The sequence below is a fragment of the Nomascus leucogenys genome, chromosome 22a (assembly GCF_006542625.1).
Source record: "Nomascus leucogenys isolate Asia chromosome 22a, Asia_NLE_v1, whole genome shotgun sequence".
NCBI classification, from domain to species: domain Eukaryota; kingdom Metazoa; phylum Chordata; class Mammalia; order Primates; family Hylobatidae; genus Nomascus; species Nomascus leucogenys.
In genome coordinates, this window is record NC_044402.1 from 30,759,705 (window position 1) to 30,871,702 (window position 111,998).

At 40.4% G+C, this 111,998-nt stretch overlaps 1 protein-coding gene across 2 annotated transcripts; it reads right to left on the bottom strand.

The window, feature by feature from the left end:
* Window positions 1–12,149: 12,149 nt before the first annotated feature.
* Window positions 12,150–86,801, bottom strand: YLPM1 (YLP motif containing 1). 2 transcript variants are annotated; one of them, XM_030802317.1, is made up of 21 exons: window positions 85,757–86,801; window positions 72,621–72,854; window positions 70,433–70,612; window positions 68,692–69,683; window positions 48,761–50,878; window positions 45,766–45,886; window positions 38,597–39,014; window positions 38,392–38,484; window positions 37,973–38,168; window positions 36,644–36,762; window positions 35,604–35,758; window positions 32,108–32,170; window positions 31,683–31,802; window positions 31,266–31,442; window positions 31,096–31,179; window positions 30,060–30,143; window positions 27,231–27,311; window positions 24,052–24,103; window positions 18,993–19,123; window positions 12,893–13,075; window positions 12,150–12,566 (listed from the first exon to the last, which is right to left on the bottom strand). In XM_030802317.1, exons 1-20 carry the CDS (start codon window positions 86,627–86,629, stop codon window positions 12,929–12,931), a joined length of 6,438 nt encoding a protein of 2,145 aa, XP_030658177.1. In that variant the 5' UTR covers window positions 86,630–86,801; the 3' UTR covers window positions 12,150–12,566; window positions 12,893–12,928. The 2 variants fall into 2 exon arrangements, with proteins under 2 accessions (XP_030658177.1, XP_030658178.1); XM_030802318.1 differs by lacking the exons at window positions 12,150–12,566; window positions 12,893–13,075; window positions 18,993–19,123 and adding an exon at window positions 20,367–20,980.
* Window positions 86,802–111,998: the final 25,197 nt, after the last annotated feature.

Sequence of the window (111,998 nt, forward strand, 5' to 3'; positions counted from 1 at the left end):
GGTGATTATCAGAATATTTAAGGCTCTAAATGTCTTCTGGCTAGTCTGTTTCTACATTGTCTTTTTCAAATCAAGCTTTATGAGACAATGGGATTGTCAACATGAAGTTTTCCTGACTTCTTACTGTATTAAATTTCTAACAAAAAAACACAATTACATCAGGCAGAATGCATTTTTGATATATACCCCAAAGCTGCTTTTGCTCAAGATTCCTATCTTGGAGTTTAGACACTTCTTTTCACACATCCCATTACTTCATCAGAGCTGAGCTTGCTGACTCTGAACCAATCAGAACAAACTCCAGAAACTCTTATTTCCTATAGAATTCTTGCCAAAAAATGGTGCCCCAAAAAACAATTTCTAAGGTAGACAGGGGGATGTGGGTACAATAACAGAATACAAACTGTGTTGTTGATTGTAATTTATCAGCAAGTCCTGGGAACAGAAAGTTTAATAACACTGGACTTTCTTAACACCTTAATTTTGACATACTAGTTGCAAAGATAATTTTTAAATTATCCTATCCATGAGGATTTATCCTCATGCCATGTGAACGGTAGACATGATTATGTATCCTTATGCTCTGGAGACAGTAATTACCTAAAAAATGTGAGAGAGGCAGGGTTTGACAGGTTGACTTAATGCTTAGAATATGCCATTTAAAGTGACTTTCTATTTCTTTATTATAAAGCCATGCCTATTCAATTCAAACACATCAGGGCATTTCTCTGGGAGGCCAATAGTCTTCTTACTGTTTTAGAACTAAAAATATACAATGACTGTTTACTGAGCAGGTCTCAAATGTTCTGAAATTTGGCAGAAAAAGAACTTCCTAGCATTCAATTTGTCCAAAAATTAACATCAGTAACAGATTCTTATGCTCTGGGGCATATACTTCTCATTTTACTCCCTTCAAATAAAGCAAGTGACCATGCTTGAACTATTCAAAAGCATAGTTACTGAGAAAAGCACCAACATTGATGATCTCATGAAAAAAAAAAACTAAAAAAACACTTTATGTTGCAAAAGCTATGCTACTTACCCTCTCAAAGCAGTAGTCCCCAACTATATAAAGTCCTGAATTTAAGTCATGATGGGACTACAAGCAAAGTGACTCATTCTATACTCATTCTCTTAACAGTTCTTCACATTCCCACATGGAGTTCTGAATCTTGATTATGGTGGCAGTGATTACATGAAGCTACATGGGATAAAATTGCACAGAACCAAACACACACAAATACATGAAGCTACATTAGATAAAACTGCACAGAACCAAACACACACATACACATGAGTGCTTGTAAAACTGGTAAAATCTGAATAAGCTCTGTGGAGTGTATCAACATCAACTTCTTGGCTTTTAAAAGTTTTGACACACACTTCTCATTGTATAAGATGTTACCCTTGGGGATGGCTGGTTGAAGAATACACCAGGACTTCTCTGTACATTTTTTTCTGCAACTTCCTATGAATCTGTAACTATTTCAAAATAAAAATTTAAAAAACAATAAGAAATCAGAATCTTTGGGGAAAAGTTTTACTGAAGGAGTCATGTACTCTAAAGAAGACGCAAAAAAGTCCATACCACCATAGAGTGCATTTATAAGGACTCTTATGCCACAAATAGAGATTAATTATCTTAGGTATCAAAGCAGATTAAAGAGATCATTCTAGCTTATTGAAAATAGCAATTCTCATTTTCTTGAGGTTTGTTCCATTTTGTATGTGATAACTGGAACTATGAACTAGTTCTCCTCTCCTTAAAATAAGAAAGGACAAGCCACAGAAAAATAATTTGTTCTGCCTGCCCACTGCACTTCTCTTCTCCCATCTACAACCTCCTCTACAAACCAAATTTCTCCTCTAAGCTTTCAAGTTTCAATAACACTGGACCACAACTCATGTCTGTCTATTGTGAGGAAACTTCATAACTGCAAAGGCCTAGGCTTGTTTCCAGGCCCACGGGCAAACACATGTTTTAGATTAAAAGGCATTTTAAATCTTGGCTCTATTTGCTCCCAAGAAGCCAGACTGTCCCTGTGCCTAAGCTGTTCCTTGGCTATCAAGCACCTTTGGAAACCGCATTAACTCTTTCAGGCTAGGTGGATTTTCTTCTGCACATTTAAAGAGTTTTATTAACAAGTATCCTTCCAACAACTGTATCTTCCACACCTGCAAAGTTAACCAACAGACCAGGGCCTTCGAAAGTTTTGTTTAATGAACCTATCATCAGCTAGAGATGAAATAAAATTTAAAATCCCCTTTACCCCACCGGTTCTCAAAGTTGGCTGCATATTAGAATGACCTGGTGGCCTTTTAAAAAATTACCAAGGCCTGGGTCCCACTCCTAGATTCTGATTTAATTGCTATGAGATGTAGCCTGAGCTTTGGGAGTTTTAAAAGCTTCCCAGGTCAAAACCACCACTTGAGTGCACAACTCTTCAAACTTTTCATATCTTATCATTCTTCCAAAAATGCCTACGTAGACAAAGGAGTAATCATCTACTCGAGTGTTTATGGAATCTAAGCAATCATTCCACCAGAACCTTACCAATCCAGGAGTTAAGGCCTCCAATGTCAGTCAATAGCCTTCCCTCTGGCCCTGAAAATAAACACTGGGAATGCTGCCTTTCAGGTCTAGTAGAGGCCCTGCCAATGCACTCAGTTTCATATCTAGTGAATACAGAAGGCTCAGGTGAGAAACAGAAAATCCTCAAAGTATGTTCTTTTAATAAAAGCTTTACTACCTAAACAAATAAACTAGATCCTATTAAGAAAAGTGTGTGTTCCAGACTTCATTTTTTTTTGAAAATATAAAAACTGTATTTTCCAGGATCATTCAAACTTGTATGAAAAGAAGAGGTATGATGTAAGAAAATATTTTCACAGCATCTCTGGATCCAAGTTGTCATAATTCCAAAGGGAGCAGAGAATGACTTGGAAAAAAGAACTTCATGATTAAAGATTATTTTCTCAACTGACCTTTTACCTTCCCCAAGATTGAAACAGCACCTATTCCAAAAGCAAATTGGTTATGAACTATCGCTACCACTTAGAACCTATTTTGCTTATCCATATCAATTCCAAATCTAGATTCAAAAGGCAGAATTCAAATGAGGGCAGAATATAAAACTGGAATTTTAAAATAACGAGAAAAAAATTTTTTTGAAACCCCCAATGTTAAATTAAGACTGTTTCTAAAACACACATGTAGATAATTATTAGGAGAACATAAAAAGAGAAATGGTTTCCCTGTAGCCCAGTAATTCAATTCTTCTGTATCTTCCCCGGGGAATTTTTGAAAATAAGCCTGCAAAAGGCATTTACAAGGATGGTCAATGCAACACTGGTATGACAGTGAAAAACTCACAAAAAAAGGAAAAAGTAATCCATTATACACATATCATGGAATATACACAAACATGTATGCATGGACATATTTACCTATATATATATTTACCTATATATACATATATACATGCATGTGTGTGTATCCAAGACATAGTAGGTCTGCAGAACAGTATGTAAATAATATCAGTCATGTAAAAAACAGTAAAACTATATTTTTATAGGCAAGTACATATGTATACAAATACACACAAAAAGGTTTGGAAAAGCCACACTCCAAAATGATAACAGTAATTACCTCTAAGATTCAAGGTGTTTGTGCTTAAGGGGGAGAGGAGAGTGTTGAGCTTTATCTGTAATATTTTATTTTTTAATAATGAAAACGAATTCACATCTTCTGGTTAGGATAAATGAATTTGAAAAAGACGATGCCCAGAAACACTTTAAGAAATTAAACATAATTATATACCCACCTTGACTGTGACAGGTGCCAACAAAGCTTTAATGACACACATCCTCCTTCCTCAGTGGAAATAGTAGAAAGCAGTGGAGGGTTTAGAGCAGAAAATTCGGATCAAATTTGCATCCAGGTATAGTGGCCATTCAGCTGTTCCACTGAACCAAAGGGAATTCTCACTGTCTTCTTTTCCTGGGATAGATGTGTGCCCACTATTTAACTGTATACACACAGGGTGCTTACCTGCAACTTGAGAAATGGAGGCACTGGAAGGATGTCACTCAAAAGGGGTAGCGGGGAGACAATAGTCATGCTTCCATGTGAAAGCCAGCAACGGACAAAAATCAACCCACCGCAAATTCAGCATCAGTATATTACATATGTATTGCCACTTGGCTCAATGAAGACAGAAATGCTTTTCCAAAATACCAGTAAAAAGGTGCTGCTCAAAATATTTATATGTAATAAAACCTGACGTTTCCTTTCTTACAAATATCTTCTTTGCCATAACTGTCTTTCAGACTTGTCATCATCCTTTAGAGCATATGTCAGGCAAGTCCGAAAACGACAGCCTGTTGTGGCTTCCAGATGTGATTTGTTTCTACTGTGACTATTTCACATAAAAATCCAGACTTCCACTTCATCTTCATCTAGTAACATTGGGTCTATCTTTCTTCATTCCAACCACTGGTTGGAAAACTGTCCCCAAGACAGGACAAGCACTCTGCACCATCCCAGCCTCCACCATACCCTACTGCTTCCTGAACTCTGAGGCTGAGAGGGCCAAGTACCCTGTTTTATTCTGCTTCTGCTGTTGTTTTTCTCACAGTAAAGAAAAAATAATACTGTACTTACGTCTCTACCAAAGGTGGGAAAACTAAGAGAGTGCCAAAAGTTTTGAGAATGAGACACAGGGTATTTTTCCATAAGAGTGAAGAATATTCCTACATGTCTAATCCGCAAACAAAGTAAGTTTCTGTTGAAATAATACAACTAAATATATTATGAAATTACTGGCCAATTCTCTTTTACAGTTATCTTCCTGTTCTTTGAAGGCATTTGAATTTGCTATGCCTTAAGTATTGATATGCCACCAGCTGGAAGATACAGAGGTAGGGAAAAAGCAAACACAAGAATTGGTTTTATAAACTATACATATATGAACCTACATGAATTAATTGTATACTTAAAGATCACCAGGTCATCAATTCTAAATATACTTCTTGAGTAGTAACTATATGTAACAGATACTGCATATTATGTGTTACAAGGATGGAAGATGAGTAAAACATAGTTCTCACCTTCTAGGAGCTTGCATGTAAGTGGGTAGGGATGGGGGGGAAAGATATGTAAGTTACTCTACTAGAAAGGCAAATTAAGAGAAGGTGGTAGGACAAGCACAAACAAAGCCTGTGAAAGCTGGGAGGGAACAAGATGAGGAACAGATTCAGGGACGCAGTACCATGTGAGCTGGGCCTTTGGACAGTTTCCCCCACCACCAATCTTTTTTTTTGAGATGGAGTCTTGCTCTGTCACCCAGGTTGGAGTGCAGTGGCGCAATCTTGGGTCACTGCCTCCTGGGTTCAAGTGATTCTCCTGGCTCAGCCTCCCGAGTAGCTGAAAATTTTTATATTTTTAGTCAAGACGGGGTTTCACCATGTTGTCCAGGCTGGTCTCAAACTCCTGACCTCACGTGATCCACCTGCCTTGGCCTCTCAAAGTGCTGGGATTACAGGCATGAGCTACCGTGCCCGGCTTTTTTTTTTTTTTTTTTTTGAGATGAGGTCTCACCCTGTTGCCGAGGCGGGACAGCAGTATCAGCTCACTGCAGCCGAGATTTTTGTTGCCCAGGCTGGTCTCTAATTCCTGGGCTCAAGCGATCTGCCTGCCTCAGCTTCCCAAAGTGCTAGGATTACAAGTGTGAACCACTGTGCCCAGCCTATAATGATAATATCTAAAGGATGAGAAAAGCAAGGCAGAAACAACAGAAACCCCAGAGAATAAGTCACACAGTGTGGCTGCAGTGTAGTGCACATGTGGTAAGAGGAATCTGGAGAAGTAGCTGGGATCATATTACTGATAGACTAACGCCAAGTTGATGAATTTGTCCTTAAAAAGATTAGGAATGGAGCTGGGATCATATTACTGATAGACTAACGCCAAGTTGATGAATTTGTCCTTAAAAAGATTAGGAATGGAGCACTACCAAGTGAAGCAGGTAAGATGCTCATCACTGGAGTGAAAGCAAATGGACTAGTTACATAAGGAATTACAAATTAAAGAAAATTATTAATACTTCTGTAAGCAATTTGCATAACAATACACAAATGATTTTATCTACTTTGTGGAGAAAATTCCACTGCTCTTGTACAATCACTGAATCCAATACTGTTAATTTTCAAGCTTCTGTTATTCATGAGAATTACCCAACTAAGTAGTAAGCATTTAAGAGGGATCCTAGGTGTATAGCTACTTTATACTTGTGAGAGTTTCAGAAGTAATCACATTGTTCCTGATAGTCATACCAGAATGTATTTCCAGGTCCACAGAGTTTAGTAAATACACACATGTCCACTTGCACACGACACACAAAATAAAGGAGAATTCGCCATTCTAGAATTTATGAAGGTCTTCATAAAGGAGGTATTGTAGTTAAGAAAAAAAAAAGTGCCAGGTTATGGACCAGGAAACCCAAATTCTGGTCTTGTTTTGCCACTAACGGTGAGACTTTGAGCAAGTCACTTCCCTTCTTTCAGTCTCAGAAATCTCATCTGTAAAACAAGAAGGATCTCACCAGAATCAACTCTAAGGTCTAACCACTTCTCTCAATATCAAAGGTTTCAAGCTGGCAGCCCACAAGTCAGATGTGGCAGGCAGGCTGCGAGGGCCAAAGCACTCACAAACAAAAAGAACCTGATGCTGAAATATTGGAAGATCTCACATAAAAATCCAGATTTTTCACTTTTTCTTGAAAACCCAGGAAATCTGGCAATATGAGACCTACATCCCCACATGGCCACAATCTGCTATGGCTGAGCAGATGCTGCACCCGATTGACCTGATCTATCTAGTTGTCTAGTTTACCAGTCTCCACCCTCTGCCTTGCTCATCTGTTACCTGCCTGAGTCTGTGACCCTTGCCATACACATAGGAAACATTCCCTGTATTTACTCACTCTACAGATATATGAGCCATGCACTGAGACAGATGCTGTAAAAGAAATAAGCATCAGACATATCTACTTGAGAAATACAAACTCACTGTCAGAAATAACAGATCCGAGAGTGGAATTTCAAGTTATGGCAGAAGATATTATTTCAATTTTTCAAATATGGTAAGAGATGGATCTGTAGCCTAGATCAGTATTTTCAGGAAAAGGAGTACGAATATTTGGTAAAAAGTTCAAGCTTCTTAAGTAGAAGACACAAAGTCAAGCCTTTCCCTATACAGTAAACCATTAAGTCCACAGGCTGTTTGTAGGATCACAAATGCAAGGCACTGCTGGCAGGCAGAGGGCTGTACATGAATGCAGAAGCTCAGCCCCAGTCATAAAGATGCTCCTTGACTATTTCAAGTGTGAAAGCAATGGACCTGAAAACTGAGAACGGATCAGTCACTGAGGTGCACATGCATATAAATATCCAGGTTCTGAGAACAGTGACCTAAGGTATTAACTCTCAGTCATGTGTGGACCAGGAGATCATCAGAGTCTCCGGCCATTCTGGTTCTCTAAGACACATCATGGTTCTTTGCTTTGTCAGACGCCTATCATGCAGAATTTTCCAGGAAACAAGATGTGCCTTCGTCATCTCATTATTGTCATACTGTCTTGATAGTTCACCGCTGTGCTGTGCTGGTCCTTAAATGCTTGTCATCCTTTGAGTATGTCTATGAAATGATGCCATCAGTATTTTCCTTCATTGCTAGAAATCAGGCAAGTACAGAAAGCCACAGAATGACTAAGTATATATGAAATTCATAATTTATAACAGCAAACGAGAGCATGAATACCCATTAATAGAGACTCTAAGTTAAAATGATAGTAAAGACATAAAATATTCTGCAGCTGCAAAAGAGAATGAGTTGGAAAGCTACTCAGCAATAAAAAGGAGTAGGCTATTGACACACATAACAACTTGAATGAATCTCAAGAAAATTACACTGAGTGAAAAAAGCCAAAATGCCAATCCCAAAAGGTTACATATTATATGACTTCATATTTATAACATTCTTTAAATGACAAGATTATAAAAATGGAGAACAGATTAGTGGCTGCCAAGGGTTAGAAATGGTGGGGTTGGGGGACTAGGAGAAAGGTGGAGGGTGGTTATACCAACCTACATATATGAAAGAATTGTATACAAATATACCCATACCATATATTCCATGCCATGAAAAGAATAGAGATGCAGTTGAAACAATTTCTGAAACTTTTCAGTAAACCTCTTTATATTATGAAGGTACCTTTGGAAAACTAAAGAGGGAGGTGGGGGGAGAGAAAATGTGAATATTTTATATATGATCTGAATGACCTCTAAAACATACTGGTAAAGGAAAAATAAGGTAGTGTGTGTACAAAAACCAGGTAAAAACATTAATACTTAATGCTTATCTACACAATTTTTCTCAATTAACACTGGTTGCCTCTACAGATGGAGTCGTGGGAGGCTGAGGGTTAAGATGGACGGGACACTTGAACCTCCTGAGTTTTATACCTTTATGAACGTATAATTTATTCGCAAAGTTACTTTCTTCTTGAATATATGAAAATCAAGGCAAATCAGTGATTCTGTGCCCTCACCTATGTTTATACCTGTGGTCTGGCAACTACTTTCTGTTACTACTCAATCCCCTCTAAATACTAAATTACCTTTTGCACCTGAGCCTCCCAAGCTTCCATGCTAGTTCTGAAAATCAATTCACTGGTTACCTGAAAATGCTTCTGAATAATTACTCCTTCAACACACTGTACTATTACATATGACATAGCTCAGTCTATGATAGTTGACTATAAAACGTGACAACTATCTTCAAGCCAGATGGATATTTTGAATTTCAAAAAGAACATGTGAGAACAAGTCAGAAAGTAATGATGATGATGACTACTGGTTTTTGAGCTTTTACTATGTGCTCAGTACTGTGCCAAGTAGCTTACATGCACTATCTCAATGTTTAATAGGTGTGTTTTGTTATTTTCATTTTATAGGCAGGAAACTGAAGCTCAGATGGGTTAAAATATTTCAGCCGGGCACCGTAGCTCACGCCTATAATCCCAGCACTTTGGGAGGCTGAGATGGGCAATCACTTGCGCCCAGGAGTTCAAGACCAGCCTGGGAAACATGGCAAAAACCAATCTCTTAAAAAAAAAAAAAAAGTCTGGGTGTGGTGGTGCACACTTGTAGTCCAAGCTACCTGGGAGGCCGAGATGGGAGAATCACCTGAGCCCAGGAAGTTGAGGCTGCAGTGAGCTATATTGCGTCACTGCACTCCAGCCTGAGTAACCGAGTGAGACCTTGTCTCTGAAAAAAAAAAAAAAAAAGTTGCTTAAGGTCATATAGCTTCTAAGAGAAGAACCTGAACTTGTATTAGGGTCTGTCAATACTAAAAATGAGAAATCATTCTCCTTCTATGGCTTAGTAAAACTTATCTCAGCTGAGAATCTGTTGCTTTTACAATCCTAGTAATTAAGCCAGGCTCTAGACACCTTTACCAAAATATCTGCAATTTGCACAGTTAGCAGGATAAAATACTTAACACAAAAACTGAGGGGCCTACAAAATAAGAAAATCTAAGTTGAGATTCTTAGTCAATCCAATAAAAAATTTAATAGTTGATCTGTAGATGAGATGGCACCTACTTTGGATTTGCTCGATGATCAAAACTCTTTCACGAGGAAAATAAATCCAACCAGAAAATTTAAGATTTTGTCAATAAACTTCTGCATTGAACACGGATATCTGAATCAAACTCAAACTTCTAGAAAATCATATGAATCAACTGTCAATAGACTACTTGTGTATTATTATTAATGGCTTCTGATTTCTGTAATCAGTCCCTGAATATTTCAAATACAGCACTTTGAATATTCTCAAACAGAAAAATTTCTGGGTCTCATCTACTGAATTCCTCACACAGGAAGTTTATAAGTAAAGTTGGATCGCTTAAGTGAGAGATTTCACTTTTAGTTTAAAATGTCTGAAATCATCCTTTACAGAGCTGACAAAAAAAAAAAAAAAAGCTGAAATACCCACCAAGGTATCAGAAACCTTTCCCAATATAAGATTATTTTAAGTAACATGACACCACCAAAGATTTAAAATAAAACTCATATGATTAAAACCAGCAACTTTCTAAGAGAAGAAAAACAATGTTAATAAAATTAAAATAAAATGCTAGCAAATAATAGAATCCAAGGTTGGTCCTCTGCATTTCCAGGGCACCTCTTAACAAACTTAAAATATTTGTATTATCAAGGCATTTTCTACCCACACCAAATTTCTTCTTCAAGATACCTTGGACTTCCTATACTATACTGCTTCTAGTAGTAATGTTTAAGTGCAAGAATTTTGTTAAGTCCCACATTGGACTAGCAAAATCAATTATCAACTGGCTGTCTCTATTACTCTTTTTGGTGCCAAATCTTTTTCCATTAAACTCCTTGCATGAAGGTTGTTATACCCATTTTCTAAAGTAGGAGCACTCTATGTTCATTCTCTAAGGTCACGTAATCTACATCTTCTGAAAACTGGCAGAGGCCGTTTCTGACTATGTTAACTCTTCCCCAGCTCCCCACCCTGCCCTGGCATAAGAGCACAGACATAAAGCCATGGCTGTAAGGTGAAAACACACATACGCAAAATTACCCATGATTCAAAGTGATTCACGGGTAATCACCACTCATTTCATTGGCATTCTGAATACTGTCAGTTAGAACATCACAAGGTTAAGGACAACTGAAATAAAGCATCCTGCAGAAGAATATATCGGCCTCCATTTCGTCTGAACTAGAGAACACGTTATGGAAGTTTTGTTTTTGATAATAGGCCTTGGGTGGCTTTAGAAAGTAGTAAATGAGTCTTTGTACAAACAATAATTCTATTTGGCTATTTTTGCGACATATCTTCACTCAATATAATAAAGGCGGCTGAGAAAGGTCAGTACACAGAAATGTATTGTAGGCCAATAAGCAATCAAAATAGCTTATTAAATACTACAAACAGCAGAAGTTATTTAATGTAGCAATTTATACATTCAATATTGACTTGTTGATGAACTTAAAGTCTCTTTTGCTTAAAAATTCAGATTTTCAGGGAAGATAAAAGTACAGAAAGTTGTCAGAATTTCCATTAAATTAGGGGTATTCAGTAGTATAATATCAATTTGTTGAACCCAAAGTGATACTATTCAAATGCTAGTAACTATTAGCTCTATTCATACAGTCTTTAACGTAAGTCATAAAAGTAAAGGATTTTCATCTGTGGCCTGAAAGAGAATATTTCAAAATATTGAAGTCTTCAGTGAACACATTTACAAATTGCTGAGTTGGATTACAAAATGGAAATGATGCTTGGGGAAGAAGGCTCTCTCATCTTCTTTCATGCTAAAAGATGACTTTTTTCTTTGCAGGATGAAAAAGGGAAGAGTCCCTTTTCTGTGTTTAAATAAAAATAATATTTGGGTTTTATCTCTGTATGTTTCTGGGTTCCACCTGGTATTAACCACAAGAGAGGAAATTCTGTGCAGAAGGCCATGCTTTCCAGTAATGAACAATCTGGCAAGAACTTGAAAACCTGACAGGCTTAATAAAGGTTACATGCCAGAGTGCTCTGCATCTTTATACTCTTTCCCTGCAATCTTCATTTAAAAATCCACAATTCAAGTTCAAATGAAGGCAACAAGCTTGAGTTCCATGGAATACATCAGTTCTGCCTACCAGGATTCAAAGCCAGATCAGGAAAAAATAAAAACCTAACATAGCATAAAGGCAGAAAGTGAAAAGAGGAAGGAAGGAAAGAAGAGAGGGAAGAACAGAGAGAATCAAACAATTTTTTTAAATAAAGCATCATGTTACAGAATGGATATGCTCCAGGGAACTGATGAATATTTGAACTTGGTTTATCAGTCTTCAAGACACAAAGATAGAGAAATGAGCTATAAAACAAAGATGAGTGTTTTGAACAACATTTGAACCCTGTGTTTTACAACATGTGCTACGGAATCACTGAGCCATAATATTTAATGAAAAAGAGGTTTTGGGATGTTCAGCTAGCATTTAATTAGGACATACCATATTTAAAAAGCAATTAAAAATAAAATTAAGAAAACAAGAGAAAAGGGCCCATGCTGTATAGCCCATGAATCTCATCGGCTTTATCATGAAAGTTTATTGTTTTTAATCCTAGTACAATCAGCTACCAGTTACATACAGTAAAAAACAGAAGCAGCCACAAAGCAATGATAATAGAGATAGTCTGTGACATTGTACAGTGGAGGAAATATTCTCTGTTGGAATCCTCCAGCGGACCCCCGCCTGGCTTCAGCAGTTAAGCTATCACTCCCTCCCTCCCCAAAATAGTTAAAAGAAAAATTAACATCTTGCTTGGGGTACAGCAAGATTCTAATACCTCTTGGGGACACTGGAGAACTTTAAAAAAAACTAAAGCAGTAGAAACAAAACAAGAACTGAAACGTGGAAGCAAGGTGACACACAAAGAAGCTCCGTGAGGCCTTGGCTTCAGACCACCTCAAAGCGAACCACCTGGAAAGAAAAGAAAAGGCTGTCACACCTGGAAAAAACAGGCAAAAAGTTCAGTAGCCCTTAGTATAACATCATTTCACTCCTTCCCAAATCTATAGAATTCAGTTTTTCTCAAGGTTTTTATTTTTATAAGTGAGCCAGGTTGCAGAAAATGGCTTCCTTTTCTAATAGTATTGTAAATGTTAACAACTAGTACATACTTACTCTTTCAGAACTATAAAGTAACACGAGAAGAGAGCATTTTTAGCAAAATATGCTGTCTTCTTTATCTCAAACCCTTTGAAGCAACCACACAGTAGGCTATTTATGTGACTGTGTACTCTTACCTTAGAGGAATAATGACTCCATTCAAAAACTAAGTCTCATATATATTTGGTTCGATTGAGGGCTTTTTCAGCCAGGTGACCACTTTCATCTGTGATCTTCTCCCAATCAGTCTGTCCAACCACAAAACCTATGGCCCTTTTCCTATCTGCATCCTTCTTCTCTTCCAGGTCTGCCCATCTGACCTAAAAAGAACACAGCATTAGGCTGAGCTTTAGGAAAAATAAATATGCAAAGAGCCCCCTCCCTCTATGGACAGTCTAAGGGGTAGAATGACTCATTTGAAACCGCAAGTTTAAAAAATTAAAAACTAACCCAGGAAAACTGGGAAAAGCCATATATTTTAAGTCACAGAGAGAAAACTCTCTGGCCAATCCAAGTCCTAACCGTTCCAGCTCCTGAACAGTTCAGCTCAATCCTGTCCTCTCTTTCTCCTCTGCCATTCCTTTTTATTTAATAATTCACTGGCCTCATTTTTTTTTTTCTCCTGAAAGCAAAGCACTAATCTCTACCTAGTCTTCCTGTCTGTACTCACCCCCTCCAGATTCATGCTGCCAGAGTGATCTTCCTAAAACACACAGTTGTGACTCATTTGCTTTAACTCCTTCCCTTACCTACCAGGTAAAGTCCAAGAACTCAGGTCCCTCTTGATCTGGCCCCAACTACACTTTCCTGCAACATCTCTGGCCAGTGCCTATGGCATTTTATACAAACAATACAGACTTCCTTCTAGCACTCAAAGCGCATCGCACCATTTCATGTCCTGTAACTCTGCATATATGTACTAGTCATTCTTCCTGAAATGTCTTTTCCCTAACCTTATCCACTTGGCATGAGTCTAGTCATCCTTCCCTGACTTACCCCTTTTTCTTTTGCCAATCAAATAATCACTGCTTCCCACAGTTAACTTCTGGATTTTGATATGTCTGCTTTTGGACTTCCACACTGTACTGTAATTATCCACTTATAGATCTGTCTTCCCTAACAGACTATCAACACCCTAGATCAATAACTGAATTTTATTTATCTCTACACAAAAATATTTTTTGAAATTTAATCTTAGAGAAAACAGTAAGCTGGTATTATTACTTTCATTCATGAGATAAAGAGACCAAGAAACAGACTCAACTGATATAATTCATGGCAAGATTACAACTACAAATATATGGATCAGGGATATTTCCTATTGGTATTCTGATTTTTAAAATATAGATATTCTTACATATTATGCATTTTTAAAATTTTTGTAATTTTTTTTTTTTTTTTTTAGCATCAGAGTCTCACTATGTTGCCCAGGCTGGTCTCAAGCTGCTGGGCTCAAGCAATCCTCCTGCCTTGGCCTCCCAAAGTGCTAGGATTACAAGCATGAGCCACCATACCCAGCCACATATTATGTTAATATGTTTTTAAAAGTATATGGAGATATACATATTCTGTAAAAGTTCAGATTCTTAAAAAGAAACTATGAATCTGTTGCGTGCACTATACAGTATCAAAGACTGCAGAGAATGTATTTTAAACATGGCTTGTGATTTATTATCTGTGACAAGGAGAGAGAACCAGAGCATGGAAACACCATGCTCTTTACACTGGACCCGGGAATGCATTATTGCTCTAATGTACACTAATTACCATTTGCATGACTGGCAATGAAATAACTAGGCTCCTAACAGTATCACCTGGTCAAAGGGAGGAGCCAAAGTAATAGCAGTGGGAAGAAACTGACAACATCCGACTTTCCAGAAAGTAGGTTTTTAGTGTATAGAAAACCTATGGCTCAATGTCTTTCATGGGCTTTAGTAAGAAGCCTAAAAATAATGTGGGCTTCAATATAGAAAAATCTTTGGGCATTCTGCTCATCAATGCTGAAGTACCTATTTTGATTAATTCACATATACACCCAGGCACAGTGGCTTACACCTGTAATTCCAGCACTTCGGGAGGCCGAGGCTGGCAGATCACTTCAGCCTAGGTGTTCGAGACCAGCCTGGGCAACATGGCGAAACCGTGTCTCTACTAAAAATACAAAAATTAGCTGGGCATGGTGTGTGGTGGGTGCCTGAAGTTCTAGCTACTAGGGAGGATGAGGTGGGAGAATTGCTTGAGCCTGGGAGGCAGAAGTAGCAGTAAGCCAAGATCACACCACCGTAGTCCAGCCTGGGTGACACAGAGACCCTACCTCAATAATTAATAAATAAATAAATAAATAAATAAATAAATAAATAAATAAAATTAAATTCATATATATATTCTCTCAGCTCCACCTGGATCAAGGATACACATTTTAGCGAAAGATCATTATGAACTAAGTCTTGGGCATTTATGTGAAAACACACTACTGTGCTCAGGATGCCATGGGAATGGATTTAAATTTGCTGTGGGCTGGTTACTTTTTCTTTGTTCAGTGGCCACAGTTTGCCCCTTATATGATAAGGCTCATTGAACAAAGAAAAAGTAAACAGCCCACAGCAAATTTAAATCCATTCCCATGGCATCCTCAGCACATAGTTAAATATACTGATCAATCTCACCTTGCTACTTTTAAATCTACAGTTTAAATTCTGAGTTTTAAAACTCAGATAAAATAAAGAATATAGGATTAGAAGAAAAAGCATGTAGTTGTTTTTGAAATGAGTAGTATGTTTGCAAATAAATGCCCAAGATTTTAACATTGGAATTAGGCCAGGCACAGTAGCTCACGCCTGTAATCCCAGCACTTTGCGGGGCTGCGGCAGACAGATTATCTGAGGTCAGGAGTTTGAGACCAGCCTGGCCAACATAGTGAAACCCCGTTTCTACTAAAAATACAAACAAAATTAGCCGGACGTGGTGGTGGGTGCCTGTAATCCCAGCTACTCAGGAGGCTGAGGCATGAGAATGGCTTGAACCTGGGAGGCAGAGGTTGCAGTGAGCCAAAATCATGCCACTGCACTCCAGCCTGGGCAACAGAGTGAGAGTTTGTCTCAAAAATAAAAAACAAAAAACAAATGAAGTTGGAATTAAAATATTTTGGAAACTACTGTATTTTGTTAATATCTCTAATTTATACTGATGCTATAGTAAAATTATTTATTTACATGTTGAATTCCTCCACTGGATGTCAGCTCCTTAAGAGGACTCATTCATAGACTTCATACAAAGACATTCAACATATGGAATAAATAAATGATTACCGAACCACTAAAAATATAAGGAGCAGAATAATGACTTTCAGCTTGAAATGGCTTCTTGAATGTCAGTGTCCCTTTTAATTTTCCTAGAGGTACTTTTGAGACTTACAATATTTTTGCTGTTGTTTTTTCCTGTAAAAATAAAATTGTTATAATACAGAAAAATCTTGACTAGCACTCAAAGGTTTGAGGTACTTATATTTCATCCACTGTCACTATAAATATTTCTAAAATACACAAATTCAGCAAACAAACAAGGGAAATGTTCACCTTCCATAGTCATCAAAGAAATACAAATTAAAGTCCAAGTAAGCTACCATTTTATACCCAAGCAAGCAAACATTTTAAAAGTAAATTATATTTTAAAGCCTAGCCATTTAGGCAAAATTCTAATATAACCAACTCTACAGAACCACCTTTTTGTTATAGAGGAAGTTAATCCCAAGAACCCACCTGATATCTGTAACAAGCTGAATCACAGAAACAAAGAAACCCCAGAAAAGGAATGAGTAATGCACAGCATTCTGTATTCTTTGCTACCTGTAGGATCTCCTTGTGCTCTAATGTTGGTTTTGGTGAGTGGTTCAAGAGTTAAAAACTATCTGAAGTCAAGGTATAAGGCAGGGGAGGAGAGTTAAAGAGGAGCAACTTTAAAGAACTAGAATGTGCACCACTCAGTTCTCTTTGGTCACTCAACCTAACAAAATAAACTGCATGGGATTACATACCCCTCAGTGAAGACAGTGATAGTTACCTGAGTAAAAACAGAGAAAATATTTCTCATTTTAGATTACTAATTGTTACCAGAACTACACTTTATTATTTGCAAGGAAGGGCCACTTCTGCCTCTGTTGGCTCCAGCCTTAAAACTGGAGTAAGAGGTGTCACTATAAGCAGTCCTTTGGTGAAGCTGGGTGCAAATGGCAGTGGGCTCTCCCTTACCCATCCTTTGAAGCTACACAGACAAGGGCAGGCTTTGGAGTATCTGCAGTATTTTAAAAAGCTTTGAAACCTGGATTCTTTGTAATGGTGCCCATTACAAAGTACACTAAGCACACTAAGGCACTGTGAAAATTCATTAAGAAAGAAATACAAAGAAATGATGCATAAAGATAAATGATGCACAACCTCATTCTTAAGTAAATAAATGAAAAATGAGATACTATTCTTTTTACCTATCAGATTGTCAAAAGTTAAAGAGTTTGATAACAGCACTGCTGGTCGAAGTGTAGAAAAACAGGCAATTACTTGCATGTAGGTATGTAAAGAGAGACATACACACCACAACCTTCACATCTGTATTGGCAATAAATGGAAACACTGTATGCATCCATCAGTAAAGACATTATGGTTTGGATGTTTGCCCCTTCAAATCTCATGTTGAATTGTAATCCCCGATACTGAAGGTGTTTGGGTCATGGAGGATCCCTCATGAATGTCTTGGTCCCCTCCTGATGGTAATGAGTGAGTTCACACTCTGAGTTCATGTGAGATCTGGTTGTTAAAAAGAGTTGGGACCCCCCTCCCCTTGGTTCCTCTCTCTCCACATCACATGCTGGCTCCCCCCTTGTCTTCCACCATAACTGAAGACTTCCTGAGGCGTCACCAGGAGCTGTTGCTAGCACCATGCTTCTTGTACAGCCTGCAGAACAGTGAGCCAAAATAAACCTTTTTTCTTTATGAATTACCCAATCTCACGTATTCCTTTATAGCAACGCAAACGGACCAACACAAAGGGCCTAGTTAAATAACTGATTGTACAACCAAACAATGGGACACCAAGTAGCCCTTTAAAAAGAATGGTAGGTCTGTATATGCTTATATAGAAAGATCAAGATGGATTCGCTGAAAAAGACTTGTACAGAACAGTATATGTAATACGATCCCTTTGCTTTGTTTTAAAGGATATACACATCTATCACTTTTATTGAATTCAACATTTATGTAAATAATGTCCTAATGTCCTAGCTTCATTTCTCTATTCCCTTTTAGAGCAAAACTTCAAAAAGTTGCCTATATATGCTGTACTGTACTTCATCATTTCTTATTCATTCTTTAATCTGCTCCAAACTGGTTTCTGCCCCCTCATCACTGTAGACTGATGACAAACTACAATCATCAGTGACCTCCATGTTGCCAATATCTAGCAGCCATTTATCTGTTCCGAACTTACTTGTCTTTTCTGCATCATTTAAAAACTGACTACACTCTTTTCTTCCTGAAACACCTCTATCTGAACTGAATTTTGGAGTCTGGCGTCCTATTACCTTTTCCATTTATACTTTTTCCTTGGGCAAGATCATTCAGTCCCATGGTTTTAAATACCATTTCCTGAAATTTGTTAGTTCAGTCTGATCTCTCTGGTGAGTTTTATACTAATAAATCCAACAGTCATTTTGACATTTTCACTTACACTTCTAACTTAATTAGAAGAAAAATTAGAATTTCTCTCACAGAACTTAAATTATTTCTCTCCGTTCCAAAAATTATGACCTATGACTCCCCTAGTTTTCTTTCTCACTAAATGGTACCACACATATGCAGTGCTCAAGGTCAGAGTACCAAGGGGTCACCCTTGATCCACCTTTGGACCCTCCACACCCCATCCATTAAGAAGTTCCACAGGTTCTCTTCAATACCCTACTCTGTACCTGGCTTTTTTTGCCCTACGACAAAATGGCACAAGTGACTGGCCACTCCCAATGCCTTTAAGGTTGACAACGTGCTAGCCATGTGAGGTTCTGTTCTCCAATTTTTTAAGTTACTTGTACATTTTGATGAGATAATTTATAAGGTATGACTCCTTTTTGGGATACATGACATAGCATAAACTAAATCATTCTAAAAATAGCATCCATGTGATTATCTGCCTGTAAACCAGATGCCTAAATGGGCCCTTCATTTGTTGGCAGCTATTGACAAAGTCTCTTACCCTCTTCTTCCCAGGCTCAGAAGCACGAGTATCATAATCATCCGGGAGCTGAAGATAATCCTCCATTCTGCTGGCAATGGCCTCCCAGTCACGTTTCCTTTTAGTACCAGTCCTCAAGCCATCCAACTTGTCTGAGGGACAAACACAGAGCCGTAGCATTAAGGAAGAGTGTGAGTTTGCACACGACACACACACAGGGGAAAAGAAGGCTGGAACGCTTTCAGAGGGCATATCCACATTTTTGAGTGCAGCATCACTTGCAGATCCAAACTATCTTCTTGGCTGAGATAATATCAAGTTCTGTGCAATTTCCATTGTTTGGTATTCACACTGGTAGCCATTATGTTTATGATGTTGGTTTAAGAGCAAATATGGGCAAGGCAAGAAAAGGCACTTGGCTCCTGGTCTCCTTGTCCTCCCACCCACCACAGCTCTCATGTTCTGATGGCAAATGCAAAGTTGGGCTTTTCTAGACAGTGTCTTCCATTCTTTTTTTCTTTAACACAATATTAACACCACCCATTTCATCTGCAATCATGTTTGATACTGTGTCATATGAAAAGCAGGTAGTACCAAGAACTTAATGAGCCAAGCTAACGTTTAAGGTTTTAGATGAACAGTTTTTTTTTTTGGATTTTGGTTGCTGTGAGTGCATTCACCATGAAATAATGTTTATGAATAAGCTGACTATATGAGATCACCACTTTCTTTGCTTATACTATGAAGTTGACCATTCTGAGGCTAAGGGCTAGTCAGACAATTTTACCAGACCTGGTAATTCTTTCTGAACCCTGAATCTGAGAGGGCTGGGCTTTCCAACAACTCAAAAACTATGATCAATTAATGAATAGGGATTGCAGATTCAGAAATTATGAGATATGAGTTTAGGTGTCTTAAAGAAGAACACGCAATGAAAATGTGTTGAGTCTTTTATTGGTTATTAATAATTGATTTTGAATACTACATGTAGGATATTATGAGTTATATACATTTATTGCTACAATGAAGCACTAAATTTTTGAATCATCTGAAGTTATAGAAACACACTAGTATTAGGCAGGCCAATGAAGAAAAGCCTAAAAACTTCAGAAACACAGCATAACCACACTTCATTGAATTCCATAAAGAGTGTATATAATAAAAATCTTTTAGACACCACGTTGGAGAGAACTTGGTATGAAAAGTGCAATGAAAGCAGTGGCAGAAAGGGTGAGTTTACGTTTCAAATATAAAAGTTTTACACACAACTAACTGTTACAAGCTTTAAAAACCAGTAAGATTTTGCATTCTTGGCAAAGTTTTTTGTTCCTAAGCCCCTTTCCCATAAAAGTGATTATCATCGAAAAATCAGTAAGGCAAACTGCAACAGTTTATAAAACTCACAAAAATTTTAATCATCTCATTTTGGCAATATTTTAACATGTATTGATTCCACAGATCCAGTCTTCTAATCTCTGGAATCACATGCTGTACCAAATGGCTCTATCTACGTGTATATGACGGGCCGTATTATACATGATCTTAAAGAAGTGACCCCCTGACTGCACAGGGACACAGGTTATGGTATTAGAAAACCAACGAAGTCCCACAAACAATAAAACTGTTCTTGGTTCAACAGGGTACAGTATTACCAGAAGAGAAAGAAGCTCCAACACACTTATTAGATAAACCTCAAAGGATTTCCAAACTTAATACGATCAACTTTGACATTAACATACTTCAAAATAAAAATTTCATATTTCAATTCCAACAACAGAGCACAGCCAGGCAGCAGTACAGAAGGGCAGTGTGAAAACTGCAAGAACTTTTCCTCATACACTGGGTATATATGACAGGAGTTACAGTTGCAACATGGAATTTCAGAAGAGCATGTATTTCTAGTCTGAGCACCCTTGTTGAAATGTTTAATTTGAAATTTTATTGTGCAAATATGTTTAAAGTTTCCTTCTTGGGCTGAAGAAAGGCTCACACCTCTTCCACATGGCATACTGGAAACCAAACACACAGATGGATGGCATAAGGTGAGGGGAAAGAAATCTGGGGTGTTAATTACAGAATAAAGACTGGTGTTCAATACATGCACACTAATGATTTTCAGAGATTTCAAAAGATGAAGTTTTAAGATGAAGATGAAGTTTTAAATCCAATATGGCAGGTCACAGAATTTTACCACATATTTGAAACAGTATGTATTATAGCACAACAGAAAAATTCCTTAGATACAGCTATGTATTTTCTAAATGTAAATGGTATTTCTGAAAATCTGTTCAAAGTAAACATACAAGATTATGCACCTATACAAATAATAATAATAATATTCCAACTCTGAAGAGATGAATCTGTCTGACATGTAGAAAACCAATATACAACTCAAGAGTAGAGACAAATGACACTGAGATGAGAAAAGCAAAAATACTTTATATGAAGAAACCTAAATTAGGATGGTAACAGTCTCAAATATTCTAGCTTCACAGTATGAGAAACTAAAATCATGTCACTGGAGTTTAAGTAGCTTCAATGCTGAATCCCAGCACCTGATGTGGCAAGTAACAACCCACCCTTGCATTAGGATGCCTGTGACCCAGCAGGGAAGAACCAGTCTGCTGGGACTGAAGGTGGGCCACAGGCAGCCTTCAACAACCCCATGCCAGAAGTAGCTCAGGCCTGTTCTGAACTGTTCTAAAATCACATCACTTCCAATTTAACATTCAGGCACAGGCTGAACTGTGTACTATACTTAATGAGCATAGACCAAGAATCTGCAATAAGATCTAACCAGCTGCTTGAAAGACTATAGGTAAGTATGTTTTCACTGGCAGACTCATTTGTGAATCAAAATTCCTCTGTTTCAGATTCAACTGTTTTCGCTCAACATGTGACACTGCTAAAACTTAATACATTTCCACCCAGTATAATCATTTTCCAAGAGTAATTGGAGAATGTTGGTAAAGTACTCAGAAAAATAAACTGTACTTGGTAATCAAATTATATTAAATTTGTTATAATAAGGAAGGCAACATAAATAGGCTACAAGATATGACACAAGATCCTCATGTTTTAGAGAAGAATCTTTTCAGTTGGCTCAATGGACCAACCTCAAAGTACTAAGCACTTTCAAGAATGCACAGTAAATTTGCCTTCCTCTGTGGTGGGATTAGCTCTCAATACAGTGGTGCAAGATACAAGTCCTTATATACAACATCACTGTCACTCTTGTTAAAAAATAAAAACCCAACTGCAAATATGTTAAAATTTATTTCCTAGATTTATTACCAGATCTTCAGTGACTTTCATTGAAATGGTTTATTTTAAAAATCCATTTCTGGAATTCATTGTCTACTATTCTGTCTTTAAAGCTGAAAATTTGTATAAAATGTTTTTTTCTGAGAAGCAAATGGTAGACGGGCCAGAATTTTTTCCAGAAATTCCAAGAAATACCAATATTAATAATATATTCTTGAATAATCATCACAACTAAATTCCCTTTTCCTTTTAAAAACAGAAAGAAAAGTAAAAGATGGACTGGCTTGAGTTTAAAACAGCATTACCCCAGATCATGTATTACACGAGGCCTCTAAAGATTACATGTTAAGCTAATATTTATCACTTTTACATTCCCCTTAACTATCTTTATTTATGATCTCTCTTTGCCCTAAAGGATAATCAATATTTAAGAGAACCAGAAGAGAGAAATGATCTTGGCATATTATGGGTCATTCTAATGTACAGAATTTCACAGAGAGTTAATCTAACGTTGAAATAAGCAGAACTAAAGCATTATTATTATTTTAAAAGTATTTTGTAATTTTCATTTTCCTACATATTTAATTGCATTTAAACACATAAGTGCTTTAAGGGTCTCTGGAAGATGACAATTGGTTATTATTAAGATTTCCCACAGAGGGAAGACTACTAGAAGAATATGTCAAAAACCACATATAATTTTCACACGACATAAACTAAAAAAACCTTTCAGACTTGACAACAAAGCACCTATACCAGTAATGTAATAATACAGTTCGTGGAACTGTCTTTTAACACAGAACCTAGTCAATACCAACTACTAACACAAGTAGTTGGGGCAAATTGAAGGCATAGCTTATGTAATTGCATGTAAAATGCACTCCTCTGATGTCAGAAACACATGTCCCAAGCAATGAAGCAGCTAAATGACTCAAACTTCCTCTATCAATTTAAGATACTTAGATGGTTTCTTTAGTTTTGGAGTATAACACCAGGAAAAGAAACATAAACTGACAGTCATACTTCATACATCAGTAAGGCTGATCTCAAAAAGTCCTTAGCACATTGTATTAGATTTTTATTAATACATCTTAATCAACATGTTAAATGGTTCTCTTTAAGCGAAGTAAAACTGAAAAAATAATTTGCAGTTTTCACCAACAAATAATAGAGGGAATCCATTGGATATGTATGACTTTTTTGTTTGACAGATAACTTCACATTAAGCAACTCCAAATTCTGATTTAGACAATCATTTAAACTGGTTTACCTTGGAATTTGGCATTAACAATTTGAAGAAAAATTTAAACTGAATCTTATAAAGTAGGCTCCTCAATAACCTGAATTATATATCTACTCCTCTCTACTCAGAAACTCTCATTTATTATACAAGGAGAATAAATGCCTTTTAATTAATTTTAAACTTTATATTATTTTTATTATCTAAAGTATTCACAATCAGGTTTAACTTTGGACTGCACTTAATATTCTTTAAAAAAAGAAATCTCATCAGCACCAACATTTCTAATTAATATAAAAGAACAGATTTTATAAGTGACAATATTTTCTTGCTAAATTATCAAATATTTCTGTTGACTCTAAAAACTTTAAACAGTATTGAAAGCAGTTCTTTTAAAATACTTATCACTTTGTTACAAGATATAAAAGCTAGCAAAATAGATTGGAGGATATAAGGTAGGCCACAAATCTCTGTTCAAGTAGAAGTTTTAGGAAATTTGTTCCTCTTATAGCAGAAAGATCTATGACCATTACCATCAGGTATCACATATAAAAACAGGAAAAAGGAAATACCCACCTAGCTTTGCCTCAGATGTGTCCATCTCCCATTTGCTTTTCGGAATGTAACCCTAAATCGTACACAGAGAGAAGCTCGAAGGGTTAGAAAGAGACACATACATGCATATCACGTTTGAACTGGAAAAGCATTAAAACTGGGAATGGATTCAGTTTCCACTGACTAGCTGTAAATACATCCTTAGGGGAAACACAATCTCATTATCTTTGAAGAAACTAAATGACCAAATTCACCAAACTTCACTGTCCATATTTCAGAGTAGTCACTTCAGAATAGTATCATGAAGGCGCTTTGAGGCAGCTACAGTTCAGGACTCACAACTGTAGTCTGAACAACAGCTGTATAGCAAATATGATAAGAATGTACAGGTAGTTACTGTGCTAATATTAATATTACTCAGAGTATCAGAGAATTTGTAATACTAGCTAGGTTATCTTCTAAATACAACTGCTATTCTCAAGTGATAGTAGCCATAAGGTGCAAAAAGTGTTCTTCAAGACAGTTACTTTATATTTCAGTAATTTTAAGTACTCAAAAGAAAGGAAAAGAATTGGTGGCACTTAACCCAATTACCCGATTAGGAAGTTCGACTTCATTTTAAAACGACTCAATTCATTTACCAGTTAGAGCATACAAAGGCTAATTTTACTGAATCAAATTCAGAACATTTTTATCAGTTGAAAACTAGATTATTATTTCTGATGTTTTTTAAAATTATGTTTTCCTCTTACATGAAAAACCAGAAATCTCCACTGGCAACTTACATCTTATATTTCATAAAATAACTGGGTGGCTTATTTCAAACTCACTCCCAAAAGATTTTCAAATTTCCCAATGTGCCTATTGAACTACACAGTAATCATTTCTGTTTATTCACCTAGCAAGTATATGCTTTTACCATGTGATTTATCATTATTCCCCTTTACCTTCATTTAGACTGTTTTCCATTAGACCTAACATACAGAAATGTTAATATTGGAACCTAGTAAATAGGACAGATTCATCAAAGGTGTCAGTATCTTCTTTTATGAATCAATCTATCTCTCTACTGTTGGGAATGTTCAAGTTCATGAAACAAACTGACACACAGGTAAAGTAAGTCACAAAGCATTTTGAAGATTTCATGATGATAGCTTCTGTGTAAGAGTTTACTAGAGCATAATCCTATGGGTTTCATACATTTCTAGTCTACCAGCCAGAACTAGTAATTCAATTTCAACTTACTAGGTAGTATTTTGGATTACAGATTATATATTTTCCAAATACATTTTTTAGAACAAACCAAGACAAAGCTATGCTGAAGTGATAGTGCTAAAAGTACTGAAGACAAGTTACATCTTAAAAATCATCTGAAAACTTTAAGCATCACTGGAATAATATATTTATAAATTTTATCTACTAGGTTCGCTGAAGCACTAAAGAAGGCAAACTATCATACCAATGATCCCCTACAAACGATTATCTTTACCAGCAAAACTTTGGATTTCATCCAGCTATATTAATTAGTGCAGAGTGGAAAATGCAAGGTTTACTGAGAATTCCATTTAAATGATCTGAGTGGTTGGTATGAAACTTGCTCTTAACCCTTGGTTAATATATTCTCTAAGAATCTTTTACTCTTGGAATGGACTCCAATAGTAAAAGATTTCAATTCTGCATCTTTGAATGGGTTAAGAGAAGTTTTATAATCAAGTTAGGCAAACAAGTGTATTCATTTCCCCCTGCTGGAATCATCCTGTGCTTCCTTTAAACTATATTATTCTCCCATTGCTTGAAATTGTAGGCCACTTGGAAATAAAACAGATAATCCAGCAGGGTAGAATTCTAAGGCTTCCTTGCCATGACTCTGATGTAAAAATATAGTATTACAGTGTGTTTCACTTTAAAAAGTAATAGTACATTCGATTAAAAGTTCCCAAGTTTTGACCTATACCTAAGCAAGTCAGATGTTATGAACCATATCTTGAACTGAAATCTCCACAAAAGAAAGACGGAGCTTCAGAAAGCTAAAACATTATAGACTTCTCACATAATCAGTTTCTAGTACACACGCTGCAAATGGCTAAAGAAGTCATTAGCCATATTCCAGAAGAGCGTGGACCTTGTAGTGAATATCCTGCCTACATTTTAAATTATATATGCCAAAATACAACTTAAAAAAAATAGATTTTAAAAAAACACATACTGAGACTCAAATGCCATTAACTTTAAAACTTATTTTTTAATCCACATTTGAAATCTTGGAATGTAGAGGTTGACACCATCTTTATATGAACAGTTTTTATCAAGAGTCCTCTATATCACACACGGGTTTGATGGGACCACTCCCTGGAGATTCTGTATACTCTAGGGGGTAGGAATCAGAGTTCTCATTTTGTACATTTTCAGAAGAATATGAGGAGCAACTTTAGCAAGGGCTCAAGTATTAAATAAACCGAGTAATATTCTGGATTTAAAAAGCAACACTATTCCAAGGCATTGCTAATCTCTGTACTTTAGCAAACACTGAAAAGTCAACGTAACTCTATAGGTCGCATATTCTTGAATGACAGGGAAAGGCAAACATCTCCACAGAGGTGTGATCGAAAGCATTTTACATTAGCTACACAGAAACTTTAAACTCACACTATGTAAGCCTCTAACCAGCCTAAGCAAAATCCATTGCCTACACAGTCATTTAATTTTTCCCCGTCACTTAGGATAAAATGCAGAAGAACAAATCTAGCAGCCAGTGGCAACCCTCTGCCTCCCCATTCAATAAGTTCTTCTGCCTCTGTTGACAGAAACTCAAATTTGGAGATCTTGTAGCAAAGAAGAGACAATTATGCATATGTTGGGTAGGCTGTGCCACATATCTGCTGGAATGTAAGAATGCCCTTTCATATGTAATTGATTTTCTTAAAAGGTATATACTCCCCTAAAACCACCCACAAATAGATGAGTACAAGAGTAAGTTTCTTAGCACTCTGTTAAAACTTTCTTTTAACACCACAGTAGAGGGTTCTTTTGGTCTGGGGAAAAATAAAGAGTATCCAAAAGTCTCCTTGAAGATGATTATGGAAACTTTTACCACTAAAGTGTATATCAACAGCAGTTGTCTGACCACAGATCTGAATTTAAACCTTCTTTAAGAATTTTAATAAAGAGACACTGTTCAAAGTGGTTGGTCTGTCTCCTACCAGTTCGCTTTCCTCTTCCTCTGCATCTTTCTTTTCTTCTTTCTGTTCTTCGATATTTGCATCAAAATCTTCCATCTCTACCTATACCAACCATTAAAAAAAAAAAAAAAAAAAAGACTGAGTTAACATTTAGCAAAATGTTGACTCCCTCATTGAGATCTGGAATGAATACAGTTGCCCAGAGCAAGACAGGCTCACTGTTACATACCAAGTAATTTTTAATACCCTAAATTTTGAAACAGAACTGATAAAGACAAGATACTATTGCCTTTAATTTTCCTTGAATATCCATCTGTATAATTCCCTGTAAAGTTAAGTATAAGTGCTAAGTAGATGGTTACCTATTCTGAATGCCTATGGATTACTAGACTTTTAAAAATCTTTAACGAGTATTTTTCCAATCAGGTAAAAACATGTCAATGATTCAAATTTCAAAATATAAGAAAAAGTATAGTGAAAAGTGGGATGATATTGGCTTGGCCGAGAGTGGTAGCAATGCAAATAGGCAGATGAGTTACAGAGGTCATTAAAAGGTAAAACTGACTAAACTTTCTTGACTACATGACAGGTTATAAGGGCAGAGTAAAGAGTCAGGCCTGGGCACAGTGGCTCACGCCTATAATCCCAGCACTTTGGGAGGTTGGGGCAGGAGGATCACTTGAGTCTAGGAGTTCAAGACCAGCCTGGGCAACATAGTGAGGCCCCATCTCTAAAAAAAAAAAATAAAAAATTAGCTGGGCATGGTGGCATGCGCCTGTAGTCTCAGCTACTCAGGAGGCTGAGGTGAGAGGATCATTTGAACCCAGGAGTTGAGGCAGCAATGAGCTATGATCATGCCACCGCACTCCAGCCGGGGCAACAGAGTCAGACTCTGTCTCAACAATGACAAAAGAGTCAGGGATAACTCCCAGAGCACTGGTTTCAGCAATCAAGTGGTTAGGGTTCTAATTACTAAAACAGAGACTACTAAATGAAAAACAGGTTTGGATAAACTATATTTTGGATAGGTTGAGTTTGAGGTATACTAAGATAATGTTTTTTTTTGTAGAGAATTTGGAAAATAATAGTAAAAAAGAAGATTATAAAAATCACCCATACTCCCTCCATTCAGAAACATTACTGTTAAGATAGTAATATAATTCAGTCTAGACTTTATAACATTAATGGCACGTAAGTGACACTCTAAGCTACTAGAAAGATTCAGATGATCTATACAGAGGGTACAAAAGAAAAACAGAGCCTAGGATGGAGCCCTAAGGGGGCCCTTTTAAAGACTGAGTAGCAGAAGAAGCCAGTGAAGAAGACTGAAAAGAGATAGCCAAAAAAGTAAAAGGAAAACCAGAAGAATGTGAATTCACAAAAGCCAAGAGAAAAATATGTTTTTTAAGAAGGTGGGCATGGTCAACTATATTACATGTGGCTGCAAAATTAATCAACAGAGGAAATAAGAACTGTCCACTGCCACGGAAATCATTAGTGAAAGAGTTGCCAGACAATGGTAGTGGCAGAAGCCAGAAAGAAATGGGTTGAGAAATAGCATGGGAATTAAAAACACATAAAAGAACAATGACGGCTGGGCATGGTGGCTCACGTCTGTAATCCCAGCACTTTGGGAGGCTGAGGTGGGCAGATTACTTGAGGCCAGGAGTTCAAGACCAGCCTGGCCAACATGGTGAAACTCCATCTCTACTAAAAATACAAAAATTAGCCAGGCATGGTGGCACATGTCTGTAGTTCCAGCTACTCAGGAGGCTGAGGCAGGAGAATCGCCTGAACCCCGGAGGCGGAGGTTGCAGTGAGCCGAGGTTACACCACTGCACTACGGTCTAGGCAAAAGAGTGAGACTCCACTTCAAAAAAAAAGCACAATGACAATATTGAGTATGGAAGAGGTCAAACAAAACAGAAACCTACAACTGGTAAAAATAGAAAATTTCTCCTTCCATCAAATAAATAATTAATTCAGGCAAGAATTACCAATGAATGAAAATGTGTTGGGGAAAAGATATTAAGAGTATCTCCCTACAGACTACTTATCACAAAGAGAAAAAGGTAGAAAAATTTGATGGATACCACCTTAACCAAGTAATCAGTGCTTAAATCACCAATAATGAGATAAATTAACACCATATGGCTCCTGATGTGACACACTTGAGAGGGCACAGTATCACTTATGTAGCATTCCTGCTAATGTTTAACCTGAACCTAAGCATGTGGAAACAAACAGACAAATTCAAATCGAGGGGCATTCTACAAAACAGGCCTATACTCTTCATAAATTTTTTATCTTTCATGACAATGACAAGGCTGAGAAACTATATTTTATATTAAAGGATTGAATCTTGGATTTTTGAAAATTTCTATAAACCACGTTATAGGGACAACTGGTAAAATGTGAATATAAACTATATGTGAGATAATTCAAGAAATTTAATTCAGGAAATTTATATTACTTAATATAGTATTTTATCAATACTAAATTTCCTGCATTTGATAACTGTTATCAAATCAAAAATCAAAAGAGAATGTCCTTGTTCTTACAAGATACCTACTGATGTATTTAAGGGTGAAGGTTTATGAGATCTGCAACTTAACTCTCAAATGGTTGCACAAAAATAGTGACATCATTAACAAGAATGTTAATAAGAATACATGCATTCAGAGAAAAATGTGGCAAAATACTAACCGTGATCTCAATGAAAGGCATACCAGTAGGTGTTCTTGTATGAATACTATTCATGTAACTTTTCTGTAGGTTTTAAGTTTTTCAAAGTAAAAAGGTGAAAAAGTAATGTCACTCTGCATTGCATTTGAACCAAAGGATACTCACCTCTTCAATAGCAGCATCTTGCAGCAAAGAACGAATATCTAGACGCATCATGTGACGAGGTGCAGTTTCCCAGTGATCAGCCATCTATTGAAAAATTCAGATGATCGAGTTATCTCTAGAAACTACTCAAAGACCAAGTAAGCATCCAAGATAAACATTTAACAATGTTTTAAAATATTGTTAAATATTAATTAAATATTTGTTAAATATTAATTTAATATATAAAGTCTAACTGGCTAATTTCTTTTTTTTTTTTTGAGACAGAATCTCAGTCTGTCACCCAGGCTGGAGTGTAGTGGCGCCAACATGGCTCACTGCAGCCTTGACATGGTGGGCTCAAGTGATCTTCCCACTTCAGCCTCCCCAGTAGCTGGGACCACAGGCACATGACACCACGCCCAGCTAATTTTTGTATTTTTTTTGTAGAGACAGGGTTTCGCCATATTGCCCAGGTTGGTCTCAAACTCCCAGGCTCAAGCAATCCGCCCACCTCAGCCTCCCAAAGTGCTGGGATTACAGGCCTGAGCCACTGTGCCAGGCCATAACAGGCTAATTTCAAGAAGAGCTAGGAAAAGAAACAAAGGAAGAGAAACATTTACTAAAGCAGATAGGAGAGTTATTATGAAAAAAAGGAGATAAACAAGAGCTTCCAGACAAGAGTGCTGATACAGATAATATGAGGTTTACAGTACAGTCACACATCACTTAGCAATGGGCATACATTATGAGGAATGGGTCATTAGGCAATTTTGTCATTGTGTGAACATCATAGAGTATACTTACACAAACCTAGATGATAAAGCCTACTGCACATCTAGGTTACAAACTTGTACAGCATGTTAATGTATGAATACTGTAGGCAACTGCAATACAATGAAGTATTTGTGTATTTAAACATATCTAAACACAGAAAAGGTACAATAAAAATACATTATTATAATCTTATGGGACCACCATATATGCAGTCCTTCCTTAACCAAAACATCATTATGTAGCGCATGATAGTACTCTATTATTCTATGTTTCTTAAAATCACCTTATTTATTTCTTTAAGCTTTCTTCCATGAATATTTCTCTTGCCACAAGTCTGGTTATCTGCACTCATTTCAGCCAAATATACCTAAGCAAGAATGAATAATAATTAGGCAAAGATATATAACGTTTACATGACAACACAAAGTACTTTAAAGTTCTTTAAGTTTCTACCTCAAATCCCTTGGTTTTTGCTGCACTCCAAAACTGGTCAAAATGCCTAACTCTGTCATTGATGGCATCCAGGATGATGAAGGGAAAAAAGCCATCATCCAGAGTCTTTTTGAAAGTTTTGAACATGCTGGTGCGGTAAGTCTCCTCCATCTCAGCTTCATATTCATATTCCATTACCTAAGGTCCCCCAAAAGAGATATGCAATTAGCAAAAGCAAAGAACCATCCTAAACCTTTTCCTTGGTTAGTATTTGGATAGAGATGACTTCGTAGTCTTTCCTTCATACCCAAGTACTAAAGTACTGTGTTCAGAAAAGAGAGAGGTCCTTGCCCTCAAAAAAGCCACATTTCTCTCCAAACACGTTTTCCTTTAAATACTATTAATGAATCAGAATGAGATCTGAGATGAATACCATACCTTCTTTTTCACTTTCTTTCCAGAATCTGGATCTTTTTCTTCTTTTTCCACTTCAGTGATGAAGTAATCATCCAGGCTTAGAACTCTGGGTGCAGGTCCTCCAAATTCTACCTCCTTATCCTAAGAATCATACAGTCAAGAAGGTTAAAACGAATTTATGGAATAAATTAATGTTCACACCAAAGTTCCCTCTTGTGGCTAAATAATATACAATCTTCTGGTGGTTTCAAATCAAGCAGAGGCAAAAATGTTTCTCTGAGTAGATAAAAATATACATGGGACAACATCTACCACATGGGCCAACTCTAATGGATCAAATGGAAGACAATTCTATTGGCATTATGTTGCTTGCTATTAATAAGAAGGCAAGTGACTACTAACACAAGCAGCACAAGTAGCTGATTTTTCAGCTTCCCCATACTCACTCGAATAAGTTTTGCAACATGTGTCTTTCCACTGCCAGGTAATCCTCTCATTATAACAACAATCTGAAACAGAATAGATCAAAAAAAAAAAAAATCACTGAGAGAAAATTTTCTGCAATGAGATAACAGTTAACAATGACCTATTATTTTCCAGGATAGACTATACAACAGGCCATGAAACAAACCTTCATAAATTTGAAAGGATAGAAATAATACAAAGTATGTTACTGGACCACAGTGGAATGAAATTAGAAATTAATAGTAAGAAAAAATTAGAGAAACTCACAAATATGTCAAAACTAAACAACACACTCCTAAATAACCAATGAATCAAAGAAGAAATGAAGAGGAACCAGAAATCAAGAGGAGCCAGAAACCAGGAGCCAGAAACCAGGAGGAACCAGAAAATACTCTGAGATGAATGAAAACAACACAATATACCAAAGCTTACAGGATACAGCTAAAGCAGTGCTTAAAAGGAAACTGATAGCTATAAATGCCTATAGTAGGAAAGAAATAGGTCTCAAATCAATAACTTCACCATCCACTTTAAGACACTTGAAAAAGAAGAGCAAATTAAAGAAACAGAGGAAAGAAACAATAAAAATTAAAGCAGAAGTTAATAAAATAGAAAACAGAAAAACAAAAGAGAAAAAGTCAATAAAACCAAACAGTGGCAGTGGTTCTTTAAAAAGACCAACTTATTTTTTTTTTTTTTTTTTGAGATGGAGTCTTGCTCTGTTGCCCAGGCTGGAGTGCAGTGGTGCAATGTTGGCTCATCGCAAACCTCTGCCTCCCAGGTTTGAGCGATTCTCATGCCTCAGCCTCTCAAGCAGCTGGGATTACAGGTGCCTGCCACCATGCCTGGCTAATTTTTGTGTTTTTAGTAGAGATGGGGTTTCAACATGTTGGCCAGGCTGGTCTTGAACTCCTAGCCTCAAATGATCCGCCCACCTCAGCCTCCCAAAGTGCTGGGATGACAGGCATGAGCCACCACACCTGACTAAGATCAACAAAATTGATGAACTCTTACCTAGACTGAATAAAAAAAAAAGAAGATTCAAATTACCAGAATCAGAAATGAAAGCTGGGCTCAGTGGCATGTGCCTATAATCCCAGTTCCTCAGGAGGCTGAGGGAGGAGCATCACTTCAGCCCAGGAGTGCAACCCCAGCCTGGGCAACAGTGAGACTCTGCCTCGAGTAAAAAAGAAATGAAGGAGGGGACATTACTACCAACCTTATAAAAAAGATTACAAAGGAATACTATGAACAATTGTATGCCAACAAATTAGAAAATTTAGGTGAAACAGACAAATTCCTGGAAAGATGTAGACTACTAAAATTTACTCAAGAACAAATAAACAATCTGAATAGACCTATAACAAGTGAAGAATCTAAGACAGTAATTTTAAAAAACTACACACAAAGAAAAGCCCAAGCCTGGATGACTTCATTACTGAATTCACCAAACATTTAAATACCAACTCTTCCCAAAGTCTTCAAAAACATAGAATAGGAAGGAATAATTTCTAACTTACTTTAAGAGGCCAGCATTACACCAAACCACATACAGACAAGAAAACTACAATATCTCCTATGAATATGGATGCAAAAATCCTCAACAAAATATTAGCAAGCTGAATCCAGCAACATATAAAAATTATTACACACCATGACCAAGTGGGATTTATCCCAGGAATGCAAGTTAACATATGAAATCAATTAATGTAACACATCATATCAACAGACTAAAAACCAAAATCACACTATCATCTCAACTGACACAGAAAAAGCATTCAACAAATCCAACATCCTCTCATGGTAAAAACATTCAACAAACTAGGAACAGAAGGGAACTTTCTTAACCTAATAAAGTGCATCTACAAAAAAATTCCACAGTTAATATCATTCTTTTTTTTTTTTTTTTAAAGACGGAATCTCGCTCTGTCACCCAGGCTGGAGTGCAGTGGCGCGATCTTGGCTCACTGCAAGCTCCGCCTCCTGGGTTCATGTCATTCTCCTGCCTTACCCTCCTGAGTAGCTGGGACTACAGGCGCCTGCCACCACACCCGGCTAATTTTTTGTATTTTTAGTAGAGACGGGGTTTCACCGTGTTAGCCAGGATGGTCTCGATCTCCTGACCTCATGATCCGCCCGTCTCAGCCTCCCAAAGTGCTGGGATTACAGGCGTGAGCCAACGCACCCAGCAACATCATTCTTAATGGTAAAAGATTGTATTTTTTTCTCTCTAAATCAGATACAAGACAAGAATGTCCACTCTTGCCATGTCTATTCAACACCGCAATGGAGGTTCTAGCCAGGGCAATTAGGCAAGAAATAAAAGGCATTCAATTCAGAAAGAAAGAAGTAAAAGTCTATTTGCAGATGACATGATCTTATACATAGAAAACCTTAAGAATCCACTAAAAATCTACTAAAAGTAATAAATGAATTCAGTGGCATTGCAGCATACAAGATGAATAAACAAAAATAAACCATATTTCCGTATATTTGTAATGAACAATCCAAAAATGAAATTAAGCCATCAATAATAACTTTACTACAGGGTACTAAGTTCACTTTTTGGGTGACAGGCTCTTTAGAAGCCCAAACTCCAGCATTACACAAAACACTGTGTAATGAACCTGCACATGTATCCTGAATCCATAATTTAAAGAAAAAAAGTGAATGTATTAATCCAATAAAAAGGCAGAGATTGTCAGACTGCATTAAAAAACACGATCCGCTGTATCCTACAGAGTCAGAAATAGGAATCTGAATTTCTAGAGTGATTAGGCGTTACCCTTGCAAGGATGGTGAAGAAATGTCAGAAATAAAGGGAACCTGAATGGAAAAAAAAAAGATCCAACCATAGGCATACTACAGGAGACACACTTTACATTAAAAGATACAAACAGAATGAAAGTAAGGAAATGGTAAAAGATTTATCATGCAAACAGCAACCACAGGAAAGGTCAAGTAGCTATATATTAATAGTAGGCAAAAAGACTTTAAAACAGGAATCTATTAATTCTGTATCTATGGAATGAAAATATCTGGCTGAAATCTCCAGTGCCAGTTAATTCAAATGGAGTCAGTCTAATTATTCTGTAATATAAGACAAATTTAATAGAATGCACACATTTGGAGGTCACTAGGAAATTAAGCCTAAGCTAATCAAGTCTCCTAATTCTCCCTTTCTATTCCTCATACCATAAAACCAAATCCACTTTTCCTCTCTTCAACGTGCAATTAATTGAGGTCTCATGAATTGTTTTAAAATTCAACATCTTTTTTGTACTTTAGTGCTAAATTCTTAAAGATTCTACAGTGTAGGCCATTTATGAGATTATATGGTGATTTAGAGATAGTAAAATGCCTTGAATCTGATATTATTGCTACGTTGCAGAAAAATAAAGAAATTCTTTTCAGGATATTAACAAGATCTCTTATCTTCTGGTTTGCATGAAAACGAATCAACTTCATAGGACTCACTCTCTCAGGTCTGCTCTCCCGGCCCGGTGGTTTCAAAATATCATCCACATTCTTTGATTCAGGCTTCTTCTCGACTCGTGGAGCTGGAGGTGGCTGGTGGCTCAGTGAAGGAGCTGGCAGAGGCATTCGCTCCTCAGGATAAGTCCTTCGTTCTCCTAAGATTCCAGCAGTTGAACAAAATTACTATTTGTATAGTAATTATTTTGAAATTCAACTCTCCCCACACATCCTAAGGTAATATAATTCAAACCAAGTAAAATGATTTTGGGGCCACTTTTAACTTTAATTAGAGAAAATTTAAGGTAACATAAAATCTACTGAAGTCAAGAAAATGGGAAGATATAAGTATGATCTCAGGCAAATAGAATGTTCTGCAAAACACTGAATTCATCCTTGTTTGTATTAAATGCAGGAAAGTTAAGCAACAGGACATGGAAGAATAATAAATGCTTTGCTGGATAGTCCTAAGTTCTGTAACTTCTGCTTTATGGTTTTAAGAATAAGAGTTATACCATCTTAGGAGAGCCTGTTCCTATAAATAGGTATGAGTTTCTAGTTTAAGTGTAAATCATAGCAGTGAAAAACTAAAAGCAACCTAAATAACTAACAGTAAGGGTCTTGGTCTTATATTTTATCCACTCAATGGAATGTCACAGAGCCATTAATAAAATAGGTTTACATATGAAAAATGTGTATGGTGCAGTATCAATCAGAACTATCACGATAAAGAAATTGTATTATTATAATTTGATTACAACTTCATAAATATGTCTGTAAAGAGAGAATGAGAGGAAAGCTACAAAATTATAATAGCTGTAGTATGGTAGGTAGTGAGACTATTAGTAATTTTGTTTCTACTTTGTTTCAAAAATAAACATGTTTTATTTCATTAATTACACTGCTATTTTTTAGGACAATGCCGCCAGAAGAAATCTGTGAATACATTTTACTCTAAAAGTTTAAATCCATAGCTACAATGGAAAGCATCTCCCATGCATTACATTCTCAACATCCTTGTAGTTAATAAGGCATCACTCTACCTCCAAACATGGATGGTCCTTCATAGACTGGTCGGTCAGACTTCCGGTCATAGGATGGCCTATCAAAACCCCCTCTTCTGGATGAGGAATGGTCTTTTTTGTCTCGATATGACTGAACTCTAGAAGGTGTAATAGGAAGTGCTTCAGCAAATAAAAAATATTTGGAGTTCTCTGCTTTATAATGCAACAGCATTAACTGCCCAATTTTCTCTATAGGCAGGTACTCCACACAGTCAATGTTTACTTATTTTTTTGAGATGAGGGTCTTACTTTGTCAACCAGGCTAGAATGCAGTGGCGTGATCTCAGCTCACTGCAGCCTTGATCTCCAGTGTTCAAGCAATCCTCCCATCTCAGCCTCCTGAGTAGCTGGGACTACAGGTGCACACAACCACACCCGGCCAACTTTTGTTATTTTTTGTAGAGATGGGGTTTCGCCATGTTGACCAGGCTGGTCTTGAACTCCTGAGCTCAAGAGATCCACCTGCCTTGGCCTCCCAAAGTGCTAGGATTACAGGCGTGAGCCATTACGCCTGGCCAATATTTACATTTTGACTTTGCTTTTTCATTCAGATTTACTTTATATACATATATCTAAAAAGTTCATGGGAAAGCTGGGCATGATGGCTCACGCCTATAATCCCAGCACTTTGGAAGGCCGAGGCAGGTGGATCACTTGAGCTCAGGAGTTTGAGATCAGCCTGGGTAAAATGGTGAAACCACATCTTCATCAAAAAAAAAAAAAAAAAAAAAATTAGCCAGGCATGGTGGCACATGCCTGTGGCCCCAGCTACTCAGGAGACTGAGGTGGGAGGATCACTTGAGCCCAGGAGGTGGAGGCTGCAGTGAGCTGAGACTGCACCACTGCATTCCAGCCTGGGTGACAGACTGAGAGAGATCCCGTCTCCATACAAAATAGTAATGAATAAATAAATAAATAGTTCATGGGCTTGCCCCCCTTTCCCTTTTCCTTGGTTGGCTGCCAGAATGCCCTTAGGTATAATAATAATAATAATAATAATAATAATAATAATAATAATAAATAAAAAGCTCATGAATTGCAAAAATAAATTGCTTGCCTACTGAGTATGACTGCACCTTTATTGACAATACCATTTCCATTCCTTTCTGGCTATCTCCATCTCCCATTTAATTCTCTGGAATTCAAGCTACCAAGTCAAGGACCTACTTTCCTGAAAACTGGCCCAGAATTGTTCTTCCCCCTCCAAATTACATATACACATGCATGAGAAGAATATGTGACTTATTAAATTTCTCTTAAACTTTTACTGTTAAGTATACACCTAGCAAAGGCTGTTTCATAGCATACCTATCATCTCGGGGTCGGCGTTCTCTGTCAAATCGATCCCGATCATAGTCAATAACACCACGATCCCGGTCTCGATCTCTATGTGTCTCACGATCCCTTTTAAAATCTCGATGATCTGCTATGACATTACTTTGACGATCAAAATAAGGCTCACGATCTCTTTCTCTATCATAACGATCACGCTGGCCTGCGTGCTCTACAAAAACAATTAGTACAAAATAACTATATCTCTTTTATAAAAATAAAAGCAGAAAAGTATAAATCTAACTTCAGGGCTGGCATAAATTTTTGCCCTAAATTCAACTTAAGAATCTTTTAGCTGTATTAAATGGAGGCTCAGATAATCTCATCAAAAGGAAAATCATATGACAATTAGGCCCTAAAATGTTTAAAAATATTGACCTCTCTGGGAATCCTACCTGTCTCAAAAGTTGATCTTTCAGGTAGTGGATCTGGGCGTAGAGTTATTCTTTCTCCATAAGGTATCTGTTCAACTTTATTAGTGGATATATCTGGTAAACAAAATCAGAGATAAAGTACTGTAAGAGTGAAGCTAGAGAAAGCTAAAGCTGAAGATAACAATTCCTGCAGAATCCCAAATACAAGTTCACTATCATTACTCACCTCGGCCATGGCCATAATCAACAGTCTGTTGTACCGGTGGTGGCTTGGACATTGGTGGCATACCCATAGGCACTGGGCCAGGAGGGGGAATGGAAGAGTGAACAGGTGGGGGTGGTAATACTGGAGCAGATGGAATTGCTGCAGTTTCTGACTTAAATTCTGAATTCAGTCCTTGTTCATCATTTGTATCCCAGAGCCCATAGAAAGAATCTTCATCCCATCGTTCCTGTTCTACAGCTGAAGTTTGTGGCTTTATCACTGGAGGAGGAGGAGGTAGAGGTGGAGGAGGTGGAGGTGGTGGTATTGGGACAGGTGGCCTGGTCACAGGAACAGATGATCTTGCTGGTGGAGCAGAGGGTCTTACAATTGAACCTGGTGGTTTGCCCATAGGAGGGGGAGGTCTATAGGACCCTGGAGGCTAGAGAACAGAATAAACAGCTTAGCGGACAAGTATACTACTATGTTTTTATAGATCAGTGGAAATTAAAATCTGGTTCTCAATTTGTAAGAAAAAAGTTAACACCTTGGACTCATTCAAAATTTCGTGCTTCAAAACATACCATCAAAAAAAATGAGGACAAGCCACAGAAAGGGAGAAAACATAGGCAAATCTTGTATTTGATAAAGAACTTGAATTCAGAATATACAAAACACTTAAACTCGGTAAGACAAATCATAAAAAAAAAAACTATGGCCAAAAGATGAGAATAGATATTTCTCCAAAGAAAATATATAAATGCCCAATAAGCACATGAAAAGATGCTCACCATCATTAGTCATTAGGGAAACGCAAATTAAAATCCCAATGAGATACCATTTTCATATGCACTGGAAGGTTATAATTAATAAGACAGACAAAAACAAATGATGGCAAGGATATAGGAAAGAAAAACCCTTTTAGATTGTTAGTGGGAATAAATGGTGCCACTATAGAAAATGGTTTGCCAATTTCTCTCAAAAGGTAAAACATAATTTTTTTTTTTTTTTTTGAGATGGAGTTTCACTCTTGTTGCCCAGGCTGGAGTGCAATGGCGCCATCTCAGCTCACTGCAACCTCTGCCTCCCAGGTTCAAGCGATTCTCCTGCCTCAGCCTTCTGAGTAACTGGGATTACGGGCACCCGCCACCATGCCCAGCTGATTTTTTGTATTTTTAGTAGAGATGGGGTTTCACTATGTTGGTCAGGCTGGTCTCGAACTCCTGACCTCAGGCGATCCACCTGCCTCAGCCTCCCAAAATGCTGGGATTACAGGCATAAGCCACCGCACCCGGCCAAACATAAATTTATCATATGGCTCAGCAATTTCATTTCTAGGTATCTATCCAAGAAAAATAAAAACATATGTCCATCCAAAGACTTGCACACAAATATTCATAGCCGTACTATTCAACAACCCTAATGTCCATCAACTGGTGAATGGTTAAACAAAATGTGGTATATTCATGTAACAGGTTATAAATAAAAAGAAATTTAAAAAGCAGTAAAAAGAAATGAAGTACTGAGTCATGCTACAACATGGATAAACTTTGAAAAGAAGATAGACACAAAAGACTACATATTATATAATTCATTTATACGAAACGCCCAGAAAGGCAAATCTATATAGACAGAAAGTGCTGGGACTAGGGTAGGAATGAGGATTAACTAACTGTAAACTGGTGCCGTGATCTTACAGGAGTAATGAAAATGTTTTAAAATTTCCATACTCCAAATTAGGGTGGTAGCCACGTAAGATTCAAATGTCCCAGGCCAATACCAAATCTGCTGAACTTCTGTAGGTGGAGTCCCACCAGTAATTAAAAATTAAAAAAAAAAAACCCTCCATGAATAATTCTGATTGATACCCCTTGGTTAAGAACTATCTTCCTACTCTCAGTGTGCAGGAAGGAGAGAAATGAATAAATAAGAACTATCTTCCTACTCTAGAGACCTATCTCCTCCACAAAAACAGTAAATTTTCAGTGAGAGAAATCCTAGATAGCCTCTACACTTCTGTTCCTTTCAGTTATCTGGTTGACAATAGTCGTCTGTGGTAAAGCTGAGACCAACAGAGAACATGAGTACTATGAAACAACAAAATAAACTAAATGAACATCTAGTAATCTAAGGAGTGCCACTGTTGTGTGCCCTCCTTCCATTTGTTTTCCCAAAGCATCACCAGGTGCCATCAGAAATGTCTATGACGGAGATGGTAGGACTTCTTAGCAGATAGGTCCTATCTACTCAATACTGAAACCCAGTTGCCACATACATTTTATTTTTATTCTTTCTTTGGTAAAGACGGGGTCTTGCTATGTTGCCCAGGCTGGTCTTGAACTCCAGGCCTCAAGTAATCTTCTCGCCTCAGCCTCCCAAAGTGCTGAGATTACAGGTGTGAGCCACCATGCCTAGTCTCTATTTAAATCTTCGTAAGTATGATTCAAACACTTATTTCTCATTTCTTAGTTCACTGTGTCTGGCTGGGTTTTTTTGTTGTTTTTTTTTGTTTTGCTTTTTTGTTTTGTTTTGGTTTTTTACTTCTCTGTTATTCTAGGATGTTTTTTCTTTATTGACAGCTATTTTAGATCCTGGAGAGCCCACAATATACATTATTTATATATTTGTCCATATATAGGCAGTACTTTAAAAATAAACTTTCTGAATAATAAAATGGAGTTGACTAATATGGAAGGAACATTATTTGACTGGAGGTAAATACTGGCTACAATTAAAGACAAATGGCTATTACCTAAAGGTAAACTTTTAAAGTATGGCATGGTAAACTTTGTTAAGAAAATGCCAATATAGGATGAAGCTATTCAGTCTGGATAGATCTATCAAGACAAGTTTTAAATATCTTAAGATCTCATACAAGTATACTTATAAATTTTTTAAAAAGTGTTTTCTTCATTCTATATAGTGAAAGTAAAAGATACACTTTTTAAAATTATTGTTTATACAAGAAAGGGTTAATATCTATATTATATTAAGGATAATGAGTTAATTTTTTAAAATTATTGTTTATATAAGAAAGGGTTAATATCTATATTATATTAAGGATAATGAGTTAATAAAAAAAAAAACCTGACTCAGACGGATAAATGGGTGAAGGACACAAACAGAATTTCTGTAAGAGGAAAGTATAATTAACAAATATGGGAAAATATTCATGTTCACTAGTAATCAAAAATGCTATATTAAAAGTATTAAATATACCAAAAATATTAAGTAGCTAATGCTTACGAGGCTACAGTATAGATGTTATACAACTATTTTTTTCATTTATTTATTTATATATTTTTTTGAGACAGAGTCTCACTCTTGTTACCCAGGCTGGAGTGCAGTGGTGCTATCTGCAACCTCCGCCTCTCAGGCTCAAGCAATTCTCCTGCCTCAGTCTCCCTAGTAGCTGGGATTACAGGTGCGCACCACCATGCTTGGCTGATTTTTGTATTTTTAGTAGAGACGAGGTTTCATCAAGTTGGCCAAGCTGGTCTTGAACTCCTGACCTCAGGTGATGCACCTGAGACAGAGTCTTGATCTGTCACCCAGGCTGGAGTGCAGTGGTGCAATCTTGGCTCACTGCAACCTCTGCCTCCCAGGTTCAAGCGATTCTCCTGCCTCAGCCTCACCCATAACTAGAATTACAGGCACATGCCACCAAGCCCGGCTAATTTTTATATTTTTAGTAAAGATGGTGTTTCACCATGTTGGCCAGGCTGGTCTGGAACTCCTGACCTCTTGTGATCCACCTGCCTCGGCCTCCCAAAGTGCTGGCATTGCAGGCATGAGCCACCGCGCCCGGCCATTATACAACTATTATAGAAAGCTGTTTGGCTATGTGACAGGAATCATTTAAAAAATATGCTTATTCTGGGCCAGGTGTGGTGGCTCATGCCTGTAATCCCAGCACTTTGGGAGGCTGAGGCAGATGGATCACCTGAGGTCAGGAGTTCAAAACCAGCCTGGCCAACATGGTGAAACCCTGTCTCTATTAAAAATACAAAAAAATTAGCCAGGCATGGTGGCAGCCACCTGTAATCCCAGCTACTCAGGAGGATGAGGCAGGAGAATCACTTGAACCTGGGAGATGGATATTACAGTGAGCTGAGATTGCGCCACTGCACTCCAGCCTGGGTAAGAGACTACACTCCGTTTCAAAAAAAAAAAAAAAGGTATGCTTATTCTTTGACTGAAGTATCCCACTTTGGGACTTTAAAATCACTGTTGGCTGGGTGCAGGGGCTCATACCTGTAATCCCAGCACTCTGGGAGGACAAGGCATGAGGATCGCTTAAGCCCAGTAGTTCGAGACCAGCCTGGGCAACAATGCGAGACCCTGTCCCTACTAACAATTTTTTTTTTAATTAGCCAGGCATAGGGTGTGTGCCTGTAGTCCCAGTTACTCAGGAGGCTGAGGTGGGAGCATCACCTGAGCCCAGGAGTCTGAGGCTCCAGTGAGCTATGATTGTACCACTGTATTCCAGCCTCCCAGGCAACAGAGCAAAAAAAAAAGAGAGACAAAACAAAAACATAAAACTTACTCCTAAGAAGTTATTGGCCGGGTGCGGTGGCTCATGCCTGTAATCCCAGCACTTTCGGAGGCTGAGGCAGGTGGATCACCTGAGGTCAGGAGTTCAAGACCAGCCTGGCCAATTGGTAAAACCCTGTCTCTACTAAAAATACAAAAAAACTCAGCCAGGTGTGGTGCCAGGCACCTGTAATCCCAGCTACTTGGGAGGCTGAGGCAGAAGAATCACTTAAACCCAGGAGGTGGAGGTTTCAGTGAGCTGAAATCATGCCACTGCACTCCAGTCTGGGCAACAGAGTGAGACTCTGTTTCAAAAAAAAAAAAAAAGAAAAAGAAAAAAAGAAAAGGAGTTACCTAAAATAAGAACCCAATACAAAGACATTCATTAGGGTAATATTAAGAATAACAGTGAAAGATTAGAAAAAAATTCCAACAGAAATTGAATTAATTCAATAAATTATTATAAATCAAAAAAATATAGCATATAACAATATGGAAAGATGATTATGATTTGTTAAGCAAATAAAGCAGAAATGTGGATGTACAATCTGGAGCTTCTACTATTTACTAAGACACACAAAGATGAAAGATACAGTTCTTATCTTATGGACTAAATTTAGAAAGACAGACAGACAAGAAAGCAGACAATCAAAATGCAACATGATAAAGATGACAGAGACTAGTACAAGATGTTATAGGGTATGTATGAGGGTAATTGCCCTACATAGGTAGAAGAGAAAATAGTAGAGCTGAGTTCTAAAAGATAAACAAACATTAGCCAGTTGCAGGAGGGGAAGGGAAGGCAAAGAAAAGACTCTAGGCTTAGAGAACAACATGCGTACACAAAGGAATGAAGAAGTAAAAGAATCTAGCACATTTATAAAATTGTTAAGTAGCTCTATGCGGAGGGAAAATGAAGCATCAGAGAGTGGAGTAGCAAGCAATGGTCAGCAGAGGTCAGGCCAGCTCAGGAAGAACAAAACAGTCATGCAAGAGATTCTAAATTTCATCCTAAAGGCATGGGAGAACACTGAAGAGTTTTAAAGCCAGGTAGCCACATGGTGAGATTTGTTTTAAAATGTCCATCTGGCCACAAATCACATCAACGCTGCCTGAAGTGGAGCATAGGGGTAGTCCCAACTACAAAAGGGCATGAGAGAACTTTTGAGGGTGATGAGAATTTGTTCTGTTTTGTTTTGTTTTTTGGGATGGTTTCGTTCGTTGCCCAGGCTGGAGTGCAATGGCGCGATGTCGGCTCACTGCAACCTCCACCTCCCGGGTTCAAGTGATTCTCCTGTCTTGGCCTACTGAGTAGCTGGAATTACAGGTATGCGCCACCATGCCCGGCTAACTTTGTACTTTTAGTAGAGACGGGGTTTCTCCACGTTGGTCAGGCTGGTCTCAAACTCCCGACCTCAAGTGATCCGCCCGCCTTGGCCTCCCAAAGTGCTGGGATTACAGGTGTGAGCCACCGTGCCTGAGAATTTTTTTATCTTTTGGTATACATCTGTCAAAACCCGAACTATAGGCTTAAAATGGGTGTAATTATACTTGAGAATTTGATGATTCAAAGGAGGTAAAATCAATCAGCAGCAGGGTAGGACAGGGGCAAGATGGAGGGCTGAGTTTCAGGTTTCAAGTTAGGGTGACTAGGTGATGGTGAGGAAAAAAGACAATTTAATGGGGTATGATAATGAGCCCCATTTTGAACATGCTGCATTTGACAAGAGTCACATCCACAGACAGAAACCCTGCAGACAGGTAGATGCATACAAAGGTCAGGAGATCCCATCTGGGGAGTCAACAACACCATGGTGGTCACTGAGGTCAACAACTATGTCTTACTGTTAAGTATTAGGCCAGGATGGAAGGGAACACTGAGAAATGAAAAGTGTTAATTTGATGAAATGGTTCAGTAGAGGTTCAGTAGAGCTGTTTTCTTCATTATGCTGTCATAAAACTACTTGCAAGATAACATTTAAAACATTTGAAAAGCCCATTACTGGCTTAAAGGTAAAATAACAAAAATAAAAGAAGTCCTGGCATGCTCTTGGAAAAAAAAGAACTTAATTACTCAAGTCTTTAACATAAACACCCCTTTTCATACTGCCTGAACAGTTCTGAAGTATGTGCTGGGGTATGACATTTCCCCATCTGAAGGACTAGTAGCCTGAAGAGGTAGGAAGCATCACGAGGCCCACATCTAGCCCTGCCTAGATGGAAAACAGGACTTTTTTTTGGTAGAGATGGGGGTCTCACCGTCTTGCGAAGGCTGGTGTCAAACTCCTGGGCTCAAGCAATCCTCTCGCCTTAGCCTCCCAAAGTGCTAGAATTACAGGCGTGAGCCACTATGCCCAGACAACAGGACTATTTTAACATAAAAAATTATTAGAAAAATTCTACCATTCTGTGAACAGACGCTATGTAGTTCAGGTGTACTTGGTGTACTTATCAAAATCTGGGGAAACGAAGCATCTCTGCCACACTTTTGAACATGCTTTTAAGGTGTTCAAAGTTCAATTACCATAAACTTTTAAGTTTCCAAAATTTACATTTTATAGAGGAAATTTGTTATTTATTCAATTTTTTAAAAAATCAAACAACATAGAAGCATACAAAGTAGGAACCATGTCATTTTCTGAGCACACATTCTCCCATACCGGATACATTCCAGGTCTTGAAGATGTATTCTGCAATCTTGATTCCTGAGGTGGTAGATGGTCAGCCATCTGTGGCTCAGATCCAAAGTCTTTCATCTTTTGAAGCTGTTCTTTCTGTTCCCTGCAAACAAATAAAATTGACATAGTACATAAAGCATGCTTATTTCATTCCTAAGTGACTACAACTAATATTTAATTAAAAAGAAGAGACCTAAAAAAACCGTGTCCTAAAATTCTCTGCAGTGGCCATACACTGGGCAGCTCTGGGATTACCCTCTTTTGCTTTTATGTAGCTAACTCATCAGTCATTTAAGACATATAAATAATTATAAATTATTGAAGATATTCAAGAATAGATTCTACAACCCGCCTCAGTAGTTTTCTACTATCTCATCTACTTGTTATGTTTTTCTTTAGTCCAAGCAAAAGCTCTCTTGCTATTTTTTTTTTTTTTTTTTTTTTGAGATGGAGTCTCGCTCTGTCGCCTGGGCTGGAGTGCAATGGTGTAATCTCAGCTCACTACAACCTCTGCCTCCTGGGTTCAAGTGATTCTCCTGCCTCAGCCTCCCGAGTAGCTGGGACTACAGGCACACACCACCACGCCCGGCTAATTTTTTGTATTTTTTTAGTAGAGACGGGGTTTCACTATATTGGCCAGGCTGGTCTCGAACTCCTGACCTCATGATCCGCCTGCCTCAGCTTCCCAAAGTGCTACGATTACAGGTGTGAGCCACCATGCCCGGCCTATTTTTTTCAACTCTTTAGACCAGAGGTTGCAAAATGGTGGCCCATGGGCCAAATACGGCCTAAAAAGGTTTTTGAAATGTGGCTTTTATATCAGTTTTTAAAATTTGAATTAAAATTAAAATTGAATATTTACAAAGCAAAATATTTCATATATAAATTCAAATCTTAAAGAGTTATGGTAACACCAGGCCTATATTCCCACATGCCAACAATCAGCTGAGTGCAGTAGAGGCTGCCCACGTTAGATGAAACAACCTGTCACAATCTTCACCATACTCTGCAGAGTTATACTTGGCCTACTTTCACTCATTTTTGTTATCCGATTCTTGGGGACATTTTAATTTATGGCCCCTGCTGTAGATGGTGAGAACAATTGTCAGTCTATACCTTTAAAAACAACATTTCATATTCCTGAAGATAATTATGTAATCCTTCGGTTTTTTCTTTAAATTTCTGATGAAATTCCTTTTACTTTTTTTCACAATGCCTATCTTAAACATGGGTAAAATCCACTACAACTTCTTAAGACCTTTTACAATTTTCTCCTTATATTAAAGTGACCCAAATGAGGGTCCACAAATGAGGGACCACAAAGTAAGGGTCAACTGTTTAAGATTATTTACTGCTCAGGTAAATCCCATCATCACATCCCTTATGATACTCCTTACGACTTTACACTGACACAACATAAACGACCTGTATTCGGCTACGACATTATCCATCACTCCCTATATATTGTTTAATTATGTTCATGTTGCCTAGAAAGCTTTAAAAAAGAATGAAGCAGCAGCAGCAGCACCTTTTATCCAGCATTGCCATGCAAAGCAATAATGAATTAAAAAGAAATTTCAAAAGGAAAAGGAAAGAAACCTTGGCAGCTTAACAACACCAATCAGCTTGGTATTCTCCATAAATAACACAGATTTTAGAGTTTTAGACAGATTGAGTTCAAAGGCCGGGTTTGCCACTTACTAGCCAAGTGAACTTAACCTCTTTGAACTTTAGTGTCATTTGTGAAGTGGGGATAAAAGTACCTTATCTTTGCAGGCCTTTGAGATAGAAAGACTGACATAATATACACTCAATTATTAGCAAGTGCCCAGTTACATGGTAGGTGTTAAATTAAAATTAAAGGTGTCTATAACTTAAAAGTGAATAGTGTAGTAGCTAAATATTCTATAGCATGCTTTCCACATTTTCTTCATGAGTAATCTGGAAAAAATAAACCTCTTAGCTAGAGACCACACAAACCTGCCATATCTGGTCTTTCATCATTACCTTTTCTTCACCATATTTGTCTTTCCTAGTTCTAAAGTTTAAGTTATAATTTACTGTTAAGATCCACAAATGTAAACCAGAATTGAAAAATGGAAGAAATACATTGGAATCTATCAAAACCTAATCATTAATTGACTTTCTCAAAAAAATTCCTTTAAAAAAGCTTTCAATCTGTCACTGACTTCTAAATTCCTATCCCAAGATACAGCTGGCTTAAGGATTAAATGAGTTTATTATACACAACACACTTAGTACAGTTCCTGGCCCAGAGTAAGCATGCAATAAATGTTAGCTTTTGTTATTATTGTTACTACAAGAAAAGAGGAAAATTATGTAGATACCTATACATAGTTGATTGTAAGTCAAGAAATCCTATTTTCCATTTCACAAAGAAAACATTTGGTTATGTAGAAACAATAACATCCTCAAGGAGAAATATCTGCTTTTAGTTATAATGAAAGATAAAACATCCCCAAAAGAAAGTATCAATAGTTAGACAAATCTGAGGATGCTCCTAAGCAAACCATTCTCAGCTTCCACAAAGAAAAATACAGCACTTTCCAAAGTTTTATCAATGAGTAGTGAATATAAAGTCTATCAGATCTAATACCAAAGAACAAACTGCTTACTGGAAAAAAATGAAGGTTACACATGAACCCTGTGAAATCCAGAGCACTGAAAAGTTGAAGTTTGACACTTGAAACATGCACAGGCATGGCATGCCAGCAACACATCTACGAAGGCCAAGACAGCAATCAATTTTCACATCTTAGGGAATAAGTTTATCATTAACACAGTCCTAAATACCCATTCTAGCCCTAAAACAACACTGAATGACCAGAAATATAAATTAAAAGTATGTGATAAGAACTTGAAGTAAAATGATTCCATTCAAATATATCATATCACTTTAAAAAGCAGTCTGAATGTGGTTTTTATTAAAAGAAAGGATCTGAAGGAGTCAACTTACCGAAGCATTTTCAGTTCTTGTGCAGCTTTCAAAATGATTTCATGCTGCCTCTGACTGAGAACCATTACCCCTCCAAGGCCTTGGTCAGAGTCTAAGCTTGCATCGGACCCCATCATTTCTGAGGAATGATGTGAGGAGGGCATATGTTCCGCCATGGGGGAATGTCTATCCACATCAGATGGGTACCATCTGTCTGACAACCGTTCTCTTTCCCAGTCCATTCTGTCAGGAACATAATCTCGCTTTTCCCGCCATGTATCTCCTCTTTCTGGATACTCTCGAATCCTCAACTCACCCCTATCACGGAAATCTCGATCATACCCATGGTCTCGATTTCTTTCTTCTCTCCATCTATCATCCCGATATCTATCCAAAGGTGGAAGAGGTGGGAGGGGCGGTAAAGGTGGAAGAGATGGAATATCCCGTTCACGAAACTGTGATTCTTGTTCATCCAGTGGTCTCCCATAATCTCTGTCCCACTCATTATCCAAATTTCTATCATACATATCCATAGGTCTTCCAATCCGATCCACATCCCTGTCCATGTCCCTGTCCATTTCCCTATTGTAGTCCTCATCCATATCCTGGTCTCTCTCCCAATCATCCCACCAAGGGCCTCGCCTATCTCCATCATGAGACCGAGATGGTGGTGCTGAGAACCTGTCCTCCCTGTTATAGAGCTCTAGTGTATCATCTTGATAGTCACGTTCACATTCTCTCCAGTATCTCTCTCTATCCCAGTCATCGAGTCTTTCTCGTTCCATTGGAGCATTTCTACCATCTAACGGAAACTCTTCATGCCCTCGCTCTTCTCCATGGTTCCATGGAGCCCTAGGAGGCTCATCTCGGTGATATGGATACATTTTTTCCCCACCATCTCCTGGTTCTGGTCTGAATGGACCTCTATCACGACCAAAATCTGATCTTCCCAGTCCCCTTTCTCGACTGCCAGGCCCTCGAGGTGGTCCTCTCTCCCTGCTCCCAGCTCTTCGGGGTGGTACCCTTTCTCTACTCCCAGCCCTCCGAAGAGGTCCTCTCTCCTGACTGCCAGCCCTCCGAGGTGGTCCCCTTTCTCGGCTGCCAGCTCCACCCCTGTCCTGGCTCCCTTGCAGACCACCTGGCACTTTCTCCCGACTGCTTCCAGGCCTCACCAACCCTCTGTCCCGGCTACCTTCTCCTCTGTTCATCTTCTCTCGACTGTCTTCTCTTCTACCCATCATCTTATCCCGAAAGTCTTCTTGCTTGACCAATCCTGGGCCTCGACTGATTGCCTGGCCACGACCTCTGTTTACTAGACCTTTATCCCGTGTGTCTTCCATTCTGCTTTGCCCAGGACCTCTGTAAGATGAGCTGCTGCCTCTATTGCCTTCTAATCTATTATCTCTACTATCTGGCCGAGGCAGGCCTTTATCTTGGTTGTTTTCTGAATGGGGTAGACCAATACCCATTGGTTTAAAATCATTATCTGCTGTTAATGATGATGTTGCTACTGCTGTTCCTCCCTCCATCCCCCCTGTTTTTGAAGGAAAAGTAGATTGAGCAGGTACAGGCTTATTCGCAAGGGGTAGAGGCTGAGTAACAGCTTGGGCTTTGTCGATTTGAGTCTCCATACTTTGAGCATTCTGGTCCCAATTAGAAGGCTCTACGGGCCCTTCCGAGACTTCGCTTTTAGGTGGCTCTTGTTGAGAGTCGCTTAGATTCTCATTTGACTGAGCCGCCTTGACATCCTTTACATCTGCAGCAATGGAAAATGCAGCTGATTGCATTTTAAAATTCTTCTGCTGGTTACTACTGGTGTCTGCTAATGGTTCTTTGTTTCCTGAAAGAGGTTCTGCTTGTGACTTAGGTTGCTGCTGATGCTGCTGTCCAAAAGCTGGTTTGGGGCCTTTCCACTGTGGTCCACTCTGTCGAGGACTTAGGGATGTACTGGGGGTAATATAAAATTGAGATGCTGGCCCCCGGGGAATCATTCCCCATTTGCTTTTAGTGCCCTCTGCTGGGTGACCTTCATATCTGGGTCTTGGCCCATCGGGGCGATTTCCTTCAAAACGAGGCCCTTTGGGTCTCGGTCCTTCACACCTTGACCCTAAATCCTCAAATCTTCGAGGACCATCAAATCTACAAGTAAAACAAAAGATATTACTCAAGACAGTAAAGCAGAAAAAAAAATTCTCCATGTAAGAATATTTAAGGCACTCTTGCCTTAGAATTTGTTTACAACAATGACTCTTTTCAGTCATTAAATAAATCCTGAGTCACCAATATCTTAGAACCAGTATGTTAAGGTAGCAGTGCTCAGAAGGTCTTAGGACAGGCTTTGAAAATCATGTCAGTATTATCTAATTTACTTCAACACATCTCCTGCCACAAGTCACTGATACACTGAACGGTTAAAAAGCAATTACAGGCCGGGCGCAGTGCCTCACACTTGTAATCCCAGCACTTTGGGAGGCAGAGATGGACAGATCACCTGAGATCAGGAGTCCAAGACGAGCCTGGCCAACATGGTGAAACCCTGTCTCTACTAAAAAAAAAAAAAAAAAAAAAAAAAAAAAAAAAACAAAAATTTAGCCAGGTGTGGTGGCAGGTGCCTATAAATCCCAGCTACTTGGGAGGCTGAGGCAAGAGAATCACTTGAACCTGGGAGGCAGAGGTTGCAGTGAGCTGAGATCACGCTATTGCACTCTAGACTGGGTGACAAGAGCGAGACTCCATCTCAAAAAAAAAAAAAAAAAAAAAAAAAGCAAATTATAAATACTGTGCCTTAGGAGACAGAAAAGGCCGCTCATTTTAAAGAGAAAAAAATTAACAAACTCCATAACTAACTCTGAGCACTTCTGGAATTAAATTGTAACTAAAAACTAAATATGAAAAGACTAACAACAAAATACAGGACGATTATAAATATTGTTAGAGCTAGCACTAACATTTTGATTGACAAAAGTTAAAAAAAAAAAAAAGAAACAGCAGCCCTATCTTAAGAGTAGGTTCTGACATTTTAAAAAGTCTGCACAGTTATTTTTGCTATAAACCCACTTGCTCATCCAGTAAAAAGAAAGTACACATCCCCTGTCTGTCAGGCATACATTACATCCAAGAGATACAAGAATAAAATGTCATCTGTGTCCTCAAAGAGTTTACAACCAAATATAAAGATAATCTAAGTGTAAATAAGTACCAAGAGGTGTAATGTCTCAAGTCTATGAGTACACAATAAGGACAACAGAACTGGAGAGGCTTATGTTGAGTCTTAAAAGACAAATTCTCCGAAATCAAGCTGACAGAGTGAGTTGGAGATGAGGAAAGTATGTGGCAAGGGCACCTCAAGCTAAGGAAGCAAGATGAGGAAAAGCAGAGCAATGCGTATCAGCAGAGCATGTTTGGAAGTGCAAATAGTTTAGCACGGCTAATGCAAACGGGAAACAGAGTCAAGAGAGCTGATAAAGAGGGAAGTGTGGAAAAGCAGCACACTAAAAAATAAGGTAAAGAAGGAAGTGAGGATCACTCTCCAGAAGATTGTGTATGCCTCATGTGGCAGAGACTACTGGTGGTCTTCCAATAACTCATTCCCCACTTATCCACAATAACAGGCCTCCTGTTTTTAGCTAGACACAAGGCCCCCCAGACAAGACTCCCTTTCCCAATATCTCTTGCAGCTAGAACTGGCAGCCAAGTTCTGGCCAAGGAGCTGAGAGTGAAAATGATTTGCACATCTTCTGGGTTGTCCCCTTAAAGGAAAGGACACATCCTCCTCTTCTCCATTTCCTTTTTCATGCTGGTTCTGATATGGTGGTGAAATATCCACGACTAGGTCAATCAGAAGGAACTGGATTCCTGAGCCATCATCTAAGTCCTAAGAGAGAATAAACTTCTAAATTGTTAAAGCCATCTGACTTGGATCTCGATTATAACAGATAAATTAATTCAGCTGGTTAAGGAGTTTGGTGTTACCTTATAAGCACTTAGAGCCACTAAATATAGTCTGATTTTTAAAAGATTGCTTTAGCAGAAAAATAGTGGATAGAGACAAAAAGTTTAAAGATTATCTCTACAATTTGGATAAGTGAAGGTGATGCCTAGTCTAAGGCAGTGACTGATTGAGAATGTAGAGGAGGGGATAAAAGTGAGAGATGTAAAATAAGGTAGAATTGATAGGATTTTGTCACCAGTAGAAATAAAATGATAGTGGTAAGGGAAGAATTTAAGATGATTCCAAGGTTTCTGGCTTAGGTGACTGAGTAGTAGACAGTGATGCCTTTCATGACTTTTAAAGAGTGCTAGGAGGCTTTTTCTTTCATTTCTTTGGGAAATCAACGAAGACTAATAAATTCAGTGTTGGCAAAATATTTATTTCCTATCCCTGTGACTTTAGGCTTTGTTGTTCTAAAAGTCTAGTTTCAAAGAGACGAACACATCCACTAGGGGACACAACAAATGATTCCACTAACCTGAAGTTGAGACCCCAACGAGTGAAGTTCCAAATCAAGAGGCAATGGAGAGGGTTACTGTATTCACTGGGGATGATTTATCCTAACTTTCAAGGGGAATTTGGGTTACTACTGCACAATACAGGTGAAGTGGAGTGTGTCCGAAATGCAAGAGATCCTCTAGGACATCTCTTAGTATTTCCCATGTCCTGAGATTCAAGTCCACGGGAAAATTGCAAAGGGTTTTGTAGAACTGCAAATAGCAGAAGTAATTCAGAAAGAACTGCTAATAGCCCATATCTTTCAAGAATGAAAGCCTGGGTCACCCCATCAGGCAAGGAATCAGGACTGGCTGAGGTACTTACTTTGAGCAAAGGGAATATGGAATGAGTAGTGGAGGAACATATACACCAGCTATGACCACATGACCACTGCAGAAATATGGACTACAATAGTCACAAATATTTCTTCTTTAATTTGATATATATGTGTTTAAATATATATGTGTGTGTGTGTGTGTGTGTGTGTGTGTGTGTGTGTGTGTGTGTGTGTATTAACCAAATATTTTTTGGTTCATTTGTTTTCTTCCTTATTATCTAACATGTGTTAATAAGACTTAACTTTATATGTCAGTATTTAAGTTACAGAACATGAAAGAGGGAGTGTGAATCAGATGGAGAAGGATGAACTAATAGTATCCTAAAGACAAAAAAAAAAAAAAAAAAAGACTTTGTGTGCTCTTCTGGGGAAAGAGAATGTTTTTGGTTGTCCAGGAATAAATGTCTCATGTTAGGTGTGAAAATCTCCCTGTGACCCAACCTAATCAGAAACATATGGGAAAGGCTGCCCGGCACGGTGGCTCGTGCCTGTAATCCCAGCACTTTGGGAGGCGGAGGCGAGTGGATCACTTAAGGTCAGGAGTTCGAGACCAGCCTGGCCAACATGGTGAAACCCTGTCTCTACTAATAGAAAACTTAAGCTGGGCATGGTGGCGTGTGCCTATAATCCCAGCTACTCGGGAGGAAGAGGCAGGAGAATCACTTGAACCCAAGAGGTGGAGAATGCAGTGAGCTGAGGTGGTGCCACTGCACTCCAGCCTGGGTGACAAAGTGAGACTTTGTCTCAAAAAAAAAAAAGAGAGAGAGAGAAAGGGAATTTTGGGAAATGGAGTTCAGCCTAGCCTAGTTGACCTTTTACAAACCCATTGCAAGGAACTTAAAGATACACAAATCCATAATAAACAGAGAGAGGGGGTAATCAGAAGATGAAAATCTTGTTTGTACATTCTCAAAGACAAAGAACAAATACAAGTGGTAACTCACAGAACAGGAAGAAGCCACAGTTTAGAGTACTGATGGCAGAAAGGGATAAAATCAAAAGGAGGCTGGCTTGCCCAGAGAACCTCAGAGAGGGCCAGGATTCTTAGACACTAGGAGGTGCTAGGGAAGGAAAGGAGTAAAACTTGGGGCTAAAAATACGTAAATCTATATTCAGAACCATCAACCAGCCTTTCCTTAGACTGAATGTCTCTTAAATCCTTGAATTTGAGAGTCCCCTAACAGTAGTGACAGTTCCTTACTCTATTCACATAAAGCAGAAACCTGACAGGTAACAAGCCCCTCTGGCGCCTCTGAGCGGCTGCCCTGTCTGGGAAGTGAGGAGTGCCTCTGCCCGGCCGCCCCTTCTGGGAAGCGAGGAGCGCCTCTGCCCGGCCGCCCCTTCTGGGAAGCGAGGAGCGCCTCTGCCCGGCCGCCCCGTCTGGGAAGCGAGGAGCGCCTCTGCCCGGCCGCCCCGTCTGGGAAGCGAGGAGCGCCTCTGCCCGGCCGCCCCGTCTGGGAAGCGAGGAGCGCCTCTGCCCGGCCGCCCCTTCTGGGATGTGAGGAGCGCCTCTGCCCGGCCGACCCGTCTGGGAAGTGAGAAGCGCCTCTGCCCGGCCACCCATTGTCTGGGATGAGGAGCGCCTCTGCCCGGCCGCCCCGTCTGGGAAATGAGGAGCCCCTCTGCCTGGCCGCCACCCCGTCTAGGAAGTGAGGAGCATCTCTGCCCGGCCGCCCCGTCTGGGAAGAAGTGAGGAGCGCCTCTGCCCGGCCACCCATCGTCTGGGATGTGAGGAGGGCCTCTGCCCGGCTGCCCCGTCTGGGAAGTGAGGAGCCCCTCTGCCCGGCCCCCACCCCATCTAGGAAGTGAGGAGTGTCTCTGCCCGGCCGCCCCGTCTGGGAAGAAGTGAGGAGCGTCTCTGCCCGGCCGCCCCGTCTGGGAAGTGAGGAGCGCCTCTGCCCGGCCGCCCCGTCTGGGAAGTGAGGAGCGCCTCTGCGCGGCCGCCCCGTCTGGGAAGTGAGGAGCGCCTCTGCCCGGCCGCCCCGTCTGGGAAGTGAGGAGCGCCTCTGCCCGGCCGCCCCTTCTGGGATGTGAGGAGCGCCTCTGCTCAGCCGCCCCGTCTGGGAAACGAGGAGTGCCTCTGCCCGGCTGCCCCTTCTGGGAAGTGAGGAGCGCCTCTGCCCGGCCGCCCCGTCTGGGAAGTGAGGAGCACCTCTGCGCGGCCGCCCTATCTGGGAAGTGAGGAGCGCCTCTGCCTGGCCGCCCCTTCTGGGATGTGAGGGGCGCCTCTGCCCGGCCGCCTCATCTGGGAAGTGAGCGGCGCCTCTGCCTGGCCGCCCCTTCTGGGATGTGAGGGGCGCCTCTGCCCGGCCGCCTCATCTGGGAAGTGAGGAGCGCCTCTGCCCGGCCGCCCCTTCTGGGATGTGAGGAGCGCCTCTGCCTGGCCGCCCCGTCTGGGAAGTGGGGAGCACCTCTGCCCGGCCACCCATTGTCTGGGATGTGAGGAGAGCCTCTGCCCAGCCGCCCCGTCCGGGAAGTGGGGAGCCCCTCTGGCCAGCCGCCACCCCGTCTAGGAAGTGAGGAGCATCTCTGCCCGGCCGCCCCATCTGGGAAGTGAAGAGCACCTCTGCCTGGCCGCCCCGTCTGGGATGTGGGGAGCGCCTCTGCCCGGCCGCCCCGTCTGGGAGGTCTACCACAGAGGCCAGAAGCAATGTGGGGGCTGGATGTGGTGGCTCACGCCTGTAGTCCCAGTACTCTGGGAGGCTGAGGCAGGTTGATCACTTGAGGCTAGGAGCTCGAGACCAGCCTGGCCAACATGGCGAAACATATGAAAAATACAACTGTCAAACCAACCAACAAACCAAGCGACAACAAAACAGGTGTACCCTGGAGTCATACTCTAATTTTTTCTATTTTCCTCCCTTTCTGATCCTTTATCCCACTTTCTTTTTCTTCCTCTTCCTTCTCTTTCTTCTTTGTCAAATAGAGGATTGAGTTATTATCATTGATCCATACAAAGTCCCTCTCTCATTTATTTTCTTTAATTCCCACCCCCCATTTCTATTCCCCGTCTTCCCATGTGCAACCTTCCTAATATGTTTGATATGCATCTTTTTGTTCATATGTACTTTTGGAAAATGTTTATTGTTTTGTGTGCAAAAAAAAAATAAAAATAAAATAAAATAAAATAAAATAAAAACAAGCCCCTCTCATACACACAGATCTCCCAATCAGTTTGTCAGTGTCTTCCATGCTTAAACATAAATGGACAGCCAAGAATTGCTAGATATTTGAGGAACACGTCCAAAATGAAAGAAAAACTAAAGATAAATAAATAGGATCTGAATTTGGAGAAAATAGAATGCAAAAAGCAGAAAAGAACTTTCAACTCAAATTGTTATCTTTGGAGAGATTCTTAAAGAGACTGCATCTATAAATCAGGAACAATGTGCTATTTATAAAAAAGATCAACACCAAAAGAACCACAGAAAAAAAAATTTCCAATTCTCAAAATAAAAAAAAGGAATAGAAGTATCTCAGGAAGTACAACAAAATGTAAGATAAAAGGCACAAAGATAATCAACAGATCCAAAATCCTATTAATGAAGAGTTCCAGAAACAGAAAACAAGAGAAAAAAAATTAATGAAGAAATAGCACAAAGAAATGTCCCAGAGTTAAGAGATTTCAATCTCTAGATAGAAAGGGCCCAACATAGTGAGCACTCAGTACAATTAATAATAAAACTAAATAAGCAAACAAAAAACATTGAAATTTCAGAATACCAGAGATTTTTTAAGTTTGGGAGAGAGGAGGTCACCAAAACAGGAAAAGAATCAGAACAGCATAACACCTACACAATGTGATAGAACAAAATAGAACAACGATCCTAAAACCTTGAGGAATAATTATCTTCAACATCAAATTCTATATCCAAATTAGCAAGCAAGTGTGAGATTGTCAGATACAGGACGACTCAGAAAATTTACCCCTCACCCACACTTCCTTAGCAAGTTACTTGAGCATGCACTCCAGGAAATGGAGGTACTGAATGGTAACAGGAAGCCATGAGATTCGATAAACAGCAAATCACATTCTGGAGGGTCGGCAAGGGGAATGCTGTAGTTAACACCCATATGGCAGAGTGCTGAGGAAGAACGAAAACTTTATTATTCAGGACAGTTAAATAAATATGTAGTATCTAAAATGTGTAAGTGTGTAAGTCGTGAAAAGAGCGACATAATTATTTAGTGCTATGAAGATGGCGACCAAAAGAAACACCTAAATAATTAAAAGAGGATGCCATTGGAAAAAACATTTGGGGGGCATGGGGCAGTGGGTGGCCATTTGGCCCAATTTTTTTAAACCATGCATATGAATCACTTTGATAAAAATGTAAACTGTATCTCTTTAAAGGGCACAGAGAGAGGATTAGCCCTCATCAGAAGGGCCGCTTCTCCTGAGACTACAAGATGATGAGCATGCTAAGTAAAGCTAAGGGTTAGAAGTGAGATGTTTCACTGGGCTTGATAGGTAGACTTGATTTCCTGTAAGGCAGGAAGCTAAATTATAAATATAATGCAAAATAAAAATGTTTGCTAAGATTGAGAAAGCAGCACTAGAGTAGATGGTCTATGTGAAGTAGTGAAGGCTTGGCAGAGCTATAATGGGCAAAGGGGAAAGAAGGTGACCAGAAACTTGTCAAAGTATATACATCACAATGCTAAGGATGGAGAGTATATATTTACAGAAGGAAAAAAAAGTATGCCATTTTAGGGCTTGTGAAGGTGTGGTTCCTTTCTCGGAATTACACTTATTAATTCAAAGTGCCTCAATAATATATCAGATCATTAAAGTTGCATAAAATCATTTGCTATGTATTAAATGTAGCAATTATTTGTTCATGTAAGTGATAAAAGAAGACGATCTTCCACAATGTACAAGAGTCCATGAGAGACTTTATCAACATGTTATCTAGCATTCTAATCAAATTCTAAGTATGAGCAAAGTCCCTTCCTAACAAAATTGTGAATGCCTTGAGAATTTTATCCATGACTGACATTTTCGAAGAAGCAACTTTTATTGAACACCTACTGATTGTCAGGTAATGTGCTGGTGCTAAAAAGAGAGTTGTGCCTAACCTCAAGGAGTTCACTGTCCACGGGAAGAGTGAGACAATTAACTCAACAATTAGAACAGAATTTGATAAATATGGAACACGTCTGTCTTGCTAACCAAAGTATTCCCAATGTCTGATTTCATTCATGCATCCCAATCTGTAATTACTGAAGTGCTGCCCCAGGGCAGGAAAAATAGGAATAAATAAAGCAAAGAATGGCAAGAAGGGAATTCCAGACAAAGAAAAGAGCATGTGTAAAAGCCAGAGGAAAGGACAAAGGAAGTAGGAGGCATTAAAAGGTATGCAGGTAAGAGGACATGGCAGAAGGGTTGCAAGGGTAGGGTGCTTTGTTTTCAGACCAAATTGCTGATCGACAGCCAAGGAGCATCATTTTATTTTCATTCTGGGGGCCAGAAATTGTTGAAACCATCTGAAACACACTTTCAACACTACACATAAATGGCAAATATTTATCACTATTTGATTTTTTTTTTTGTCCTTTTCTGAGACAGGGTCTCACTCTGTCACCCAGGCTGGAATGAAGTGGCATGATCATAGCTCACTGCAGCCTAGACTTCCTGGGTTCCAGTGATCCTCTCACCTCAGTCCCCCGAGTAGCTGGGACCACAGGTGCCTGCCACCATGCCTGGCTAATTTTTTATGTCACCAGGGTCGGCTAATTTTTGTATTTTTGGTAGAGATGCGGATTCACCAAGTTGCCCAGGCTGGTCTCAAATTCCTGAGCTCAAGCAATCCACCTGCCTCAGCCTCCCACAGTGCTAGGATTACAGGCATGAGCCACTGCACCTGGCTATTACTGGACTTTCAAATTTTCAAAGTTCAAAGATGTTGCAAAATGACAGACTCAAAACCGTTTTCATTTATAAAACTAGAGACCTTTTAAGCCTTTGTAACAAATGTATCAAGAGATACTCATATTAAAAATCTATATGAAAATAAGCCACCTTTAAATCAATATAATGAAATACTATGACCCTTTTGACATATAAAAACACGTATTTAAAATATAGTAGAAACATTACATAAATTCACTAAATACAATCACATGAAAACGCATGCATTGTACATTGTTCAGATGAAAAGAAAAATAAGCAAATATTTGGTTTTAAGTATTTAGAAAGTGTTTATTTGTATAGTTAAGTGTGTTATAAATCTCTTTAAAAACCTCTAAACCTAGGTATAAATACCTTAGAATTATAAAAATTTCAAAATTTGATATAAAACTCCAAAATGTAAAAACCTAAGAGGTATGATGCAGTTATACAAACACTTTTAAAGAAGGTATTTTCTGTATTATACTATTTGCAGAAACATATTAAAATTAACAAACCATGGGAATTACAAGATACCAAATTCTGGAATTAAATTCCTTCCTGTTTTCATGTGAAATAGCACCTGTTTTCTAAATATGTATAACCAAGGTCCTAAAATTAAAATTCCCAAAGATAAGTTATCACTATAAACAGGAACAACCACAACAAATGGAAATATAAAGAAAACCTATAGCACTCACAGTCCCTTACTAATCCTAGTAAGATAGCTATAGAATGGAGAAAGTCCATAATTCCAGTCCTAAAGCCAGTCAAAACGTAGTTGTGACTGATCAGAAGCCTTGATATTATAAAGATTTCAATTCTTCCTCCAAATGGTCAATGGATTCTATGCAACGCTCATCAAAATTCTAGCAGGTTTTTGAAAACTGACAAGCTGATTCTAATAAGAATAATCAAGACAATGTAGAACAGGGGTCAGCAAACTATGGCCTATGTTCCAAATACAGTTAAAAGTGATCTTTTTTACATTCTTGAAGGTTTAAAAAAAAAAAAAAAAGGCTGCACATGGTGGCTCATGTCTGTAATACCAACACTTTGGAAGGCCAAGGCGGGCAGATGGCCTGAGCCCAGGAGTTCGAGACCAGCCTGGACAACACAGGGAGATCCCATCTCTACAAAAAATAAAGTAGCCAAGCATTGTGGGACACACCTGCAGTTCCAGCTACACGGGAGGCTGATGTGGGAGGACTGCTTGAACCCAGGAGGTCAAAGTTGTAATGAGCTGTGATCCTGCCACTGCATTCCAGCCTGGGCAACAGAGTAAAGACCCTGTCTCAATAAAATTTTTTTTAAATGTGAAAAAAAAAAAAAAAAAAGAAAAGAAAGAAAAATATTTAACAGAGACCAAATGTGACCCACAAGGCCTACAAATATTTACCACCTGGCCCTTTATGAAAAGCTTGCCAGGCCAGGGATGATAGCTCACACCTGTAATCCCAGCACCTTGGGAGGCCAAGGCAGGTGGATCACCTGAGGTCAGGAGTTCGAGACCAGCCTGGCCAAAATGGTGAAACCCCATCTCTATTAAAAATATAAAAATTAGCCGGGCATTGTGGTGCACGCCTATAATCCCAGCTACTTGGGAGGCTGAGACAGGAGAATCGCTTGAACCCAGGAGGCAGTGGTTGCAGTGAGCGCCACTGCACTCCAGCCTGGGTGACAGAATGAGACTCTGTCTCAAGAAAAAATAAAAAAGAAAGCTTGCCAATCCCTTATCTAGAAGCACAGACTTAGAGAACCTACACTAACAGATAAATTCATTGTAAAGCTACAGTAATTAAAACAATATGACACTAATGCAAAGACAGACAAATAGACCACAGGAATGGAGAGTCCAGAAACAAACTCATTTAAAAATTGGATTTATAATGAAGTCACTGCAAAGTAGTAGGGATAACTTCTTCAGTAAACGGTGTTGGGGTGAACTGGATAGTTATTTGGAAAAAATAAACACTGACCCCTACTTCACACTATATAAAATCAGTTATATATGGAGTATTGATTTAAAAATAAAAGGTTAAAGAAATAAAAGAAGAAAAAGTAAATAATAATATTTATAGCCTTGGGGTTTCTTTTCTTTCTTTTTTTTTGAGTCAGGATCTCACTCTGCTGCCTAGGCTGGAGTGCAGTGCACAGCTCACTGCTGCCTTGACTTCCCAGGCTCAAGTGATCCTCCCACCTCAGCCTCCTACATAACTGGGACCACAGGCGCATGCCACCAAGCCTGGCTAATTTTTTACTTTTTGTAGAGACAGGGTCTCACTATGTTGCCCAAGCTGGTCTCAAATTCCTAACCCCAAGCAATTCTCCTGCCTCAGCCCCCCAAAGGGCTGGAATTATAGGTGTGAGCCACCATGTCCAGCTGACAATATATTTCTAAGAACAGAAAGGAAATGTGGTGCAATAATCCACTTAGTTATTAAACAGGAAGGATCTTATCACATATTTTGTGGCAAGAACCTGGACCATCTCAATTTGCTAAAAGGATATGTGACAGAAGGCCGGGCGCAGTGGCTCACGCCTGTAATCCCAGCACTTTGGGAGGCCGAGGCGGGTGGATCACAAGGTCGGAAGATCAAGACCATCCTGGCTAACACAGTGAAACCCCGTCTCTACTAAAAATACAAAAAATTAGCCAGGCGTGGTGGTGGGCACCTATAGTCCCAGCTACTTGGGAGGCTGAAGCAGGAGAATGGTGTGAACCTGGGAGGTGGAGCTTGCAGTGAGCCGAGATTGCGCCCCTGCACTCCAGCCTGGGCAACAGAGCGAGACTCCATCTCAAAAAAAAAAAAAAGATTATGTGACAGAATTATTTCATCTTTTAAGATGTTTGTGTGCCCAAATTTAATGGATAAAAAGAGTTTGTCTTTAACATTTTTTCACTATCCCTTTATTTTATTTTTATTTTTGAGACGGACTCTCACTCTGTCACCCAGGCTGGAGTACAGTGGTGCAGTTCTGCAACCTCTGCCTCCCAGCTTCAACCAATTCTCATGCCTCATTCTCCCGAGTAGCTGAGATTACAGGTGTGCACAACCATCCTCAGCTAATTTTTGTATTTTTAGTAGAGACGGGGTTTTGCCATGTTGGCCTGGCTGGTCTCAAACTCCTGACCTCAAGTGATCCGCTCGCCTAGGCCTCCCAAAGTGCTGAGATTACAGATGTGAGCCACCATGCCCGGCCCCTTTATTCTTAAATTCTATAAATTTGTAAAATTACTTTAAACTTTAAAATAAAAAGGGTCCATTGGACCTAAAAGGTAAACGGTAAAGACCACTTTTCTACTATACTGAGATCAAACTGTCATACTGAAGCGTTTAGTTTCTTTTTTTTTTTTTTTGAGACGGAGTCTCGCTCTTGCTCTGTCACTCTGTTGCCCAGGCTGGAGTGTAGTGACTCGATCTCGGCTCACTGCAACCTCCACCTCTGCATTAAAGTGATTCTCGTGCCTCAGCCTCCTGAGTAGCTGGGATTACAAGCGCGCACCACCATGCCTGGCTAATTTTTGTATTTTTGGTAGAGATGGGGTTTTACCATGTTGGCCACGCTGGTCTCAAACTCCTGATCTCAAGTGATCTGCCTGCGTCAGCCTCCCAAAGTGCTGGGATTACGGGCGTGAGCCACTGTACCCAGCATGCAGCGTTTACATTGAAGTGCTCACTAAGAAAATAAAAAGTCCTGCAGTGAGAAATTTGTAATACATATAATGGATAAAGAACTGATGTGTAGAATACACGAAGAACTCCTACAAAATCAGTAAGACATAAAACCCAGTCAAAAAATGGGAAAAAGACTTGAATCAGCATTTCATAAAAGAGGAAATCCAAATGAACAATAATCAAATGAAAAAAAGTGAAACCTCATTAGTCATCAGGGAAATGTAAATTAAATTCATTATCATGATACCACTAAACATCCACTAGGATTGCTAAACCTTAAAAGTTTAACAATACCAAGTGTTGATAAGAATGCAAAAAAACTGAAACACTGAAACACTGCTGGTGAGAATATAAACTGAAACAACCACTTTGGAAAAATGTTTAACAATACCCATTAACGCAGAACATGTATATACTCTATAACCAGGCAATTCCAATCCTTAATAGATATCCAAACAAAATTAAACACACACAAACAAACACATACATCTAAAGGAACACATACAGCATCAAAAGACACACAACAGCACTTTTCATAATAACCAAAAAACTTCAGTGACCATTAATATTAAAATGGATAAACAGATTGTGGTATATTCATACAATGAACTATTGTACAGGAACGGGAATAAACAAACTACTACTACACACAACATGGATGACTGTCACAATAATACAATGTCAAGTGAAAGATGCTAGACTCATGAGTACATACAGTATTATTTCACTCATATGAAGTTCAAAAATAGGCAAAACTAATCTATGGCTCAGTACAGCAGTTATCTTTGGGGTATTAGAAAATAACTGAGGGGGATGAGGGAGATTTCTTGGGCACTAGTAATTCCTATTTCTTGATCTAGTAGTGATACCATGTGTACCTTTTTTTTTTTTTGAAACAGTCTCACTCTGTCGCCCAGGATGGAGTAGAGTGGCACGATCTTGGCTCACTGCAACCTCTGCCTCCCGGGTTCAAGCGATTCTCCTGCCTCAGCTTCCCAAGTAGCTGGGACTACAGGCGCATGTTACCATGCCAGCTAATTTTAGTATTTTTTAGTAGAGATGGGGTTTCACCATATTGGCCAGGCTGGTCTCAAACTCCTAACCTCGTGATCCGCCCCCCTCAGCCTCCCAAAGTGCTGGTATTACAGGCATGAGGAACCGCACCTGGCCAATGTGTGTCTTTATTTTGTGAAAATTCACTAAGCTGAACACTTAAAATTGTGCACTTCTCTGTTACCTTTCAACAAGTTTTATTACATGTGAAAAAAAAAGGTCCTGGAAAACCAACATCCATTGATATGACAGTTTTCTGGAGCAACAGTAGTCTTCTGGAAGACTGAGTGAATCCAATGATATACACAGTGTCCAAACAGCTTCCCTAGATGCTCAACAATGTGACATGTTATTTACATGTCATGCAGTTTTGTCATGTGACTTAGAAATCTCATTTTTAGAAAGCAGCTTAAATCTAGATTTTGCAAAAACTCAAAGCCATTTACAGTACTTTATTTGTAACAGCATGTTATCAGTAAATTTGTTTAGCTGTGTTCTAAACTCTTATTTTTCTAATCAGCTTTGATTATTAAAAAAAAAAGTGGCTTACCGTATCAGTTATATGTTGATAGCAAAATCTGAATTAGGAATACAGGAAGTTCACAGGCTTCCTTAATAGTATAGATTATTCTTACCTCAGTCTTGTTCACTCACTAACCAGCTTCCCACTGATTTTTTACCTAGCTACACTGGAGAAAAAGAACTATGCCTGGGTAACAGTCCCAAACTATACTCTATAAGGGCTAAGTGAGCAAAAGCAGCAGAGGGGTGACTGAAATGGCAATGACATAAGCTAGTTTGGGAAAAGGTTTTCAAAACAAGGTGGATAATGTGAGCAGGATCCAATTCAAGGATTAAAAAGCCATCCTTATCAAAGCTGCAGATGAAAATGCTGAAGAGAGATATCACATACCTAAAACAATATAATCATCATTCGCCAAGATTTCAGCAGACTGAAATGATGGCACAAACCTAACTAGAAAAAAATCTAAAGAGAAATGTAAAGTCTTAGAAAAAGAAACAAGAAAAACAAAAACAAAAAACCGACCACACAAGTTCAGGATAAGAGAGACTTAGCTTAATAAAAGCTAATGTGAAAAAGACCTGGGAAGCTAGATTGATGTTAAGCTCAACAAGTCAACACTGTGAGAGTGCTGAAAAAAATAAACAAAAAAGCAACTTGTTAAGCTATACAATATAAGCACATTATTTATAATGAAGTTGGTACTAGGCCCACGGTCCTCTGCATCTGAGTAAGCGTTCGTTCTGAAGGAGACTAACAAACCAAAGGCCCTGCAAAGGACGGTGAGCAATACAGCAGGATGAGGTTAGAAACAACGTTAAGATGAAAAGAATCTGAGCTGTGATTGGCAGAGCAAACTGGGTAAGGCAGGGTGAGGGAGACATGAGCGTAATAGTTTTTAAATAACTGTAGTGACATGCTGTAGAAGAGGGATAGGATAATTCATTCTGTGTTGCTCCAGAGGCAAATCTAGAATCAACAGATAAAAGTTAAAGAATCACATTTAGGTTCAACGTATAAAACAAACTTTCTAGAATCAATGCCTTATATGGCAGTGTTCCTTATCACAATGCCAATGTTAAGCATACAACTGCTCATCACAGAAAGTACAATGGACTTAAAGTGGGTCAGAAGTCCTTGGACTCTAATCCCATCTTGACTATTTACTAGCTGTGTTATATGAGGCAAGGTATTTACAACCTCTCTGAATCCCAGCTTTTCTTATGTATTCATTTACCTCCTGATATCACTAAGAGGAATAAATAAGATGATATGTGCAAGACTCATTGTGACAAACTGAAATGGAATACAAGTGTGCGTTGCCGTAGACGGATATATTATTAGATAATTGCTAATATCTTCCCAGCACTGAGATTATTAACTTCAGAAGTTATTTTCTTCTGAAGTAAGAAAAAACTAAAAATAGGTCCTAAATTCACACAGCCAAGATTTAGTAGGCAAAGAGAGAAACTATTAACATGACAGAAATCGAGGGAGCAGGAAATGTATGTTTCATGAGGTGTTAAGAATGTACTTCTCTGATAGCAAATTAGTTACCAGATCTAAAAGGCAATGCTCATTCCAGGAGATAAGTATGAATTCAAATCAAGATGATACACATGCCAAATAAGCACTGACAGTATAGGCTTAAATCATGGCAGTAAATAGAGCTTAAATAGTGCTTTTGCTTTGGGGACCCTCTAGACTCAACTGTACCTATTCCGGGGTTCTACTCACTCAGCTAAATAATCCTGACTGAGCAAGTTACCCAGTCCTCTCAGTGCCAGTTTGTTAAGAGTAAATGGAGAATAATCTGCCTACTTCACAGGTTGTTGAGAAGACTCCCATGAGATAATAATGTGTGTAAAGTCTCTAGCAAGGCTTCTTGGTACACAGAGGAATTCATGTTTATTGCCCTTTCTCTTAACTTTGATTGTGGACGGAGTTTTGTGCCACACTGCTTTCAGAATTATAAACTTGGGGAATAAAAGATATATTTTGTTTTCAAATGTTAAAATAAGGTTAAAAAAATGATGATGTAGATCCATTGATACTGAGATGAAAATCTAAGAGGCCGGGCGCGGTGGCTTACTCCTGTAATCCCAGCACTTTGGGAGGCCGAGGCGGGCGGATCACGAGGTCAGGAGATCGAGACCCACCTGACTAACACAGTGAAACCCCATCTCTACTAAAAATACAAAAAAATTAGCCGGGCGTGATGGCAGGCGCCTGTAGTCCCAGCTACTCGGGAGGCTGAGGCAAGAGAATGGCGTGAACCCGGGAGGCAGAGCTTGCAGTGAGCCAAGATTGTGCCACTGCACTCCAGCCTGGGTGACGGAGCGAGACTCTGTCTCAAAAAAAAAAAAAAAAAGAAAATCTAAGCAATATGCAGATTGGTGGAAAAATAAGTTATAAGATAATCTACTCAGTATGATCCCATTTCTGTAACATATATTTTTAAAATGATTCTCTCCAGATGGTGGAATTAGGTGACTTTCACTTTTTTCTACACTTTTCTGTAATGTTTGAATTTTGTATAAGGAGTACGCATTTCTACTATAATTCCCAACTGAGGAAAAAACTGATTAAAGTATTTTTCTGGCTGAGCGTGGTGGCTCACGCCTGTAATCCCAGCACTTTGGGAGGCCAAGGCAGGAGGATTGCTTGAGCCCAGGAGTTCGAGACCAGCCTGGTCAACATAGGAAGATCCCCATCTCTACGAAGCATTTTTTAAAAACTGGCCAGATGTGCTGGTGCACGCCTCTGGTCCCAGCCACCTGAGAGGCTGAGGTGGGAGGATTGCTTGAACCCAGGAGGTCGAGGCTGCACTGAGCCATAATTGTATCACTGCACACTAGCCTGGGTGAAAAAGCAAGACCCTGTCTCAAAAAATAATAATAATTTCCATAGAAAAAGCTATCACTTAGGTCAACTTGGGGAGAAAAATCTATTTTTACAAACTTGGAAAAAATGAATTTAACAGTTTTTAGAAGGTAAAGAGAAAAAACTAACACACCAGCAATTTTTTTTTTCTTTCTAAATATGTTGTTCAGGCAAAACAGAAGTATCTCCTTAACTGGGGAAAATATAAAGGATGTAAGCTCCATGGGGGCAGGAATTTTATGTGTTCTGTTATATTCACTGCTCTAAGTACAAGAGCAGGAACTTAAATATTTGCTGAATGGATAAAATAAAAGTCCTACTGGCCGGGCGCGGTGGCTCACGCCTGTAATCCCAGCACTTTGGGAGGCCGAGACGGGCGGATCACGAGGTCAGGAGATCGAGACCACGGTGAAACCCCATCTCTACTAAAAAAAATACAAAAAATTAGCCAGGCGTGGTGGCGGGCGCCTGTAGTCCCAGCTACTCGGAGAGGCTGAGGCAGGAGAATGGCGTGAACCCGGGAGGCGGAGCTTGCAGTGAGCCGAGATCGAGCCACTGCACTCCAGCCTGGGTGACAGAGCGATACTCCGTCTCAAAAAAAAAAAAAATAAATAAATAAAAATAATAATAAAATAAAAATAAAAGTCCTACTTACCTTATGCTAAATTTCACTGCCTCAAGCCAGTAGAATGCTGGCTTATTCATCTTTATCTCTAACAACTAACAAATTATCTAACAAATAGTAATTGCCAATTCAATTATTTGTCAAATGAATGAAAAAGCAAAAAAAAAAAAGATAAAGTTTAATATTACTTTTAAAGCTAATAAGTCAATACAAAATGATAAGCATTACTCCACAATACTACACTCATTCTGGATTGTAATCTCTACATATAGGACAAAAGCAGAGACATCAAAGAAATGGGGGCATGTTACCTTTTCTAGATTACATACGTGGTGTCTAACAAGCAGACAATGTAAGTACAAAGAGAGTATAAACATTGTATAAATGAAGCTTTTTATACCATCGAGAACCAAATAGCCTAAGTCAATAAAATAGCCAAACCAAAAAAAAGAGGAAAAAAAAGCAGACCTACCTTGGGCCTCTTGGACTTTCCAAGTAACTACTTCTAGGAGGATCTGGAAGCAGGCCACCTGATCTCACTGGCATGTCCTTCACTGCAGTGATTGGCTGAGATGGAGCAGCTGAAGACTCCCCAAGTCCTTGATCAGATGAGAACGAACTGTATGGCAGAGCAGACTTGCTCAAAGGAGCTTTTGAATTCACTTGTTCTGATGGACCAGCTGATTGCAATGAAGGATGGTAAGTTGTGGGTGGGGCGGAACCAAAAGACACAGGAGTAGGAAGCAGTGCTGGTCTAGGTTTCTCTGGAACTTGTGAGCTCTGTGAACTGGAGGCTGGTGGAACTGGGGCTGCTGTTAACTGAGGAGGTATCCCTTGTGGAACTCCAGGGGGAGGTATTCCTGGAGGAGGTGTAGCTGAAGACAATGGTGGGAGGGGCATGACAGGTGGAGGTGCTGTTGAAGAGAGAGATGGTGGGGGAAGAACTGGTGGTGGCCCTGCAGAAGACAGGGAAGGTGGGGGCAGAACTGGTGGTGGCCCTGCAGAAGACAGAGAAGGAGGCATCCCTGGTGGGGGAACAGAGGTTGGTAGAGAAGGTGGCATAACAGGTGGGGGCATGCCAGGTGGTGGCACTGTAGCAGGGAGGGCAGGGGGCATCACTGGTGGTGGCAGTGAAGGAGGCAACACTGGAGGGGGCATTGTAGGTAGAGGTGGAGGCATCTGAGAATATGGAACAAAAGGAGGTGGCATTGACATGTTCCCCATATACTGGTTCTTCATGTTCTGAAATGAATTGACTTTCTCCTGGAGATAACTCTGAGTGGCTTTCATATGTCCCTGCCATGTTTTCCACTGCTTCTCATACTCCTGAAGCTGATCTTTATGAGGATAGGAATGGAGTTGTTCCTCCCATAGCTGAAACTCTCGCTCCCATTCTTGGTAAAGATGTTGGAACTGTTGCTGCTGCATCTCATAATGCCGCAGCTGCATATCTACAGACATGGTCTACAAATAAAGGGATAAAAAACTATTTAAAAACATTCATATAAGAGAATTAATCATAGGTTAAAATATTAATGAATCAAGGGCATTTGACGCTTTAGGAAATTAGAACACTAAAGACTTTGTGAGGCTAAGAATAAGTTTGTTAAGTTCTTTGAGTGATGATCATTCTTCTTCCTTCCTTTGGCTTAGACAACTTACTACAGAGTTGGAAAAACCAACCAAACAATAAAGGAAATACCTATCTTAGCAATAAGTATTTTTCAAGTTTTTAATATGGATAATTTTAAGAACTTGAAAAATGATGTTATTATAGATATACAGACACAACATTACCTCTCAAAGATACAAGACAAACAAGTATGTAAGTCACTTTATCTTTTATGGTATATTTGCTTAGGTTTTTTGTGATGGCTGTTTTTGGCCTTTTTGCTTATCTGTTACTGTAGTAGCTTACAGGCAAAACACAGGTTAATCTGTAGCTATATGGTAAAAATCCCCAGCTCTTAAGACCCTTAGCAATAGTAAGCTAACATCTGGCCTGGGTTGACATGATCAGGAAACTCTACTATAACCCACCCCTCCCCAGTCCCCCAGGTAATGTGGCAGATAACTACTTGGGCACCCCTTGGGAAACAACTAATTGTCAACAGTTGATATCTTTTGTTTTTCACACTTAAATTGTTCAAGAATAACAAATCCTTTCAATGTCTTGGGACAACTTCCTATTTGTGGACTACGGAAGCACTTGCCTGTATATGTGGTGGGGGCTGTATAATCTGCTGATACTGTTGTAGAATCTGCTGTAACTGAGTGTGCTTCTGCATTATTCCCTGATACTGGAAACCGACTCGATGCTGCTGGTGCTGCTGCCAGTGTGCTGCTGCAGCCTGCAACTGCTTTAACCTGGCATCTTCTTCTGGGTCTTCAGACTAAAGATAAAAGAGGACACATCTTTATGTAAGTCATAAAACAGCAACCAAAAATATTTTATAAATGTATTATAAAGTCCAGAATCCCTACAACTCAGAAATATCCAATTGTCAAACACAGTATCTTCAGTTCTTTTTGGATTGAGAACAGCTATTCTATCTTTAGATAAAACACATAGCTCTATCTATACTATTATGGATACTAATACAAAGGAGTTTATAAATTCCATAGTCTTCACTGGAATAATAATCTTATTATTCCTAAATATGACAACAATTTTCCCAGTGGAAAGTGGTCCCAGGCCGGGCACCACGGCTCACACATGTAATCCCAGAACTTTGGGAGGCCAAGGTGGATGAATCACTTGAAGTCAGGAGTCCAAGACCTGCCTGGTCAACATGGTGAAACCCCGTTTCTACTAAAAATACAAAAATTAGCCAGGCGTGGTGGCGGGCACCTGTAATCTCACCTACTGGGAAGGCTAAGGCAGGAGAATCACTTGAACCTTGGAGGCAGAGGTTGCAGTGAGCCAAGATCGCATCACTGCACTCCAGCCTGGGCGACAGAGTGAGATTCCATCTCAAAAAACAAAGGAGGGGAGGGGAGGGAAGAGAGGTCCCAGCTACTTGGAAGGCTGAGGCAGGAGGATCACTTGAGTCTGGGAGGCTGAGGCTGCAGTGAGTTGAGATCACAGCACTGCACTCCAGCCTGGGCAACAGAGTGAGACCCTGTCTAAAAAAAACAAAAAAAACAAAAAAAGTGAACCTTAAGTTACAGACCTTTTCATTCTATGAGAAATCCCTTTCTTTTTTTGTCACTTTTCACCAATGGACTACGATATAACCATTATGGTTTGATTAAACCCTTCATATAAGGCTCTTGGGAGAACAATGACCTTTGGACCAATATGAGAACCTCCCATGTGCCAGTCACTATGCTGAGTGATGAGAATTATCACATTTAATGCTTCAGTACCTCTATGTGATAGCTACTATTGAATATACCCATTTTGCAGAGGAGTAAATTGAAGCACGGAATGGTTAACAAATTTGCCCAGTTACTACCGGCAAGTGGCAGTACCTGGATTATAGCCTGGGTAGCTTGACTCTAAAAGCTCAAGCACTCAACTATTGCCCTGTGCTGTCACTATGAACATATGCTGGCATCTTTAGTGCTTAGAGGCACTCAATTCAGAAGAGTATCCAACTCTTCGCTCAAACTAGGAAAAATTTCCTTTTCTAAACCTGATAGAACAGGCCAGGCGTGGTGACTCACATCTGTAATCCCAGCACTTTGGGAGGCCAAAGCAGGTGGATCACTTGAGGTCAGGAGTTCGAAACCAGCCTGGCCAACATGGTGAAACCCCGTCTCTACTAAAAAATACAAAAATCGGCTGGGCGCGGTGGCTCACGCTTGTAATCCCAGCACTTTGGGAGGCCGAGGCGGGCGGATCACGAGGTCAGGAGATCAAGACCACAGTGAAACCCCGTCTCTACTAAAAATACAAAAAATTAGCCGGGCGTGGTGGCAGGCGCCTGTAGTCCCAGCTACTCGGAGAGGCTGAGGCAGGAGAATGGCGTGAACCCGGGAGGCGGAGCTTGCAGTGAGCCGAGATTGCGCCACTGCACTCCAGCCTGGGTGACAGAGCAAGACTCCATCTCAAAAAAAAAAAAAACAAAAACAAAAATCAGCCAGTCTTGGTGGTGCGCGCCTGTCATCCCAGCTACTCAGGAGGCTGAGGCAGGAGAATTGCCTGAACCTGGGAGGCAGAAGTTGCAGTAAGCCAAGATTGCACCATTGCACTCCTGCCTGGTAAACAGAGCGAGACCCTGTCTCAAAATAAATAAATAAAGCTGATACAACAGACATCTGATTATTTCACAAATGCAACTTTATAGGTACTTAAAAAAACAAAAATATACATCCATTTATGATAAAAGTATATATAAATGAATCAGAAAAAAGCTAAATAATTTAATAAACACAAACAATTAATTATATGGTTACCTGGGGTTCCTCAGGTGGGAGAGGAGGTGGCACCTCCTCATTTGGAGGTGGCAGTGGGGGCTCCTCAGAAGGAGATTCTGGAACTTGACTGGTGGCAGGTACTGTAACTTCTTCTTTTACCGGCTCTGGTGTATCCTTTGCTACCACAGGACCCTTTTTGTGTCCTGGCAAATGAACTTTTGTCCTCTGTTGCAAACTAAGCAAGTGCTGTCGATACCAATACTGCTGCTGTTCCTACAACAGAAACAATTTTTGAGAATTTTAATTGACAATCATGTATCTCTGCAACTTGGTGTTGACAAGGAGCTATCTTTATGTCTGTGTTCATGTGTCTATATGTAAGAAAAGGCAAAGCTAGACTGAAGAAGACAAATAAGTTAACAAGATCTTAAACACAGGCTACAGAAAAATTTGTTCCTCCCCCAAATGTATACATTTAAATTAAACCATACATATTAATTCAACATACTTCTGTAATCTAATAAAACACATGCTTTTGGAGGTGAGAGCCGTCTTTTTGATAAATGATCAGGGTAAATCCCTTCAGTATTCACAGCTACTTATTTTTAACCTGGCTTCAGTTTGTTCAGATTTATTGACAGGGGTCTTGTAATGAATACAACTGAACAGTCCTACCTCTCTTCTCTGCCTTCTCTCTTTCTCCACTAGCGCTCCTCCCTCTTTTCTTTTTTTTGAGACTGCATCTCGCTCTCTCACCCAGAATGGAGTACAATGGCCTGAACATGGCTCACTGAAGCCTCGACCTCCCAGGCTCAAGCAATCCTCCCACCTCAGCCTCCTGAGCAGCTGGGTTTGTAGGCATGCACCATCACGCCCAGCTAATTTTTCTATGTTTTATAGACACAAGGTCTTACTGTGTTGCTCAGGCTTGTCTCGAACCCCTGGGCTCAAGCAATTCTCTCACCTCAGCCTCCCAAAGTGCTGGGATTACAGGCGTGAGCCACCGCACATGGCCAATATACTGTGTTTTAAAATGCTTTCTATTTATTTTTAAAGTCTTAGCTTTATCTTCCAAATTATACTGTACTTTAATTTTCTGAAAGCATATTTTATGCTTTCATTTTTTTAAAATTACAACAATAAGCTTAGTATGGAAATATTAGAAAATACAGCCAATCCTCATTATTCTTGGATTCTGTATTTGCAAATTTGCCTACTTGCTAAAATTTTTCTTTTTCTTTTTTTGAGACAGGGTCATCTCCCTCTGTCACCCAGGCTGGAGTGTAGTGGTGCGGTCTTGGCTCACTGCCACCTCTGCCTCCTGTGCTCAAATGATCCTCCCGCTTCAACCTCCCGAGTAACACAGGTATGTGCCACCCGTGTGGCACATGGTGGTATGGGACCACAGGTATGTGCCACCATCTGGATAATTTTTGTATTTTTTGTAGGGACAAGTTTCCCCATGTTGCCCAGGCTGGTTTCAAACTCCTGGACTCAAGTGATCCTCCTTGGCCCAAAAGTGCTGGGATTACAGGCATGAGCCACCACACCCGACCTAAAATTTATTTCTAAACCCAAAATCCATACTCACTGAGCTTTCCCAGTCATTCACAAACATGTGGACAGCAGTGAAAAACATGAGTCCTCTGACTCACGTGTGCATTCCCAGCTGAGATGAAGTGCAAGGTGATGCTCTGCCTTCTTCTTCCAGCTCTGTACTGTAAGTGTCCTTTTCAGTCTATTTAGTGCCACATTTTTCACACTTTCGTGCTTTTTTGTTGATTTCACTGTTTAAAACGGCCCCCAGGCATACAGCTGAGGTGCTGTTTAGTGTCCCAAGAGCAAGGAAGCCATCTTATGTCTCACAGAGAAAATATCTGTGTTAGGTCAGCTCTGTTCGAGCAAGTGCTACAGTGCTGTTGGCCATGAGTACAATGTTAACCAATCAACAATATGTACTAAATAAGGTGTCTTTAAACAGGAACACACATAAACAAGGCTATGTATGTGTTCATTGGTTGATAAAAATGTGACAAGACACTCACAGGAACCTAACCCTGTATTTCCCCAAGGAGCACTGGTTCAGTATTCACTAATGCAGTGTCTGTGGTGAGTTTAAAAATCTCAAATAAAGAAAACTAACTACACAGGTAAGTAATAACTAATTAATTAAAATCAATAAAAGAAATCTCACCACTCAGAAAAAAACTACAGGAGTGTCATTATCCTAGTATTATATAATTTCCCATGGTTACGAGTTTACATAAGGAAAACCAAAAGTTATCATAACACTAAAATATTCACTGATGAACTGCCCTGTATACTTATATGACTAACAAAAGCATATGTTTCTACTACAATTGTATGGATGTAGTATTTCAAGAAAGTGATGTTAGAGAACATTGGAACTTATTACTGGCAGCTGAGGATCTGCTAGAAGTCCTATCAGTTAACAACCAAACAGTACTTTACAGTAGAAACTATAAAAGAGAATGGCCTGAATACCAAAGGTTGAAAAACAATCCCTATAAAAATTGATAAATCCCTAAAATGTTTTTCAACATGTCAAAAAACGAAATAAAAGATGATCTATAATGTTGTTATACAATTTTCCCACAAAAATTACAGCAAAGAAACCCAATCTACACTTTATTCTATGTTTATTCTAAAACTTGGCTATGATTTCACTTATAACAATTCCATCAAATATAAAATCTGCCTATGCTTATCACTTCGAGCTTTGTTTTTCCAGACCGGGTCCCAATCAAATGTTTTATGTTTTACAATAAACTTTTGGTTCCTGTGTTAAATGAATTCACTTTACTTGCCTATTTTCTAATCCAATTATCTTTGGATAACTAGGATTTCCTACACTGGTAATATTTTATAGTATAACCTCCCCTAATTTTCCATACGCAAACAGATGCATTAAATATACATAATACATACCTTTTTCTCACCAAACATACTGATTTGTTACCTACTTTTCACTCAAAGAATGTAATTTTTCTTAGGGGACAGCTGCCTTCTGCTCTTTTTATATCCTATCTGGTAGTCAAGCATAGTGCTAGAGCACACAGTAGGATGTCAATAAATGGTTATTGATCAACTGAAGCCCTTTCCTCTTGGTCACTCATTACTATTACCTGAAACTTGTTCCAATCTATTGGGAAGAATAAATTCCATCTCATGACTCTATCTTGACATTTAACCCATGACTGGGTTGTTTTTAACTATTATACATATAATCATCAGCTCCCAGGATATAATTACAGATGGTCCCTGACTTAACAATGGTTCAACTTATGATTTTTCAACTTTATGATGGTGTGAAAGTGATATGTGTTCAGTGGAAACCATACCACGAATTTTGATCTTTTCCCAGGCTCAAAATATTCGGTGTGATACTCTCTTGTGATGCTGGACAGCAGCACCGAGCCCTAGGTTCCCGGTCAGCCACACATTATGAGGGCAAACAACCAATATTCAGCCAGGTGCAGGGGCTCACACCTGTAATCCCAGCACTTTGGGAGGCCAAGGTGGGCGATCATCTAAGGTCAGGAGTTCGAGACCAGCCTGGCCAACATGGTGAAACCCCGTCTCTACAAAAATACAAAAAAATAAAGGCCGAGTGCAGTGGCTCACGCCTGTAATCCCAGCACTCTGGGAGGCTGAGGCAGGTAGATCATGAGGTCAGGAGATCAAGACCATACTGGCTAACATGCTGAAACCCCATCTCTACTAAAAATATAAAAAAATTAGCCTGGTGTGGTGGCTGGCACCTGTAGTCCCAGCTACTTGGGAGGCTGAGGCAGCAGAATGGCGTGAACTCGGGAGGCGGAGGTTGCAGTGAGCCGAGATCACGCCACTGCACTCCAGCCTGGGCGACAGAGCGAGACTCTGTCTCAAAACAAAAAAAAATACAAAAAAATTAGCTGGGCCACGGTGGTGGGTGCCTGTAATCGCAGCTACTTGGGAGGCTGAGACGGGAGAATCGCTTGAACCCAGGAGGAGGAGGTTGCATTGAGCCAAGATCACACCACTCACTGACTCCATCTCAAGGAAAACAAAACAAAACAAGAAAAAACCAATACTCTACTGTGTACTGTGTGGCCAGATGACTTTGCCTAATGTAAACTTTCTGAGCACATTTAATAGCTAGGCTAAACTATGGTATTCAGTAGGCTAGATGTATTAAATGTTCAACTTACATTATCCTCAACTTACAATGGGTTTATTGAGATGTAACCCCACTGTAAGTCAAAGAGTATCTGTACTTTGACTATTCAGCGTAAGAGAATAGCACACTTGGCCAGGCACAGTGGCTCATGCCTGTAATCCCAGTATTTTGGGAGGTCTAGGCGGGCAGGTCACCTGAGGTCAGGAGTTCGAGACCAGCCTGGCCAACACAGTGAAACCCCGCCTCTACTAAAAATACAAAAATTAGCAGGGTGTGGTGGCACGCACCTATAATCTCAGCTACTCCGGAGGGTGAGGCAGGAGAATCCCCTGAACCTGGGAGGCGGAGGTTGCAGTGAGCTGAGATCGTGCCATTGCACTCCAGCCTGGGCAACAGAGAAAGACTCTGTCTCAAAAAAAAAAAGAAAGAAAGAAAGAAAGAAAACAAACAGCACACTGACCATGAAAGTCAATAATAATGTAGCATTAAAACACTTCCTTCCATTATTTTAATACTGAAAACATCAACAGACTTATCCTTCAGTTTTAAAAAAATTAATAAGTTCATTCTCTTTCAAGCAGAAGTTAAAAGTTTCCTTTTTTAAAGTTGCTTTGAAAGCATTATTAAAAGATACAAAGATGCAAACTATCTTTCAGAAACTAAGCCAGTGCTACAGATATGAAGACTGTACAGGATGAAAACTGTACAGGTCGAGATTCTTTATCACCTATTCTCATGCTTTGTCTTAGATCCAGGCCAGGGTTAAGAACTTGTTAAGGGCTGAAGTATTTGTTGATTCACTGACAGTATGCCTTGCAGGTCAATTTCTATTTAATATGAACCATAAATGAATTTCTATTTAATAAGTAGTAACCAGATCTAATTCAATCCTAGGATAGGCTTCAGCACATTTTTGAAGCTCTACAAATAAATAATAATGATATCACTCAAATGTCCTTAATGACCCTAAGAGAAGTGTGATTATCCCTATTTTAGAAAGAAAAAAACATGCCTGAACTTGCTAATGATGCCAGTTCTTCTGAATGTCCCATCATATCAGATAACTCCATTTCATATGGGATGTTGTTTTATAGGTAAAGGGAAATCATAGTATAGGTCACATTTAAAATGAGATTGAATGAAAGGATTTCAAACATAAAGAATGTAGAACTATTGGCCGGGTGCGGTGGCTCACGCCTGTAATCCCAGCACTTTGGGAGGCCAAGGCGGGCGGATCACAAGGTGAGGAGTTTAAGACCAGCCTGACCAACATGGTGAAACCCTGTCTCTACTAAAAATACAAAAATTAGCTGGGTGTGGTGGCACATGCCTGTAATCCCAGCTACTTGGGAGGCTAAGGCAGGAGAATCGCTTGAACCTGGGAGGCGGAGGTTGCAGTGAGCCAAGATCCTTGAGCCACTGCACTCCAGCCTGGGCAACAGAGCGAGATTCCATCCCCCCCAAAAAAAAAAAAATTAAGAATGTAGAACTATTTGTCACAAATACTGTTATTAAGAAAGATGCTGCTGGGGCAAGAATATCGCTTGAGCCCAGGAATTTAGACCAGCCTGGGCAACATGGCAAGATCCCATCTCTATGAAAAAAAAAAAAAAAAAAGAAAGATGTTGATTTTAATTTACTCAGGAAGCACTTACTGACCACTGCTGCTAGTAATGAACTAGATACTAAATGATTTTCCAAGTGGAAAAATATAAAGGAGGTGAGTGTTTGTGTGTAATGTTTTAAAGATTAATTTTAGAAGATTACCCGCCCTATCCAGGTTATCATAAATGCCTATAAGAGAATGTTCTATGTCTTATATTCTAAAGCAGGGGGCAGGGGGGACACCTGGTAAAATAATAAATTGGCTTTCCGTTTTAGAAATTTATTTAAAATAGGCTTAAATATTTTTGAGATTCACATTCCACTGTAAGAATCAGGGTCACCAGATAAGCTTAGTCCCCATCTATTTTTTTTTTTAAATGCTCATTTACTTCATCTCTTCCTCCAGCTCCTTCCCTCATTCTCTCTCTCCTTCAGTCCAACTTCTTGAAAGAGTTGTCTATACTCACCATCCCCATTTCCTCACCTTCCATCACTCCTCAAATCAATGCAATATGGCTTCAGTCACTATGAAACTGCTCCTGCCAAGGTCAACAATAATCTACATGTCAGTAGGTGAAAAAGATAACTTGCAGTCTTTATCTTGCTTGACCTCTCAGCAGTACTTGACACAGCTGATGACTCCCTCCTCCTAGAGGAGGGAGTTCTCTTGACTTCCGTGGCACCACACTATCCACTATCTTGATTTTCCATCTATCACATTGGTGCCAAAGTAACTTTGGTTTTGCCATTAAAAGTAATAGCAAAAACTGCAATTACTTTTGCACCAACCTAATATGAATACCTATTTGGCCATTCTTTCATTGGTTCCCTTAGATACTGCTATTTGTGGAGCTAGGCTTAATGTCCTTTAACCTCAGTTCTTACTCTACACACATTCCTTGAGAGCCTTCATCTATTTCTGTGTCTTCAAATACCATTTTTATGCTGATGACTTATAAATCTATGTCTCCCAGATCTTACATCTAGACTCCAGAGCTATATCTAACTTCCAACTGGACATCTCCATTTGGAATCTATGTCTCAAGAACCCCAAACTCAGTATGTCTGAAACCTAACTCACCACTTTCTCCTCACCCCCAGAAATGTTCTTCCTCCTCCTCCTTTAGGTTTTTCTGTTTTAGTAAATTTGACCACCATCCACCCTATAGCCCATCCCAGAAACCTAAGAATCATTCTTGATGCTTCCCTCTCCATAACTACTCAACCTCAAAGTGGATTCTAGCAGCTAAATATTTCTCCACTCTTCCCACCTCTCTCCATCTCAACTAATACCATCAACATCTAAACCACTATTATCTCTTGCCTGGATTACTTCAATAACTATTCTCTCTAAATCACTCTTGCTTCTTTTAATTCTGCTCTCCACACTGCAAGCAGAGTGAGCTTTCAAAAATGCCAATCTGTCACATGCACCTATGTAAAATCCTTCAATGGCTTCCTACTGCACTTAGAATAAAGTTCTTACAGGCCTTCCCTGATCTAGTTCATGCCTACCATCCTCACCCTGAGCTTTCAGTGAGCCTTCCTTACTGAACTTAATTCTTTGAATTCTAACTTCTGGTTAATTTCTACTCTTTTTCTTTTTTTAACTGAGATGGAGTCCCACTCTGTCACCCAGGCTGGAGTGCAGTGGCGCAATCTTGGCTCACTGCAAGCTCCGCCTCCCGGGTTCACACCATTCTCCTGCCTCAGCCTCCCGAGTAGTTGGGACTACAGGCGCCCACCACCACGCCTGGCTAAATTTTTGTATTTTTAGTAGAGATGGGGTTTCACCGTGTTAGCCAGGATGGTCTTGATCTTCTGACCTCGTGATCCGCCCGCCTAGGCCTCCCAAAGTGCTGGGATTACAGGCGTGAGCCACTGTGCCCAGTCACTTGGCTAGTTTTTTAAATTTTTTGTGGGGGGGGTCTCACTTTGTTACCCAGGCTGGCCTTGAACTCCCAGCCTCTAATGATCCCAAAGAACTGGGATTACAGGTGTGAGCACCCAGTCCTCCTACTTATTCTTTAGAGTTCACTTAAATATCACTTTACAGGCCCGGCGTGGTGGCTTACGCCTGTAATCCCAGCACTTTGGGAGGCCAAAGCAGGTGGATCACGAGGTCAGGAGTTCAAGACCAGCCTGGCCAAGATGGTGAAACCCCTTCTCTACTAAAAATACAAAAAAAAAGTCCGGGCGCACTGGCTCACACCTGTAACCCCAGCACTCTGGGAGGCTGAGACAGGCAGATCATCTGGGGTCAGGAGTTCGAGACCAGCCTAGCCAACATGGTGAAACCCCGTCTCTACTAAAAATACAAAAATTAGCCAAGCGTGGTGGCAGGCGCCTGTAATCCCAGCTACTTCTGGGAGTAGCTGAGGCAGGCTGAGGCAGGAGAATTGCTTGAACCCGGGAGGCAGAGGTTGCAGTGAGCCGAGATCGCGCCACTGCACCCCAGCCTGGGCAACAAGAGTGAGATTTCGTCTCAAAAAAAAAAAAAAAAAAGGATAAAAATACAAAAAAACTAGCCGGGCGTGGTGGCAGGCACCTGTAATCCCAGTTACTAGGGAGGCTGAGGCACAGAATTGCTGGAACCCGGAAGGCGGAGGTTGCAGTGAGCCAAGATTGCGCCACTGCACTCCAGGCTAGGCGACAGAGCGAGACTCCATCTCAAAAAAATAAAAATAAAAACAAATAAAATAAAATAAAAAATAAAAAATACCACTTTACAAAGGGAATCCTATTTAATTAGGTTAGAGCTCCCAGCTATATTCAATTATTTAAAACATATTTGTTCTCCACCTCCTATGTGCTAGATCCTATGCAAGGTACTGTGAATACAGTGGTAACTTAAAAAAAAACAACAACAAACAAAAAAACTTGCCTTTGCCAGTTCCTTGGGGAATAATCTAGTGATATTTTATAATCCCATAGCACTGTGCAAGTCTCCTCTTAATTACTTACTAAATGTCTTCTCCCTTCCCCCACAACTGAAACAAGAAGTCAATGAGGGCAGGTCCCATGTCTATCTTGTTAACCATTTCATCTCCAGTATTAAGCACAGTACTCATAGTACCTGGCACAGAGTTGCTAGTCAGTAAGTACCTAAACATTAAATAAATGATACCTCTAAAAATGAATCAAAGCCAACAGCTTTAACTAAATAAATAAATCAGTCCTTTAAACACATAGAAAAATTAATTATTCAAAAAGACACATTCCAACTGGGTGCAGTGGCTCATGCTTATAATCCCAGCAATTTGGGAGGCCGAAGCAGGTGGATCACTTGAGGTCAGGACTTCGAGACCAGCCTGACCAACATGGTGAAACCCCGTCTCTACTAAAAATACAAAAATTAGCCAGGCACGGTAGCATGCACCTGTAATCCCATATACTTGGGAGGCTAAGGCAGAACCGTTTGAACCCAGGAAGCGGAGGTTGCAGTGAGCCGAGATTTCACCACTGCACTCCAGCCTGGGTGACAGAAAAAACAAACAGACAAACAAAAAAACACATTCCATTAAATCATCAACGCTTTACCCGAAAAACTAGAAAATACCTGGAAAAATATCAAGTATTTATCTTGTCCTTCCTATACCAACTGTTTTTCCAATCAAATATCTGAGGCAAAAGTTTTTCTTTACAGAACTCCATATAGTAACTGTGGAAGAAATGGCAGAAAAAAAAAAAAATCACCAAGCTGCAACCTCTGTCTAATGAAATAATTTACTTAGGCAAGGTCTTTCTTCAATTGATGAACCAGTAGACTGAAACATTAGATCCAAGACTGATAGAAAGCTTTACAGTAGAGGGACCAATGGCATTACTAACAGTGGGACAACCAGGCATCGGGTGTCCCATGATGGAATGCAACACTTGCCAAAAGAAAGCTGAACTTACATGAAGGTTCCAGAGTTCACTTCTAATTAAAAAAAAAAACGTGGAAGACAGAGGAACAAGTCAAATGTGACACCATGAAAAAGCAGACAATACAGAATGTCAGCCATTCTACAGGACAACTGACACAGATTTTTCATCAAGTTCAAAGGCATGAGGTAGAAAAAGAAAATAGGAGGGACTGACCTAGGTCAGGGGTTCTCAACGGAGGGCAATTTTGTCTCCAGGGGATATTTGGCAATGTGTGGAAACATTTTTGGTTGTCGGACTGGGGGCTGCCACTGGCATCTAATGGGTAGAGGTCAGGGACGCTGTTAAACATCCTACAATGCATAGGACAAGCCACTCCACAACAAAGAATCATCCTGCCCAAAATGTCCGTAGTGCCAAAGCTGAGAAACCCTGACCTATACTGAGTCTTTTCAGTATTCTGTTTGGACTCTGACTTGAACACACCAACAAAACATTGTTTGGGAACAGACTGTGAGGACGGAAAACAACAACGCTGTTGAGTCAATTTGGGGTGTTTTAACATGGATAGTATCAAAGAATTATTTTTAGTTCCAATAGTATGATGAAACAATAAAGGAAATCTGAACGGATCAGGTATTAGATGATACCAAGAAACTGTTAACTTTGTTAGGTGTTAACAATGTGTTTATCTAAGAAAGGGTCTTGGCCGGGCACGGTGGCTCATGCCTGTAATCCAGCACTTTGGGAGGCCAAGGCAGCTGGATCACGAGGTCAGGAGTTCAAGACCAGCCTGACCAACATGGTGAAACCCCGTCCCTACCAAAAATACAAAAATTAGCCAGGCGTGGTGGCATGCACTTGTAATCCCAGCTACTTGGGAGGCTGAGGCAGGAGAATTGCTTGAACCTGGGAGGCGGAGGTTGCAGTCAGCCAAGCGTGCCACTGCACTCCAGCCTGGGCAACAGAGTGAGACTCCGTCTCAAAAAAAAAAAAAAAAGCTCTTTTTTTGTTTTGTTTTGTTTTGTTTTATAGAGGTACTTGACTAAGAATGTAGGGATGAAATGGCATAAGAGCTAAGATTTGCTTTAAAATATTTCAGCAGAGGCCAGGTGTGGTGGTTCATGCCCGTAATCCCAGCACTTTGAGAGGTCAAGGCAGTGTACTGTTTTGAGCTCAGGAGTTCAAGACCAGCCTGGGCAACATAGCAAAACCCCATCTCTAACAACAACAACAAAAAAATAGCTAGGCATGGTGGCATGCACCTGTAGTCCCAGCTACTTGGGATGGCTTGAGCCTGGGAGGCAGAGGTTGCAGTGAACTGAGACTATGCCACTACACTCTACCCTGGGTGACTGACAGAGCAAGACCCTATCTCAATATATATATATGCAACAATAATTAAAAAGGCCTAGGTGAAGTAAACATGGCAAAATCTTGATAGCTGTTGAATCTGAATGATGAGTATATATGGGGAATCATACTTTTTTCTCTATTTTGTGTATTTTAAAAATATTTCACGATAAGAAATTTTGAATGACACATTCCAAAAACAAAATATGAATCAAAGAATAATAAATATGTAGAACGATTGCCAGAGACTGGCACTGGCATGAAGAAATATTTATCATCTAATAAACCAACATATCCTAAGTCTAAAACATGACAACTCTCGTATTTTATTCAACAAATCTGTGGAGAGCCTACAATTTGCAAGGCACTGTCCTAGGTGCTACAGTAATAAGAAGACAAGCAAGATAATTCCTGTCTGCAAGGGACTTACAATCTGAAGAACAGAACCAAACCAGATGGGTGAGCACAAGCAGGGCTTCACGGAAATCTTGATATTTGAGATACGCCTTGAAAGCAATACAACTCTAAGGGGAAACAGAGGGCTGAGGAGGTTAGGATGAATTCTAGAAAGAAAAAAGAAAGCCACAGGCTTCAAGGCTCTTCTTGATCTGGTCTGTGTGCACCACAAGTCTCATTTTCCACCACTCTTTCTGCCTCTCAACAAAGAATTGCAGGCACTGAATATTCAAGACACTGAGTTCATTACAGACAAGGGTACAAAGGCAGAAAAGTAAAAGCACTGTTCATGGTAACCATACATATTAAGGCCTGATCTGACACACACACTCCTCCCAAAAAAAGCCAAAAATACAATTAATTTGTCTCTCTGTAAGGTCAGAAAAACAGTCTAGCAGAGTGAGAATATAAACGTCCTATTTTGGCTCAGACTAACTCTGAGAATGTTTGACAACAAAAGCAGTAAAGACTTCAGAGTGGGGTGGGAAAGAGGACAGAAAGTCTGTCTCTATAATAGAGCAATCTGGGGAAAATAAACTGGTGAGATGGTACAAATTTGATGTAAGCCAACAGAATCATTATTCTACTACTTTATTTCAGCATCCCAAGTGTTTTCTCCAGAAGATGTGCCAAGCATCATTTCTTAAAACAACTTGCTTCTGTTCTTAATTTCTAATGCCAAACCATCGTAAAATTATAATACTGCATCCCTATCTTTTGGAAATCTTTTATAGGTAAATCTGAGCGTTTATATTACAAGATTCTCTTTTTTCCTTAGTGAATTTAAGGTAAATTCATAATCGCTGAAAAAGTGTCTACTTTAGGAAATCATAACAACTGATTTATTCTGCTTTAGTTTGACCTTCCCTCTCTCAAGGGGGAACTCGTTTATTACTGTTACCCTGTCAATTTGTCTTTTCTGTGGGATAAGAATGGCTGACTCTCTCACGAAAAGATATCACCAAACTTTTTTTACGTTGGCCAAATTCCAAGGCTGTTTCTTTGGAGTGAATGGTAATGACAATGAAATGCAAAAATTGCTCATTATCTTAAAACAATCTTTAAATAATATGAGAAAAGAATGTCTGGGTCAATTCCTAAAATGGACCAACCGATCCCCAAAAGGGTCTAGGGACTCACCTATGTATTGTATATGTACCTATAAGCATAATTAGGATGCTCCTGGTAAGACAAGATTTCCATCCTTTTTCTGAAACCTCTTAATTCAGGAAACTGACAGCTATCCCTGGCCCCTAAGTAATATTTTTAAAAGAAGCTAACTGATCCTAAAGTTTACAAACATTCAAGTGTCAGCCCTTGGAGAGGCCTCTTTTTCATGCTTTCTCTCAAATGGAAATTTTAGCTTAAAATACAATTTTAAAACAAGACCTTCTGCAACAAAATCTATCTGCAACAGCAACAAAATCTAAGAGGATGGTCAAAGAAACCAAGGAATGTATGACAGGTTAACTTTTGAGCCACCCCACCACTGTATGTAATCCATACACATCTACGAACACTGTTTTTTTAGTAATTCACCTCTAGCTAATTAAAAAGCTGAGCTGTCAGCCCTCTGACTCTTATGGAATCCTTTGGAGTGTTAGCTAGTCATTGTGTGTTGGAATTAGACTACTAAGCACTGGTTAAAGCCCTGAGGCCTGCTCATTCAGGGCCATCTAGGTGAAAGATGAGGCTCAGGCAGATGCCTTCTTACCTGTGGAGTCATCGTAGAGGGATCTGGCTCAGGGGCGGCTTGCTGCTGTTCAGCACTCTTGTTTTTGGCCCCACTCTCCAAAGGCTCTTGCTGGACAGTTGTCTTATTTCCAGGGGGGGCGGACGGTGGTGGTGGAGCTAGTAGTTGGGATTTAGAATGGCCCTGGGAGGGGCGGGAAGGAGATGCCTGAGAAGAGGGCAAGTAGGACTGGGAATGGCTCAAATAGGATTGCGAGGAAGAGGAGGAGGATGAGTAAGAAGGGGTGGGCGCCAGGTAGGATTGTGAAGGTGGGGACTGCGAAGGGGACGGCTGAGCAGGAGGCAGGTAGGGCTGAGATGAGGTCGGGGGGTAGTAAGAGGGTGGCGGCTGAGGTGGGGGCATGTAAGACTGAGATGGGGGCATATAGGACCCGGGCGGCACAGGGGGAGATTCAGGGGGGGATTCCAGCTCCATTGGAACCAAACCAGAAGGCCCGTCTCGTTGGTGGTGGAGCATCTGGTGTTTGTACTGCTGCTGCTTCTGATAGCTGAGGGCCGGCCCGGGTGGCGGGGGCATCGGTGGCGGTGGCGGCTGCCAGTCTCCATAGCCGCCCCCCGGCATCACTGGCGGGGGCGGCAGGGGGGGCGGAGGAAGGTGGTGGGGCTGAAGCACGCACTGCATTTGCTTCTGGTGCATCTGCTGCAGCTGCTGGAGCTGCGCCAAGTGCTGTTCGCGGAAGCTCATGAAGCCTGAGGAGGAGGGGGCCGCGGGAGTCGTCGAGCTCGAGTACCCGGGCCCCGGCGAGGCCTCAGGAAGCGCCACTGGCGGCGGCGGTGGGACCGGCGGCGGCGGATAGTGGCTGCTCCCGCCATACCGGCCCCAATTCGGGTACATATCGAAAAAGAAGGCGCAGGGCTCGTCCTGGCGCCGTTGCTCGTCGCAACCGACCTCCAGGAGCCGCGGCGGCGAGGGCGACAGCCGGAACTCGCGGCGCCTACAGGCCCCGGAGCGTGTAAACGGAGCGCGCCCGTGCGCCGGCGCTCCCGAGCTGGGCCCGCGACCGGGAAGGCGGGGACGCGACTTGGGCGACTACGTCTGCGCAGTAACCACCGAGAGGAGAACAAAGGCAAGATAGAGCGGCCCTTTAATTGGAGACTCGTGGTTGCCATCTTCCTTTGGGTTCAGATAATGTTGGCGCGAGTAGAATGTTCTCATAGAACTGAAAAACCATAGAGTCTCACAGCCGAAAGAGGTGGTAGAGATCCTATCGCTCCACGGGTTCATTTTTGAATGAAAAAAAAAAAAAGATTCCATTCACAATAGCAACAATCGCAACAACAACAAAAAAACATAAAGCAACTAGGAAAAACTCTAACAAGAAAGATGTGGAACTTATATGTAGAAAACTACAGAGTCATAAAGAAGCATATCCAAGTAGGATGAAATTAGACTTCAAATAATGGAGAGGCTTACCATGATCCTGGGTGAAAGGAGGAAAAATTGTAAAGATGTCAGTTTCTCCCAAATTAAATGAATAGACCTAACTCAATTCTACCCAAAAATTCAACTGGGAACAAAGTTGTGAAGAATGGAAAGGTGTTTTCAAGGCAAGGTGTAAGATTACACCAATTCCTGCAGACATATAGTGAGTAACATCTGCAGGAATTGTAAACGGGGAGAAATAGAATTTTTTAGACTGTCTCGACACATATAAATCTGTGTTGCAGAATCTCAGAGCAAAAGCAAAGAGAGCAAAAACCAGATACAAAGACAGTCTAAAGACAACCTAGTAGACAATCTTCCAAAAACTCTCAACGTAATACCAGACATAAACTCTTTCTTTAGCTTGAGTGAATCACTAAAAAGCAAAGCTAATACACTGAATTCTTTTGGGTGTGTGGGGGGGTGAGGGAGAACTGTGAGAATATTGTGTCAGTGCATCACTTGAGTAACACGCAAAGAATTGACCTTTCTTCCATCTTAGCAACCCAGATCTTCACCTTTCTCAGGAGGTGAATGTGAATGGAAAGTGGAGCAGCAAGGCATCCTTCAAAAGGAAGAGCTTCTGTTTTCACATAGAAATTTAGTTATGTTTCTTTTAACTTTTTATTGAAGTATAACGAATATAGAGAAAATTACCTGTCAAAAGACAAAATTACAACAAATTTAGTTTAAAGATCTTAATTAACTTTTACCTGCTATTCTAGAATCGGGCAACGTCTCATTCTGTAAAGCAGAAACAGTGTTCCAATGAGCAGAACAATCGGGATAATTTCATAGACAGAAAAGAAACGCAGAGGCAGGGCACGGTGGCTCACTCCTGTAATCCCAACACTGGGAGGCTGAGGCAGGCAGATCACCAGGTCAGGAGATCGAGACCAGCCTGGCCAACATGGTGAAACCCCATCCCTACTAAAAATACAAAAATTAGCCAGGCGTGGTGGTGCTCGCCTGTAATCTCAGCTACTCAGGAGGCTGAGGCAGGAGTATCACTTGAACCCAGGAGGTGGAGGTTACAGTGAGCTGAGATCGTGCCACTGCACTCCAGCCTGGGTGACAGAGCGAGACTCTATCTCAAAAAAAAAAAAAAAAAAAAGACTAAAAAAAAAAAAAGAGAGAAACAGCAGAAAACTAAAACTAAAAGTAGATTGTTTCAAAGTTTCTTTTCTTATAAGGTTAAAGCAGAGAAGACTTCTTTTGCATGCTTGCTAAAAATGGACTGTTTGCAAACTTGGCTATTATTTCTCTCTCTCCTGGTTTATTGAATGGTCAAAGAGTTTAATTTTGTCATGGTGGTGTGGAACTGCAACATCAATAAACTCCATTTTGGTTTGTTCTGTTGGGCCTAATGCAGGTTAGTCCAAACCCACGACTTGCTATAAATTTTATTTAACACATGTCTTAAGTATACAGCATAGTAAATTTTCACAAGCCCATCACACTTGTGAAATCAGCACCCAGATCAGGAACCCAACCCAGAAACCCTAGTTAGTTGTGTTTTTAATATTTTGGGCTGACATTATCTTTTGAAAAATGTATAAATTTAGGCCGGGCATGGTGGCTCACACCTGTAACCCCAGCACTTTTGGAGGCCAAGGCAGGTGGATCACTTGAGATCAGGAGTTCAAGACCAGCCTGACCAACATGATGAAACCCCATCTCTACTAAAAATACAAAAATTAGCTGGGCGTGGTGGCGCATGCCTGTAATCCCAGCTACTCGGGAGGCTGAGGCAGGAGGATTGCTTGAACCCAGCGGGTGGAGGTTGCAGTGAGCTGAGATTGTTCCACTGCACTGCAGCCTGGTCAACAGAGCAAGACTGTGTCTCAAAAACAAAGAAAATATATATATATATATATATACACGTGGGGTTTCACTATGTTGGCCAGGCTTGTCTTGAACTCCTGGGCTCAAGTTATCTACCCACTTCAGCCTCCCAAAGTGCTAGGATTACAGGTGTGAGCCACTGCACCCGGCTGACATCACATTTAATGGTGAAAAGTTGAAAGTTTTCTCACTAAGATCAAGTACAGACGTCCACTATCATCACATCTGTTATGAGTTGAATATGTTGATGTTCTAACACCCAGTACTACAGAATGTGACCTCATTTGGAAATCAGGTGGTTACAGATGTAATTGGTTAAGATCAGGTCATGTTAGAGTAGAGTGGGCCCCAAATCCAATATATCTGGTGTCCTTAAAATAAGATGGCCATGTGAAGACACAGAGACAGAGGGAGAACATCATGTGATGATGAAGGCAGAGACTGGGATTCTGGGATTACGCTGCTGCAAGACAAGGAAAACCCAAGATTGGCCGCAAACCGCCAGAAGCTAAGAAGAAGCTGGAAAGAATTCCCCTACAGGTTTCAGAGGGAGCATGACCCTGCCAATATCATGATTTCAGACTTCTAGTCTCTAGAACTGTGAAGAATACATTTCTGTTGTTTTAAGGCACCCAGTTTGTGGTGCTTTGTTACAGCAGCCTTAGGAAACTAATACAATATCTATCAGCATTGTAATGCAGGCCCTACTGATGCAATGGGTATAAAAAGAAAGGAAAAGGGAAGGAGGGAGGGAGGAAGGGAGAGAGGAAGGAAGGAAGGAAGAAAGGAAGGAAGGAAGGAAGGAAGGAAATAAGTACTGGAGAGGAAGAAACAAAATTGTAACTGTTTACTTAACATTGTGTACATTCAAAATCCAAAATAGGCCGGGCGCGGTGGCTCACGCTTATAATCCCAGCACTCTGGGAGGCCGAGGCGGGCAGACCAGGAAGTCAGGAGATTGAGACCATGGTGCAACCCCCTCTCTACTAAAAACACAAAAAAATTAGCCGGGCGTGGTGGCGGGCGCCTGTAGTCCCAGCTACAGCGTGAACCCGGGAGGCGGAGCTTGCAGTGAGCCGAGATTGCGCCACTGCACTACAGCCTGGGCGACAGAGGGAAACTCCGTCTCAAAAAAAAAAAAAAAAAAAAATCCAAAATAATCTACAGGTAAATTATGGGAATCAAAAGATTGCTGGGCATAAAGCCAATATACAAATAAACATGTACATATATAATCTATACATAGATACCTTTCATAAGGAAACTGAGAAACTACAGAATACAAGGAAATATTTGTGACACATTTAACCTGCAAAGGACTCATTTAGACAATGTAGAGAAATCCCACAAATCAATTTGAAAAAGACAATTTATAGGAGAAAAATGAGACGTGAAGGTATTTCACATAAAATAAAAGTTAAATTATGAATACATGTGAAAGGAATTCAACCTCAATAGAAACCAGGGTTATGCGAACTAAAGCCAAAATGAGATACCAGTATATGTACAACTCATCAACATGGCTAAAATAAGAGATGTAATATTGAAGGTTGGCAAGGCTGTGAAATAAATGAAATTCTCATACACTGCTGGTGGGAATGTAAATTGGGATGACTACTCTGAAATACTGTCTGGCAGTATCTACCAAAATTGAACAGACCCATAGCCCATGACCCAGGAATCTTACTCTAAGACATATAACCAACAGAAATGTATAGATATGGTCCGGGCGTGGTGGCTCACGCCTGTAATCCCGGCACTTTGGGAGGCCAAGGCGGGCAGATCACCAGGTCAGGAGTTCAAGACCAGCCTGGCCAACATGGTGAAACCCCATCTCTACTAAAAATACAAAAATTAGCGGAGCATGGTGGCACATGCCTGTAATCCCAGCTGCTTGGGAGGCTGAGGCAGGAGAATCGCTTGAACCCAGGAGGCGGAGGTTGCAGTGAGCCAAGACCGTGCCACTGCACTCCAGCCTGGCAACAGAGCAAGACTCTGTCTCAAAAAAAAAAAAAAAAAAAAAAAAAAGAAATGCATAGATATGTTCACTGGGAGACATAGGAATGTTTATACTGGCAGTATTTGTCTGTTTTTGTTTTTGAGACAGAGTCTTGCTGTGTCACCCAGGCTGGAGTGTCACATTGTTCAACATTTTCATGAAGAAACATTTATTAAATCATAGCATATAAAAAAAGTGCACTGGCTGGGCACGGTGGCTCATGCCTGTAATCCCAGCACTTTGGGAAGCCAAGGTGGGCGGATCACTTGAGGTCAGCAGTTTGAGACCAGCCTGGTGAAAATGGTGAAACCCTGTCTCTACTAAAAATAGAAAAATTAGCCAGGCGTGGTGGCACACACTTGTAATCCCAGCTACTGGGGAGGCTGACGCAGAAGAATCACTTGAACCCAAGTGGCAGAGGTTGCAGTGAGCTGTAAGCTGAGATTGTGCCACTGCTCTCCAGCCTGGGCGACAGTGTGAGTGAAACTCCGTCTCAAGAAAAAAAAAGAAGTACACAAATCATAAGTGGTACAGCTTGATGAATTTTTCACAAACTGAATGCATCTATTTAACTAGCACCCAGATCAAGAAAGGAAGCATTGCCAGAAGTCCCCTTTGTGCCCCTTCTAGTCACTATCCTCTCCCACTACTATCCTGAGTTCTAACAGTGTACAAATATACTATTTATTTATTTATTTATTTATTTATTTATTTATTTATTTTGAGACAGAGTCTCCCTCTGTCACCAGGCTGGAGTGCAGTGGCATGATCTCGGCTCACTACAACCTCCGCCTCCTGGGTTCAAGCAATTCTGCCTCAGCCTCCCGCGTAGCTGGGATTACGGGAACACACCACCACAGCCGGCTAATTTTTGTATTTTTAGCAGAGACGGGGTTTCACCATGTTGGCCAGGATGGTCTCCATCTCTTGACCTCGTGATCTGCCCACCTCAGCCTTCCTAAGTGCTGGGATTACAGGCGTGAGCCACTGCATCCGGCCACAAATATACTATTTATATACAAACAAATAGTAGCATGATCACAGCTCACTGTGGCCTCAACCTCCCTGGCCCAAGTGACCCTCTCGCCTCATCCTCCCAAGTAGCTCGGCACCATGCACAGCTAATTTTTGTATTTTTTTGTAGAGGCAGAGTTTCACCATGTTGCTCAGGCTGGCCTCAAACTTCTGAGCTCAGACGATCTGCCTGCCTAGGCCTCCCAATGTACTGGGATTACAGGTGTAAGGCACCATGTCTACCCATACTGGCAGTATTTGTAATAGCTGAAAACGGAAAAAACAACCCAAATATCCGCCTACACTAGAATGAATCGTCAAATTGTGGTACATTTATACAATGGAATACAAAACAGCAATGAGTATGAGTGCTCTACAACTATGTGCAACAACGCAGATGAACCTCACAAACAATATTGAGCAAGAAAAGCTAGGAAGAAAAGAGTATATACTGTATATTTTCACGTATATAAGGTAAAATAATAAGACTGATTTATACTGTTAGAACTCAGGATAGTAGGTACTCTTGGGAGAGAGGGATAGTGACTAGAAGGAGGCACAAAGGGGACTTCTGATAATGCTCCCTTTCTTGATCTGCGTGCTAGTTACATAGATACATTCAGTTTGTGAAAAATTCATCAAGCTGTACCACTTATGATTTGTGCATTTTCCCATATGCTATAATTTAATAAATGTACCTTCATGAAAATGTTGAACAATAGTAGCTCAGAAGAATATTTATTTTACAATTAACTTTACATATATTTCAAAAATAAGCAAACAAATTAAAATGTTAGAAGTGAGGGTAGTAGTTGCCTTTGGGAAGAAGGGAAATAGTAGGCCTGGTGGTGAGAGACATGGGTGGGTTTCTAGGATGCTGACAATGTTCTGTTTTTTTTTTTTTTTTTTTTGAGATGGAGTCTAGCACTGTCACCCAGGCTGGAGTACAGTGGCACATTCTCGGCTCACTGCAACCTCCACCTCCCGGGTTCAAGTGATTCTCCTGCCTCAGCTTCCTGAGTAGCTGGGATTACAGGCGCCCACTACCATGTCCAGCTAATTTTTTTATTTTTAGCAGACATGGGGTTTCACCATGTTGGCCAGGCTGGTCTTGAACTCCTGACCTCAGGTGATCCACCCACCTTGGCCTCCCAAAGTGTTGGAATTACAGGCGTGAGCCACTGCACCCAGCTGATTTCTTGAACTAAGTGGTAATTTCACAAATATTTTCTTTGTTAAAACTTATGGAGCTGTATATTTATCCCTGTGCTTTCCTGTCTGTGTGCGGTATGTCACAATTTTAAAAAACACTTTAAGCTGGGTGCAGTGGCTCACACCTGTTATCCCAATACTTTGGAAGGCCGAGATGGGCCAATTGCTTGAGCTCACAAGTTCAAGACCAGCCTGAGCAACATGGCAAAACCCCGTCTCTACAAAAAATACAAAAATTAGCCAGGCATAGTGATGCATGCCTGTAGTTCCAGCTATTCTGGAGGCTGAGGTGGAAGGATGGCTTGAGCCCAGGAGGCAGAGGTTGCAGTGAGCTGAGATTACACCACTGCACTCCAACCTGGGCAACAGAGTGAGACCCTGTATCAAGAAAAACAGAAAAAAGTTTTGGAAAAAAAAGGTGGGAAAAAGAAAAAAAAGTGATGGTAGTGGAAGACAGAGAAAGGTAAGATTAGGTGGAGGTGGGTGGAAACTCTTCTCTTTGCCTTTTCCTTTCCCACCTGGCCTGATAGCTTAAGGCTCTCAGGTCCTCTAACCAGATCCCTGCCCTCAACACAAAGGGTCTTTCAGCACCTAGTTGGGAGACAGCACCACTGTTTAAACAGGCCCTTTCACATTCCCCTCATTGTTTCAAGATAAAGTTAGGCATTGTTCTAGATGCCATGGGGATCCTAACCCCTAGATTCTTACTCTCGGGGAACTAACATCTACTTCAGCCACTCAAAGCTTCTAGCCTGCACAATTATTTTTCAAAGATCATAGTCATTTTTGTTTTCGGTTTTTTTGTTTTTTGTTTTTTTGAGACAGAGTTTTGCCCTTTTTGCCCAGGCTGGAGTGCAACAGCGCGATCTCGGCTCACTGCAACCTCCGCCTTCCGAGTTCAAGCGATTCTCCTGCCTCAGCCTCTCGAGTTGCTGGGATTTCAGGCATGTGCCACCACCCCGGCTAATTTTGTATTTTTAGTAAAGATGGGGTTTCTCCATGTTGGCCAGTTTGGTCTTGAACTCCCTACCTCAGGTGATCCACCCACCTCGGCCTCCCAAAGTGCTGCAATTACGGGCGTGAGCTACTGCGCCCAGCAGTCATTTTTGTTATACAGAATCCCTGTCTCCAAAAAATTTGTTCTTTTTTTAAGTTTTTTTTTTGTTTGAGACCGAGTCTTGTTCTATTGCCCAGGCTGGAGTGCAGTGGCACAATCTCGGCTCACTGCAACCTCTGCCTCCTGGGTTCAAGCGATTCTCCTGCCTCAGCCTCCTGAGTAGCTAGGATTATAGGTGTGCACCACCATGCAGCTAATTTTTGTATTTTTAGTAGAGATGGGGTTTCACCATGTTGGCCAGGCTGGTCTCAAACTCCTGACCTCAAGTGATCCACCCGCCTTGGCCTCCCAAAGTGCTGGGATTACAGGCGTGAGCCACTGTGCCAGGCAATTTTTTTAAAACTAATTAATCATTATTTTTTTTTTGGAGATGGAGTCTCGCTCTGTTGCCCAGGCTGGAGTCCAGTGGCACAATCTCGGCTCACTGCAACTTCCGCCTCCTGGGTTCAAGCAATTCTCTTGCCTCAGCCTCCCGAGTAGCTGGGATTACAGGCATGAGCCACCTTGCCTGGCTAATTTTTGCTTTTTGTTTTGTTTTGTTTTTAAGAGTCCCACTCTGTTGACCAAGTTGGAGTGCAGTGGCACAATCTCAGCTCACTACAACCTCCACCTCACGGGTTCAAGAGATTCTCCTGCCTCAGCCTCCCGAGTAGCTGGGATTACAGGCATGCGCCACCATGCCCAGCTAATTTTTGTAGTTTTAGTACAGACAGGGTTTCACAATGTTGGCTGGGCTGGTCTTGAACTCCTGACCTCAGGTGACCTGCCCGCCTCGGCCTCCCAAAGTGCTGGGATTACAGGCTTGAGCCACCGCATCCAGCCAATTTTTGCATTTATAGTAGAAATGGGGTTTCACCATGTTACCCAGGCTGGTCATGAACTCCTGACATCAGGTGATCAGTCTCCCAAAGTGCTGAGATTATAAGCATGAGTCACTGCACCCAACCTCCTTTTTAAATTTTTTTAGAGACAGGAGCTCACTCTGTCGCCCAGGCTGGAGTACAGTGGCACAATCACAGCCACTGCAGCCTTGACCTCCTGGGCTCAAGCGATCCCACAGCCTTAGTCTCCAGAGTAGCTGGAACTACAGGCATGCGCCACTATTCTTGGCTAATTTTTTAACTTTTTACTTTTTGGTGGACATAGGGTCTCACTATTTGCGCAGGCTGGTCTCAAACTCTTGGCTCCAAGGAATCCTCCTGCCCTGGCCTCCTAAATTGCTGGGATTACAGGTGCAAATGACCACATCCAGCCCAAAAAATTCTTTAAGGGAAGCCTCATTGTTGGTATAATGCTCTCCTCCTGACAGCTTAGTAACATTGACTTCACATTATAAAGACCAACCCAGGCCAGGTGCGGTGGCTCACGCCGGTAATCCCAGCACTTTGGGAGGCCGAGGCAGGCGGATCACTTGAGGTCAGGAGTTCGAGACCAGACTGACCAACATGGAGAAACCCTGTCTCTACTAAAAATACAGAATTAGCCGGGTGTGTTGGTGCATGCCTGTAATCCCAGCTACTCCAGAGGCTGAGGCAGGAGAGTCGCTTGAACCTAGGAGGTGGAGGTTGCAGTGAGCCGAGATTGTGCCATTGCACTCCAGCCTGGGCAACAAGAGCAAAAACTCTGTCTCCAAAAAAAAAAAAAAAAAAAAAAAATGACCAACCCAGAGATTTTTTCAGAGATTAATTTCACCAATCCAGAACACAAAAAGTAAAGAACAATAAAAATATAAAGTGCTCTGATTCAGAATGGTCTAAAAGGTGAGTTGAAGCACAAATACACAGAAGGTTTTGTGCGGGAGACCCCAGAGAAGTCAGCTGCTAATTGTCAGTGCTGTCAAAGTCAACTACCATAAGTCTCCTCCAGACTAGGTTTATAACCTAGCTGCATTTCTTACTTGTTACATTTCATTCTTGGGGTTACTAGACTGATTTGAACGAGGCCTCTAAGAGGACGTGACATTTTATTAGCTAGTGGTTTGAGGACATATTCTGATTGGCTGGTGGTTTACATACCATTCTGTGGAATAAAACCTCTGCTAGCTCTTGTAGCTTATGCAATTGGAAACAACAGGATCTAGATGCAGATTAACTGCTATGGGGTCTATCCTTAGGCAGGCATTTCACCAGGATTCTTGAAGGATTGTGTCCAGACTCAGAGTAACCTGGTCATATATAACTTTGGCAATATTCATGCTGTGCTTCTTCCCTTCCACCATCAAGGCTCTGGATGCTGGAAGAAACAAGGTTCAACTCTTTTTTTTTCTCCCTAAGCCACTCAATGCCTTCTTAGATATATGGGATGATGGTGAGAGAAAGGTTCTGAAAGAAGGAGGCTTCAGTGCTCCCCTTCAGCTTCTATAGGGAAAGGGCTGGGCACTCTGATCTAAATTCTACTACTATATTGAGGAAAATGTAACATTTCAAGAAAAAAAATTTAGGTACTATTAGGAAGAAGGAGTGGATGTGGGCAAGCAAAAACAATAAATATTCACTACCCTGGGGAAGGGGCCTTCATTGTCAGACAAAGGTGTTCAAATACAGAGACATAAAAGGGAATTTGGAAGTATAGACCAAATGCAGAAAGAACATCATCAAAAAGATCTCGAGTTTGGGGAGCATACCTTCTAAGGAGCATGCTTCCTAAGGTCATGACCCAGAAGTGATGCATATTACTTTCAGCCACATCATCTTGTCTATGATTTGGTTGGGCATGCCTAGCTGCAATCCAGGTGAAACTCATTAAATCTGTTATTAAAGGAAGAAGGGGAAAGTAGATCCTGGGACAACTGGCAGTATCTATCACACTGAAAATACCAAGTTCTAAAGAGGTTGTGGAGCAATTGAAATTCACATGTACTGTTGATGGGAGTATAAATATATACTTAGAGTAATTTGAACTGGGTGCAGTGGCTTATGCCTGTAATCCCAGCACTTTGGAAGGCTGGGGCAGGCACATCACCTAAGGTCAGGAGTTGGAAACCAGCCTGGCCAACATGGTGAAACCCCACGTCTATTAAAAATACAAAAAATTAGCTGGGCATGGTGGTGCACACCTGTAGTCACAGCTACTCAGGAGCCTGAGGCAGGAGAATCACTTGAAACCGGGAGGCGAAGGTTGCAGTGAGCTGAGATTGCACCACTGCAGTCCAGTCTGGGCAATAGAGCGAGACTCCATCTCAAAAAAAAAAAAAGACTTAAAAAGATGAGCTAAGAAAACACAGATCTGAAAAAGAACAAAACAGAACTTCTAGTAATAAAAAATCTAATTGAAATAAAAAACCAAATGAGTGAATTTAACAATTTAGCAGCATATTAGACAAAGCTGAAAAGAGAATCAGAAAACTGAAAGATAGAATTGGGGAAAGATCCAGAATGCACACAAGAGAAGGAAATGGCAAATATGTAAAAGAGGTCAAAATATTTAGAAGATTGAGGCCAGGTGTTGTAACTCATGCCTGTAATCTCAGCACTTGAGAGGCTGAGGTGGGTGGATCACTTGATGCCAGGAGTTTGAGACCAGCCTGGCCAACATGGTGAAACCCTGTCTCTACTGAAAATACACATTTAGCTAGGCATGGTGGTATGTACCTGTAATCCCAGCTGCTCAGGAGGCGGAGGCACAAGAATTGCTTGAACTTGGGAGGTGGAGGCTTCAGTGAGCCAAGATCATGCCACTGCACTCCAGCCTGGGTGACAGAGTGAGACTCCATCTCAAAAATAAAATATATATTATATATAATATATATATTATATATATTATATATAATATATTAATATATATATAAAGATTAAGTGAGATCTAAGAATTTTATTTTGTGCTTTTCTAGTTGTTGCACCTGTCTTGTCTCTTTCTCTTCTCTTCTTCTCTTTTAGATTGCTAGTTTCTTATTGATTGATTGATTGATGTAATTTGGCTCTGTGTCCCCACCCAAATCTCATGTTGAATTGTAATTCCCAATATTGGGGGAGGGACCTGGTGGGAGGTGATTAGATCATAGAGGCGGACTTCTCCCATGTTCTCATGACAGTGAGTGAGTTTTCATGAGATCTGCTGGTTTAAAAGTATGTGGCACTCCCCTCTTAGCTTGCTGTCTCTCTCCTGCTCTGCCGTGGTAAGACGTGCTTGCCTCCCCTTCACCATCTGCCATGATTGTAAGTTTCCTGAGGCTTCCCCTCACCATGCTTCCTGTACAGCCTGCAGAACTGTGCATCAATTAAATCTCTTTTCTTCATAAATTACCCAATCTTAGGTATTATAGATTTTTATAGCAGTATGAGAACAGACAGATACATTTATTATTATTATTATTTATTTTTTCTGAGATGGAGTTTCACTCAGTCGCCCAGGCTGGAGTGCAGTGGCGCAATCTTGGCTCACTGCAACCTCCGCCTCCTGGGTTCAAACAATTCTCCTGCCTCAGCCTCCTGAGTAGCTGGGATTACAGGCGCCTGCCACCACGCCAGGCTAATTTTTTGTATTTTTAGTAGAGACGGGGTTTCACTATGTTGGCCAGGCTGGTCTCAAACTCCTGACCTCGGGTGATCCGCCTCAGCCTCCCAAAGTGCTGGGATTACAGGCGTGAGCCACCGCGCCCAGACATTTATTTATTTATATATTTATTTATCCATTCATTTATTTAAGACAGGATCTTACTCTGTCACCCAGCCAGGAGTGCAGTGGCAGGATTATAGCTCATTGCATCCTCAACTCAGGAGATCAAGGAATCCTCCTGCCTCAGTCTCCCAAGTAGCTGAGACTACAGGTGCATGCTACTGCTCCCAACTAATTTTTGTACTTTTTGTAGAGATAGGGTCTCACTTTGTTGCCCAGGCTGATCTCAAACTCCTGGGGCTCAAGTGATCCTCTTGTCTCATCCAGTTTCTTTCTTTCTTTCTTTCTTTTTTTTTTTTTTTCTGAGATGGATTCTTGCTCTGTCACCCAGGCTGGAGTGCAGTAGTATGATCTTGGCCCACTGCAACCTCCACCTACTGTGTTCAAATGATTCTCCTGCCTCAGCCTCCCGAATAGCTAGGATTACAGGTGCACACCACCATGGCCGGCTAATTTTTGTATTTTTAGTAGAGATGGGGTTTCACCACGTTGGCCAGGCTGGTCCCGAACTCCTGACCTCAGTTGATCCACCCACCTCGGCCTCCCAAAGTGCTGGGATTACAGTGTGAGCCACTGCACCTGGCCCTCTTTCTTTTTTTATAACTTATTTTTCCCCTCTCCTGGGTTGGAATTACATACTTTATTTCTTTAGCTAATTAATCCAGATGTTTTCCTCTCAATCATGTTAATTTTTTATTAGTAGTGTTAATAAATTATTACTTATAAGCACATTGATAACAGAAATTGCACTGAGAAAACAGACACAGGCCAAGTTTTTGAATTTCAAATATGTTTATATTAACATATTCTATTTTAGAAAAAGTAGCACAGAGAATATGTCTTAAGTAGTTTATGTAATATAAATTCATGTATGGGTCAGTCCATTATACTTATTTTTTATTTATTTTTTTTTTTTGAGACGGAGTCTCGCTCTGTCGCCCAGGCTGGAGTGCAGTGGCGCAATCTCAGCTCACTGCAAGCTCCGCCTCCCAGGTTCATGCCATTCTCCCGCCTCAGCCTCTCCGAGTAGCTGGGACTACAGGCGCCCGCCACCACGCCCGGCTAATTTTTTGTATTTTTAGTAGAGACGGGGTTTCACCGTGGTCTCGATCTCCTGACCTCGTGATCCGCCCACCTCGGCCTCCCAAAGAGCTGGGATTACAAGCATGAGCCACCGCGCCCGGCCCCGTTATACTTATTAAAGTGTATCTCCCACTTTTTAATTTCTAGAGTGAGCGAACATATTATAGTATTTGTGGTGTAACTTATAATACACAATATATAATACACACAATACACACAGTATATAATACCCAACAATAATTCAGAGACTATTTAATGATGACCTATTACGGGCTTAGATACCGCACCTGAAAATTTCTAGGGCATTAACATTTTCCTTTTGAAGATGTATTTGCTGTGATAAACTACATTGACCACTTGGAATACATAGAACTGTGTGTGTCAAGGAACACACAGCATTATATATGAAATAAAGCATAAGTATTTATACATACCTGAAACCTGTGTTTTGTTTGATTGCATCATGTATTGCCCAATCTTCAAATAATATTGAAAACAGCCTTTAAAATAAAGCTTAGGCAAGGCACGATGGCTCATGCCTGTAATCCCAGTACTTTGTGGGGCTGAGGTGGGCGATCGCTTGAGCTCAGAAGTTTGAGACCAACCTAGGCAACGTGGCAAAACCCCATCTCTACCATAAATACAAAAATTAGCTGGGTATGGTGTCCCAGATACTTGGGAGGCTGAGGTGGAAGGATGGCTTGAGCCAAGGAGGCCGAAGTTGCAGTGAGCTGAGATCATGCCACTGCACTCCAGCCTGGGTGATAGAGCCAGACCCTGCCTAAAAAAAAAAAAACCCAATAAAACAAGCTTAAATGGATATGATGTTCAGATCAACAGTTCCTTTGATAATTAAACTTTCATTTCCCACTGTGCACTGCTTTGATCTACATATCTATATTTACTTTTGTGTTTTTTTTAAAAAAGATAACATTAAATTTACCATCTGCTATGATTTGAATGTCTCTCCTCCAAAATGTACATGATATCACTATAATAATATTAAGAGGTGGCATTTTTTTTTTTTTTTTTTTTTTTTTTTGAGATGGAGTTTCACTCTTGTTGCTCAGGCTTGAGTGCAGTGGCATGATCTCGGCTCACTGCAACCTCTGCCTCCTGGGTTTAAGCAATCCTCCAGCCTTAACCTCCTGAGTAGCTGGGATTACAGGCATGCGCTACCATGCCCAGCTAATTTTTTTGTATTTTTAGTAGAAATGGGGTTTCACCATGTTGACCAGGCTAGTCTTGAACTCCCGACCTCAGGTGATCCATCACTTTGGCCTCCCAAAGTACTGGGATTACAGGCATGAGCCACAGCGCCTGGCCAAGAGGTGAGGTCTTTAAGAGGCGATTAGGCCAGTAGGGTTCCTCCCTCAATTAACAGAATTAAGGCCCTCACAAAAGAAGCTTTATGCAGCCTTCGACTAGCTTGTCATCTATTTGCCATGTGAGGACACAGCAAGAAGGCCCTCACCAGATACCAGTGCCTTCATCTTGGACTTCCCTTACACCCCAGAACTGTGAAAAAATAAATTTCTGGGTTTTTTTTTGAGACAGAGTTTTGCTCTTGTTGCCCAGGCTGGAGTGCAATGGTGCAATCTCAGCTCACTGCAACCTCCACCTCCCAGGTTCAAGCGATTCTCCTGCCTCAGCCTCCCGAGTAGCTGGGATTACAGGCACGAGCCACCACACCCAGCTAATTTTGTATTTTTAGTAGAGATGGGGTGTTAATATGTTGGTTAGGCTGGCCTGGAACTCCCGACCTCAGGTGATCTGCTCGCCTTGGCCTCCAAAAGTGCTGTGATTATAGGCGTGAGCCACCATGCCCAGCTTATTCTAGGAGTTTTATAGTTTTAGGCCTTATATTTAGGTTTTTAATCCATTTTGAGTTAATTTTCGTATATGGTGTAAGGTCCAACTTCATTATTTTGCATGTGGACATCCAACTTTCTCAACATAATTTGTTAAAGAGGGTGCCCTTTCCCCAGTATTACACTTGTTAAAAATCATTTGGCCAAATATCCAAGGGTTTATTTCTGGGCTCTCTATTCTGTTCTATTGGTCTACATATCTGTCTTTATGCCAGTTCCATGCTTTCTTGATTACTGCTGCTTTGTAGTATGCAATCAGAAATTGTGAGACCTCCAACTTTAGTCTTCTTTTTCAAGTTTTTTTTTTTTTGGCTATATGGGGTCCCTTGAGATTTTATATGAATTTTAGGATGGCTTTTTCTATTTCCACAAAAAGTGCCATTGGGATTTTCTTTTCTTTGTTTTTTTCTTTTTCCTTTCTTCTTCTGAGATGGAGTCTTGCTCTGTTGCCCAGGCTGAGGTGCAGTGGCACGATCTTGGTTTACTGCAACCTCCATCTCCCAGGTTCAAGCAATTCTCCTGCCTCAGCCTCCCAAGTAGCTGGGACTACAGGAGCACACCACCACACCTGGGTAATTTTTGTATTTTTCAGTAGAGATCGGTTTTCACAATGTTGGTCAGGCTGGTCTTGAACTCCTGACCTAGTGGTCCGCCCACCTTGGCCTCCCAAAGTGCTGGGATTATAGGCGTGAGCCACTGCACCCCGCCTGCCTTTGGGATTTTCATAAGGATTACATTAAACCTGTAGATTGCTTTGGGTAATATAGACATTTTAATGATATGGGGTCTTCTAATCCATGAGGGTGGGATGTCTTTCTATATTTTTGTATCTTTTTAAAAAAACTTCTTTTAGCAATGTTCTATAATTTTCAGTATACAAGTCTGTCACCTCTTTGGTTAATTTTACTGCTAAGTATTTTATCCTTTTTGATGCATAGCAAATGGGATTGGTTTCTTAATCTCTTTTTCAGATCAGTCATGTGATTATTACTATATAAAATGCTACTGATTTTTGTGTGTTGATTTTGTATCCTGAAACTTTGCTGAAGTCATTTATTCATTGTAACAGTGTTTTGTGAATTCTTTAGGGATTTTGACGTGTAAGATCATATCATCTGTGAATAGAGATCATTTTACTTCCTTTCCAACTTGGATATCTTTTATTTCTTTTTCTTTTCTAATTGCTTCAACTCCAACTTTTTAACATATACTTTATCAGTTGGTGTAGGCCAAGGTCATGCTGCAGTAATAAAAGCAAAGCAAACAAACAACAACCCAAATATCAATGGCTTAAAACAAGAAATGCTTACTTACTGTTCACCCTGATGTCACCACCATGAATTGGCTGAGATGTTCTGTGGGACCCAGGCCAAGTCAGGTTCCATTTCCAGGCTTTCATGATTACCAACACAGGGCAAAGGGGGCACAGCTAATCACACAATGACTTAAAGCTTCTGTCAAGAAATGATACATGTCATCTTCACTCACATTTCATTGGCCAAAGCAAGTCACCTTGCCACATCTGACTTTAAAGGTGGTGGGGAAGAGCAATGCTACCTTGGTCCATAAAGTAGAGAGCCAGAAATACTTGGTGACCAGCACAAGCCATTGCTACACTCTACCCTTCTGTTTACCAAATGTTGAACTCACTTTCCCAATCACAGGCAAAGTATACACAATTCCCTCACCCACAGAGACAGTCTTAAAGTCCTGTCCAGTAATGGCATCATGCTCAAGGACCACCACATCTAGGTGATGCAGAGTAGAGGTATATGTAGGTGATGCAAGCAAGGGGTATATGTAGTAGTTTCTATATCAGGAGGTGTGGCTTCACTTGATCTAGAGACCTATGCGCCAAAAGGACAAATAATCTGCCTTTAAACACCACATATACAATGGCAGAATAGGAACAGAACATCCACAGTGAACACTCCCATTTTAAAAAAGAAAAAAAAGGCTGGGTGTGGTGGCTCATGCCTGTAATCCCAGAACTTTGGGGGGCTGAGGCAGGAGGATCACTTGAAGTCAGGAGTTCGAGACCAGCCTAGGCAACATGGCGAAACCCTGACTCTACTTAAAAAATACAAAAATTAGCCAGGTGTGGTGGTGCATGCCTATAGTCCCAGCTACTCCAGAGGCTGAGGCAGGAGAATCGCTTGAACCCAAGAGGCAGAGGCTGCAGTGAGCCAAGATCACCCCACTGCACTCCAGCCTGGGTGACAGAGGGAGATTCCTCTTAAAAAAAAAAAAAAAGAAGCCAGGCGTAGTGGCTCATTCCTGTAATCCCAGCACTTTGGGAAACCGAGGCAGGTGGATCATGAGGTCAGGAGATCAAGACCATCCTGGCCAACATGGTGAAACCTCATCTCTACTAAAAATACAAAAATTAGCTGGGTGTGTTGACACATGCCTGTAATCCCAGCTACTCGGGAGGCTGATGCAGGAAAATCCTTGAACCTGGGAGGCAGAGGTTGCAGTGAGCTGAGATCGCGCCACTGCACTCTAGCCTGGTGACAAAGCGAGACTGTCTCAAAAAAAAAAAAAAAAAAAAAAAGAATAGAAAAAGAAAACAAAGGACACACAGCAGTGACTAGTCTGGAGCACCCTACTTTGGGGATAATGAATTTAGAAAAGGTAAAAACAAAAAGATGGACAAAATATATAAGGTAAATGCAATACAGAAAGAAGTAGAAAAAGAAAGCAGAAGTCCTGTTCTTAATATCAGAAAAAGTAGAATTTAGACGAAAAATCATTAAATGAGGCAAAAGGATACATTATAACGCCTGATATGGTTTGACAGTGTCCCCACCCAAATCTCATCCTGAGTTGTAGCTCCCATAATTCCCATGTGTTGTGGGAGAGACCCAGTGAGAGTTCATTAAATCATGAGGGCAATTTCCCCCATACTGTTCTCATGGTAGTGAATAAGTCTCACGAGATCCTATGTTTTTTCGGTTTTTGGTTTTTTGTTTGTTTGTTTGTTTTTGAGACGGGGTCTCGCTCTGTCACCAAGGCTGGAGTGCGGTGGCGTAATCTAGGCTTACTGTAAGCTCCACCTCCGGGGTTCACGCCATTCTTCTGCCTCAGCCTCCCAAGTAGCTGGGACTACAGGCGCCCACAACCATGTCCAGCTAATTTTTTGTATGTTTAGTAGAGACAGGGTTTCACCGTGTTAGCCAGGATGGCCTTGATCTCCTGACCTCATGATCTGCCCACCTCGGCCTCCCAAAGTGCTGGGATAAGATCTAATGGTTTTATAAGGAGTTTCCCTTTTCACTTCACTCTCATTCTCTCCTCTGCCACCATGTAAGACATGCCTTTCACTTTGCATCATGATTGTGAGGCCTTCCCAGCCATATGGAACTGTGAGTCTATTAAACCTCTTTTTGTTTATAAATTACCCAGTCTCTGATATGTCTTTATCAGCAGCATGAAAACGGACTAGTAAAATGCCAAAGGCTACAATTAGGAAGAACTATATCAGTTATGAGTATCCATGCACAAAACAATACAGTAGCAACTTTCATGAAGTGGAAACGCTAAGTAGTTAAAACAAAGGCCAGATGTGAGGGCTCACACCTGTAATCCCAGCACTTTGGGAGGCTGAGGCGGGCAGATCACGAGGCCAAGAGTTCGAGACCAGCCTGGCCAACATGGTGAAACCCCATCTCCACTAAAGATACAAAAAATTAGCCAGGCATGGTGGTGCACGCCTGTAATCCTAGCTATTTGAGAGGCTAAGGCAGGAGAATCGCTTGAACCCAGGAGGCGGAGGTTGCAGTGAGCTGAGATCGTGCTTCTGCACTCCAGCCTGGGTGACAGGGCAAGACTCTGTCTCAAAAAAAAAAAAAAAAAAAAAAAAAAAAAAAAAAAAAAAAAAAAAAAAAAAAAGAATGCACGAGTATTAGGACACTGTAATGTATTTTTCTGCTTTTGACTTCTGAAAGTCAAAAATAAAAAGTATAAGCATAGGCCAGGCACGGGTGGCTCACTCCTGTAATCCCAGCAGTTTGGGAGGCTAAGGCAGGTGGATCACCTGAGGTCAGGGGTTCAAAACCAGCTTCGCCAACATGGCAAAACCCCATCTCTACTAAAAATACAAAATTAGCCGGGCGTGGTGGTGCATGCCTGTAATCCCAGCTACTCGGTAGGCTGAAGCAGAGCAATCGCTTGAACCTGGGTGGCGGAGGTTGCAGTGAGCCAAAATCATGCGATTGCACTGCAGCCTGGGCAATAAGAGTGAAACTCCATCTCAAAAAAAAAAAAGTATAAGCATACAGAAGACCTAAATAATTAGGTAGATCTTATGGATAAATATTAAACCTACATAACAGAGAGTGCACCTCCTTTTCAAGTGTACATTGTACTTTCATGACATTTTCCATGTGTTAGCCCACAAAGAAAACCTCAATATTTTCCATCTTGCATATTCAAACAGCATATTCTTTTTCCATTTTTTTTCTTTTTTTTTTCTTCTTTTTTTGAGACAGGGTCTCATTCTGTTGTTCAGGCTGGAGTTTAGTGGCGTGATCACAGCTCACTGTAGCCTCGACCTCCTTGGCTCAAGCGATCTTTCTGCCTCAGCCTCCCTAGTAGCTGGGACTACACAATTGCACCACCACACCCAGCAAATTTTTAAATTTTTTGTAGAGGCAGAGTTTCTCCATGTTGCCCAGGCTGGTCTGAAACTCCTAGGCTCAAGTGATCCGCCCACTCAGCCTCCCAGAGTGCTGGGATTATAGTAATGAGCCACTGTACCTGGCTTGTTTTTTCTTTTGCGTGTCCTTTTCCATCTTTTAATTAATGAAGCATAATTTACACACAATAAAATGCAATCATTTTGTGTGCATTTTGATTTGTTTTGACAAATCAATATATCAAGCAATCATCACAACAATCAAAATAGATAATTTTTAGAAACAATGAATTCTCCTTCCCACTAATTCCATTGTGCCTGTGTCCAGCCAATACCCTACCTCTACCTCAGGTGAACAATGTTTACTTTCTTCTTTTCTTTTTCTTTTTTTTTTTCATGGACACCACTAATACCATAACAACGATTTACTTTTTATCATTATAGATTAGATTTGTCTTTTCTAGAGTTTCATGTAAATGGAATCATACAGTGTGTAGATGCTTCTTGACTTATGCTGGAGCTACATCCCAATAAACCTTCTTTTTATTTTATTTTTTATAGAGATGGGGTCTCCCTATGTTGCCCAGGCTAGTCTCAAACTCCTGGGCATAAGTGATCCTCCTCGCCTTGGCCTCCCAAAGTGCTGGATTACAGGCATGAGCCCACCATGTCCAGCCCCAATAAATCTTGTGTAAATCAAAATATTGTAAGCTGAAAATGCATGTAATACCCTAGTAAACCCATTGTAAAGTCAAAAATCCTAAGTCAAACCATCCTAAGTCAGGCACCATCTGTATATTTTGTATCTGGCTTCTTTTGCTTGACTTGATTTTGCGATTCATGTATGTTGTTCTGTCAGTGGTTTACACCTTTTATTGCTGAACAGTATTCCATTGTGTGAATGCACCACATTTTGTCCATTTATCTGGTTATGCAGGGGTCCCCAACCCATGGGCCATGAATCACTAGTGGCCCATGGCCTGTTAGGAACTGGACCACACAGCAGGAGATGAGTGGCGGGCAGGTAAGTGAAGCTTCATTTGTATTTACGGCCACTACCCATCGCTCACATTACCGCTTGAGCTCCTGTCAGATCAGCAGCGGTGTTAGAGTCTCATAGGAGTGTGAACCTTAATGTGAACTGCACACGTAAGGGATCTAGGTTGTGTGCTCCTTATGAGAAGCTAATGCCTGATGATCTGTCCCTATCTCCCGTCAACCCCAGATGGGACTGTCTAGTTACAGGAAAACAAACTCAGGGCTCCCACTGATTCTGCATTATGGTGAGTTGTATAATTATTTCGTTATATATTACAATGTAATAATAATAAAGTGCACAATAAATGTGATGTGCACGAATCATCCAGAAATCATGCCCCACTGCCATCTGTGGAAAAACTGTCTTTCACAGTCCCTAGTGCCAAAAACATTGGGGACCACTGTGTTTATGGTTGCTTGGTTTTTTTCCTTTTTGTTTATTATGAAGAAAAATAATATGAGCAGCTGGGTGCGGTGGCTTACACCTGTAATCCCAACACTTTGGGAGGCCGAGGCGGGTGGATCACGAGGTCCGGAGATCGAGACCATCCTGGCTAATATGGTGAAACCCCGTCTCTACTAAAAATACAAAAAATTAGCTGGGTGTGGTGGCATGTGCCTGTAATCCCAGCTCTCGGGAGGCTGAGGCAGGAGAATCACTTGAGCCTGGGAGGCAGAGGTTGCAGTGAGCCGAGATTGCACCACTGTACTCCAGCCTGGTGACATAGCAAGACTGTCTCAAAAAAAAAATTTTTTTTTAAATAATAATACGAGCATTTGTGTCCAAGTCTTTGTATGGACATGTATTTTCCTTTCTCTTGGGTAGATACCTAGGAGTGGAATTGTTGAGTTGTATGGTAAGTTTATTTTTCCCTTTATTTCCAGCTGTCCTGTGCCATTCTGTTCTAGCTATGTGTGTAAATAACGTACAGCCACAAGATTAAAAAAAAAGCCAATCTGAGCATCTGTCTTTTAATAAGGCTATTTAACCCAGTCACATTCATCACAACTATGGCATGTCTAGTCTTATTCCCACCATCTTACTTTTTTTTTTTTTTTTTGAGACGGAGTTTCGCTCTGTCACCCAGTCTGGAGTGCAGTGGCGCGATCTCGGCTCACTGCAAGCTCCCCGGCCCAGGTTCACGCCATTCTCCTGCCTCGGCCTTCCGAGTAGCTGGGACTACAGGCGCCCGCCACCACGCCCGGTTCACTTTTTTTGTATTTTTTTGGTAGAGATGGGGTTTTAGCCAGGATGTTAGCCAGGATGGTCTCGATCTCCTGACCTCATGATCCGCCTGCCTCGGCCTCCCAAAGTGCTGGGATTACAGGCATGAGCCACCACGCCCGGCCCTTATCTTACTTTATGTTTTGTATTTACCGTTGCTGCTTCTTCCCTCTCTTCCACATTTTCCTTTTAGTTTTTTAAAAAATTTACACATAATGAAACATACAGTTCACCAATGGTGCAGTTCCATACATTTTGACAACTTCTGCTTTTTTTAATTAATTGAATTTCTCCTTTCTGTTTTCTCTCTTGGTTTAGGAGACATACATTCGATATTAATTACGATTGGGTTTGGCTATGTAAAGTAAAACCCAGGTAGGCACTTCCAATGTGTTAGTAAATATGGTCTCTCAATTTTAAAGCTTATATTTAAAGGTTTTAACAGTTCTCCCACAGAAAAAGAGCGTAACTGTCCAGTGAAAGCTCTGGTTACAACTAATTGGCTTGTCTTTGATATCCAGGTTTGAAATAATCACAATGGCAATGGGAATAAGGATATTATAATTGGCCTATCCAGGATGATTCCACCCATATTACGGCAGCAAGAGGAGTGAGCCACAATCCAGTCCTATAACTTTTTTTTTTTTTTTTTTTGAGACAGTCTCACTCTGTAGCCCAAGCTGGAGTGCAGTGGTGTGATCTCAGCTCACTGCAACCTCTGCCTCCCGGGCTCAAGTGATTCTCATGCCTCAGCCTCCCGAGTAGCTGGGACTACAGGTGAGTGCCACCACACCTGGCTACTTTTTTGTATTTTAGTAGAGATGGGGTTTCACCATGTTGCCCAGGGTGGTCTCGAACTCTTGAGCTGAGGCGATCCACCTGCCTCGGCCTCACAAAGTGCTGGGATTACAGGCATGAGCCACTGCGTCCAGCCTGACATTAATTTATTTAAGGAATTCTGTACCAGTGAAGAGAGGGAAGAGAAAGCTTTATCTATCCACTTATATATATACTGTATATTGCTAAATAAACAAATATTTTTGTGATATTAAAACTTTTTTTTTTTTTGAGACGGAGTCTCGTTTTGTTGCCCAGGCTGGAGTGCAGTGGCACAATCTCGGCTCACTGCAACCTCCACCTCCCAGGTTCAAGTGATTCTCCTGCCTCAGCCTCCTGAGTAGCTGGTATTATAGGTGCGTGCCACTACACCCAACTAATTTTTTTGTATTTTTAGTAGATAATGGGTTTTGCCATGTTGACCAGGCTGGTCTTGAATTCCTGACCTCAGGTGATCCGCCTGCCTCGGCCTCCCAAAGTGCTGGGATTGCAGGCATGAGCCACCCTGCCTGGCCATCTTAACCATTTTAAAGCATACAGTTCAGTGGCTTTAGTACATTCATACTGTTGTACAATCAATCTCCAGAACTCTTTTCATCTTGCAAAACTGAAACTCCATACCCATTAAACAACTGTCTATTCCCCAATCCCCACAGCCACTGACAACCACCACACTACTTTCCATCTCTGTGAATTTGACTACTCTAGATACCTCATGTAAGCGGAATCATACAGTATTTGTCTTTTTGTGACTGGCTTATTTCACTTAGCACAATGGCTTCAAGGTTCATCGATGTTACAGCATGTGTCAGAATTTCTTTCCTTTGTAAGGGTGACTCATATTCCGTTGTATGTACAGAGCACATTTTGTTGATCTATTCATCTGCTCATGGACACTTGGATTGCTTCCACTTCTTGGCTATTGTAAATAATGCTGTGATGAATATGGGTGTGCAAATACTCTAAGATCTTTGATTGTTTTGAATACATGTCAAGAAGTGGAATTGCTGGAATCATGTGGTAATTTCATTTTTAACTTTTTGCCATATTCTTTGTGGCTATACCATTTTACATTTCCATGAATAGTGCACAAGGGTTCTGATTTGCTTCTTTTAGAGACAGTGTCTTGCTCTGTTGTCCAGGCTGGAGTCCAATGGCACAATCATAGCTCACTGCAGCCTCGAATTCCTGGGCTCAGGCCTCTCACCTCAGCCTTCAGAGTAGCTGCAACTATGGGCATGTGCAGTGCACAGCTAAGGGTTACAATTTCTACATATCCTCACAAATACTTTTCAATAACTATTGCTTCTTTCTTTTAATAGTGGCTAAGGGGTGTGAGGTAGTATCTCATTGTGGTTTTAATTTGCATTTCCCTAATGATTAGTGATATTGACCATCTTTTCACATGTTTCTTGGCTATTTGTATATCTTCTTTGGAGAAATGTTTAAGTCCTTTGCCCATTTGAAACCTACCTGATTTTTTGTAGATGTTCATGACATTCCATAGTTAAGACACCCCACTGCTTTTTTTTTTTTTTTGAGACGGAGTCTCGCTCTGTCACCAGCCTGGAGTGCAGTGGTGCAATCTCGGCTCACCGCAACCTCTGTCTCCTGGGTTCAAGCAATTCTTGTGCCTCAGCCTCCTGAGTAGCTGGGACTACAGGTGTGCACCACCACACCCGGCTAATTTTTTGTATTTTAGTAGAGATAGGTTTTTGCCATGTTGCCCAGGGTGGTCTTGAACTCCTGAGGTCAGGCAATCCACCCACCTCAGCCTTCCAAAGTGCTAGGATTACAGGCGTGAGTCACCATGCCCAGCCATAATTAAAATGCTTTTGATGGACATTTAGTTTAATTTTTGCTCTTTTATAAACAGCAGTGCAGTAAACATCCTTCTACCTGCTTCCTCATACACATGTGAATGTTTCTTCACATACATATCACATCGTCCATGCAGAGGTATTTTAAAGTAAATCACCTGTATGATACTATTAAGTAACCAAAAAAATATAATTGGCTCACAGGGTATCTGCAATTTTTACTTTACTGGATCTTGCCAACAGCTGTAAAAAATGGTCATAAATATTTGCACTTCTGTCAGCATGATCTCAGTACTCATTTTTCCAAACCCTTGTTATATGTATTGGAAAATCTCATCAGTTGCTTGTTTTTTAGGGGAGGGGAGTGTCTTGCACAGAAATCTATAATTTTAATATATTCAAGCTTTCAATCTTTTTAGATTCTGCTTATTTAAGAATTCTATCCAAAGGTGATAAAACTTTTTTCTTTA

Coding starts and splice junctions, on each gene's coding strand:
- YLPM1 (XM_030802317.1), bottom strand. CDS start 86,629: ATGTACCCGAATTGGGGCCGGTATGGCGGGAGCAGCCACTATCCGCCG. Junction 70,613..72,620: donor TCCCACCTGAGGAACCCCAG/GTAACCATATAA, acceptor TTTTATCTTTAG/TCTGAAGACCCAGAAGAAGA. Junction 50,879..68,691: donor GAAAGTCCAAGAGGCCCAAG/GTAGGTCTGCTT, acceptor TTTTACTTGTAG/ATTTGATGGTCCTCGAAGAT.